General features: G+C 33.8%; 13 protein-coding genes, 1 long non-coding RNA gene and 1 pseudogene across 27 annotated transcripts; 9 read left to right on the forward strand and 6 right to left on the reverse strand.

Annotated features, from left to right (window-relative positions):
• Positions 1-6294: 6294 nt before the first annotated feature.
• Positions 6295-9326, reverse strand: LOC114419121 (proteasome subunit alpha type-4-like). The gene is made up of 2 exons (XM_028384726.1): positions 9215-9326; positions 6295-7270 (listed from the first exon to the last, which is right to left on the reverse strand). The coding sequence occupies exon 2, from the start codon at positions 7262-7264 to the stop codon at positions 6512-6514; it is 753 nt and encodes a 250-aa protein (XP_028240527.1). The 5' UTR covers positions 7265-7270; positions 9215-9326; the 3' UTR covers positions 6295-6511.
• Positions 9327-12240: 2914 nt separating this feature from the next.
• LOC114417825 (probable LRR receptor-like serine/threonine-protein kinase At3g47570) lies at positions 12241-15644 on the reverse strand. The gene is made up of 3 exons (XM_028382863.1): positions 14649-15644; positions 12958-14534; positions 12241-12861 (listed from the first exon to the last, which is right to left on the reverse strand). Exons 1-3 carry the CDS (start codon positions 15632-15634, stop codon positions 12344-12346), a joined length of 3081 nt encoding a protein of 1026 aa, XP_028238664.1. The 5' UTR covers positions 15635-15644; the 3' UTR covers positions 12241-12343.
• A 7532-nt stretch (positions 15645-23176) lies between these two features.
• Positions 23177-24744, forward strand: LOC114420481. The gene is made up of 3 exons (XM_028386367.1): positions 23177-23713; positions 23810-24362; positions 24710-24744. Exons 1-3 carry the CDS (start codon positions 23177-23179, stop codon positions 24742-24744), a joined length of 1125 nt encoding a protein of 374 aa, XP_028242168.1.
• Positions 24745-36820: 12076 nt separating this feature from the next.
• LOC114419122 (30S ribosomal protein S17-like) lies at positions 36821-38879 on the forward strand. Its single transcript, XM_028384727.1, has 3 exons — positions 36821-37054; positions 38177-38352; positions 38501-38879. The coding sequence occupies exons 2-3, from the start codon at positions 38191-38193 to the stop codon at positions 38642-38644; spliced, it is 306 nt and encodes a 101-aa protein (XP_028240528.1). The 5' UTR covers positions 36821-37054; positions 38177-38190; the 3' UTR covers positions 38645-38879.
• Positions 38880-42891: 4012 nt separating this feature from the next.
• LOC114419123 (receptor protein kinase-like protein ZAR1) lies at positions 42892-47978 on the forward strand. The gene is made up of 2 exons (XM_028384728.1): positions 42892-44709; positions 46910-47978. Exons 1-2 carry the CDS (start codon positions 43221-43223, stop codon positions 47539-47541), a joined length of 2121 nt encoding a protein of 706 aa, XP_028240529.1. The 5' UTR covers positions 42892-43220; the 3' UTR covers positions 47542-47978.
• A 2821-nt stretch (positions 47979-50799) lies between these two features.
• On the forward strand, positions 50800-59315 carry LOC114419124 (protein DETOXIFICATION 44, chloroplastic). Of its 5 annotated transcripts, none has more exons than XM_028384730.1 (13): positions 50801-51109; positions 51719-51843; positions 52320-52478; positions 52607-52740; positions 54452-54587; positions 55422-55518; positions 55622-55722; positions 56369-56532; positions 57325-57396; positions 57506-57622; positions 58107-58202; positions 58310-58453; positions 58703-59315. In XM_028384730.1, the coding sequence occupies exons 1-12, from the start codon at positions 50871-50873 to the stop codon at positions 58430-58432; spliced, it is 1563 nt and encodes a 520-aa protein (XP_028240531.1). In that variant the 5' UTR covers positions 50801-50870; the 3' UTR covers positions 58433-58453; positions 58703-59315. The 5 variants fall into 5 exon arrangements, with proteins under 5 accessions (XP_028240533.1, XP_028240531.1, XP_028240530.1 ...); XM_028384729.1 differs by having other exon boundaries at positions 50803-51109; positions 58310-58428; XM_028384731.1 differs by having other exon boundaries at positions 50879-51109; positions 51760-51843; positions 58310-58428.
• A 439-nt stretch (positions 59316-59754) lies between these two features.
• Positions 59755-62049, reverse strand: LOC114419214. Its single transcript, XM_028384860.1, has 2 exons — positions 61868-62049; positions 59755-61489 (listed from the first exon to the last, which is right to left on the reverse strand). Exons 1-2 carry the CDS (start codon positions 61891-61893, stop codon positions 59941-59943), a joined length of 1575 nt encoding a protein of 524 aa, XP_028240661.1. The 5' UTR covers positions 61894-62049; the 3' UTR covers positions 59755-59940.
• A 4819-nt stretch (positions 62050-66868) lies between these two features.
• LOC114418066 (mitochondrial pyruvate carrier 1-like) lies at positions 66869-67796 on the forward strand. Its single transcript, XM_028383213.1, has 4 exons — positions 66869-66984; positions 67115-67169; positions 67276-67411; positions 67757-67796. The coding sequence occupies exons 1-4, from the start codon at positions 66889-66891 to the stop codon at positions 67794-67796; spliced, it is 327 nt and encodes a 108-aa protein (XP_028239014.1). The 5' UTR covers positions 66869-66888.
• A 2523-nt stretch (positions 67797-70319) lies between these two features.
• LOC114420482 lies at positions 70320-71217 on the reverse strand. Its single transcript, XM_028386368.1, has 2 exons — positions 70858-71217; positions 70320-70778 (listed from the first exon to the last, which is right to left on the reverse strand). The coding sequence occupies exons 1-2, from the start codon at positions 71215-71217 to the stop codon at positions 70320-70322; spliced, it is 819 nt and encodes a 272-aa protein (XP_028242169.1).
• Positions 71218-73733: 2516 nt separating this feature from the next.
• On the reverse strand, positions 73734-74619 carry LOC114417824 (PRA1 family protein B3-like). Its single transcript, XM_028382862.1, has one exon. The coding sequence runs from the start codon at positions 74567-74569 to the stop codon at positions 73898-73900; it is 672 nt and encodes a 223-aa protein (XP_028238663.1). The 5' UTR covers positions 74570-74619; the 3' UTR covers positions 73734-73897.
• Positions 74620-77365: 2746 nt separating this feature from the next.
• LOC114419127 (macrophage migration inhibitory factor homolog) lies at positions 77366-79497 on the reverse strand. 3 transcript variants are annotated; one of them, XM_028384736.1, is made up of 4 exons: positions 79331-79497; positions 78028-78228; positions 77891-77944; positions 77366-77725 (listed from the first exon to the last, which is right to left on the reverse strand). In XM_028384736.1, exons 1-3 carry the CDS (start codon positions 79439-79441, stop codon positions 77891-77893), a joined length of 366 nt encoding a protein of 121 aa, XP_028240537.1. In that variant the 5' UTR covers positions 79442-79497; the 3' UTR covers positions 77366-77725. The 3 variants fall into 3 exon arrangements, with proteins under 3 accessions (XP_028240537.1, XP_028240538.1, XP_028240539.1); XM_028384737.1 differs by having other exon boundaries at positions 77886-77944; XM_028384738.1 differs by lacking the exon at positions 77891-77944 and having other exon boundaries at positions 79331-79495.
• A 1619-nt stretch (positions 79498-81116) lies between these two features.
• LOC114419128 lies at positions 81117-83674 on the forward strand. 4 transcript variants are annotated; one of them, XR_003668171.1, is made up of 4 exons: positions 81117-81625; positions 81986-82112; positions 82236-82893; positions 83113-83674. It is a non-coding gene; the product is annotated as an uncharacterized LOC114419128 (long non-coding RNA). The 4 variants fall into 4 exon arrangements; XR_003668173.1 differs by lacking the exon at positions 83113-83674 and having other exon boundaries at positions 82236-82721; positions 82810-83003; XR_003668172.1 differs by lacking the exon at positions 83113-83674 and having other exon boundaries at positions 82236-82470; positions 82554-83003.
• Positions 83675-115268: 31594 nt separating this feature from the next.
• LOC114419130 (protein SIEL) lies at positions 115269-128317 on the forward strand. 4 transcript variants are annotated; one of them, XM_028384741.1, is made up of 8 exons: positions 115269-115998; positions 117565-117642; positions 117779-118012; positions 118143-118334; positions 122079-122219; positions 125779-125868; positions 126497-126999; positions 127380-128317. In XM_028384741.1, exons 1-8 carry the CDS (start codon positions 115432-115434, stop codon positions 128299-128301), a joined length of 2727 nt encoding a protein of 908 aa, XP_028240542.1. In that variant the 5' UTR covers positions 115269-115431; the 3' UTR covers positions 128302-128317. The 4 variants fall into 4 exon arrangements, with proteins under 4 accessions (XP_028240542.1, XP_028240543.1, XP_028240544.1 ...); XM_028384742.1 differs by having other exon boundaries at positions 125779-125835; XM_028384743.1 differs by lacking the exon at positions 122079-122219.
• A 9198-nt stretch (positions 128318-137515) lies between these two features.
• LOC114420483 lies at positions 137516-142393 on the forward strand (annotated as a pseudogene). Its single transcript, XR_003668391.1, has 10 exons — positions 137516-137594; positions 137666-137766; positions 138475-138557; positions 138630-138769; positions 139235-139324; positions 139410-139518; positions 139625-140154; positions 140862-140962; positions 141386-141485; positions 141863-142393. The product of XR_003668391.1 is annotated as a chaperone protein dnaJ 15-like (transcript).
• On the forward strand, positions 139967-141994 carry LOC114420485 (subtilisin-like protease SBT1.1). Its single transcript, XM_028386369.1, has 3 exons — positions 139967-140258; positions 140862-141031; positions 141863-141994. The coding sequence occupies exons 1-3, from the start codon at positions 139967-139969 to the stop codon at positions 141992-141994; spliced, it is 594 nt and encodes a 197-aa protein (XP_028242170.1).
• Positions 142394-143552: the final 1159 nt, after the last annotated feature.

Consider the following 143552-nt stretch of genomic DNA (forward strand, 5'->3'; position numbering starts at 1 on the left):
AAATAAAATGAAAGTTAATATGCAAATTAAAATAGATTATATATTGATAATATATTTGATGTTCAAAGTCAAATAAGTAAATTAAAAGAAACTACATAGTTGACAAATTGTTCAGGAAAGCAAGAAAGATAGACAAATCAATCGTAAACTGAATTTAATCAATATCATTGTCATCCCAGTCTTTCTTGCGACAGATGACTATTTCCCATATTTTTTCCCTACGCCTGTAATAGAAGGAGACCTCATCGTCGTGGGAGAAATTGCTACCGCAAGGAATTGATACCATGGTTGTACAACATATTTGTGCCCAATTCCAATGTCAAGGGCCACAAGATTCCACTGTAATGGAGGTCCAAATCTTCTAAGGATGGTCATGTGTTGACCACAGGCATTAAGATGTGTGATGGCACAATTTGGAAGTCTCTGGAGGGAAAAAAACAATATTATATATAAGCAGGAATTTGTATAAGGAGCAATGTACAACTTTTGATGGTTACTAGTGGTTCTGATGCACCAAGCATCGACTGTGTGATTTCAAGCGTCCAAATATACTCTCCTGAGGTTAGTCGTGGCCTTCCGCTGGTCTAGTGCTCTAGTGAGGGAGTAAAATGAAGGTCGAATATGGATTTGTTATCGCATGCCAAGAAGTTAATGGTGAAAGATTCAAAAATTCCTAAATCTTTTCTGAACTGGTTTAGTCCTTCAACAAAGTAGACTTTTTACCGATGTTGTCTTAGTCTGATTTGGTATGTTGTTCCATCATATCTGAAGCGGTCAAAGTCAAGGGATTCTGGTGCCCATTGCTCGTGGTAAAAAGAAGGCACTTCTATGGTGTCCTGCAAAAAAACATAGTAATAAAAAGAAAATGAAACTACAGGAATGAAAGAATAAAAAAAACAAAAAGAGTAGGTATATAAGATTACCCTATCATTGTGGAATGGTGATGTGAACTGCATGATTAATGGTTTTTTGTTAACCGGATATTGAATCTGCAGTGAGATAGAATGGAAAAATTAAAACCAAGTATGGTACTGAAAGAGAAAATTTTAAAATATATGGACAATGACAACAACACAATAAAATCAATGAATGTATCATGCAATGACTAAAAGCAAATACATATAAAGTTAAGAAAAAGCAAAGTTTACAAGTATTCGTACTACTGTAAATGCCCTTATAATTTTTTCGATCAAATGTTGAGGGTGATAGTCATGGTTAAGTTAGCAGGTTTTATAAAGTGTATTTTGGAATTAAACATTTAGATGCACAGAGGCTATTGGGATGAAGTGGCATTTGGTTGGAATACAAGTTTAAGAATGAGAACAGAAAAGGTATAGCCAAGTTTTAGGATTATTTTGGTTTGGGAGAGAGTAAGCAATCTTAAAATTTGCTGCACTATGTATGTTTTATGCTCTGGTTACATGTTAGATTTCTCATATGATAAAATAGAGTAGGAACTATTATTTTCTTTTCTAAAGAAGCCATCATAGGGAACTAATACTTTGTAGATCAGTTAGTAGTTAGATTAAGTTAGTGATTGGTTTGAGAATAGTTTTTTATGGTGGTAGTATGAAGTAGGAACTTCAGTCCAGGCAATATTTCTGTTACCCCGTTATCCATACAGTGGTGAACTATTGTATCAAGTTTTGCACACTGCCATTTTTTATTCTCCTAAAACTCTCCTCATTCCTATTCTGCATATTATAGGTATGAGGTAGGAACTTCAGTCGCAACAATATATCAAGTATTGTCATACTCTTATCACACATGATTTGTGCTGTAAGTTTCCTATCCTTTCCGAATTTTGAACGCGGTAAAAAGTTTTGCTCTAGAATTACAATGTGCAATTATTTATTAACATGACAAATCAATATAGGCCCAAATGTGGAAGTTAAGCATCATGATTGACTAACTAAAAACAATTGAGTTAAAGAGTAAATCTTAAAAAATAGCTTCTAACATCATAAACCCTTCAAAATCATGAGTTACATCTAACAAGAAAAATCTATCAAAATCAAACCAATTGAGAAAAAAAGGAATACCTAGGACAAAGCGGGTCTCGACTCAATTTTGTTCCCTTTGGTCAATATAGCCCTTTTATTTGTTGATAAAAAAACATAAATTGATTAGTCTCAAATTTATAGTTTAGATAAATTTAATTCATTTTTTCCCTAAACCAAAGGGGACTCTAATTAATTTATATATGACCTATATCAATTCTTCAATCCGAGTTACTAATAAATTCTAAAAAAATAATGCAATGTGGAGTTCATGCTAGGGATCCTAGCAGGAGTATATTCTATCTAATTACTATCCATCAGTGGCATATTGCAAATTAGGACCAATATATAGTACTATATTGCATATTAATATCAATAAATAGAAGAAACACAAAAAAGAATTCCCTATTTGTTGTCTGGCAGTCAAAGGATAACAAAACTAAATTTCCAACACCTATTTATATATTGTTTGTTGTTAATTTTTAAAGTAAAAGTTGATAATATGAATGAGTCAAAATATATCTGTGCATGCATCGAAAAGATGAACTAAGGAAGAAGTTTTGGTTTGATACATACAAGAGAATAGGAGGAGAGAAAGAAAACCTAAGCATGCACTGACAAAAGCGAGGCAGAACTTTGGCAACCCGAATGATAAGTTTGGTCACAGTACCATATTGACATTTAAAATTTTAACAGTGCAATGCAGAATATAGTTAACGGAATTTGAATATATATTGAAAATAATTTCAGAAGGTAACTGAGTTATTCCTTTTAGACTTGCCTTGCTTGAAGTGGATGATAAGTCTAAAGTCATGCTTGTCTCGCTTGAGGCGGATGATGAGTCTGAACTCATGCTGACAGCCGTCTGACTATTGGTTTTTTCAGAAATGAAGGAGGAGTGGATGTTTGGAGAAGAAATGTTGGAGTGACGTAGTGGTTGGTGAAAACGTGTAACTAGCGGCATATGAATGAATTTAGGAATTGTAGAGCATTGAATGCTGGCTCTGAAGATTGGACGTGGAGAGTCATCTGACACATTGTGAATGTATCTCTGGTGGTGCAGGGAGTTGAAGTGTTTTTTATGGTTGTTGAATGTCACAACTAATATTGATATTTATAAAAATGCAGGGAAAAGAATGTATTACAAAAAAATATCATGATTATGTAAAAAAAACGTTTTAAATTATGTGATTGATAATAATTAGATTCATATGACATTTGGAACAACATCTATTTAATATTAGTGGTCTTAACAAAGCAATTATACATATTCTAAATACATAATTTTAGAAGACAAATTTTTTTTGATAAACCAAAACTTTTTTACAAAATTAGATGATTGTTTAACTATCTATCTATCTATCTATCTATCTATCTATCTATCTATCTATCTATCTATATATATATATATATATATATATATATATATATATATATCAATGTTATAAAAAAATTATTGTGAGTTGCGGTTGATTGTGAATTTTCTTTTTATTAAAGGCATTAATTAAAATTGCATGTTAGTGCCAAAACACTAAACTAATTAGTGTTGCTTAAAATAAATGAATTGGCATTAAAATAAATAAGAATTTTTAACGATGGGCCTTAATCAACGTTGCATGTTTGGTAGTGCATGATTAAATTTTTTTGTGCCTAATGATTTATTTGTGCATAAAGGATGTTCTTTGCATGGTACCTTGTGTTGATTCAGAACGTAGATCCTCTGATGAATCAGATACAATCACTTATAGATAGAGACAAATAAAAGTTAAATGGAATCAATTAATGTAAAGCAATATATTTTACATGGAAGATGGTTCATATAGTTTCTTACTATGATAATTCCTGCATTGTGAAGTAGAGTTCATAGTTGCCTATGGAGGGGGCTAAGCCTGAGGTTGTCGTTTATGATCTATGATTCGTTTCCTATTCATTCTAGCTTTTGCTGAATTAGATTTGTTCGTAAATTGGTACTTTTCCATGGTGTTAATGGCAATTGTTGACTTGATCAAGTTATAAATTAATGAGAAAATGGTGATTGAAATCAACTAAGAAACGGTAAATTTAAATCTGAAATACATGCAAGATATTTTGAAAATCAAAGAAATGGAGAGCTGAAGGCCTAAAACTATAGTTCAACATTAACAGTGGGAAAATGGGCCATATAGGAATGATGACACTTGCATGTAGAAGCATTAGTTGGTGAGACTGATCAGAAAGTTAATATGAAAGATGTTGTGTGTACAGGAGTAGGTTGTCAATCTAGAGAGTTGTATTTTTTTTTAATCACATGTATAGCATATCATTCAACTTGATGCATGTTTTTTCTTCTTCAGAGGACGTAAAACAAAAGACGGCACAAACAGCTTAAGGCAATCCTAAACCTAAACAACTTTTCGTAAATTTGAGTAATTAAGATTATGTTTATTGTTGAAACAGGCTTGTTTCTATATTGAGATTTTTCATGTTCTTAATGGCTATTGTTGTACTTGACCAAGATACAAATTAATAAAAAAATCGTTGGTGAAACCAATCAAGACATAGGCTATTTAAATCTGAGATGGATGAAACAAATATAGAAAATAATAGAAATGGCTAGCTGAGGGGCTAAGTGTATAGTTCAACATTGACAGCTGCGAAATTGCGAGATAAATCATGGCTACCCAACCCATCCTCAAACCCAAACCAAAATCTTAAAAAATAGGATGAAGATGAGAAGAGAACCATAGCAAAAATAGAAATTAAATGCAACACGCACAACACAATGCCCACCACAACGCTTCTGAAACCCTCTACGCTTTGTCGATAATGTAAAGAAGAGATGAAGAGAGAGGAAAAATCTCAACGTGGCAGAAAAGAAAGGCAAGCCAGCAAGCCAGGTGACAGAAAACCAAGACAAAAGCTGGAGGGGTAAAATAACCAAAAAACCAGCAAAAGTGCCAGATGTCAAACTCTCAGCCATGGGCACAACAAACATTTCTTGGGCAAAAGCTAATACCAAAGATCTTGTCTGTGCAGAAGTAGGCAGAATGGGTTTTGGTAAACTTCACAAAAAATCTCATTCCTTTATTTGACATTATGATGAAAAAAGTGTATCATATTTATTTTGGTTTTATCGTATCATATGCTATTGGAGAAGGACTATGAAATGCCTATTATGCCCATGGTTGAAATTTTGACATGTGACACTTTTGTTGGGTTTTTGGTCATTTTACCCCTCCAGCTTTGGTCTTAGTTTTCTGCCACCTGGCTTACTGATTTGCCTTTGTTTTGTGCCATGAAGAAGAAGGAACTAAATAAAGAAGCAAAAGAGTGAGGCGACGTAGCACAGTGGAGGGCCACAACAACCTGACCGGTAAAGCTTGGGCACAAATGCACATGGGAGAAGCAATGAAGGTGCAGCAAGCCAACAAGACACATGGCAGAAAACAAAGGCAAGACACCAAGCCAGGTGGCAGAAGACTAAGGTCAAAGCTGGAGGGGTAAAATGACCAAAAACCCAGTAAAAGTGCCAGATATCAAATATTCAACCATGGACACAACAAACATTTCATTATCCTTCTCTTTTATTATATAGATATAGATATATAAAAAAGTGACTCTCTTTCGTTAGAATTTATCATAAAAAAATATTACGAGCATGCTTTTTATATTTTTTTTAATATACTTTATCATTAAGCCATGTTTGACATTTATTCAACTTTTTTAATCATTAAATATGAATTACACGTGATTCAATAATTAAAATATGTTAGAAAAAATGTGATAGGGAAGAAAAAAAAATCATAAACAATTCCGCCCACTACAAAGAGAGAAACTACATTGACAATTATATGCATATGCACATGGAGGTGGGCCTATTTATCCTAAACTTCATAAGATATCCTGAATAATCAGTTGAGGAAACCCACATTGACTAATTATATATAAAAAAAATTTCGAAGTCAAATTTCACGTTTCTATGTTTAGTATATAAATTAATTTTGTATGCAAGAACATTATACATACACATTAACTACTTGGTTTGTTACACATTATACATTCAGATTAACTAGTTGTATGCAAGAACATTTACACATGCAAAAATCAAGTATTTCAAACCGCCATTTGATAAGCTAGTTGGTCATGAGTTAGAATCCAGAAACATATTTGCATGTGCAAAGATAAGACTCCGTACAACGACCCTCCCCCATATATACCTTCACGTAAAGAGAAGCCTCCGTCCATTGGGATACGTTAGTTTTTTATTCAAGTATTGGATCAATGATGGAAAATTCTATACCAAAAGCACAGACAGTAAGAGCAATGAACGGATGCAAATATCATAGATCTAAGTCCTGGAAATTAAAATAAATGCGAACTAAAAACCAATTAGCATACACCAAGATACACAATGCTTAAAGTTTGAACTTTGAAATAAATTTGGGACACTTTCTGGCGTCTATTATGAAAGGAAGAACGTTCAAATGCATTGCATAGGCATAACTAAACCACATATGACATTAAACAAGAAGCTAAGCAGTGTCTGTTGCCGGTTGGGTCACCCCAAACTTCACCAACAGCTTAGTCAGGTTTTCTGGGGAGCAAACTTGATACTTGACTTTTCCAGCAGGTGACAGAAAAACCTCTGCAAGTTCAAGCTTTTCCGAGGTAAGACTTGTGCTGTCCATAGTTTTACTTAGTACCTTAAGTGCAAGTTGAACTGCTTCTTCCCTTGTGATATCATCCTTGTAGTCCTGTTTCAGAATTGACTGAGCTGCCTGGTTGTTGGCACCAATAGCTGCAGCTTTCCAACCACCATAATTTCCACTGGGGTCACTTGTGTAAAGTTGAAAGCCAAAATTCTTGTCCCAACCAGCAAAGAGGAATGAGACTCCAAATGGACGAAGACCACCAAATTGTGTGTAACCTTGCTTAGTATCACAAAGAGATTGAACCAACTGCTCAACAGGCATTGGCTCTTGGTAAGCATATGCATAGCGTTGGGCCTGAACTCTAGCAGTATTGATTAAGATGTTGGCATCAGACATAATTCCAGCCACAGCACATGCAACATGATCATCAATCTTGTACATTTTCTCAGTGGAGGTTGAGGTTTGCAGCAGCTTGGATGTGACCTTCTTTTCACCAACCAGAACTACCCCATCTTTTGACAAGATCCCTATTGCAGTTCCAGCATTCCCAATGGCCTCCATTGCATACTCCACTTGGTAAAGACGTCCTTCGGGGGAGAAGATTGTTGTACGGCTATCATATCTTCTAGACATATTGATCTGAGTTTTTAGTTCAAAGCAAACACAAGGAAAGGAGAGAAATGAATAAAGTATAGCTTAGGAAAAAGAAAATAAATGAAAAAAGGCACTCCTATAGAAGAAAAAAAAACCCATCTTAAGCAATCTTTATATTAATAACTTGTCCTGAATGAACTAAATGGCCACTTTGAGTAATAACTAATAACCCTTCTTTCATGGATTTTGCTTTGTCTGGAGTTACTTTTTTTAAATCCTCCCATGAATTAATTTCTGCTAACACATATCTCTACATAGATTGCAAGCTCAATAGAAAATAATAAACTAGAGTAAAACAAAGTGTGGAACTTGGCTGAAGTAATCATGGACTCATCTATATTCCTGCCTATAGTGTTCCTATTCTAAACTAAAGATATTCCCAACACCAAGAAAGCACAAGAGGTAAGTCCAAGATTTGTGGTCAAAGAATATCACACTTCCATAGAAAATTAGGAAAACTGAAAGCAAGACTGAAGTATATGACAACAACATCAAAATTAGTTAAATTCACAATTCTGGCTCTGTGTCATACATCTCAGACAATCTGTCATATCAATAGCTCTAAACAAACAGTTGTAACATTCTGAAGCGACAAACAAACAAAGGTTGTGGGTTCATCTCTTCTATTAGAAGTAAGCACATTACATTTTGAAAATCACATGGATTACGGAAATCCATGCCAAGAAAAATGAAACAAGAAACCTCCCAGGACATAGGGAAGAGATGTATAGATACTAACCAAGAAACTCTGAAAATGTCAGAAATCCAAAGAGGTACAGTTATCAGTCACAACAGAAATCATTTGAAAGATTTTACCTCCCAGACAGCAAATATAGGGGCAGCAAATAAAAATATTCCTTCCACTAAATCACACAATGAACTCAATCATAAATCACAATTCACAGAATAAAGAAATTCAGAAGCAGGGACAATACATATAGCATTAAGGACGAAGATGAACAAGTAGCATTGGATCAGGGATTCAAAGCAAAAGAACATACAAAGGCTTCCTACATAGATAGAAGTGTTTGCCCATTTGGAAAACTACAGGAATTAATTACTCCCACCATATCACACTTTCTAATGTGGCTGAGATTAATTTGGAGTTTGGACACACATCTCATTCACATTCAATGAGTCAAAACTAATTTTATAAAAATCAATTGTATAAGAACCTAGAGAGTAGAGAGCAACAAACACAAAAGCTAGTTGTTGTAGTTGGAGAGTCTATGGCCTTAAATCCCTACGCTGGAATTCCATACCTCTAACGTGAGACTCAAGTCTCATACCTTGCAACTGGATCCTAACATCAATTCTACCAAACTTAAAACAAATGGATCCCAATCCCCAAATTCGTCCTAAAAAATTTGGGGAAGATTTCTTTGTCCTTGAAAATGGAAAAAGTCCACTCTAGTTTAGGAGAAATCACAAATGTCTAACCATACTAACCCTTAGGCACTAAACATATTAGTCCCTGAGAGTTTCCTCGTAGAATCTCAGGAACGAGATAGGGTTTTTGCATTCTTGGCTAGGACAAATTTGAGAGTTTCCTCGTTAATATATCATCACCCATATGCAATAAATTGATTATTCAAGTCTTCCATAGACCCACAAAATGTGAAAATTATAATTCCAATTACTGAATCGCAGTTTCAATTCGAAGCACACAGATTTTACAGAATGTTACGAAACCTACTTTAACTTTTGCCAACGTTCTTAAAGGAAATCAGAAGAGGAAGTTTTAAATTTTCAACCTAAAAGAAACACAATTGGCATCGGGAAACACGAAATTACGAGATGAGATTCAGAGTCTAACAGAAACCACACGAAGAGTAACATAAAAATGGTAACACAATCAGAAATAAGAAAAAATGCATATAGAGACGAATTTTAGGGATTGGCGGAGAATATGCAGCACAAAAAGTTTACCAGGAATGGGCAAGGCGAAGACGGCGATCGGAGAACCGAGCAGAGAGAGAGAGAGAGAAGGGGTTAGCGCAGTGAGTGCTGCTGAAGCTGAAAAGAAGGGGATGGAATAAAAATTTATAAATTTTAGACTAAATAATTATTTTATTTTATAGAAGTAAAATTTATAGTAAATAAATATTTTTTAAATATATAAACTATAATATAATTAAAAGTTACAAAATATATATATATATATATAAACATATAAATTATATTTTAAATTTATAATGTACAATAGTTATAATCATAGTTTAAAAATCTGATCCAAGATTGGTTGGACCAATTCAACCTACACTTGGTGGTATAGTCGAACTTGTTTGATTATTGGAATGATCATATATTTGGTCATGATGACCTAGTCAAATTAGAGTAAACCTAACAACCAGACTCGTTTTAAAGACCTGTCACGTGTAAAAAAACAAAAAAATGCTAAAAAAAATCGAGATTTATCTAATTGTGTTATTGAATTATTATTTGTGGACTTGCGTTATCAACTTTAATACTTCAATTGTTATTTTGAATTTTGGAGTACGAATAAATTTTTCTTAATCAAATAATATTAGTTATATATTTATATATAATAGATACATATAAAATTTTGATTGTTTTAATATATTTGGATCAAACCAGACCAATTACTGACCTACCAATTGGACCACTGATCCACTATCTCAATTGGGTCAATGACCCGGATCGGATTTTATAACTTTGCTTATAATTCTCTTATTTAAATTTAGGTTTAATTATCCTATCTGTACTTGTAATAATATTGATAAATCAAAAGGTAAACAAAGATTATTGGAAAATCATGATTTAGGATGATATACATATGGGTAATGGATCGATGTCATAATCACATGTTTAAAAAATAAAATTATTTATTAACTATATCACAATTTATTGATAGTGAAATGCTTATTTTAATTATTTTGTTTTATCCCTCATCATTACTTTTTATTTTGTTCTACAATCAAATTTAGAATCAAATATGGAATAAATATTTTTGTGTTGTTCTATTTCTTATTTTTTTAGCAAATTAAACGAACTCTAAATATAAAAATTAAAATAAACAGTGCAATATTAAAATCACAATCCTGAAAAAATAGTAAAGTTAGTGTTAAAATTGATATTTCATAGTTTTTAATAAAAAATAATCAAGAGAAAAAAATAAGAATTTTATTATAATATTTTGGGTAAAAATGAAAATAATAAAAAGATGTGTTTATACGCTATTTGAAGTAGCTTAAGAATTTTGTTTTACTATAAGCTGAATATAAATTTAATTACAAAATACTTCAATTTGATCAAATTAACGGGCTAAGTTAATCAAATAGGATATAAGTTTGGTGGAATGATGAGTCGAACTAATAATTTATCAATTACTCGACAAAAACTTTAGATCTAGTTGTTGTAAATTATGAAAATGCTACTTCTTTAATTTAAGTTGTCCTTAACAAAGTTATTTTCTTATTTTTAGGCATATTTTGAAACAAATAATTCTACTAACACTATTGCATTTGCATGAGTCATGTATTAATTATTTTTTATTTTTCTGAATTCATGTATTAATTAAATAAAACATATAACGACAAATTGGGACATTGGACTAGCATAATGCCCGGGAAAGTAGAAGTATATATACAAATAAATAATTGAAGAATACTATAAAAGTGTGTTAAATGTAAATAGGTAGACGTAAAGACTCAATAAAAAAAAGTAGGACATAAAGATGATCAAAATTGCTTGAAATTAAATAAAAAACATCTAACATCTAGCAATAAACTTGCCAAAACTAAAGAATAAATGGAAAAGAGTAAAAGCAAGATGAAGAATTGGAATGTTGCTGATCGATACAGTTCAAAAACATAAATGGTGGATGGAATTTGTATCAATTAGAAGACCAAACATCCTTATGCATGCCTTTGCTACGAGGTATATTTATAAACAAACTAGTAACCTAGTTTTGACTCCTGAGTGGTGTTCAAAACTTATTTGGTACAAACATTAACTATGTATGTAAATAATTGACTAACTTGTTTAACCACTATGAACCATTGTTCCAAGACTTGAAAAAGTAATTGTTGGCTAGAATCCAATATAAGTAACATCTACTTTTGACACTTTTGAAAACACATAAATATTGTAAAAGTCTTCATTCAAACTTGCACTCAACAAGAGAATCCAACATGAACCCGCTTCCAACAGTGTCATCATTAGGATAATCTTGGCATGTTACTTGGCCTTGTTGAATAACCATCTACAAAAAAAATATGTTGGCCATACATGTATTGTCACTACTCTATAAACAAATAAAGACGTCACCGTTATAACAAATCCAAAATTAAATCCATTTAAGATTTGTAAGATAATTTAGTTTAACCGAACAATTTGCATAATGAAACACACAAATGTAGAAACATATTTACAAAAAGAATTAAATATTTTTAATTCCCGTAAAATTAGCTAGTTTTAAATTTAATTCTTATAAAACTTTTTCTTTGGTTTTCATTCCTCAAAAAGTTATTTTTGTTTCATCCCTAGTGTTATGTAACACTTGTTAACGGCTTGTGTTTAGTGGAAGGTCAATTGATCATCCTAAGTAATATTCCTTAGTGTCTATGATACAATGTCAACATATGACTCCTTACAAAAAGTTATCTTTAAATAAATGTTATTTATCTACTTGAAATAAACTTGAGGAAAAAAATAGTGATTCTAGACTTTTTAGGGACTAAAAAAATTATAGCAAGAACGAAAATTAAAATTCACTTATTTTATAAGGATTAAAATCAACAATTTTTTATTTTAGGGGGGTGAAAAACAGAGAATTTTTTTATGGGGACCAAAATCTTATGTTCATTTTATAGGGCTAAAAACATATATGTAAGCCTTTTAAAAAAAAAGTTATTGTTATTAAATACACATTAGGTTTTTTACTAATCTGAATATAATTTTCACACTTATTTGCCAGACATTACAATTAGCATCAAACAACCTAATTTAGGATGCATAGCATAAACTTTTGGCAAAAGTTTGTACATGGTCTAATGATGAGATGTTTTCTTTTTAACAAAGATAAAAATCAGGGTTCTAGTTTAAAAATAATTTTGTAAGAAAACAAAATGGGAAAACAATTGAAATCAATAACAAGATTTCTGAAACTATAATTGTATAAATTGATAAGACTCTTATGTAATTACCTCTGATCCTTCGAGCATAAAAAACATTTCTAATCATATTTAGCTCCTTGGTGACTTCCATCATATTCATCCTTTGTCCCGGTGGCTCCACTGAACATGCTAGACCAATCCTAAATAATGAAAACAAGCACTTCTTGGTATTAGGATGCAAATGATCTACAATCTCGAAGATGTTGTTTTGTTCTGATACTGTTATTGTAGGAGATGATTCATTTCCCATTGAAATAAGAGTTGCATCAACAATCTCCGAGAAGTTATTTGGAAGTGCAATTTTAACATAGTCATGAAGGGTTTGTCCATCTTTAAACATTTCCTCTGTTGGTCGTCTCCCAGTTAAGATCTCTAGAATTAAGATGCCAAAGCTATACATGTCACCCTTTGTTGACACCTGAGAACTGGCTCCATACTCTGAAATATATTAGAAAACATCAATACTTTGAAATCCATTTTTGCAATGTTAATCAAGAGGGATGTATATATATATATATATGAATGAAAACATACCTGGGGGAAAATAACCTATAGTTCCTTTTATTCCACTTGTACTAATTTGGTTATGACAGTTGTCGATTTTCGAGACAAGTCTTGCTAAGCCAAAATCGCTGACATGAGCAACCATGTCATCATCAAGAAGAACATTACTCGGCTTTATATCACAGTGAATAATTGGTTCCTCACACTCATGGTGAAGATAATGTAGTGCAGAAGCAACGCCAACCACAATTTCTAATCTTGTCTCAAGGTCCAATGTTCTTGGTCGTTCTGCACTTCCATTCTGTGGATGCAACCATTCCTCTAAGCTTCTATTTGACATGTACTCAAACACTAAAGCTTTAAAATCATTTCCATTGTAATCCACACTTGAGCAACACGTGACAGCCTTCACTAGGTTTCTATGCCGAACATTTCTTAATGCTTTACATTCAGCCACAAAACTTTTGTTAGACCCTTTCTTTTGAAGGTTTAGAACCTTTATAGCAACAAATCCTTCTGTTGAATCAAGTCTTCCTTTATATACAGAGCCATGGCTTCCTATTCCTATCAAGTTCTGAGATGAGAATCCATCAGTTGCATGGTTTAGGTTCTGGTATGATACCTTAGGAAGTTGATCAATTGCTGAATTAGTAGATGACTTTTTCTTCCTTTTCCTTATCAAATACATACCAAGGATACATGATAGTATAGGAAGAAAAAGAACCAAACAGATTATCATCACCACTAACTTGAAATTATGGTGTTTTCTTCTTTTCTTACCCTTAACTTTTAAAGGGCAAGGTGGAAGTTTTAGTTCAGATACCCCACCGCAAAGCTTGCCATTGCCAGTTACTGAAATTGCACTTGCATTTTGAAAGACACCATTTGTTGGTACCTCACCCTCCAACATGTTGAAAGAAGCATTGAAGTATTCTAGAACAGAAATATTTTGCAGTCTTTCCGGAATCGATCCAGACAAGTTGTTTCTTGAAAGGTCTAATTTTCTAAGACCTTTTAATGAAGCCAATGAAGGAGGCATGCTTCCATGGAAGGAGTTCCCCTCTAAATAAAGGTATTCCAACTTCATGCATTCTCCAATTGTTTTAGGAATCACACCGGAAATATAATTTTTAGACACATCCAACCATTCAATATTTTTTAGCATGCCAATTTCTGTTGGTAGACTGCCACTTAATGAGTTATGTGATACCAGTGCAGTAGATAAAGAGGAAATTCCAAACACTTGTGAAGGTATGGCTCCAGTGATGTTGTTATTTGAAAGATTTAGAAATTGTAAACGTCGGCAACTTCCAATTGTTGAAGGAATATTTCCATCAAACATATTAGATGATAATTCTAGGTAATATAATTGACTGAGATTGCCAATGGAAGAAGGTATCTCTCCAATCAATTTGTTTACCCCTAAACTTAATAATTGCATCTTTTGAAGCTTACCAAAAGTAGTTGGAATGATGCCAGTTAGGAAATTTTTCTCCATAGCCAAGGTAATTAAGTTAACAAGATTTCCTAATTCCATAGGAATTTTTCCAAAAAAATGATTACGACCAACAATTAGTTGGGTGAGTGTGATGGAATAATTACCCACAAAACTAGGAAAAGGCCCTCCAAAATTATTGTCCCCTATATCCAATATTTCTAGCTGACTACAATTTATCAAAGACTTAAAAAATTGTAAGTCATTAGATGAATTGCTACCCAGTTTGTTTAAATTTAGTTGTAGAATTGAAATATCTTTCAACTTCCCTAGACTTGGGACTTGTCCTACCAAAAGGTTATTACCAATATCCAATGTTTGAATCCCAGATGCATTAGTGATGGAAGTTGGAATTGAACCGGAGAATTGATTCGCACCAACTGCAAAAAAATTGAGATTAGGCAAGGTGAGGAACAAGTTGACCGGAAAAGAACCGTTAAATTGGTTTTTTGTGATTATGAAGACATTGAGAGATGACAAATTGTATAAGGAAAGAGGAATGTAACCAGATAGTTTATTATCTGACACCCGCAAAATTCTCAAGTTTTTCAAATAGCCTATTTCTTTTGGTATGTTCCCCTCCAATTTATTTGATCTCAAGGAAAGACAAGTGAGGGAAGATAGATTTCCTATGGAAGGTGGAATTTGTCTAGTTAGATAGTTCCTACCAATAAGCAACTCTTCAAGATTGCTAAAGGATCCAATCTTCCTTGGTATTTCACCAATGAAACGATTTCCCTCTAAACTTAAATGGATAAGTTTAGAGCAATTTGTCAAATTGATGGGAAATTCTCCCCATAATGTGTTATCAGCGAAATTGAGTACATGTAATCGAAATAATCGATCCAATTCTTGCGGGACTTCACCGTAGAAGCTATTGTCATTAAGGAGGAGGATTCTCAATAAAGAAAGGTTCCCAATGTAGGGTGATATAAATCCATGCAAGTGATATCCTCTTAGATTTAGCTCTTTAACTCTTTGGTGTCGTGGACTACATGTGACTCCATGCCACTTGCAAAAGTTGCTTGAACTATTCCAAGAGTTTAACACTTCAAAAGGGTCATGAGATATTGATTCTTTGAATTTGAGCAGTGCAAAATGATCAGTCTCATTTCCTAATGCATAGGTAGTTATTGTATTTTGAGACCATAGGTTTGATGTGAAGAGAAGAAACCAGGCAAGGCATGTGGGCCAAACAACACTTGACATCATTAAAGGAAGCAACTGAAATAACACAAGTTATAAAAATAAGAGTCCAACTCATGATATAGTTAATGAGTGTAATTTGTTATTAATCACAATTTACATAGGAGTTACTGAAAGTCTGAAAGGCTTACCTTCCCTCACCAAAAAAAAAAAAAAGAAAGCAAACTAAAAGGCTTACCTGATTTGAAAAATGTTTGATCCAATACTCCAACACCAATAGAACTCGTAGTTATCAATGTACAGTGTAATTTTCTCTGCAAATGATTATAGGCACTGTTAAACTAGTTTTGTCAAAGACTTTATGTAAGTCTAAATTAAAGACATGATACTCACAGTTTTCATCAATACACAAAAAAATGTTCAACTTGAATAGAGGTATTGTTCATCTATTATTAACTGCAAAAAGTTAAAATGCACAGTAGCATATATTTAATCACTTAAATATAATATTATGATTTTTGAAATATTCAGTACATAGATATTTCAATAATTGAAACACTTAACCATAATTACAACCAGTATGCTTCCATTTCCTTTCCTCCCTATTCTGATTATAAATAACTATGAAATTGAAAAGCTGTTATATATATATATATATATATATATATATATATATATATATATATATATATATATATATATATATATATATATATATATATATCTTTGTTGAATTTAAACGTGTACGTATTGCACAACTTTTTATATATGAATTGTACCAACTGATTTTAAACAATTAAGTATAAACTTTATTTGACTAGATTGATGCCAATGGTTTTATACAATTTTAATAGAACTAAAATATGTTTTTGTCCTTATTAAAATTGTTTGGATTTTATTCTTGTAAAATTTTAAGTATATTTTTTATCCTGATAAAATCAAAATGTATCAATTTTGTCCCAACTTGAGTGTTATATATATGTAACGGCTGAATTTTTGGGGTTGAAAGTCTTTATGAATTATAAAAATTCACAAATTATTATTTTTTAATTTGTGACAGTTTTTATATTTATAATTTGTGATATTTTTTAACTTCTAAAATTATCGTGTAGGTTTGGATTGCTCCTTTCTAAAATTTGACATATTTTAATTTTTTCAAAACAAAATTTTAACATTTTTAATTTTATGAGAATAAAAAACATATTTTAATCCTATTAAAATAGTATAAAACCATTCACATCAATATAGTCTAATAAAATCTATTCTTGATTGTTTAAAATTAATTAGTTGTGCACATGCAATTTTTATATAAAAAAAGTTGTGCAATATGTATACGTTTAAATTCAACAAAGATATAATGACTTTTCAATTTTGCTCGAAAAAAATTTGAACATTTTTAATTAGATGAGAACAAAATATAACATGTTTTAGCCTTTTAAAATGCTAAAATATATTAGTTTAAGATAAATTAATAAATTTTATTTTAGATTTCTAATATAAAAAATTAGGTCTTGTTCCTGACAAATTAAAATTTAATTTTTTGTCTTTATTATTTTATTTTTGTCCTTCTATTATATCTATTTTATTATTTTTTTCATTATAATATTTTATTCATTTTCTATTATTCTCTTTAAAAAAATATTAGATTGACACTAATAAAAATAATCTACATATTTTAGGGAGAAAAGAAGATATATTAGAAGAACTAAAACCAAATTACAAGGAGAAAAAACAAAAATTTTATTTTATTAGAGATTCAAAATCAAATTTCTTAATTTATCCGGACAACCTAAACATATCCTAATATGTAGCTGAGAATAAAAAATTTCATAAAAAATAAATATACAAATGCAAAAGCAACGTCTCTATGTACATAACATTTAAGTATCGATCTAAAGCTTTCAAAACTAAACATAGAAATAGAAATGAAAAGCAAATTGTCAAATCAGCTAAATTTCATACCTTCGGTCAAGTAATCATGTTTAAAACATGTTTAATTGATTAAACAGACTGCAAGAATTGATGTAAATCTTTGGTACTTATACTTGATTCCTACGGAAAAAATAATATATATATATATATATATATATATATATATATATATCACGGAAATGAAATTTTTTATAAAAAAAAAAAAAAAAAAAAACACTTGAAAACCCTATTGAAATTTACTTGTTTTCATCATTTGAATTTTCTTTACCTACCTTCCAAAGATTTATGACCATGTAATTTGATAAAGTAGATAACAAATGTATCTTCTCGAGTCTTAATCTTCTACTCAGTTTTGATGAACTCATCATAGTAATCAGATCACAAGCATGGTCAATCCTCGTTGCCAAGAATTGTAAGCCAGTAAATTAAATACGTCAATGATTAATAGGTATATTTGACCAATGCAATCAGGTAAACCCGAGATTAACAATTAACAATGGATGATCCAAAAAGAAAAGGTCAAGGAAAAACTCATTGGACTCTTATTTCGCACAGAATAACTGCCATAGAATTTAGAGTATTCATGACTAGAAAGTTCAAGTATTACTACCAATTAGGGATATATAATAAATTGGATACTTTACTTAGGAATGAAATATGCAAGATCAACCTACATAAGACACTTCAAAGATGGCTATTGCAGTTATGTCGTGATTCTTGCTATTATGAGAAATTATGGACAAATATGATCGATACCATCACACGTGCAGCCACATAAACCTTAAATACCTTGATGATGTTGCAGCCAAGATCACAGTTACGTTGTTTAAAACCTCGCCTCCTTCATAATAACTAACTAGTCGAGTTGAGACTCCAGAAGCATTCCTTAACCAGCGAGACTTGTGTACGTAGTAATATTATGCAACATGTAAAAGTCTACGGTAAGAAAAGTGGAATGATGTAATTAATATTTTAGAATTCATATCAAGGGATATACTCATGATATTTATAGTAAATGCCCTCCTTTGTTGGGAATATATGGTTGTTTGACACATGGAAACCGATCTTTCTTTTTCTAGTCCATGATTTTTAACATATTAATTTTCCAACCAAAAGAAATTAGATGAAAAACTTATTAACTAAGATACAAAGAAAAGCATAATTCCACTGAAGTTTTAGTCCAAAATTGTAGAGACAAAAACAGATTAAAAATATATGTGTAGGAACTAAAATAATTTAAAAAGTATGTGTAATAAAACGAGTAGTTTATAGGTAGTAGTATCTATACAAATACTAATTAATCTAAATTGTAGAGACTTATTGCAACATGTACAAGTCTACAATAAGAAAAGTGGAATGATGTAATTAATATATATCTTAGAATTTATATCATGGAAGTTTATTATACTCACGAAATCTATAGTAAACGCCTTTCTTTGGTGGGGATATTTGTTTGTTTTACACATGGAAGCTTATCTTTCTTTCTCTGATCCATGATTTATAACATATTAATTTTTCAATCAAAAGAAATTAGACGAAAAACTTATGAACTAATATATAAGTAAAAATGCTGCACGCCCAAAGGACAACCTGATCAATAATATAATGTGAATGTGGGTAAAGTCAATTTTGTTACAAAAGTCAGCAAGGAACATATGTAGGTTGCCCATGCATTCACGCTAGAGAAAAAAAAAAATTGTTTGCATTTATATATAGAGTTATTCCACCATTCGTTTGGTGCCTCAGATCTAGTCTATAAAAACCAATTAGCATATATGTATTTGACTTTATGTCCAAAAATTAGGGTTATGCTGCCAGATTTTTTCCAAGTTTGTGTCGCATTTTTTTTAGACGGTGTAGCATATTCTTATTCGACATTAAAATGGATTGTAATTTGGATATACGATAAGGTTAATGAAGATATAGAAGAAGGTTTGAAAGATTAATTTTTTAATGGGGTTAGGGAGTTTGCAAAGTAGGCAATGGATCCAGAAGTTCAATGATTTTACGATACATAGACCAAAGAAAATTATGCCATTTATGGAGGTAGTTCACAGTCCATGTTATCACCATGTGTCTTTTAGATCTTAGCAACTTTAATTGGCATAGCTCTCAAAAGTGTTATGACGACTTTATTGAATCAATGTTATTTTATTTTGTGTGAAATGAATAAATGTTAAATGATGTAGCATCGAGATCTTACTTATGAGTAAACAATTACCAAGCAACACGAGAGATTGATGTCTAAGTTAGGATTAAAAGATGTGGAGAATATTAATTGTTGTATGAACGATTGCATGTTATATTACAAGGAAGCTAACAACTTAGTTCAATCCGAGATTTGTAAAACATTGAGATATCATATTCCCTGAAAGCATGGGTGAGAAACCAAAAAGATGCGTCGATGAAAGGAATGTTATATTTTCCAATCATTCCTAGATTACAGAGATTTTATTTCTTCAGTTCTCGACATGAATAATTTATAGTGTATGTTTCCGTAACCCAATGTTTTTAAACTCTCAATTTTTTGTATTTTTCATTTTGTTGGTCATTCGATTAGAGTGAGTCACACAATTATTTTGCATTACTTAATATAGTAAAAAGTTTGATGATTAATTGTTTATTATCTTTATAAGAACTCGTTGGTTATCCTATTGTATTTTTTAAAGGAAAAAAGAAGAGTATTAAATAAATGTGCATTTATTAAAAAAGAGTGTGTATTTCCTATGTTTTATTTGGATTAGAGTAAATAAGAAGGAATTAAATCGGAAGAATGGAAACAAAAGAGAAATAGAGTAAAAAAAAAAAAATGTGTTGTTAGGATGGACAAGAATAAGAAAGAAAGGAGTGGAGAAATTTTTAGTCATCACTTATTTGATGAATGAGAAAAGATAAATGTTTTATGGGTCTCCCGAGTCCATAAGAGAAGCTTGTCTATTATTTCCTATGTTTTATTACTCTCGATCTGCTACATCCCTCCCCAGTCCCTACCATGAATCAGAAGCATTTATTGATGCATAATGATAGCTATACATTACTGGAACAAAGGTCTTCTACAACGATGGTAAAGTACCTTCTATCACGGTTTTATAAAAAGATTATTTTATATAGCTCCACATAACTATTCTTCTTGCTTCCTACTTTTTCAACATGAAATTCAATTTCATGGCGCTATCTATCCTGAGTTTCATGGTTTCTTCAAACTTTTCGTAGCTCCATTTTCAATATACTTTGCGTTTTGCTGCTCTCTGTGGATTTTGGTACTGTGGTCGACTCTGATGTGTAGATACAAGGAAGAAGCTGGAAACAATATTTAATGGCGCCCTCGTCATCTTATAGGAATGTAAGCAGCACCTTGGTTATTTTCCATTCATCTGTCTGTGTCAATTTTAAAGTCTTTGTTAATTTTAACTTGATTTTTTCATACTCTAATTTTAGAGACACTGTTTTGACAATATGTTTGTTTCTCTATAAGCACTTCAACGCAGATATCACGTGAATCATGTTTATAACATTAATCAAGTACTGTTTCAAAAGTCTTCATGCAAAAGTTCATTGAACTTGAAGCACTCTCTTAAAATCTCGACAGATATATTGGATTGACTACGAATCAGTTCCTATTATGTCCTTAAAGGAGTTTCAAATTATTCAACTCGAAAATCGATCAAAATTAATAGATTAACCTGTTTAATCAATTTTAATTTCTTAAAACATTTTTTTTGAAAAAAAAACTTTCAAAATGACATCATTTTGATTTTTTTTTAAAAGAAATATTATAACTTAATGAAGTTTACTTTTTATTATTATCAATTAATGCATATTATGTTTTTTTTTTCAATATTACTAAGATATTATATTAAAATATTAAAAAAATATTTTATTAAAATCAGTCCATTGACCTTTGAACTAATGCTTTCACCAATGACCGATTCAGATAACATTGAAATTAATTGAACTTTCGAAAAGTGTGGAGTGAACTCATCTAAATTTAATAATAAAAGCCTTTTGATATCATTTCATGAATGCTTATCATAAATATTCAAATTATTATGTTAGAAGACATAAACTATTTCATATGTTGAAATCTTAGAGGACGTTTGTTTTGAGGTATGCTATTGCATTCTTAAGAATCATATTTTCAAAAAATATTATAACAAGAAACGTTATTCTTAATTAGATATAAAATGCGTTTGATTAATTTTTAATATTCTTAAAAATATTTTTTTAATTTTAAAATGATTAAAATTAAAAAAAAAGTAAAAAAGTTGTATATGATAATTAATATTAAAAAATAACTTCTCACATTTTCGTAAGGATATAATTTTCCCACTCCTTAGTCGTTAGTGTGAGAATAATAATGCACTAGAGTACATACGATGATACTATTTTTTCAGAAATAATTTTACAAAACTCATAACTATCATAAAAAGATTACATTTTTATGTTCACATTCTTAGGAAATTAAGTAGGGAATGAAGAAAAAAAATACTTTTAATTATACTCTTTTATGTACATCTAATAATACAATGAATGTGGTACAATAGAACACCAATTGTGATATATTAATTAATTAAATCTTAATTGAATTAATAAAAAAATAATCAGGAAATATAATTTTCACGAAATCATATAAGATACTTTAAAATTATATATTATAAGATATAATGGTAGTATTATAATATGTATACTTTAGATATTGTATCACTCTCGTTTAACTTGTTATAATTAAACATTAAGAGGAATAAAACTAAAATTAAAACACAATGGAAAGCATGAAGTTAACATTGTATCTGGGTTAAAGATGAGGCAAAACTATATTTGTGAGTAAGAGACGGAGACAAATTACATATAGAATCAAATATGATACCAAACTACATATTTGAATATATGAGTTAAAATGGAGTCGATCGGTTTTTTTTATGCTGTGGAAATACAAAGACAGAAAGAAACAAAGTCAAAGTAAAAGTAAATAGAGTCGATCGGTTTTGATACAAGACAATATAGAATTGAGCCAATTTGAATTTGTAACAAAATATGACGAAAATTAATTGAGGTCTCAAAAGACAAATTAAAACACAGTAAATCTATAAAATTACAAAGATAGTTTGAGATATAATATAGTCAATTTGCATACTGAAACTGCAAAAACCCTACTATGGACGCACAATGGAATGCAAGTTTGAGAGCACGGCAATGCTTATGTTATAAAGCTAAAATAAACAAATTAATTAATAGTTGAAAGGCTAATAATTATTTTTGTGGTGGGGGGATTAAAAGAGAGATATTGCAAATTTCAAAATATTAATTTGTATTAGATTTCTAGATGATTAATTAACATTAAAAAGGTAATAGAAAATGGCCCAAAACTGTTAGAGGAGGCCCATGATAATTTGGCTCATATAAATCCTGTAGATACCTCAAATTGTAAATAGCATCTGCTAGGATCATTTTAGAATAGTATGAGCTGTAAATATAGGTAGAGCAAGGACAGTTTGTTTTTCTTTTTGATCTTATCTCTTCAGAATCATTTGGGATATATATTCTTGTATTCTTTCAATAATTGATACATTGAATCATTCTCAATTATTGTCTTATCTGTTATACCTTTGTCACCAATTCTTTTATGGTATCAGAGCTCCCTCCTGGAGCTCTGCCTTTCCTTCCCAAATGTCAGACATGCCTCCTATCAGTCCAAAGAAATCGTCCAGTTCTCCTAAGCATGATGCTGGTTCTGTCACTGTCACCACAGACCCTACCTTGAATCCTTCCGGTCCTTATTTTATTCACCCAAGTGAGGGTCCTTCTTCTGTCTCCATTACGCCGGTTCTTGACGGGACCAACTACCATTCCTGGTCCAAAGCTTTCCGTATGGCTCTTATTTCTAAGAACAAAATGGCTTTCCTATTAGGCGCTCTCCCTGTTCCTCTTGTTGCTGACCCATTTCACTCTGCTTGGGATAGATGCAACACTCTCATTATGTCATGGATCCTCAACTCTATTTCTCCTTCCATTGCTCAAAGTGTGATATTTCTTGAGTGTGCCGTCGACATTTGGGACGACCTTCGTGAACGTTTTTCACAAGGTGATCTTATTTGTATTCCAGAGCTCCAGGATGAAATTTACAGCATTTCTCAAAACAATCGCACTGTCTCTGAGTTTTATACTGTGCTGAAAACCATGTGGGAGGAGCTTGACAGCTATCGTCCCTTTCCGGTCTGTACCTGCGATGCTAAGAAATACCATCAGTAGGACTTCATCATTTGCTTCTTGAAAGGGCTTGATGATCGTTTTTCCGTTGTCCACTCGCAGATTCTTCTCATGGATCCGCTTCCGGCCATCAACCGTGTCTTCTCGATGGTGGTTCAGCAGGAACGACAACTTCGCGTTCCTTCCTCTGCTTCACTAGAGCCTAACTCCTTCGTGAATCCTGCTGCCAATTCATTCCAAGGCAAGGGTCGTGGCGGTTATGGCTATACCTCAACCGTTAAAGGCATTGTCTCCTCCAAGAAGTGTGCGTACTGTCATCGCGCTGGGCATACCGTCGATGTTTGCTGGGGAAAGCACGGTTACCCACCGGGACATCCACGCTACCCTGGACGCCCTCGTTTCAACAATCGTAACTCCTCTTCTTCCGCAAACAGTGTTGTCGTTGATGAAGTGGTGGAAGGCGGTTGCTCTGACCCTGGCACCTCCTCTTCCAACCCTATCAATTTAACCCAGGCCCAATATCAATCTCTCATGGCACTCATCCAACCTATGCAGCTGAAATCAACTTCTGATAGCACTGGGCCCCATTCTCCACACCAGACTAACCTTCTCCATGCCATCCCAAATGGCTCAAAATGTGTCTCTGAGTCTAATGGTAGTAGTCATTTTGTTTTCTGCACCACCCACTACACACAAAATATTTTTTCCACCACACACAAACACTTAATCCCCTGGATCATAGATTCAGGGGCCACTGATCATATAACTTCATCTTTAGACTATTTCGCATCTTATTCTAAAATAAAGCCTATTAAAATCAATCTTCCCAATGGAGACTCTGTCACAGCTTACTTTTCTGGAACTGTTAAATTTTCACAAAATTTTATTATACATGATGTCCTATTTGTGCCTGAATTCAAATTTAATTTGTTGTCCATTTCGAAATTATTTTTTTCTCTAAAATACATTCTCATCTTCTATGATTTCTTTTGCACCATACAGGAAAGGAGTACATTGCGGATGATTGGTTTGGCTAGATTAAAGCAAGGTCTCTACCAATTAGATGTCAATCAAGAAGCCAAGGCTATCCTACCTACCACTTCCTTCACCAACAAAAATGTTGTCTGCACCATATAATCTTCTAATCTTTGGCACTATAGGCTAGGTCATCTTTCTGGAAATCGCTTGAATATGTTACATGAACAATTTCCATCCATTCCAAATCATTTTAATGAAAATTGTGACATTTGTCATTTTGCAAAACAAAGAAAGTTACCTTACTGTCCCAGTAGCAATAGAGCTTCTAAAGTGTTTGACTTGGTTCATATGGATATTTGGGGCCCTTTTTCCAAAGTCTCTATTCATGGTGAAAAACATTTTCTTACCATTGTGGATGATTATAGTAGATACACTTGGGTTGTCTTGTTGAAATATAAATCTGAGGTTAAAACCCATGTCCAAAACTTCATTGCTCTAATAGAAAATCAATTTGATTCCAAAATAAAATGCATACGTTCAGACAATGGTCCAGAATTTTTTCTCAAAGATTTATTCTCTTCAAAAGGAATTATACATCACACTTGTTGCATGTATACTCCTCAACAAAATGGACGTGTTGAACGTAAGCATCAACATATTTTAAATGTTGTTCGGGCTTTAATGTTTCAATCTCAATTACCAAAACAATATTGGTCTTATGCCATTAAACACTATGTTTATCTTATTAATCGTGTCCCTTCTCCTGTCATTAAAAAGCAAACACCATACAAGCTTTTACACAAAAATAAACCAGATTTTTCAATGCTCAAGGTTTTTGGGTCCCTCTGTTTTGCCTCCACGGATGAGCCACGCCAAAAATTTGACCCAAGGTCCAAACAAGGAGTTTTTCTTGGTTTTCAAACTGGAACAAAGGGTTATATCATCTTAGATTTTTACACAAGAGAAATTTTTGCCTCTAGAAACGTTTTATTTTATGAGTCCATATTTCCTTTTATTAAAAATGACTTGGTCCAAACAGATTTCCAGAAAGATGCTTTGCCCATCATACCAACCCCAACACACTTGAGTAATGATAACCCATCCTTATCTCATCCCAATTCGGATTACCCACCTTTTCACACCACCCCAACACCTCACAATACAACTGATCCACATCTTCCAGCAGCCTCATCTTCCCCTCCTTCTCGACAAACTTCCTTCTCACCATCACCCATTCCAGAATTCACAAACCCCATTTCTCCACCTCTTTCCACCTTACACCCTTCTCCAATTCACTCTCCAACACCTCAATCTTCACCTAACAACCAAATTTATTTCATCCCTAGACGCTCATCCCGTCCTCACCAACCTCCTATTCGTCTTGCCGATTACATCTACGGTAGCGTACAAAATCAACCAAGCCAATCATCGTCAACGTGCCTCTATCCGATCCAGTCTGCCTTGTCTTATTCCCATGTCTCAAAGTCTGATCGTCATTATCTCATGAACCTCTCCTCCGAGATCGAGCCCCGTAACTATCAGGAGGCGATTTCTCAGCAGTGTTGGCATGATGCTATGCGTGACGAAATTGCAGCTTTGAAACTCAATAATACATGGGAAATAGTTGATACTCCTGCTAATGTCAAACCCATTGGATGCAAATGGGTTTACAAAATTAAAAGGAACTTTGATGGCAGCGTTGAGCGTTACAAAGCACGATTAGTCGCCAAAGGATTTTCTCAAGTAGAGGGTATTGATTTCTTCGAGACTTTTTCACCCGTTGTGAAGATGACCACCATTCGTGTTATCTTGGCCCTTGCTTCCATTTACCGTTGGGATCTTCAACAACTGGATGTCAGTAACGCTTTTCTTCATGGGGACCTTTCAGAAGAAGTGTATATGAGTATTCCACCAGGATTACAAGGTCATGGATCTCCTCAGTGTTGTAAATTGAAGAAGTCCTTGTACGGCCTCAAACAAGCTAGCCGCAAATGGTACGAAAAACTCACTACTCTGCTTGTGTCCTCTGGTTATCAACAAGCTCACTCTGATCATAGTTTGTTTGTAAAGCATTATAATGGTACAATTATAGCTTTATTGATATATGTGGATGACATTGTTTTGAGTGGTAATTCACCTACTGAAATGGCCCAAATTAAGAGTATTCTTCGCTCTAATTTTCGAATTAAGGACTTAGGACCATTAAAGTATTTTCTAGGCTTGGAGGTGAATCAATATGATGAGGGTATTTGCGTTTCTCAAAGAAAGTATTGCCTTGAATTGCTTACTGATTCTGGAATGTTGGGCTGTAAACCAAGTTCAACACCTATGGACAGTTCTATGAGGCTTCGTCAAAATGACTCCAGTGATTTTCTTGATGATCCCTTGTCTTATAGACGTCTTGTTGGAAGATTAATATATCTTACAACAACTCGCCCTGGTATTGTTTATGCAACCCAGCAGCTAAGCCAGTTCATGGCTTATCCTACTAAGTCTCATCTTGGTGCAGCAAGGAGAGTCCTTCGATATCTCAAAAGCTATCCAAGCAAAGGTCTATTCTTCAAACGGAATTCTCCTACGCATCTCATTGGTTTTAGCGATGCCGATTGGGCAACATGTGTTGACACTAGAAGATCCATAACAGGTTATTGCTTCTTCCTTGGCAACTCCTTGATTTCATGGAAAACAAAGAAACAAAACACAGTGTCTCGTTCTTCTTCAGAAGCCGAATACAGGGCTCTAGCAACCAGCACTTGTGAGTTACAATGGATGTCCTATCTCCTTGATGACCTCAAGATTACTTGTACCAAATCTGCAGTTCTATACTGCGACAATCAAAGTGCTCTTTATATAGCTGCTAATCTCGTGTTCCATGAGCGCACAAAACACCTAGAAATTGATTGTCACCTCGTCCGTGAAAAGTCTCAAGCAGGCCTGATGCGTTTGCTCCTTGTTGCTTCTTGTCATCAACTCGCAGACATGTTTACCAAAGCCTTGCCACCTCGCTCATTCACCTCCAATGTATCCAAGCTGGAGTTGGTAGATCTCTACACACCACCAGCTTGTGGGGGGCTAACAGAAAATGGCCCAAAACCGTTAGAGGAGGCCCATGATAATTTGGCCCATATAAATCCTGTAGATACCTCAAATTGTAAATAGCATCTGCTAGGATCATTCTAGAATAGTATGAGCTGTAAATATAGGTAGAGCAAGGACATTTTGTTTTTCTTTTTGATCTTATCTCTTCAGAATCATTTGGGATATATATTCTTGTATTCTTTCATTAATTGATACATTGAATCATTCTCAATTATTGTCGTATTTGTTATACCTTTGTCACCAATTCTTTTAAAAGGCAAGTAGTATTGTTACTTACATAACAACTATAATATAAAATTGATCATCATGAGTTGCACTTGTGACTAGACATGCATTTCTACTAGCTAGGGATGAAAAAAAATGCATACTTAGCCCTGTCACCCGTTGAGAAATGGGGGCAATTATTCTCCCACAGTCGTTCCGCCACCTCCTATTTCTTTTGCCTAACGGGGTGAGAAAATTAAGCTGCACTAACATCACCTATTTTTTTCCAACAAATTATATACAAAACATATCAGGATTAAATATTATGTAAATTAAAATTAACATTAAGATTATTAAGTTTGAGATATAATTAAACTGCCATTGTAATTTAATTGTTATAGAGTCAAATTGGGTTTCAGATAAAAATTTATATTTTCAAATCCACCCTCATTCCTTAGAATTTTTTACCCCAAATAATACAAGTAAAATATATACTTATCCAAATTAATGAGACAAGCCAACTATTTACATACATGATACAAATTATTATTCATAGGTGAGAAATCGATTCCTTCCAAACCGATTTTTCACCTTTTTTTTTTATTTTTGTGTTGTAAATTTGGTTTCTGGAGAATCAATTTCATACCGTGTTATTTTTTTATTTAGTTTAATGACTAAATTTATAAGCATGATAAATGATGTCCAATCGACACAAAATACATTAATAGATTATAAAAGAAAATAAAAAATGCTTATTTGATTAAAAAAATACTTTTAAAAACTTAAGTACTTTTTTATTCATATATACTTTGTTAATCTTTGTTTTAATTTTTTGTTAAAATTATGAAATCTAAGTATAAAAATAAATAGTATATTATAATTACAAAGTTTATAATGAAATGCAATTATATAGTGAAAGGTTAAGCGTCAACTTGACCAATGTTAAATTGAGTAAAAATATGCTTGTAAATCTAGTCATTAAACATTATTTAACATTAGTTTGACCGATGTTAAATAAAAAATAACGCGTTGTGAAATTAAGGAATCAATTTTACAACATAAAATTGAAAAAAATAAAATAAAAGAGAAGTAAAAATCGATTTGGGGAAAACTAATTTCTCATTTATGAATAGTAATTTATATCATAGATTTAAATAATAGTTGATTTGTATCATTTGAATATATATATATATATATATATATATATATATATTATTTTATTGTATTATTGGGATAAAAATTATCATTGCTTGCATAACATGTTAGAGAAAACTCAAATTTAAAAAAATCTATTTTCACCCGAAACCTATTTTTTCCATCAAAATCAAGATGACACGAACCCTGCCTATAATATTTTTTTTATTCAGTAAAAGTAGTGCAACATGAGAATTTATTAGAAGAAAAAGAACACACACCCAGCCATCTTATTTATCACTACATTACACTAGCTAATAATAAAAAATATTCTAAATAATTACTAAATATTTTTTCTAAAGACATAAAGAAAGAATTTAGACCGCTTAACGTTCTGCTGACCCTATACGTAATTAGACAAGAATAGTACTAGCATAGTAGCATGCATGCATATATGAATAATCTTTTGATAAGAAAAATACTTGTCTTGCACCCTTTTTCAGCCCTAAACAATCCCCTCATCCCATCAAAGATGAGGTATGTCATGTCTATTGCATATCTCATTCTTGGGAATGAAAAGTGCACGTAAAAGTTTGATGCTATTTTAATAACTTATAGTTATCATAGTGGGATAATTGACTGTTTTATGTGAAAATACACGTAAAGATTTGATTTGATGTTATTTTAATAACTTATAGATATCATAGTGGGATAATCTTAAGAGCAAAGGGAAAGATATTGGGAATGTCTGGAGTTCGAGGACAAAGTTCCCTCCAGAATTAAGCTAAGTTATGCAAATTCTTCTCCACTTTATTCATTCATTATCCTTCCTTTTATACATTGCTTTGATACTACATTCCTAATAGATTACTTAACAAACCAATAACAAATTGGTAGTGGTCCTAACAATCTCTACGTAGTTGTAACTAACTAGCTTATTCAAATTCTATGATAGTGCTCTTCCTTGGCTAAAGCTTGCAGTGCAATTCACATATAGTCCTTCAAGTGGGCAGGATGTGTGATGCTCCTCTTAAGACTTCCTTTGTTGGCTTCGGGTAAGTCTTCTATCTCTTCTGGTTGTTGTTGCTATCATCACTCCCCCTTGGAATAGCACCTTGTCCTCAAGGTGATGCAATTTGCGAATATCCTTCCATTTTTCCCATGTGGAGTCTTTTGGAGCAAGGCCCACCCATTGTACTAGCACGAGTCGGGTCGGCAGTGTGGTTGATGAATCCGTCTGAGAGGCAAGGATAGTCAATGGCTCAAGGATAGGATGATTATTGATGGCTTCCGGCGGAAGGGGAGAGGTATCCAAATCGAGGGGCTCGTGATGGGGTCGCAATAGAGAACAGTGGAATACTGGATGTATTCTGGACTCTATCAACAATTGCAAACAGTAAGTGACACTACCAATGCGCTCCAGAATGCGGAATGGTCCAAAATATCTTTTGGTAAGTTTATGATGATGATGAGTTCCCTGGACAGAAATGTGATGATGGGGTCGGAGTTTGACATAAACCATTTGTCCCACCTTGTATTCGACATCTTGGCGCTTCTTGTCAGTGTTGTGTTTCATGACAAATTGGGCCTTAAGTAGTTTACGCCAGAGGTTGGCGTGAATAGCTTCCCTGGTGACTAGCAAAGTATCGACAACTTCATTTCTAGACGAGCCTTGGAGATAGAAAAGAATTGAAGGTGGGGCCTTGTCGTAAATGACCTATAGGGAGTGATTTCGATTCCTAAATGTTGAGAGGTGTTGTACGACCACTCAGCCAAGGCCAGAAATTTATACCAATCCGATGGTTGATTATGAACAAAGGATTAGAGGTAATGTTCTATAATGCAATTCATGACCTCTGTTTGGCCGTCCGATTGGGGATGGTAGGCAATGCTCATGCACAGCGTTGTATCACTCAACTTGAATAACTCCCTCCAAAATGGACTGGTGAAAATGGGATTGCAATCCGAGATAATGCTGCGAAGGAAGCCATGGAGTTTGCATACTGTATTTAGGAACAGGGTCACCACCTTAAACGCCGTGAACTGCATTGGTAAGGCTCTGAGGTGAACTCCCTTCGAGAACCTATCCACCACAACGAAGATAAAAGTGAACCCATTGGAGCAAGGAAGATGAGTAACGAAGTCGAGGGAAAGATCCTCCCAAATGTTGGTAGGAATAAGAATTGGAGGCAACAGTCCGACGGGTTTACGCGTAACTGGTTTGAATTGTTGACAAACCTTGCATTGGCAGATGAACACCTTGACATCATTGACTATGGTGGACCAGTAAAAACTGGATCGAAGGCGGTGCAATGTCTTTTTCACTTTGAGATGGCCCCCAATAGGAGTGGCATGAAACTCTATTAACAGTGGCATGAAAGGATTACCAGAATCAATCCAAATAGTGTCTTTAAAAAATAGGAGATCACCATAAATTCGATAATTTGGGTAGTCCAAAGGCTTCAATTGAACTGATTCCAACTGAGATTGAAATGCAGAACAGGACAGCAAGGTTTGTTTCAATTTATCCATAAAGACGAAGTTGGGGACAGATAGTATGAAGCATTGGCCACTAGTGACTGGATTAATGCGCAAAAAGGAGTCCGCAACCACATTAGAAGCCCCTGTTTCAGACTGAAACTCATAATCATATCCCAGGAGTTTAGCCAAGTTAAATTTTTGCTCGGGTGTCTGGATAGTCTGAGACATTAAATCTCGGAGACTCCTATGATCGGTGAGGATAGTGAAATTGTGTCCAAGCAGATACTGCCACCACTTTCGGACTGTGGCAGTGATGACGTGCAACTCGCGTACATAAGTGGAGGCATATTGGAGTCAGGGGAAAAATGGCTTACTGAAGAACACAAAAGGGTGACCCTGTTGTGTCTGTACAGCTCCCATAGCGATGTCAAAAGCATATGTTTCCATGGTAAAAGGTAGGCTAAAATCCGGAAGGGCAAGAACCGAGGCTGCCGTCATCGCAAATTTGAGTTGATCAAAAGCAATTTGGGAATTGAATGTCTATTGGAAAACATCCTTGCATAGTAAAGTAGTGAAGGGAGCTACAATGGTCGCGTATCCCTTCACGAACTTGCGGTAAAACCCAGTGAGATCGAGAAAGGCACGTAATTCCTTTGGAGTCAAAGGAGTGGGCCAGTCAAGGATGGCTTTAACTTTGGATGGGTCGGGTTAGACACCACTGCCAGAGACTATTTGACCCAAGTATTCCAATTGTCTCTGACCAAATAAACATTTGGAACTTTTGAGGTAAAATTGGCCTTGTGATAAAGTCTGAAAAACGCATTCCAAATGATGGAGATGATCAGGAAGGGTTGCACTGTAAATCAAGATGTCATCGAAGAATATTGCAACAAATTTTCACAAAAAGGTTGAATTAAAGTGTTCACGGTGGCCCGAAATGTTGAAGGGGCGTTGCAGAACCCGAATGGCATAACACGATACTCATAGTGACCCTGGTGTGTCCGAAAGGCCGTCTTCGCAACATCCTTGTCTGCCATTAAAATCTGATGAAAATCTTGACGCAAATCGAGCTTAGAGAACCACGAGGCATGGCCTAGATTGTCGAGGAGTTATTCTATTGTCGGAAGTGGAAAACAATCTTTCACAGTGATGGAGTTCAGTGCGCGATAATCGACGCACATATGCCATGCGCTATCTTTTTTCTTCACAAGTAACACTAGGGAAGATAAAGGGCTTCAAATGGGTTGGATTAATCTTGATTGGAGTAACTCCGTCACTTGTTTTTCAATTTCAGATTTATGAAAATATGGGTATCTGTACGGCCGAACATTGATGGGATTGGCAGAAGGAATAAGGTTAATGTGGTGGACATTTTGGCGTAGAGCAGGGAAGGTAGTGGGCTATTGGAAGATGGTGTGGAATTTGAGCAGAAGGTCTTCAATGGCGAAAATAGGATGAATCGGGTACATGGGTGGTTCGGGTTGGGACATGGTTAATAGTGAAAGATGAAATAAGGCTAAGGTGGAGTGGGTATGGATCATCCACCTAATATATTGGGCTGAGGTTGGGGCGGGTTCGGTGTGAACATCCACGCAAATGCGAATTGGTTGGCCCAAGTGGGTGAAGTTCATGGTGAAGGATGTGTAATTAGTGACTATTGGGTCCAACGTACGTAGCCACTCAACACCCAAAATGACGTCAGTTCCACTGAGGGGTAAAACGCGTAGCGTTACTGTGAAATTGTGACTCTGGATTTGCAAGGCTGTTTCAGGGCATAATTGTCGACAGTCCATGACTGAACCATTGCCTACCATCACACGAAAGGGCAATGTGTCCTCCATGGGAAGGTTAAGAAACTTAACCACTCGTGGTTGGATGAAGTTGTTCGTGCTGCCGCTGTCGATGAGGATAGTGACATAAGCGTGTTTAATGAAGTCGTAAGCACGAAAAGTATCGGTAGCGGGAAGGCTGACCATGGCATGAAGGCTGATGTGGGGGTTGATTGGGGTGGGCTCGAGGGTCTAGGGGTCGTCAGGGGGTGAGGGAAGGGTAAGGGTTGGGCTATCGGGGTTGGAGAAGGCGGGTTCATTGGGGTCGGCAATGAATAATAGGTCGCGACCCTTACAATGGTGAGAGGAGTTCTACTTCTCATCACTGTTGTAACCGAGGCCTTTCTTGCGTCAAAATGCCATCTCCTCTAGGGTGTGTTGGGTAAAAGTGGGTTTGGGTCTAGGGTTAGGATTTTGGGAAATGGAGGTTGGGGCAGGTTGGAGATTAGGGGAAAAAAGGGGTCTGGAGCCTTTCCTTTGATCATTCAACTTGTCTTCCTAGAGTCAAGTGAGTGTCGTGGCTTGGGGAAGTGACAAAGGCTGCAATGCCTGCACCTCGCGATGAATCTCTGGTATGAGGTCGGAGATAAAGCAGCTCAAACGGAAGGGAGGAGGTAACCCAATAATGTGATTCGCTAAGCGCTCGAGGTATTCAGTCACTGAGCCATGCTATGAGAGCTTGAACAACGCATCGCGGGGATCATTATAGAACGATGGGGCAAAGCGTGTTTCGATAGCTTGCAGGAGGCCCGACCACGACGTAATGAAGTCGTTCCGGAACATCCATTGGAACCAGCTGAGGGCAGGGCCGTTAAGATAAAAGGAAGCCACAGTGATGTGTTCTTCCTCAAGGGTCCCCTGATAGTTGAAGAACTGGGAGATCTTGAAGATCCAACCCAGAGGATCGTGGTCGTCAAAACGGGGAACATCTAGTTTCACCGTGGGCCGCAGCGGAGCTGATGACGGTGGTAAGGAAGGAGGTAAAGTTGCTAGTTGGGATAAACGATCACACATGGCCTCAACTTTGCTGGCTAAGTCAGAGTGTTTATCAGAAAGGGAAGAAATGGCTTCTTTTAACCTATCGGTGGTGGTGCGACGGGTTGCATGATCGGCCATGGCAAGTCGGACCAATTTGTTAAGAGCAAAGGGGAAGATATTAGGAATGCCTTGAGTTCGAGGACAAGGCCCCCTCCTAAATTAAGCTAAGTTATGCAAATTCTTCTCTACTTCATTCATTCATTATCCTTCCTTTTATACACTACCTTGATACTACATTCCTAACAGATTACTTAACAAACCAATAACAAATTGGTAGTGGTCCTAACAACCTCTATGTGGTTGTAACTAACTAGCTTATTCGAATTCTATGGCAGTGCTCTTCCTTGGCTGAAGCTTGCAGTGCAATTCACACATAATCCTTCAGGTGGGCAGGACGCGTGATGCTCCTCTTTGGCCTTCCTTTGTGGGCTTCGGGTAAGTCTTCTATCTCTTCTGGGTTGTTGTTGCTATCAGATAATTGACTATTTTATGTTATAAAATGCACGCTTCTATTTTTATTTTCTTTTGTCTTTAAACAAGAATCTTCACAAGTAAATTTGTAAGATATTTGAATATTTACTTTATGCAAAGTAAAATCATGAGATTGATGAGAGAAACAAAGGCATTTTTTTTGGTAATTATTAAGATTAAAAATTAAAATTAATCAAAATGAGAGACTTATATGTTATATTAAAAACTGAACTTTGGTTTCAAGTGCCCACTTCTCGACGAGGAATTGAAGGCCGGTGTTGGTTTTGGTTTCTATGGTGATTTTGGTTTCCAATGGCAATTTTTTTTTCTAGTGCTAGTTTTGGTTTCCTTTTTTTTCAGTGGTAGTTTTCGTTTTGGTTTCCAGTGGTGCTTTGTGGTGGTTGTAATGGAGGTGTCACCACTGTTGGGTGGTTACCATTGAAAAATTAGTCTCTTAAATGAAATTTAGTGTCTTGATTCTCTTTAATATTTGTTCACGTTGGACAGTTGGAGGACAACAACAAAAAAAGAGAATGGAGTGTCATAACGCAGAACCTCCATCAACCTCTCTCCTCAATTATGTCTAACCATGAATCTAAGGAGAGTCATATAACTTACCTCGATCTATTTATATGTTGTGTGATTGGTGTCTCCCAATAGTCCTTTACATGTGCCTTCCTAGTATTGGGACTTGCAAGTCATATGCCTATGCATGATCTTGTTGGCTTTGTACTAGATACAAGTGTGTTGTTTATGCGTCTCTAACACGTTAGATACATGAAGCATTGCTTAGCATTGCCGCCACTCCTAATGGTCATGTGGGATTTGTATCTGATAGTCTAAGGTCTATATAAAGTAGGATGCTCAACCGGTTAAGTTGGTTGGTCATCGATGCAGACTCATGATTGACAATCCGAATCAAAGAGCTAGCATTCAAGTGAAAGTCACTCCCTTAGAGGTTAATTAAGTTAGATGAACAATTCACAACCTCTCAAACATTGAGTTTTTGATGTAAATGCCTAAGTTAATCAAGTGAAAGTCATCCCTTTGAGAGGATGAGTCGATTGGATGGTCTACAACCCCTAAGCATTGATATTGTATCATAAATGCGTAAGTTAATCAAGTGTGAGTCGCTCCTTGAGGGAATGAGTTGATTGAAGGGTCCATAGTCCACCAAACATTGAGTCTCTAATATAAATACTTAAGCTAATCAAGTGTGAGACATCCTTTGAGAGAAAGTTTTGGTTGGACAATCCACAACTCTCAAGTCTCAAACATTGAGTTTGTGACATAAATGATAAGTTAATCAGGTAGGAGTTTCCCTTAAGAGACTAAGTTGGTTAGACGGTTAATTCTTTTTATCGTCTTTTTTTATCAGAATTTTTCTGCAATAAAAATAAGATCCGTTAAATTTTTATGTAATAATTAATCAATAATTGAGATGTTATGAAATCAAGATCATTAGAGAAAAAAAATTGATGTAAAAAATTCAAGTGCTTAAAAGGAATAATTGGTTATAACAAAAAAAATCCATTCCTTAAGGAAAAAAAAAAAGAGTAATAGTCATTAAAAAATAAACAGATGAGGAATAGTTTCTAAAATTATGAATACTAATTTCTTTTGTTAGTTAAAAAGCTTAAGTAAGTCAAATTCTGAAAACTTATGAAAAATTCATTTCACCTTTGAAATTATAAAAATATTTTAATTTTAAAAATTATTAAATAAAAATTATTTCAATGCTTAAATAGTAAAGACTTAAAGTGAATTACAATTGACAATTTTAAAAATTAAAATAATATTTTTTTATAAAAAAAACTTAACTGATTTAAGTATTAATTTAATGTATTTTCCTCTTAAACATACAAAGGGTTTAACCGTTTAAGCCCTTTAGGTCCAACGCTTTAAATCTCACCCTGTAGTCCTCACTCCTTTGGTTTCTCATTTCGTAGAGTCGTAGCGGCAGCTCCGCCGTTGGTCCACCGCCTACTCCTCCTCGCGCCGCCGCACTTCGGTGACGACGGAAGACACGTCGAATTGGTCCTCCGTGGAATAGTCCTCGTTTCCCCGTTTGGAATAATTTCCATCACTTTTCGTTGCTTTCGTTTTGTTCGAGGTTCGTAGTCTCTGCAATTTCTCCCAATTCTTCTGCGCTTTTAATTTTTGAGCTTTTGATTTGTGTGGCGTTGGACTGTACTGTTCGGCTAATTATCGGATTTAGGTGCTGTTCTTAAACGTTTTTTTTTTTTAATTTCATTTACTTTTTTATTTTTTATTTTCGAATGTTTTTATTTTCAAGTAAGAGTTACAGTCTATTTGCACTTTATGGCATAAACACTTATATAACTCAGCTTAGATTTAATTAACACTCTGTAAGTTATTGAGAGAACTTGTGAAAATACCTTATGATATGTCTATAAACTATTTTCAATTTATTTCCATATGGTCTTGAAGATAGCTTATGAAAATAGTTTTAATCTATTTTCTCTTTTATTATAAAAACAGCTTATACATATACACAAGTACTTACATAATAAGTACTTATTCAATAAGTTCTTAATTAAGCTCGTGTTTGGATAAACCTCTCCATAAACACTTATAGAATAATAAATAAGAAGATAAAATATATTGAGTTTCTCCTTAAGTTAAAATCAACTTATACACCTTAGCTTCTGGAGAAGTTAAATGAAAAGAACTTCTATAAAATTTAAGAGCATAAGTTGAATTTAGCTTATATGAGAAGTTCAATTCATTTTACCTTTTTTTTAATCCTATAAGTGCTTAGGGAGAAGTTTATCTAAATAGGACATAGGTTGTTTACCAAAACAGATCCTAAACAATAAAAAGTTGTTTTCAAAATGATAATAAAACTAGAACAAGGGAATATTTTTATATTTAAAGGTTATATTAGAAAATGAAAGTAGAAAACAATTTTCTCAGTCCAAACAGCCTCTTAAAAATCATCTGCAGTAGGTCAGTGTTTTTTTACTGGTGGTTTGGAAGCTCTTGTTCTTGCATAATCTGTAATGAGTTTGCGATTGTGCGCATTTGTCCTCCATTTGTTTTGATGGTTTCAAAATGATCAAATTTGGATGCTGGGAGGTATATTTAAGTATGGTCTATGGGGTTTTAAATTTTGCAAGTTCCAACCCTTGGCAAACATCCCTGGTTGAAATCCATGAAACTCAAATTTGAAATTCATGACATTTTTTTTTAAATCCAATTTTGGGTATTGCAGGTTGGGAGGAGAAAATGAAGCAAGTAGTAGGAATGGTGGTTTCCAATAAGATGCAGAAATCAGTTGTGGTGGCAGTGGATAGACTTTTCTATCACAAAGTCTATGATCGTTATGTCAAGCGCACCTCTAAATTCATGGCTCACGATGAGAACAACCTCTGTAACATTGGTGACAAAGTTAGTAGCATGAACTTACCAATTTAATTGGTTTATTGTTCATCACTTAAGTTCTTGTGCATGTTATTCTTATGATCTTATCACTTAATTTGTACTCTTGGTTTTGCCCAAAAGTTAATAAATCTATCAATTTTACCTTGTTGTTTAGGTTCGACTGGATCCTTCTAGGCCTTTGAGCAAGCATAAACATTGGGTTGTTGCTGAAATTCTTAAGAAGGCACAGATATACGTTCCACCCTCCACCCCTGTGTCTGTTAATGTCAACTCCAGCTCTGTAGCACCAGCTTCATAAATTTGTTCAAGGGTCTGAATGTATGAACTTAATTCTCATTTTGAATGCATCCCATCAGGATTGTTTTCTGTTAGGTATTTATATTATTCCCCATACTCGTGGAAAAGGTTACACTGTTATGGACATGTTTTCTGTTTTCGGCATCACATGTTTCTACAGATTTCCTGTTTCCTTGTTGTCCTTATTTTTTGTACTATTCTTACTTTACTCATTTCTTATTATCTAGTTTGTCATATACTTAGCCTTTGATTCCAGCCATCCTTCAAATCCATGAGTCTATACAAACTCATTAGAGATATTTTTTGGGGGCATTTTCCCTTCCCTCTGCTCTCTTCTCCCCAACTCCAACAATAAAGTAGTTCTGAATTACGAGTTACGAGTATAGTTGTTTTTTCGTTTTCTCCATGCTATGTTGGTGAATATCTACATCCTCCAATGGTAATGCCAACACCATGTTTACATGTAAAGCATGTCAGTGGTAGGCCATTATTGAGGAAATAGATGCAAGAGTGCTACTTCTTCGTAAGTGAGGTGAGGTACTTCTTTTGAATAGGCAGGGTTGTTCTAGGATGACTCAAGTGACGACCAAGGTTGCTTGCAAAGCATCGGATATGCGAAAGAGGGAGAATGTGCTACATCGGATATTGCTGTAGTTGATGAAAGAGTGTAGTTTATGCTAAAGCTGCTAACTCGTAGGAAGCTTAATGCTAACTCTAACATATAAAATGTTTTAAGAGTTTCATTTCATGGTGAAAATCCTCACTTATAAAGTGAAATAGTATACTGTATACCTTGTCATTTATGTACACTAATGTACTCAACGCATTTGCATAGTGCAGATAGGAATAAAGAGTATTACCTACTTAGCTGGACAAACTATGCCTGCTTTTTTTAATTTACAGAAGGCCATTCATTACTTAATATTTACTACACTGTCCTTGAAACTCTCCCTCACAGTAGAGGGAGACTCATATTTTCCAAGATTATTAACAATTCTGATTGGAGAAATATTGGTGAAATGATCTCTTATCCTTGTGACAGTAGGTGAGCACAAAGCCTTAGATTTTTCAAAATTATCTCTTAAGAAACTTTACAGATTTCCCATATAGTGTATGTGGCAAGCTAAATCAGAGCATTTATAGTCTTAAAAAAGCGAGATTCGAAGACAGCCACTGCCAACTTTTTGCTTGATCGGGATGAGGATTCTCAGCAGTTAGAGAGAGAGAATAAAACTCAATTGTCCACCTTTAATTTTATTTTTCCTCTTTTATAAAATTAATAAAATATTAGAAAATAAAATTTCAGCTTCTTGATCGTGACTGCAGGATTGACTTTGTTAAAAGTGACTGCAGACAATCCATCAAAAGGGCTAATTTTTTTTTCATACATATAACAAAAAAGATAAGGGGAGGGGACATAGAATCATATTGTTAGAGTCCTCTTTAAAGCAAGAAGCTCTCCATCTTAGACCCGTTGCATACAATAAATATTCATTTGATTATATTTTAGTCAAAGTTGGTTGTATAGTTTTACGAATATGATTTAATTATCTAAATGCAAACATTTAAAATTAAAAAAACAGATCTTATGCAGGTGGTCCAGATCGTAAGTAGAAGGCTGTCCATGTTGTTGTTTTGTTGGAAAGATACTTGAAAATATAATGGAAATTTGAGCCTCTACTCTGTTATCGTCTTTATCCTAACTTACTCCCTCTTTTACTTTTTATTTGGATATTATTTCTTTTTTTGATTATCCATTTGGATATTTTGATAAATAATAGTTGGATATTATTTCTAAACTTTGGCGGCAGGATAAAGTTTAATATGATATGTTATGAGGTTGATTAACTGATAATTCGATGCTGTAAAAATCAGTCTGCTTTATTTTATCAAGTCTGATTAGATATGTGAAGCTGCTATATATTTTTGGTAGTATTTGTCGTACGTGAAATTGGGTTTACGTTTATGTGATCAAATATGGAGTTTTTTTCGCATGATTTTTGTTACAATTTTATCAGGCAGGTTTTTTTTAGTAATAAATAATAATAAGTATAGATACAGACGTGTCGCGCTGCTGTATTATATGCATCGAGTTTCCCAGAAAAGTAAAAGAAACCTCAAATTGAATTCATCTGTATTGTAAGTTCCGTTTTCATGTTGAAATGAACACACATGGAATTCGTTTATTCGTCCTTATTCAAGATATTTTAAATCCATTCCAAAAAAGTTCCCTATATCTCAGAAAAAATTATGGATCCAATTATGATGAAGTTGATAGCACATGGGGCATCTCTATGAATGCAATTTGTGAAATGAGAGATGACTAAATTATTTCTTTTTTGGCTATAATAGGGGAATTGACATTTTTTTAAAAAGCAATATAGAATTTAGAAGTTAAGATGCACTTAGTAAAAAACTAATTTGATACCAACATGCAACATGTTGCAGAGGTAAAAGATCTGGTCATTAAAAACAAAAATGGGTTATTGAGGTCTGAGAAAATCAGTAGTACTGAGTTGAATTGCAGATGCTAGGTGCACATGATGTGTTAATAACTCTCATACACAGCAAGTGGCACGTTGACCATTCTCAACACATTAATGTTTTGCTCCTCAGGCAAGGTTGTTTATGGTTATATATAGAAAGACAATAGTTTTTTTTTTTTTTTTAAGTTTTTGGCTCTGGGTTAATGTCCCCAATAACACTGCATCTCACAAATGCTTTAATGATGCAAACAAAAAAATAAATTCAAGTAGCCGAAAATAATTAAAGTAGAACCATTTACAAACTTAGATGCTGGGACATTGTCAATTTATAAAGTATGTTTGTTTGTTTACTTTAAAATATGAATTATGTTCATATCAAAACACTTGATTTTAATTTTGGTTGGGTTGTTCATGCTCAAATACTAGTGGAAGTTGTTAAAAATGACAATAAAAGGCAAAACTCTCACATAGATGAATGGACCGAATACTTCAGAACTACTCTGTTTAATGAGAAGAAAACCGTTTAAGATTTCTGTTAAGTTCATTTATTAAGGTGCGGGACCTATGCTCCTGATCTAACTGTTGGAGTTAATTTGTGTAGTTGGAATTCATTTGGTACCAACTATATCCCTTGACCACAAAGCAAAGCGTTTTTATTAATTTATTTTCTTTCTCAAAGTGTAACTAATGATTCTTTAGGAGCGAATTTAAGCTGTCTTCCTTTTGAAATAGGGGAAGATATCATTTGGCATGCATAAAGTTCCCTCATCTTTTGCCCATAGAAATCATTCCCGAAATTATACGCACAAGAAATACTAAAAACAAATTGCATTATAGTTCGTGTGGCTATATATGTTAGCTTCTAAGTTTGTTTTGCATGATTGAGAAGTAGATGCAATTATCACGTATAGTTTCGTTCAAAGAATAAATGATTACGGCAAAAGCTGGTTCTTTCTGTTGTACCCAATTAAAGAGAAGGAACATTATACTGTAATTTGAAATGGAATATGAAGTAGTACAAACTAGTGTATAATGCAGGTGTAACCATGCCATTATGAACGTGACCGAATGGTGTTTGGTTGAAGTCCCCAAGTTTTGCGAAATTTCATGACAGCAAGAACTCATGATGGCATCAAGAGATAATAATGACGTGGGATTAATACTTGTCCAATACATCTACCAGTATTATTAACAGCAGTAAAAATTCATGAATTAACAAGAAAATAGATTATTCAGGTTCTTTTTCGGGGGTGACAAACTGAATAAATTCAATAATTCAACAGAAAAGTTGACTTCGTTGAAGTAGATAAATTGCTAAATATGAAACTACACATGAAATATAAATTATAAAAACTTGCTCATAAACTAACAAGAAAAGTTGACTTCGTGGAAATAGATATAAGAAACACATGAAATACAAAATGTATTTGCTCATGGACTTAAGTTGTGCAATATTATCTTCTCTTTAAGGTTATATTCAACTATGATGCACAAAATGGTTAAAAAAAGTGCACAAAAGCAAACACAATAGAAACAAATAAGAACTTTCAAGAATTAAAATTTTCACATGCACTAAGACTCAACTCAACACAAGTTTCGTGTGGAATAAAAACTTGTCTTTCTTTATTGTTATATATTTTTAACAATAAAAAAAACGAATCATTAAGACCCCACGATGCAAGCTACTCAGTTGAATCATCAACCTCATTTCAACAACAACACAACCAACTGAAACAAATTCCAAATCCAATGATCTAATAATCCCAAGCTGTAATCAAATGGATCAAACAAGATTCTCTCTATCTCTTTCATTTCACTTCACTACACTCTTTCCGTTACCAAGTCCTCTCTTTCTTTGGTTTGTTTTCTTTTTTCTTTTTTTTGGCGGGAATTGGACCCCACAAAATTAAAATCTGGTCCTCTCCCAAACTCTACATTTCTCTTCTCTCATAAATACAGCTACTTTCTTTCTTACGCCTCAACTAAACCATTTCCTGCACTTTCACTCTCACAAGTCACAACACTGCACAAAACGCACCGTGGTATTTTTCTTCGTCTTCCAAAACGGTGCCGTATTATCATTCATTCTAAATGACCGTTACTTTTTTCATCTTTCTTCTCTACTTCTTTTTTCATCCCGCCGTTTCTCTCTCCTCCGACGGCATCGCGCTTCTCACTCTGAAGTCCGCCGTGGACGCCCCCGGCGCTGCCGCGTTCTCCGACTGGAACGACGCCGACGCCACGCCGTGCCGGTGGTCCGGCGTCACGTGCGCGAACATCTCCGGGCTCCCGGAGCCGCGTGTCGTCGGCCTGGCGCTCTCCGGCAAGGGCCTCCGCGGCTACCTCCCGTCGGAGCTCGGCACCCTCCTCTACCTCCGCCGCCTCAACCTCCACACCAACGCCCTCCGCGGCGCCATCCCGGCGCAGCTCTTCAATGCCACCGCGCTCCACAGTGTCTTCCTCCACGGCAACAACCTCTCCGGCAACCTCCCTCCCTCCGTCTGCACCCTCCCCCGCCTCGAAAACCTCGACCTCTCCGACAACGCCCTCTCCGGTGCCATCCCCGATACGCTCCGAAAATGCTCCAACCTCCAGCGGCTAATCCTCGCCCGGAACAAATTCTCCGGCGAGATTCCGGCGAGTCCGTGGCCGGAGCTGAAAAGCCTAGTCCAGCTCGATCTATCATCGAACCTTCTAGAAGGTTCGATCCCGGACAAGCTCGGTGAGCTCAAAACCCTAACCGGAACCCTCAACCTCTCTTTCAACCACTTGTCTGGTAAAATCCCTAAATCTCTAGGGAACTTGCCTGTTGCCGTGAGCTTCGATCTTCGGAACAATGATTTGAGCGGTGAGATTCCCCAAATGGGGTCTTTTTCGAACCAGGGCCCCACCGCTTTCCTCAACAACCCGAACCTGTGCGGGTTTCCTCTGCAGAAACCCTGCACAGGTTCGGCGCCGAGCGAACCGGGGCTCAGCCCTGGTTCACGAAGGCCGGCGCACCGGTCTGCGAAGGGACTTAGCCCTGGTTTGATTATTTTGATCTCGGTGGCGGATGCCGCCGGGGTGGCCTTGATTGGGCTTGTGGTGGTTTATGTTTATTGGAAGAGGAAGGGCAAGTCCAATGGGTGTAGTTGCAGTTTGAAGAGGAAGTTTGGTGGGGAGAGTGAGAAGTTGAGTTTGTGTTGTTGGTGTAATGGGGTGAAGAGTGATGATTCTGAGGTGGAGGAGGGGGAGAAGGAAGAGGGAGAGGGTGGGAGGGGGGAAGGAGACTTGGTGGCCATTGATAAGGGTTTCAACTTTGAGCTTGATGAGTTGTTGAGGGCTTCTGCTTATGTGTTGGGGAAGAGTGGGTTGGGGATTGTGTATAAGGTGGTGCTGGGGAATGGGGTGCCTGTGGCTGTGAGGAGATTGGGGGAAGGTGGAGAACAGAGGTATAAGGAGTTTGCTGCTGAGGTTCAAGCCATTGGCAAAGTGAAGCATCCCAACATTGTGAAGTTGAGAGCATATTATTGGGCTCCTGATGAGAAGCTTTTGATCAGTGATTTCATCTCCAATGGCAATTTGGCCACTGCCCTTAGAGGTTAGTCAGTTCTTTCTTTCACATTCTGTTCATGTTTTTCATTTTTGCCTTTGGTTTTGGGTCATTGATTTTGTTAATTTGTTGCATCAGTGATTAATGGGGTTGGGGCATTTTTACTCTCACCATCCATAACATACTAACATGCTTTTGAGTACAGGGATGATTATTCCCACAAAAAAGTGATGGCTACTAATTTAGTGTTGCACAATAACAGTAACAAAAAGAAAGAATAATAATGATAGCTGATAATAGTTGGCTGAAATTTGGATCTTAGGCAACGTAAGTAATTTAAACATTTTAGGAGGTTGTTATACAATGCTCAATTTTTATCGGGTTTGATTATGTCAGTCAAATGAATGGTTTGTTATTTTTATTTTTATTTTTATCAATGCTGCTTTTTTTTTTATAAAAAAAATAAAGTAGTAATTAATAAAGGTCTGAGTCTGACCATCTAACCATTCCAGCATTACTGGCACATCCCAACATTTTTTTTTTACAAAAGTTAGTATTAATGTTTTGCATAAATTCAAATAATTGTCTTTAAAAAAATTCAAATAATTTAATGAGCAATAATTATTTTTAAAGAAAATATTTAATGTAGTATTAACATTAATTAGACTGATGATAACGTCTTGTTCAAAACTAGCTTACTGTATTATCAACTTTAGGCTCTATTAGCCATCGTGTATATTTTTTTTTTCCCGATGCTTAGAATATTTCTTTTATAAATGATTTGCAATATGGTTGAGTTTATATTACCCTGAACTTATTATAAGTTTTCCCCCCTTCATTTTCTGGTTATAATGAGTTCAAAGAGCCATTTTAACTGCGCAAACTAGGTTCTATCAGAATGTTATGTTCTGTGCGTTCACTGATTTTAAATTAATTATTGTCCTTTTTAATTCAGCCAGAATAAAAAAAAATTGTCCTTCCTAGAAAGGATTGTTATCAATATAAATTTAACATGTTTCTTAAAAGACGTGATGCTAGAATATGCTAGTTTTACTTGCAGGGAAACGTGAAAGAAATTGAGTTTGGAGTTCTGTGTTTTTCTGTTGTCTTCATTCTGTGTGTGCGATTGTTTTTGCTAGAATAATAGAATTGTCGTTTCTGTTTTATAGATTTGTGGGACAGTGGGACCAAAGTGGTAGGTTAACTGGTGCAAATGTGCAACATTAAATTTTAACTTGTCTTGGTAGAAATAAAGAAATGACATTATATCTAATTTAATTTGAGGTGTGAGTGTGGCTAGGTCAGCACTTCAGTTAGATGTTTATTAATTATTGCCAAGGGGCGTTGGATCCAATAAATTGTTTGGTGAGACAACAGTGCTAATGTTAATGACCTCTCTTTGGGGACATCCGACGAGAAAGTAAGACATTCACCATGTGTCTGGGAAATGTGATGGCAATGATCCTCACGTTGGGGACCATGAGCTTCTAGACTTTTAGCTCATTTGCTGCACATGGGTCACTTAACAAACCAAAAACTTTAGGTGGAAAAGTTGCTCTTTCACAGTTCCAATTCATTTCCCAAGTGCTGTGTCTGTGTCTGTTTTGACTTTAATTTCATTTTAGTTGTTTGGATCTCCTTTACTATTTCGTATATTTCCAGTTTATCAGTTATCACACACTCCGTAACACTAACAGTATCTCTTAAAGTAGGCTTTGTTCAGAGTCTTTTGTTTGAGTTTGTGCCACATTTTTGCCTTTATTTCTTTCAGCTAAAGTTGAACTTCTAGTTTTTTGTTTATTGTAGTTGAAATTCCTTTTCTTAGACTCCATTGGAAAACTTTACTTTTCCTTGTTCCATTATTTTTCTTTTGGCTAAACTTTCTTACTTTTGAAGCTGTCTCTTCTAGCTTCACGGTTGCTTGATTAAACCCGGTCCCTTTCAGATATTATATTTGATTTTTCTTTTTGTGTACAGTAGGGATACTGAGCTTTGAATTTAAAACTTCATGCAAACTATTTAAATGTCTCACCACTAGGCCGAACCATAGTGCTTATATTTGAAATTATCTAGAAAAGTATGTCATTCTATTATGAATTTTGTATAAAATCCTTTTTGAGTCAACAGCATAGATTTATAATTGCAACAAAAAATAACTTGTGATCTGTTTTTGCATTCTATACAAGATTTTCCCAATAAATTTTTTCAGCTAAAATTAGTTCATATTTAATCCTAATTATTTGTGCAGGGAGAAATGGTCAACCATCCCCGAATCTTTCATGGTCAACCAGGCTGAAAATCATCAAAGGAGCAGCCAGGGGTTTGGCCTATCTCCATGAATGCAGTCCAAGAAAATTTGTTCATGGTGACATTAAACCCTCCAACCTCCTTCTCGACACTGACTTCCAACCCCATATTTCTGATTTTGGCCTAAACAGACTGATCAGTATAACAGGCAACAACCCCTCCTCTGGTGGCTTTATGGGAGGATCTCTTCCTTACTTGAAGCCATCACAAACAGAGCGAACTAACAACTACAAAGCCCCTGAGGCGCGAGTTCCAGGTTGCAGACCCACTCAGAAGTGGGATGTGTATTCATTTGGAGTTGTATTACTTGAATTGCTTACTGGGAAGTCCCCGGATTCTTCTCTGGCTGCATCAACTTCCATGGAAGTCCCTGACTTGGTGAGATGGGTTAGGAAAGGGTTTGAACAAGAAAGTCCATTATCTGAAATTGTTGATCCGTCGATGCTCCATGAAGTGCATGCCAAAAAAGAGGTACTAGCTGCGTTTCATGTAGCACTACAATGCACTGAGGGAGACCCTGAAGTCAGGCCTAGAATGAAAACTGTCTCCGAAAATCTTGAAAGAATTGGATAATAGTGTTCTAATGTTTACCAGCTGAAAGTGCACCTGAGACTGGAATTTCAATGACACTCAAGGAAGATGGATTGCAGCTCCATAATGCATTTTATGTGGTAGCACTTGGAAGATTTTCTTGTGGGGGCATCAAGATGGAATTGCAAATACTTTTCCATCTCCAACTACGCCTTCAGGCCCTTCTATGTTTTGAAGTTAAAGCAATTTTTTGACGGCTATCCCCATCACAGGTCTCACCCCATCTTCCATTCTTTTTTGTGCAAATCAAGGAAGTTGATAGATGTATTTAAATTTTGTTTTGATCTCATTTCAACTCATCTGATTAGAATAATTTCAGAATATCACTTGTTATTACTTGGGTTGGCAAGTTCAGATGCAATCTTGTGCATAATAAAATTATTTCTCTTCCCCGTTGTGAATGACAACTCAGTTTCACATTCTTCTTCTTCAGTGTTCTAAAGATTGCCGGTGCTCACAAATTTGCAAACTAGTTCTTGCCATTTGCCGATGTATAGAGATTGAACTTTTTATAACAGGTACTAAAATAACAAGTATGGAGACTAAACTTTTAATTTAATCTAATAATATATTGACTTAATTACTGATTTAGTCCAATTTGGAGGTTTGTCTTTTTAATCCCTAAAATTTAAAAATTCTTTTTAGTCTCTGAATTTTGTTAATTATTTTTTCAGTCTTTGACATAATAAATTAATATTTTGTGACGATTTTTAAGCACATCGTGACAATTTTTTTTTAAAATCGTCACAAAGTATCTATATTATATTAGGGACTAAAGAATGTAATTTTCAAAATTTAGAGACTAAAAATATATTTTTAAATTTCAGGATTTAAAAGAAATACATTCAAGGATTAAAATAATATTTAAGCTTAATATATTTTATAACAAGTACTAAGATAATACTTATTCTTATGTATTACAATAGAAGAATTTCTTAACATGCTATAAAAAGAATCTTGACAAAAAAATCTTAGGTTTAATTTCTTTCACATATGAAGTTATAAGGTTGTTTTCATGATAATTAAGAAAGAAAGAAAAAAAAAGGTTGTGGGTTTGAATTTTTTTCACTAACAAAAATTAATAAATTAACAATTAACATTGATCTTAAAAAAAGTTATGGCAGGTTAATTTAACCTGTAAATTGTCTTCTATGGTTGAGTTAGGTTAAAATTTTCAACTTGCTTTCAAAATAAATTTATTCTAAACCTATTTTCTTTAGCAAATTAAATTGGATTGACATATTTCCCTTTCTATTTTTCACAACTTAATCCTACTTTTGGCCTGTCTAAGTTAGCTTAGAGTCCTCTATTATGTCTAAAGATGAAATAGGACCAAATTCATCCATTCCACCTTGTTATCAAGCATGTGTTTGGATGGATGTTGATAAATTTAATTTTAAAGGAAATTGATTTTGAAGTTGATATTTGAATGTTTAAAGTTAAGAGTAAAATTCAGTACAAAATTTTAGATTTACCACATAAGCTACTTAAAATTACTCCAACATAAAATTGATTTTGGATCCAGAATCAATTATAAATTCTTTTTCAATGTAAAATCAACGCATATGAAAATATATTAAAAATAAATTATGGACTTAATAAATTCTTTGTACGTGGCCTTACCCTTCGAACTCATGACCAACAAATCACCAAGGCACAATTTTACCGCTGCACCAGGGCTCGCCCTCAAACATACATAAGTATGATGTCCCAAAATTATACGTAGTTCCCTGCTTGGGAAATTCAGTTTGAGCTTATCTTGAAGTCTTGAAAAACTTGAATCCAAACTTACTAGGGTGTACCTTGGTTCGATTTATACTTGATCAGGTGGTATACAACTAAAGAGATCAGAGTTCGTTTTACATTTATTTTTCTTTATTTATACACTTATTCAAGAGGAATCAAACTCTCCTTGCCGCTTAGATCAATAAGCATTGATTGAAAGAGGATTGCAGATTGAATCCAAGATGAGCATACTGAACGCAGTTGGACTTGAGTTCGCATGTTGCATTTAAACATGATAGATCAAATGCTTCAATTCAAAATCAATTTTGAGAATCAATTCATCAATGATATATATGAAAAAAAATCCATCAACTTATGAGTTAGGATTCAACCTGTAAATATTTATCTAACATTATCACTGTAACTATGAATAACAATTTAGAAATCACTTTACAGCGTTGAAGATGGTGTCTAGTCCAGTCCAGCGCTTGGCATTGGGAGAGAGTGCCTGATCTTTGACTCGATCAAAATATTCAATGTGTAACATTACTGACTTAATTCACGAGTTAAAGATTGTATTTACTTACATTACTTAGATTCTCAAAATTATTTTTATGAAGTTAGTAAACTTTTTTTAGGCTTGCAGTGAGTACACTTAATGGTGAGAGAAATGGAAATTGTTAACTAAAAATTAAGTAAAATTGATTCTAAGTATGTGACTCATAAATTTTAAAAAAATATCTATATTTACATTTTAACAATAATTATATATTTTTTTTAAAAAATAATTTTTCTAGACTTGCTTTTAAATATTTTTATTAAATATAAACCACTTTAAATGTTTTACTTCTTTTAAAACCAATTTGCCAAAAAATAAAATGAAAGAATGCAGTACATCTAGTAAAGTTGTACTATTGTACTTCTTAAAAGAACATGCGGCTAAATTTTTTTAAGAGTGTATTTTGAAGTAGAATTAAAAATGTCTTTGTAATATAATATAAATTTAAAATATTTAATTATTATAAAATATAATTTATATTTAAAAACGTTTTATTATAAATTTTAATTATATAAAAATAAATACTAATCTGATGCAATCACGTGCTAAAATAATAACCTAATAGTATGAAGCCCGAACAGAATTAGCAAATACTACCAAAAAATACGACTACATATAGTAGTAGTACTATGTTCTAAGTTCTATGCAAACCCAGTTGTTGTGCCCCCACCAACCAAGATATTTGTAAATTATCCTTAAAAATGAATTTGTTCTTATAAATATAAAAATATTAAGAATTTGTATTTGTGAAATTTTGAGTATATTTTTTTTATTTAAAAGATAAATATGTGATATTTTAATTCGAGACTGAATTTCAGATATTCAATCTCATTTTACTGTTATTTTAAACATTTCAATATTTATAAAAAAAACTTATTTTAATAAAAAATTATTTCTGACCATAAATTGATACAACCGTTGAATTCAGAAACAAAATAAAAATGGAAGATATGGTTATGCTTCGTTTGGCATTTCCATAAATTCCACTCTCAAGATTCATATCTGATTCTGAAGCTCGAAATTGAGAATGGCGTCTTCTCTCTCTACTACCTCTTTTCTCTGCACACACTCTCTGAAATCCCCAACGCTGAAACCTCTCACAAAGCCTCATTGCTTCGCTCGTTTTCGTGCTCGAGTTCGAGTTCCACCCAAAGCTTCTTCGCAAAACAACAATGCCAATAATGATTCTGTTGAAACTCCGTCCCTCCAACCCTCTTCCCCTAAACCACCATATAATTCCTCTTCTTCGCTGCTTCGTCATTTCAGGTACTATTTCATTAAAGTTCCGACTTACTTCTTGAATTTATTATTTCCTTTTTCTTTTTGGTATGCTTTTTTTTTTGTGTTAAATTTTGAAGTGGACTTCAAGTGTTTTTTTCTTCGTTAGAATTTAATTTAAATGCCCTGCCATCTAATCATCCAATTGTAGATTTTTATGAATGGTAAGATTGTTGAGTTTTATAGCAACTACTTTAAAATTCATATGTAGAGTGATTTATAATTGATTGATAGTGTATATTGTTTCAATATACGGAGAATGGAAATTGAACTTTTTAATCTATTTATTTGTAAAGTGGGGTTTTGAAGTTTGTTTCTTGGGTTTTGGGCAGAATTGGGTGGCTTAAATTTGATGAATTGGTTGTCTATGCTTTGTTTTGAGGTTTGAGTTTAATTTTAGCCGTAAATTGGATGTTGTATTGATTTAAGAGTTTTTATTTGTTTGTTTGTTTATTATTGGGGTTTTGGAGGTTGAATCTTGGGCTTTGAAATGAAATGGGCGGCTTAAATTTGATGAATTTGTCGTTGATGCTTTGTTTGAATTTAATTTTATGCATATTGATTTACTCTGAAGTTTGTCTATTGGGCCACTAACAGTAATGGCTGGTTTAAATTTGATGAACTTGGGATGGAGATAGTGCTCATTGCTCTGCCTGCTGCTTTGGCTTTGGCGGCTGATCCTATTGCCTCATTGATTGACACAGCGTTCGTTGGCCATATAGGTACTTCTATGGAAGTCAAATTTAGGATCTGAGTTTTAATTTAACTTGGAGAAATAAGAAAGAATAGTTAGTTAGTTAGTTGACTGCAGCATTTTATTCTGAATTCGAAAGCTAAAAGGGTTTGTTTTGTTAGAGAAAATGTTTTTTCTGTTTTCATTTTTAGCTATTAATTACAAATTTACAAAATGCCACATTGTTTTTCTTTTCCGTTTAAAATATTTATGCAAGAAAAGATGAAAACAATAGAATTGTTATTTTTGTCATTTCTTATACAAATCTTTGAAAACAGGAAATAAAGTAAAAACAATATGTCAATTTGTAATAACTATTACACAAAATGGTTTCTGAAACCAAACATACCTTCTAATCGTGTTAATAAGTGTTGGCTTTTCTCTGGTTCTGTTTGTTTTGACTTGTATTGATAAATGATTGCTGTTGAATAGAGAATTCTCCCTTAATCAGATTTCTCTATGCAGGGGCAGTTGAATTGGCTGCAGTTGGGGTTTCAGCTTCTGTGTTTAATCTAGTGTCAAAAGCATTCAATGTTCCTTTACTTAATGTTACTACATCCTTTGTTGCGGAGGAGCAGGCACTGATTAGGAAGGAGGAAGAGTCCATTCTGAGTGATGAAAATGGTATGTTTTTCAACTAAGGTATCACAGTTTCAGTAGGATGTGTACATTTGCTTGACATGGTCACAGATTTTCCTTTTTCAGATGTATATACAAATAATTTTTATCTCATGTGGGTCATGATTTCTCAGGAAAGGACCAAAGCAAGAAGCTCCTTCCTTCAGTATCAACTTCTTTAGCACTTGCTGCAACTCTTGGAATTGCTGAAACTGTGGTGCTTACGCTTGGCTCTGGCATTCTTATGAATATCATGGGTATACCTGCTGTATGTCATACTTGGCTAATTATTGATTCATACATCTTCTCATATAAGTGATTTTACATTACTTTATGTTATAATTTCTTCCGACTCTGTACTTTGCCAGGCTAGATAATCCCATCCACTTAACACAAAGAAAAGGAAAACAAAAAATAAACATTAGTTGCGAACGCTAGTAGAAGCAAACTTTATTCAGGTTTAGGTTTAAATGTTTTTGCCTCTTTGGACAACCTCTTCGTGCAGCAAGATAATTCTATCATGAAAAATTTAAATTGAAAGTAATATTTCTGGTTCTGCTAATTTTTTGAACTTAATTATGAGGTTTGCTTGTGAACTTGTAATTAATTTCTTATAAGTCTGTTCTACGTTTCATAATTGCAAATGATATTTTTTCTTACTCGGTTATTTGATGCTCGATAGTGGTGTATAATTTTAATGAATCATCTGAAATGTGGGGAAAAAAGTATTCAGATGTAGACTTGCTTTGTTTTAATATAGCTTTTAATTGGTATATTAATATAGCTTTTAATTGGTATATGAAATGTGTTCGGGATGGCTCCTATGTGTTTTGTAACAAGAACAAGAACAACAACAAAGCCTTACCCCACTAGGTAAGGTCGGCTGCATAAATCATTATTCATAAGACGTCATTTGGTTTGGTTAAAAGCCAAAGTTTCAAGAATATTGTTTATCATGAGATCTCCCTTGATAACTTCCTGCACAGTCCTTCTTGGTCTCTCTCTTCTCCTTTTCATTAGACTAAAAGTCATGCAACCTACTCTTCTCATTGGTGCCTCCCATGGCCTTCTTTTTACATGTCTAAACCACCTTAATTTTTTGTCATCTTTTCCTCAATCGGTACTACACCAATCTATCTTGTATATAATTATTTCGTATCTTGTCCTTTCTTGTGTGGCCACACTGCCATCTTCACATTCTCATTTTTGCTACTCCCGCATTTCTCTCTCATCCTTTAAAGCTTAGAATTCACTACCATATTGTATAATCGGGGTGTATAACAATACGATAAAACTTGTCTTTGAGTTTGATAGATACATTGTGATTATAAATCACCCCCGATGCCTTTTTCTCCATGTTAGCCATCCCACTTGTATATTGTATGTGAGATCCTCATCAATTTCTCCATCATTTTGTATTACTGATCCCAGATTTTTAAACATAAAAACTTGTGGAGTATGGTATGACATCTCCCATTTTTACTTCCAAGTAATGTTCCTCATGTTTCTACCTACAATTGTAGCATTATTCTATTTTACTTTGACTTGAGCAAAAACCCTTTTTTCCAAAGTCAGTCTCTGGAGTTCAATAACTGCTTCCCTTGATTCCTTAATCAAAATTATATCATCTGCAAAAAGATTTAGAGAATTTTAAACACCAATGACATTGTGTATTTGTAGCCTAACAATTAATATTATGCATGATTTGAGTTTTGATAAACATATTAACAATCAATGTTAATATAAAATTATAAATGTACATTTTTCCTTTGTATTCATCAGCTACCAGTCTTCTGGTATGTGTAGCGAGGAAATTCTTATATCTTGGTATTTTGTTCCTTTTTTGTTGTTTTAGGGGTCATAAAATGTAAAAAAGAAAAGCATTTTTGGCTTGTCTTCATGGGTACTTGGTTTTATATAATTGGATTTTACTTGTATAAATTTGTATACATCATTTATTCCGTTTATATGCTGTTTAGGATTCTCCGATGCGTGGACCTGCTGAGCAGTTTCTTACATTGAGGGCCTTTGGTGCTCCAGCAATTGTGCTCGCATTAGCTGCACAAGGCACCTTTCGTGGATTTTTGGATACAAAGACACCTCTATATGCTGTTGGCAAGTATTTCAGCAGCTTACTCTCTCCCTACTCTTATGTGACATACAATTAAAATTAGTGACTAAGTATTTCATTTACCAACTGTACTTTTGAAAAATTTTAATTGGCAACAATTTTGAAGTTTTTATTTATTTATTTATAAATGACACTGAGCTTAGAAATAGTTTAATTTTTACAAGAAACTAACAGTTTAACACTTTAACATGCCTCTATGAATCAAGAAAAGAGACAGTTTTCTTAATTTTAAATTTAAATTACAAACAAATCTCCATTTTCAGAGATGATCCTTGGTAAATATGTAATGGGGATTGCATGATTGCCTTAATCACTGAAACTATAATCTACGTCATTTATCCACAGTTTATATTTTTCGGGAAGATGCAAAAGTTTTTAACTTTTTTGACAATTGGATCATTTAAACAATCTTAATTCATGGTGAAGGCCCTTTTTGGACTACTATATGAAATACTGGAACAGTACAATGTTACAATAGAGAATAGTAAATGAATTGGGATGTGGCAAAGAAAATAGCTATTACCAGCAAATGTTCACATGTTTTTCATTTTACCTTTTTCTGTGTAGTTGACCAAACAGATCCTCTAGCAATTTGTGAGTGTTTACTTTCTAATTATATTTGTGATTCCCGTGATGGTTTATATATTTTCTCACTGCAATTTGGCTCTATGGGCTGTCAGCTTCATGCTTTTACATGTTTATACTTTGCAAAATGCTCCATGCAACCCTGCTAGGGTTGATGTGTACTTGTGGAAAAATAGGAGTACATGTCTAGGTTTTCTTGATGTAAATAATGAAGGGTTGTCTTGGAATGCCAGGTGTGGGAAACTTTCTTAATGCCATATTGGATCCAATATTGATATTTCTTTTTGGTCTTGGCGTTGGTGGTGCTGCAGTTGCTACCGTTATCTCTGAGTACGTCAATGATGTGGTAAACTTAGTATTATCTGTGCAATCTGCACACATCCCTTAATTTATGTGATCTGCTTTCAACAGAATTTATCTTTGTGTTTACCAGATATTTAATAGCTTTCATTCTGCTATGGAAATTGAGTGACAAAGTGCTGCTAATCCCTTCCGAATTTGATGGGAGAAAATTTTTTAGCTATCTGAAATCCGGTACGCACAATTAAGTTGAATTGTTGCTTTGGCTGTCCCTTCCCTTCAATGAAAATTGGTAATGATAATGAAATGATTTGAGTTGATTGGAAAGATGATTACTAGTTTCTGCAGTATGTCACTGAAATTTTCCTAGACAAGATTCATCTATGCATGATTGTGGATAGCAAATTCAGCTTCATCTGTGCATGATTGTGGATAGAAAATTTAACTCAACTGAGTATCTCAACTGTACCTTGTCTTTAGAATTAATGAACTTAGTGTGATTATGTGGATTGCATAACATCTTGGTTTCTGTTGATTTTGTTCTTAAAGTTTTTATTTATTTATTTATTATTTTGCTCTTAATTCTGTCTTTTGCTAGAAACTCTGGGAGAGATTTTACTTTTTTATTCAAATTAGATTTTGCTGTGTCTTGAACCAGCTGTCCCAATAGCTAATGTTTTTAAAGACATCCCTAGCATCCCCCCTCCCTCTATTCATAATATGTTATTGTATTTTGAGAATGGAATATGATTTTCATTAACTTGAAAATATTTTGTTTGGTTAACTGCTTCTATGACTAGACAGAATACATTATGCGAGTTAAGGAGCAATGCCAGATTAATCTTTACTTTATAACTAATTTAACTATTGCATTTTGTAGGTGGTCTTGTTTCTGCTAGGACTTTGGCTGTGTTTATAACTGTGACACTGTCAACATCCGTGGCAGCTCAGCAGGGCCCTATACCTATGGCAGGCCATCAAATTTGCATGCAAGTCTGGTTGTCGGTTTCTTTGCTCAATGATGCTTTGGCGCTTGCTGGTCAGGTTAGATAATTATATTGCATTGGAGTATAAATTGCATTTTGTTTGGATGCATACTAAGGTTATACCAGTTTAAATGATCAATACATATCTCATGGGCACTTTAGCTCATCGAGTTTCCAAATCGCATGAATTTAGAATAATGCAATTTTATAATATGAAATGGCATTATGGTGAGCACTTGAGGGCTTTCCCTGACCATGAAATCATGCAAATTGGGTGGTGTTAGATTTTTCATCTTAATACCAATTGATATTAAGTGAAGTTGACCACTAAATATATAAGCTGCATCCCAAGAATTGAGGTAGGCGATGTGGGATCTTCCAACACCCCCCCAAAATAGGCGATTGACCAAGATGAGTTATGGGCTCTGATACCATGTTAAATTTCTTCTTAAAACCAATTGATGTTAAGTGAAGTTGACCAATAAATATATAAGTTGCATCCCAAGAAATGAGGTAGGCAATGTGGGCCCGTCCAACAGGGGTATCCCATTTTACATGATATGCCTGATACTTTTCCATTTCCCAAGATACTGAAATGGTATTAGTAAGAACTAAGAAATTGGAATTCCAACATTGTACCATATCCTTTGTGGCCCAAAAAGAAACATTTGGCGAAGATTGGAAGAATTGACTCTGTATCATGCTGTTTCAAATGATACAGATGATATGATCTATTATTAGTGGAATTCATATTATTTGAAGATATGAAACAAACTTATTACGAAATTATTAGGTCTTTGAAATTAATTTGGCTGAACTGTTTCGTGTTAAAATGGCATTTCTTTTACAGGCACTTCTTGCCCGTAATTACTCCCTGGGAAACTATGAGCAAGCACGCCTTGTTATATATAGAGTGATACAGGTTGTCACCATAAATTGCTCTCTTCATTCCCCGTACCTTCATTTAGTGAGATTGGAACTTATACTGACCCAGAATTCTTTTCTCCTACTCTCTTTTGCATGTTAAACAGATTGGTTTAGGAGCAGGAATCACTTTGTCAATAATCTTATTCTTTGGGTTTGGAGCGTTTTCTAGTTTATTTAGCACAGATTCTGAAGTTCTGGATGTTGCTTGGTCAGGTATATGGGTAAGAAATCAGAGTTGTTTGCAGAAAATTACCTTTATTGTCATTTTGTAAGCTTTATATGCCACTCCCTAGTTGACTTGGATTGACTTTAAGAATCAGACACTCAGCCTGTGCTGAAGTGGGTCTGAGTGTCTAAGTCATGAGTACCAACTCCAAATTAAAATTCATGTGTCTGAAAGTATTATAGTGCATTTACCAGGAAAGGAGTTCGTTCAAGAAAGTAGAAGAATGCATTTCATTTGGATGTCTGTTTATGTTGTTTTTTTCTGTCTGTCCTTCCTCTAATGTGGATGAATACATTGAAAGCTAATGTTTTTGGATAGTATCAGAATTTTTGTGCTTGATGGGTGTTTAAGCCATGGTAACCTTTTAGTAGGGCTAATAAATGTTCATTATATGCAAGTGCAGTTCTCCATACTTTCTGTGGAAGCATGTGTAAATAGTAACCTCTATTGGAATATCTGAAATTTATTTACATGTGCAGTTTGTTGCTGGATCTCAACCAGTGAATGCTTTGGCATTTGTTATTGATGGGATTTATTATGGGGTATCAGACTTTGGATATGCTGCTTACTCGATGGTAAGTTCCTACAATGGTTGAAAGATAGTTAAACATTCCATATTATTTTTCCCTCTTAACTCATTATTTCGTGCTCTTTTTTTTCTTTTGGCTTTTGTTATGGGTAGGTTCTAGTTGGACTAGTTTCTTCAACTTTCCTTCTGGTGGCGGCTCCAGTAGGGCTTCCTGGAGTCTGGACTGGATTGTTTATTTTCATGGCTTTGCGTGTTCTAGCTGGAGTTTGGAGGTGAAGTATTTAATTAATATGGAAGGTGATAATTGTGAAACTTCATGTTTGTGTATTATTACCCATTGTCGTACTCATTCAAATCCTAGCTCAAAGAACAATGGCAAAATGATACAGGACATGTTGGATGAATGTAACATGACATCAAGTCGCATGTTATTTGTTCTCTTTTATGTCGGTATTTTATTGGGTAGGGGCAGGATACTCTATGGATAACATGATCAAAATTTTCTTCATAAGATTTATATTGAGTTAATATTTTTGTTTTCTTAAGGTTGAGCAGTAAAAGTGGGCCTTGGGATACAATCTGGTATAGAGATGGAGCAGAAGATTGACCAACATGCATTCAGTACTCAGAAGTTCCAACATTCACTCCTCAGGTTAAAAAACCATTTTCAGAATGATCAGAAAATGATTCTCTCAAGAGCTCTCTTATATGAGGGCACTAAATTCCTGCAAAGAGAATCCAGTATCACTGCAGGACTATAGTAAATTATTGAAATGTAGCAGCCAATTACTGCTAACCGATTGCCAAAATCTTGCTGATTCAAGTATTGATTGAATGGCCAATAGAACAGGGAGGGAGAAAATTATTGAATGACCAGCCTACAGCTTAGAGGGTAGTCTTTTTGACCCTCTGTTTTTTGTTGGAAATTTGTATTTATTAGGAAATTGCACAATTTTGTATATTTTCATTGCTAAAGGTAGCTGCAATGCATGTAAGAATAAGTACTCTGACTTGTCCATTGCAGCTATTCAAGTTAGTTAGGTGTGTACTGTGTAGTAATTACAATTTTTTAATAGTTTTTTACGTTAATGGTTAGCATTAATCTTAACGCAATTAACATTATTTATTCAGTAATTTATAGTCTGGTATTTGTTGTTAACGATTTCACTTACCTCTGGCTAACTTGTCTTTGACTATTACTTATTTTTTTATTAATCAACATCAGGGAATGGTTTAAGTAGATAGTTATTGAAATTTAAGTGGTCAATAATTTCAACTATTGTATAAAATTAAATGATTTTTTCTCTTTAATTAAAATATAATTATCATTTTAAATAATTTCAACCTTTTATTTAAAAAAAATACTGCAAAAACGAATCCCACTATTGTCTAAATCGAAAAATAGTTTTGTAATAAAATAAAAATGTGCCTCAGTACCAAAAACTAAAAGAGTATGCACTTTTAAGATATCAAATATTAATAATAACTTAGTGGCAAGTGGCAACTAAATTGTATGTGGGACTTCAGTTTAATATTGTAATAAGATAACGATTGCATTCTGCCGTATATGAATGGCGTAATCAACATTTGGAGTGGGGTAATCACCATTCATCATAGTTCTTCAACATTTATAATTTATGACTTAATACAAAATCCTTACTACAAAGTCTCTATAGTGAAAGAGAACAGAAACATATCTTATTGAATAGCCAAGGTGGGGAAAAAAACATGCTATAAGTAACCCCACCAAAGCGAAAAACAAACACTGTAAGCCTTTAATAATACTAAGATCCTACATGTGGAAAGCATATATCAAGTAACTTCTGTTCTTCATATAAGCCAAAATCATAATCAGGATTTAAGAAACTATAATCATGACCAGCATCCAAGTCTGGAAACTGCATACTATTCCATTGCTCAGGAAGGTAACCACCAAGTTTGTGCAGCTGTTGAGAAAGATCACACAACTTCCTACCATGGCCAGAACTGAATCCAGGTAGTGAATTTCTGTTTGTGTTGATGTTGTTCAAAGCCTCAACTTGGGACATGCCTTCAATTGGTCCAACTGTGCCACCACCAAAGAGATGAATTCCCTGCATAGAAGGATGATTGGAGTCCCCTACTATTGGTGCCTGATTCTTGTAATGAATAGAATGTGCTCTCAGCTTGCATTCCAAACCCTTAAGCCTAGTTTTCATCTCATCAAAATGTTCACTTCTTCTATATTGCTCATTTGGTGATTGACTATGGCTAATCTTCAAGCGCTTGTTGTGACTTAGTCCCAGGATTTCAGAAATTACTTCCTCAGTATGTTTCTTTGCAATAGATGTCTCAGAATTTGGTCTTGGATTGGTATCTGGCAGCATATTATTATGCATATATCCAAGGCAATGGTTGCTGCAGCTCAACTCATAAGAGTTCAAAGTTTCAACTGATTCTCCTCTTGTTTCTTCACTCTTTATCAGAATGGTAGCAGCATCCGAAGAGGCAGAAGAGCTACAAAAGTTACTTCTTGTATTCATAGGTATATCCATAGGCTCCTTCTGCAAGTGTCTACCCTCTCCACCTATGCCAGAGTTTTTCAAAACCTCCTCCAATTCTTTCTCTATTCCTTCATTTTCTCTCGGTACTTCAGACTTAACATCATTCAAAGATGTTGCCTTACATTCTTCACTTGTTTGACACTGTTCAAAGCCATTACTGATTTCCTTCAACTCCTCTATTGAGTCATCAGCCACACAACCTACAGAAAGAACCGGCATCTCTTCTGCTTTCTCAAAGACACCAACCTTAGAAAATCTTGGTCTGTCTTCATGACACCGACGATGGTTCACCTCCAACTCCTCAGCTATTGCAACATCACCACCATTCTCCGAAGAACCACTTGGTGATTTTTTATCACTTCCACTAGAAGATGATGATCCATTAGAGTCTATTGGCTCGGGAAAATTCAAACGGGCACAAGGGCCATACATGGCCTTAGCTGCTTCATCATAAGCAAGAGCAGCCTCAAGTGCAGTGGAGAAAGTACCAAGCCAAAGCCTATTTGCTTTCTCACCAACAAGCTTGCCATTGATAGGTTCTCGAATCTCGGCAACCCATTTACCCCAAATCCTCTGCCTCACACCTCTGAACTTGCAATCGGAGTTCTGAGGCCCTCCCTTTCCTCTCATGCATCCTTTTCTCGACCCTTTTGCAGGAACTTTGTGAATCACTTCCACCCCATTTTCTCTAGAGCCAAGTTGTTGCTGCCTGTTGTACTCCTTCCACTTTTCAAGTGTGTCCTCCACAGAATCACTTTCACCACTGCGTCTCTTCCGCGATTTCCTCTCTCTGCAGCCATTCCGAAACCAACAAATAAACAAAAACATTTGTCAACTTTGCACTTACTTTCTTCAATAAATCGTTGGCTAAGTTTTCAAACTCAACACAATCACATATAGAAACATAAAGGAAGCATAACAAAACAAAGCTTATGCAGCAACCACAAATTGATTAGAACAAATAGTGCATGAATTGATACTATAAAGAATTTTTACATTGTCATTCAATCAATCATAAACTATCATGTGTGACAATCCATGAAAATTAAATTTGACTGAATATAAGGAGGAGCATCAAAAGAAGAGAAAGGATCAAATGAACAAAATAGAATAAAATCCAAATACAATGAGTAGCAAATTGATTCAAATGGAGATGAGAGTAACTGACCCAGAAACGTTGTTATTAGTCTTCATGCGTTTTAGCTATTGAAGAAGCATGTAGTTTGGTTCCTACTTGTTGTTGTTTTTATGTTGTGTCATGTGTGAAGTGGTTAGGTTGCAAAATTTGTGTTGGGAGGGTTTAAGAGAGGTTTTGGATTTTTTTATTAAGTTTGCGGCTGTTTTGTTTGGGATGTGTGTGCATGTGGTCAGTAAAAACGTCATGCTTGACTTGTTGTTTAAGAAAAAGTTGAAGTGTTCAATTTACATTTGGAAGAGGGAAGATGTGAAATTTGGTGGGTTTAGATAGGCACGGTGACGTGGCACGTTTTCAGATTCTAATGGAGAGGCTGATGAGCAGCTGGGGTTGTGACACGTGGCGGGATTTGTTTCATGGTGGCAACGCGCAGGAAGCTTTCTTCACCACGAAGGGCTCCTTTTCTATTTGGTATTGGTTCTTGCAACACTTCAATTGTGAATTATCTATTACCTATCTCTGTTTTATTTTATTTCTTTTTCTAACCCCAATAATGTGTTTATCTTCTTTTATGAATTTATTTATTTATGAGTAATGCTAATAACATATTCTAAGACAATTTTTTAAAAAAATTTATTTTTTATTATCGATTGAAATTTATTAAAATTTATATATTTTTGTTATGTCTCATCATTTATTTAATGAATTCCTATTTTGAATTTATAATTTTAATAAATTTTACCTATTAAAAAATAAGAAAGTATTTTGAATGTGATATTAGATAATGTATTATTAGTATCTCGTTATTTATTTATTTTCCTTTATTAGAGATTAGTACGAATTGGATCGAGTTTGATTTTCATAGTACAAAAAAGGTAGTCAGATCAATATGTTTATTTTATAGGTCATTAATTAATAATTAACTCAACCTGCAGATCTATGTCATTGCCAGGTCATCCTGTTAGATATTTGAAGAATATAAAATAAAAATTGAAACAAGTACACTAAAAAGATAAAAAAAAAATTGAAATTTTAAAAATTATGAAAAAGAATAGATATTTTGTTATTTTAAGTTGAACTTAAAAATGAATAAATAAAATAAAGATTAAAAAGTAATTAAATATTTTGATATGGTTGGATTAGGTAGAGTGAAAAAAATTTAAACTCGATGCGTAACCTAGGTACTTTGAGTTTATCTATTTTTAAACCTATTTAATTCATTAATCCAACCTAATCCAATATATTTAGCTTGAGTTCAATGAATGAACCCAAGTTACCCAAATTCATGATCACCTTTATGTGTTAAGAATTTATGTTGTTGCATACAATGAATTACTGTTTTGTTTTGTTTTGGTTTGGTTTTCTTGATTCTTTTTGTCTATTCTAATCACTAACAATTCTGTTTTGTTTCATTTTAGCATTTTTTAAAGGCAAAATTAATTGTCTTTGCTAAGTGGCGATAGTTAGTGGAGAGTCGAAAACAAAATAAAAGAGTGAGTTAAATATGATTGCAAAATTAGAATTATGTCTAAAAATTATAATTTTAAATTTAGCTAAGAATATTACATTTCACGTCTGGGACACAAATAATTAAGACGCAAAATTATAATAGATTTTTTTTCAAATATCTGTTAAAAGAATAACGTACGCAGCCAACAATTTTAATTGAGAATATTATTAATAAATTAGCAGTAGTCTTTTTAAAATACATCATTTTAGCCCAAATCCCACCATTTACATGAATGATATCATTTTAAGAAGGAATTGGATTCCTACACTTTACTTGTCATCAAAGGTGCGTTGTAAAATCAGTACAAATCAAATTACAGCTTTTTATGAAAATTGAACAGCGGGCCCATGCATTGTACGGCGTAAAGTACCCTAATCCATTCAAATAATGTTGTTTTAGATCACAGCACACAGATATTCTACTGATGATGATAATATTGTTCCTGAAAGAAAAAAAAAGGGGGTGATCAAAACACATATAATTTGTATATGTTGATAAAGTTTGATGAGCTCTTATAAGTATGAAAACTGTGTGAAAACTTTATATGTATTTACACTTAAACTATTTGTCAACAATTTGACAGATGAAATATTAATACTAGAATTGATGGTCTGAGAATGAGATGAGAGAATAGAAGTAAAATAATAATTGATGAATTTCAACTTGTATGTAATAATTTTTTCAAATCTAATTTCAAACAGGAGATCCCCATTTTGTTTCCTTTTTTCATTAAATATTTTAAATTACTTATATTATTTATATTCTCAGCGTTAACAAAAAAATATAATAGTATTCCACTCAAAAAATTAATTAATTATTTCATCATATTAAATTTTTTAATTTAATTAATCATCAAATATTAAAATAATTTCTTTAACATAGATTAAAACACTCGTGTGTGTGATTCTGTAGGTTCAATATTAAATAGTTAGCATATCAATTAAATTAATATATTAATCAAGGTCGACATCTAATAATATTTCTTAACATCTGGATAACATGAAATAACATTTTATTTTCAAGAACCATTAGAAAAAATTTATAATAATTTATTCCATCTTTACATCTCTAAGTTAACCCTATAGTATGATATTAATATTAAACTCTATTGAGTTAACTTATAATGACCTAAGAAATTTATTTCTTCTTTCATTTAATTTTTCTGGTCAAGATATAATTTTATTCTTAAAGCTCAAACTCATTTCTAAGAGTTGATGAATTTCTTCTTAATTAATTATTAATTCAACATATATTTAACCATATGCAATATTCATTCAAAAAGTGCTCTAAAACATTAGATGTTCAAAATTAAAACATAACAAATAACCTATTAATTATCATGACAATCTTAGGTAAAAGAAAACTATTAATTAAACTTCTTCTTAAAAATTTTCTATTAATTGAATCAGCTCAATGATTACATTCACATGTGACTCATCTATATATGTAAATTAATAAATGAGATATATTAATATTTATTCAATAAATACTATCACATATATATTAATCTATCAAGATTATTGATGTCCTATTTACAATAATCTTATGATCAAGAACAATTTAATTTAAAGTTAAAAAAGAACTTGTTTCTCATTATTATAATCTTCATTATGATAATAAGATTTTAATTTTAATCAAAGACATTATCAAAACTATTTAATCAAATAGTGAAATATGACAATGAAAATAAAATGATACTTTATTATTAAAACTAAAATTGATTACATAACAACTTGAATTGTGGAGATACAAATTTATTTCCAACAATCAAATATATTTAAACTTTAAAATTTAAAAAGTTTACAATAACATGTCATGCTAAAATATTCTAAACAAATTTATTATTAGGGTCGATCTTAGTGGAGGGGTTTAATGAGAATTCAGGTTCAAATTTGATTTCCATATTTTTTTAATTTTATGGAAAAAATTTCAATATTTTTTTAAGAAATTATTATTATTAATTTGAATTATTAGGCTATAAATTTTATTATAATAGGATATATTATTTATTATTATTTTTCAATCTAGCAGTCCAAATTTTTAGCCCTCAAAGCTAAAGACCATCATGTTGATTAATGGTGATTAGTGAACCTTGTTCTCCTACGGTACAACACGCTTTCTTACTCCTACTAACTTTCCTCACCATTCAACAAAAAAACCAATTAGTTGACTGGGTCCACATCACCACATGCATGCATCTCCCATTTTATTATCAATCATCAACTATGTCTCTCAAAACTTTTCTCTTTTTGTCCTTTTCCATTCTCTCTAGTTCCAACCTTAATCATAAGGTGAATTCCCTGTCTTCTATGTTCTTGTTACATCACATAATTGTTTTCATCAGCACAATAGGTGTGGTTGTGAACGCTGTGCTTGTTTCTATTTGGTTTTGATGCTTCTTTTTAATATATATACTTAACTTATTTATGTATGTATCATTTAACTAAGACTTGTTTTTGCTACTTGGTGTTTATGCTAAGACTTTCTCTCTGTCATGGATTAAAAACATATGTTCTTAATTTGTGACATGTCAAATGTGAATGCGTGACGTGCGAGTGTTGTGATAACGTACACAGTCGCAGGAGTATGCAGGTGTAAACCCGATGTAATATGGATGAAGTTAAATGGTCAGAGCAGGCGATCGAAGTTTTTCTTTTGTTTTTGGCTATTTTGATAGTTTGACTTCCCTGCTAGGTCAATTAGTGATGCTACGAGTTTGATTTGAAAATATTAATGCGCATTCATCAAGCTTTGTCTATGAATAATTTTTTTTTTGTCATGCATAATACATTTGATTTGTCAATTTATTAGATACTTTAAAAAGTTTAATAATTATGTATGAATAATATAAAATAATTTTATATTAATATTTAATCACAAATCATTGTTGATAATTTTAGGAGTAATTATCATAAAAATCAACAAATTTGATCATAGAATATTTTAACCTATTTTCTCTACAAATTTGGTGATAGAATGTTTTAACCTATTTTCTCTACTTTAAAAGTGTGTTTATTTTACATTACATGCGGCACTTGTTTATGGGTGCTACTGTTACTTAGAATTGCTTGAAATCAGTGACAAATCAAAGAAGCTCTGAAGATGAATTAATTGGAATGTGAAGTCATGGTTACTTCCCTTCTGGGAAAAAAATCATTAAAATGATATCATTGTCTATGGTTGTCCTTGCCCTCATACGAGAACTGTTTGCTTTCTGATTGTATAACATCATTTGAACTTTGAAGTTTTCTAAAATAGGTAAAAAAAAAAAAGGGAGTTTAATAGGAATGTATTATCCGTGTAAAAGATTTTATAGTGTCAACCAATTAATTTTTTTTACTATAGTTATTATCAAAGTTAATAAATTTAGTATTTGTGATTGACAATATAAAAGAGAGATTCTCAGCAAACAAGTACATATGCTATTTTCTATATTAAAAAAAAAGGAGATCCTCCCAATATAATGAATATTAGAGAAATATTCAACCATCTAACTTGTGTTTTATGTTGACTATCAGAACTGCTTAAGCAACACTATCAACATATGGCTTCTAATTTCCGAGCATTCTTGAACAGTCCTGTTGGTCCAAAAACAACACATTTCTGGGGACCTATTGCCAATTGGGGATTTGTTGCTGCCGTAAGTTACATTCCTTTTATTCCCTCTTATAATATATAGTTCTTCAAGCATTAATTTGCATATATATGATACATGCTATTCTGCTCTCATATAATTAAATTGTGTCATGTGTTATTGTATTTTCTTTCAGGGTTTGATAGACATGAAAAAACCTCCAGAAATGATCTCTGGCAACATGACAGCAGGTTGAAAAAATCTATCTGTTCTAAAGGGAACTTGGAATGCTCTATTGTTCTTAGCAATAGCATACATTGTTTTCATGCATATCTTGTCTTTATGTTGGTTCTGCAGTTATGTGCGTCTATTCAGCATTGTTCATGAGATTTGCATGGATGGTTCAACCGCGAAACTATCTGCTTCTTGCTTGCCATGCATCCAACGAGGCCGTACAAATACGCCAACTCACCCGTTGGGCAAAGGGGAATGGGTATGCAACTAATTAGCATTTGATTAATTAAAACTGAACTTCGTATACTCTTATTCTCCTTGTGAGAAATGCTAGCAACACTATTTTTTAAAGACTTTTTATGATGGGTTAAAACTTATTAAAAATCATTAATTTTGGTAACTTTGGCTTCTCATTTAAATGAGAAGCAAGAGCTATTCTAACAATCATATAGAGAGTCTTTGAGGGAGAATATCATGCGGAGTGCCGCGAGCATTCCTCTTCTCCAATTTGCACGTTTCTTTCAATTGCTACACTATGAATTCTGCTTTTCATGTCTAAGCAGTAAGCATGAATTGATGGATTTTGTTTTTTTGTTTTGAATAGGTACCTTTCTGTGAAGAAGGAAGGAGCTTCGTCCAAGTAACTTGATGCTGAATTTGCTTCTTTTTCATGGGGCTCCAAATATCACAATTTGCATTAAATTGATTATTCATGTAGATGATGAATTTGTTTCTTATAACCAAAATTCATGGAATATTGTTTTCCTATTTGTTTATTGCTTATTTTGTATTGATTAAAAAAAGTTTCTCAGCTCTCAGACCTGCAATGGCATTAGTTGTAACTTGTATTTATTTGAGAAAAATCATGGAGAAATTGAGGGAAAAAATTCATTAAATGGTGGCTAGAAAAAAAGGACTTCACAAAAAGAACAAAGAACTCTGTTCAGCTTATAGTAATGTACACATTTTACTACCTATACGAGCCTTTATTGCAATTATGAATATCAATCATCAGACTGAAAAATAGTTATTGGATCTTTACTCTTGGCTGTAATTTAGTAATATTATTATCTCACTAGCTAGATAAGATGGCATTTTGGTATATATTGGAGCCAATTTCTAAACGGGCTTTGCAACTGCTTGTTAATTACTTGTGAATCACCATTCACCAATATAACAAGTTTGTATTCTTTTTAGACATAACAAGCTTGAATTGATGCCAACTTGCAGACTTAATTCTCATCAAGTATCGAAGTTACAGTAACAAAGGCTTCTATTGCAATAGGTTTTACAACAGACAAAAACACAGTTAGCAACCAAACTAATCATCATCAATTATAAAAATGTTACTCTTCTGGTTTATCCTTATTTGCAATGTTAACATATTAAAAATCGAAAATTAGGCGTATCAATACCTATTTTTCTCCTCCAAATCTACAACTGATTAAAGCAGAGTTATTTAAATAATGTATGCATATGCATATAAAACAAGGTTTAAACTATATACAATCGATCTAATAAGTAATGCATATATACCAACAAGATTATAGTTCAATTACTGTTATAAGTTTTTGACGGTTGAATCCATATATATTATGTTGTCAGAGGTTTAACAATTAACAAATGATAATTAACACATAATCAATACGATCAAGTTAATTATTTTAGAATTAGCTACCAATTCTATTGATAGTTAAAGTTAGTAACAAAATTTAAAAATTCATGTAATAATGTAAGTTTTGTGGCAGAAAATTATAATAAACAAAGGGGAGTAGAGTGAAAATATGTATGTGGAGGAAATAGAATGATTTTATTCTGAATCAAATTGTTCTAAATAGCAATACAATAAATAACAAAAGATAAACTAATCAGATAACAAGATTTCATCAAAACAGAATATTAAAACTATTGATTACGCTAATCCATTAAAACTGACTTGCTCCTAAAATATAGGAAACCAACTTATTTACTAAATCTTATTTTATAAACTGAAAAAATAAAATATTATGCAGTTATAAAAGTATGTCTTTAACACTCCTTCTCACTAGATTGTTTGTAATAGCAATGACTACTTGGTTATCAACAAAAATTCCAGTTTTGTTTTTATGAGCAAATAGAATGTATGACCTTGTTGCAGTGAGATACGTTAGACATCTAATCAAGCTCCTATAATATCATTCATCAATTTCATCAGCATCATCTTCCTCATTGAACTTCTCCTTTTGATTTATTGGTGTGCTAACAGATTTGCATTCCTCCATTTGAAACTTCTTCAAAATTTCTTTTGCATATTTCCTTTGACAGATTAACACTTTAAGAAAAGTTAATGAAGGCTTATAGCCATACCGGGCCTCAAATGGAGTTTTATACTTCAAGATTTTAGTTGGAAGACGATTTTGCAGAAAAACTGTCGTGTTAGCTGGCTCCGCCCAAAATGTTTTAGGCAACTCCTTCTCATGCAACATGCATCTAGCCATCTCCATCACCGATCTGTTTCTTCTTTTACTAACCCCATTTTGCTCTAGAGTGTAGGGGGTTGTGAGTTGATGTTCAATTCCAACAATTTGATTTAAATTTTGTTGATATATATTTTTTCCCATTGTTAGATCTTAGACATCGAATCTTGCAACCACTTTGAGTTTCCACCATTTTCTTGAATTTCACAAATACTTGTAGTAATGGTGTTCTTTGAGGTCTTTTTGACATGTTCCTTTTTTTTCATGTTTAGCATTCTTTCAAGATGACAATAACCAAGTTTTTTGTGCTAGAGTTTCGTGGGTGTGACTTGAGTGAAATAGGTTGCATGCTTCTCCTCTGTTGGATCAAATGAGAAGCTTTTACCTCTCATTTTAACCCTTAGAACTTCTCGGCCAACAATGTCATAGATAAGGCAGTGTTGATGTTCAAAGGACACTTTAAATCCCTTTTTAATCAACTGACCTACACTTAGCAAGTTTTGGTCAATATCAGATACATAAAGAATATTTGATATTAATTTGGTACATGAACACGTTGAAATTGCAACGGTTCCTTTTTCTTTTGCAGAAATATAGCCACCATTCTCAATTCTGACCTTTGAGACATTAGTTGGCTTCAAATCCTTGAATAGAGCCTTATCATATGTCATGTGGTTCGTACAATCACTATCAATCAACCAACATTCAGAACTACTCCTCATCGAATAACACGTTGCAGTAAAAATATAATCTTCTTCCTCTTGCAACAACTTGGGCATCGGCTTCATGCTGCTGAACTTTGCTTCTACAAATTATAGCTTCGTGTCCAAGCCGATTGCACTTGCTACACTTTGCGTCTGGTCTTTTCCAACATTTGTATGGTGGGTGACCCAATTTTCCGCAATGTTGACAAGGTGGATAATTTTTCTTTTTACCCTTACCTTTGTTTTGGTTGTTTGCACTATTTTCACTGCTTGTTGGCTGGTTCTTCTTGACATATTTCTTTCTACTGGATTCAGCATGATGGTGCTTGGCTGGTAAAGCACCTTCAACTGCACCATCTTGTCTCATCAACCTCCGCTGCTCTTGGGACTGCATAGCACTTACAAGTTTTGCCAATGTAATCTTTGACAGATCCTTAATTAGTATTTTCCAATGAAGCAATAGAAGCTTCAAATTTTTCAAGGGCAATCACCAGTATTTTATGAACTATTCTTGAATCAAAAAATTCAGAGCCTAGCAACCTCACCTTGTTAGCAATGCTAAGAAGTTTGTTTGCATACTCCTTGATTGTTTTATACTCCTTCATTTTTTGCATTTCAAATTCTCTAATCAGATTCATGGCTTGCATTCCCTTGATCCTTTCATCTCCTTCATATTCATCCTTGAGGAAATTCCAGTCTTCAAATGCTGATTTGATTGTCATGATTCTGGTGAAAATGTCCTGTGAAACAGCAGCAAACAAGGTAGCCTTCGCCTTTGACTTTCTAGCTTTCCTCTCCTTTTGATTTTTAATTTGAGCCATAGTTGGATTGGCTGGTAAAGGAAAAACTTCATAGTCTTCCTCAACAGTTTTCCAGAGATCATTTGCCTCCAAATGAGTCTCCATTATTGCTGCCCAGATGTGATAGTTATCACCATCAAACACAAGGAGTTTCAAAATCCATCTATTTGATGAATTGAAGCAAAGTTTATAGGCTTTTTTTGTGTGGGTTGTACTGGTTCACTCACAGGTCCCTCTAAGAAAAAGGCTCTTGATACCAATTGTAAGTTTTGTGGCAGAAAATTATAATAAACAAAGGGGAGTAGAAAGATAATAAGTATGTGGAGGAAATAAAATGATTTTATTTTAAATCAAATTGTTCTCAACAACAATATAATAAATAACAAAAGATAAACTAATCAGATAATAAGATTTCATCAAAACAGAATATTAATAAAACTATTGACTAGGCTAATTCATTAAAACTGACTTGCTCCTAAAATATAAGAAACCAACTTATTTACTAAATTCTATTTTATAAGTTGAAAAATAAAATATTATGCAATTACAAAATTATATCTTTAACAAATAATGATCAAACCACTATCGGATACAAAACTTGGGCACTACAAAATCATCCACAAATTCTATTGTCATTTATTAATCAATGCATAAAACAAAAATTAAATTATAATTTTAGTCCACCAATAATTCTTAATTCAAGATTATGGTTGTTTTTTGTTTTTTTTCCACGATTTTGGTTTCTTATTTTAAAAAATATATAATTTTAGTCTAATCTTTAATTTTGTATATAAATTTTTTATTATATCTTAAATAAATATGTTAAGTTTAAGATTCAATTGGATCAAAATAATTTAAAATAATATAAAATTAATGATTAGATCAAAATTGTGATTCTTTTAAATGAAAAATCAAAATTTTGAGAAAAAAAATAAAAGTTTAAAATGGTGGATTAAAAATTATAGGGATCGAAAATTTAATTTACCCTAAAATAAAAAAGGATTTAAAATAACAAGTGTGATTCAAAAACAACGAATAGTGATAGAATACCTAATAATTTCTGGGCGAAACCAAGCTTTGAACGTAATCCGTTTTTTTTTTTATCGAAAAAAGAAATATATATTATAACTAGCACAAGAAATTGAACGTAATCCGTAGCATAGATCCAACATACGTTGCTGGAAATTAATTTCACGTGTCTCCACTGTATTATCTCCCCCATTGTATAAAATTGCTTGCACTAGATGATATGAGGACACGGCTATTCTCAAACATACACAATGGTAATAATTGGCAATCATGTCCCGCGCAATCAATTTGATGATAAAAAATATAGCAATCTTGCTTTCAAGCTCCCATGTAGATCTCCCGCAGTGTTGCTCCACACAATTTTGGCTAGTGATATCTTTTTTCTCTAAGCTACTTCGTCCTTTGATCCTCATTGGACGAGCCTTATGGGCCAGGTTCTCACGTGTAAGCAATTCACTAATACACCAACTATAATAATACCCCTCAGAGGCAGAAATTCAAATGTATGGTCAAAATGATGTGTTTGGTTTAAAAGAAAGAAATGAATAATTTTAAAAAAATTTAAAATAAAGTGTAAGAAGTATATTATTCCTCTTCTTTAAAACAAACAAAACAATAGTATGAAAGTGAATTAAATTGAGATGTCTAAAGGTAGGGACCGATCCACCTATTGTAGTGATTGCTACCGCTAGTTGTTTTTTTTTTTTACTTGTATGTGGAATAAAAAAACACTTGTCCCTATAAAAAAAAATAAGTATTATTTCAATAAGATGATTTTTTTAAATATATAAAAAATATAAGAAATAAAAAAGAGAGGACAAATTGATATTATTTTATCAATAAAATAAAATGTATTATATATTTATTTTTGAATTATTCTTTTGTCATGTATTTTGTAAAAATTTATCATATTTTTTTAGAAATATTATAAATTAAATTTCGTCCCTAATAATAAAAATTATTGTATTCGTGAGTGCCTAAAGATGTGTTTAATTTAAAAGAATAAAAAAAAGTGTAAAAGTGAATTGAGATGAGAAGATGTGAAATATTTAAATTATAATAATGTATAGAAATGTGAGATTTATATTAATTTTTAAAATTTTAATCTCACATACACATAAGTATAAATCAACCAAACATTCCATAAGTCCTTTAATATAATATTATAAAACATTGTAAAATTGAAGTTGTATACTCGTAGAATATATAACACTAAAACTAAAGTAATATATAAATGTTCTGATTTCATATGATTTTAGAAACACAAGCTATAATCTAATCATACTGGTAGGTTTGGACACAAAATTAATCAAATAAATCTACAAATCATGGGTTTGATTTGATTTTCAATTTTTAAGAGATTTTTTATTTTTAATTATTTTGAATAGTTTTGAAAATTTGAACATCCAATTCAAACTCATTGAAAAATTATATCTAAGAAACTCCCCCAAACACAAAATTAATCAAACAAAGACTACTAGAGACATTCCTTCCTTAATATATGAGATTACAGAATAAATAAAATCAATCAAATCAGTTAAGTAAATATAAGTAACAGATCTGTCTGAAAAAGAAAAAGGTAAGTTTCCCTCCAAAATAAAAGAACAAAACGTATACAAATTCCTAACATGCAGCCCACGTATAAAACAACTTGTCAATCATGCAGGTTAACAAAGGAAAACCTTAAATAACAAAAAGAAGAAGAAAACTTTCATGATACAAGAAGAAGCGGTTCAGCTTAAAAGAGAAGCTTGAATCAGCCGTGGGCGGGGATGGGCGGTGCGGCGGGAGGAGGGACGGCGACAGCGGCGCGGAGGATGGACAGGAACCCGGCGGGCTGGGACGTGTCGCCCTCGTCGAGGAAGAGGTCCTCGGGGACCCTGAGGGCGGCGTGCGCGGCGACGAGGGCGACGGAGACTGTGAAGGCGGAGACGAGGAGGGAGCCAAGAGGGGAGAGGAACAAAAAGATGAAGGTGGTGGCTAGGAGGAGGGAGAGCGTCTCGAAGTCGGAGAAGGTGCGGCCGAGGAGCTGGAGGGGGCGGTCGTTGGGGCGGAGGAGGTAGAGGAAGAGCCAGGAGGCGAGGAGGGCGAGGAGAAGGACGAGGGAGAAGGGGCTAGTGAGGAGGGACACAGCGAGGATGAGCGTGACAACGATGTAGTAGTTGATGCGGAAGTAGGAGATGTTGTGGCGGATGCGGACCGTGGCTTCGGAGAACGATAAGGGCTTCGAGATGGCGCTGCGGTCCAGGACTTCCGGCCACGGCCGCCGGTTCGAGAGCCTCTGCCGGAGGGAATCCGAGGCTAGTGAGAGGAGGAAGCGGAATGCGGATTGCGGTTGTTGCGTTTCGGTGGTAATTTGATTAGGGTTTGAGACTGGGAGAACTTTTACTTGTTGTTGTGGGGAGGGATTGGGAGAGGGAGAAGCCATGTTGTTGTTGTTATTGAAAAATAAGTGAGAGAATGGAGAAGGTTTTGATGGGTTTCTCAATTTGGTTGAAGGAAATTAAATGCAACTATGAAAGGATGGAAGAAGGAAAAGAAATAGAATATAGATTATTAGATTTGCTTCTTTTTTTTGGCTATTCTAATTTGGCTTTCTTCATGTCTATTCTAGAGCTATTACTATAAAATACTCAAAAAAGGTTTATATTTAACCTAATTATAATTGTAATCTTACAATAATACACTTACTTGTATGAAAGAATTCTAAGAAATTGATGGCTGATCGTAATTTCTCTATTCAACCACAGCTTTTTTAAACCATGAAATGCAACGTTTTCTACTTGGAGCAGACTTTTCTCTCTAAGTGTTCTTTTCTTTGGCCATTGGACAGCTTGTTACAAATCTTCCCGTGATCCTCTCAATGTTATTGAAGTTGGTCCGGGTTCAATCGGGATGTAGTCAGTATCTTCCTGAATTGATCGAATAAGTTGAACTGCATGTATATTATTTTAAGTATTTAATTATAAGATGAATGTAATAAAATGAATAATATTGCATACAAGAAAACGTGTAATTAGGATGAAATGGTTGATGTTATATGAACTAATAAGCAGGTTATTGATTCTAATACCATGCGTGGTATTTGAGTGTATTCTCGTGTCAAGCGTCAACATGCACTTCCTAATAGCATAGAAATATGAGATTACATACATCACAATACTTGACTCTAGCTCACAAAAAATAAATACAAATTATTGGTAGATTTTTTGGTTACAAAATTATCGGTATACGTAGATTTAAATCCTAGATAAGATATTTTACATATAGAATTAACTAATTTACTAATAAAGAATAAAGTAACATGTTTTTCTTTTCCTTCATTTGGACTCGAATACCATGATAGTCCCGTTCAATGCACAATTATAGCCCTGCACAAGAAAACAAATAAAGCACAAATATATCATCAAAAGAGAGAGAGAAAAAAAGTCAATTAATTGTAAATTAAGCTAAAGCTAATGAACTCTGTACTCTCATGGAGAATAAGTGAATGTTCTACTGTATCTAAAAAGTAAAACAATTTAAAGAATTAATTAGTATTTAGATAACTTGCCTCTGTGTTATAGAATTTTAAGAAGAACCGTGACTTGGGCACCGACAACTTGGTTGCAAGAACGCAGGCAATTTTAGCACTCATGCATCAGATGCAATTTGTTGTAGATTTTTTTATTCGAAGATAGATATTATGTTTTTATAACAACTCATGCATCAGATGAAATAAGTCTCGTAATATTTGTTACGAATAAAAAAAACCGTAAAAAGTAAACTGTGTCGAGGAAAAATGAAATCTTGTCTAGGTTGTTTTTTCTTCTTTCCTTCCCTTTTGGCTAAAGTCCCACGAGAAAATATTGTTTCTCTAACCTTAGAAGTCTATAATGGTCATGCAATTGAACATGCACAAGATCTTAAACTGGCTGTGACCACTACCAACTAAATGATTTCCCCTTAACTACAAAGAAATACAGTTATGACAAGGAAAAGACAAGGATGGGGTGAAATAATTTTCATGAATTGATTTTTAACTTAATTCTATATATAAAACACATCAACGCTATAAATCAATATCCAAGGTGGAAAATTAATTAATCATGGTCATATATACATATCATAGAAAGAGCGGGATGTTAGTTTTTTTCATGTAAGTACCCCATGTCTTCAGGTATCAAGCATATGCGGTTTGTTATCTGAATATTTAGTTAGGATACTTTGTTATCATGTGGAAAAAACTGTTTTTGATGTGTTCCATATTCTGTTGTAATCATTATCCCACGTTGCTCTGATAGGTTTCTAAATCCGCTCTTTCTTTCATATACTAACACCATCGAGTACGAGTGAACAAGGGTATGAAATCACAATCAGTTACGAAGTTGCCGTGGAGCAAAACCGCTGCCCCCACGAATGTTCAGAACAACAGCAACAATGACTGGAGGTTGGTTATGTCTCTTTTAGTTTCTGTTGATCGTTTAGATCCTTTAATGATAAATTTACAGGGGAAAGTATTCATAAAGACTCATGTGTGCGCGTAAGGGTGGCGACGGTGGAGATGACTTGGGAGAGTATCGAAGAGATGTCTAAACCATTAAGGCTAACATTAGTTGAAAGGGTGATGACCGGAATCTTCAGTTCACCGTTCACCGTTGCTTAATTATGATCAACTCACATTTCTTTCTCCAACAACCACCACACAGTCCTGTATGTAATCCTTTTGGCAAGCCTTTTTGTAAAAACAATTACTTATCTATCACCCGTCCCAATTTATTTACCAATATACATTCTACACTGATTCCCTTGTATATATAATAATTTTGATACAAATTAAATAATTATTAAAAATTGAATATAATTTTAAGAAAAGTAACATCTTTGTATAATTTAGTTAAAATTATAATTTTTTAAATAATTTTCATAATTTCCACATTAATTTTAAAGTTGTTTTAAAAAATTATGTAAAGTCATTTGAACATATTTTAAAATGCATTCCATCGTTAACTTATTACATTAAACATTGAATGTAATTAACACTTATTAATCTCTTATCCTATCCTAGTCTGGTATCATATCTTATTAACGACTCCTGAAATTAAACGATAGAGATTCCTAAAAATTAAGGATACTTTAAGCTAATTGTGCTATTTAAAGTTCAAAGGGACAAATTTCTTTAGTTAAGCTAATTCGTATAAAATAAAATCAACTGATTAGAAATTTAAAAGCAACCATTAATCTATTCTTGGAACTACAAAATAATACCGTAATAATAGCAAAAGGATCCGTCATGTATCACCAAAGTCTCAAGTTTAACCATGCATAATTCTAATTCACCACTAAAAAGACGCTCATCTTAAGGTCACCAGATAATGTTTGTCCAGTGATTGCATCTTATACATATAGGACCCCCAGTTGTCCTTGAACATAATCCAATTACGATGGCATAATGTCCTCAAAGGGGGTATATGAAATTCAGAGTACTTTTTACAGATAAAAAAAGTTCTAAAACAGAATCACGAGTTCATCCGACATCCATGGCATCGTTACCAAGATAACTCGGAATTCAGAATGTAGATCCATTCCATCCAAAATTGGAACCCTGCAGAACAAACAAAGCACTATCAATATTTCAGTATAAGCAAAGAATTTGTGACCAATTTGCATAGAAAAAATTTGGTAGTTAGCATCAAAAAGAAATTTGGTTGGATTGTAGCTTATAGTGGCTACTATGAAGTCTAGAATAGTGAGGATTTATTTACATGACCTAGTGCTGGTGTAAAGCATGCAAACATTGTGCATATTCTTGACTCTGATGGGCCTAAACAAAAAGGAAGAATGGAATAAGAGGATGCAAGGTAAGGACCCTTCTTTTATGAAGAACTCTCAAGTCTAGATACTTGCCTTAGTGTCATAAAACTTCAAGTAGAATCGGGACTTCGGCACAGACAACTTGTTTTCGAGAATTGAAGCAATGCCAGCACTGAGTTTCTCGTTCACGTCAGGGCTAAGACCACCAATGGACACCAATTCACCGTAAGCTGCTGGCTGCTCACTCCCACCATGAGATATAGGCACTGATCCTTTCAATACAATCATCACATACTGCAAAATCAATAAAAAAAAATGCATAATCAAAAGGCTTAAAGACAACCCAAATAAATAACAAGAAGAAAATTTCATAGCAAAGCAAGGGGAATAGAGTAGGAAAAAAACAAGAAGAAAATATCAAACTTAATTTTAATAGATTAAATTAAACCACAAAAAGCCCATGTTATGTATCTATTGACTATAACTCCATCCATGGTAGCAGCATCTCTCAAATAGCATCCTAAAAATCCATTCAAGAAGCTAGTGGTTTTAAACTAGCAGTTTAACAAATACAGGATTGAAATCACAAAATATAACAAATTTATATTGCAAACATAAAGGTAAACCAAAAGAGTATGTCAGCAGATGTTACTGAATCATGTTCAACACAGAAATGAGAAAGCTTAACATGACACATTATAGACTACAGCAACATTACAATCAATCACAACACACATATGCTACATGCAGAACTAACAACATAATATGTTATTATCTATTTTCTACTACTTCGTAATAACATACATACATGCATACATACATACATGTATATACAACGCTAAAACCACCAATTCATTTCAATTCAATTGAAAAGAAACTATACCAAGTTATCACAAGGTCAAAACAGAGAAAATTACACAACATATCAATACGGGATCAAATGTGCCATAGGCAGACCGTCCAAGGGTTACCTATCCTTTTATGCTTCAAACAAAATAACAGAGAAAACCATTTTCATTTCCACTTCATTCATAGATACCAAAAAGACTTTCACCCAGCAAAGTAAAATTGAAGTCTCAATTCACAATCCAACCCGATTCTCAAAACAATTTTTCTATCACTACTATACCCATATAACCAGAAATGAAGAATTAACAAGAATCCTAAACACGAGAAACTACAAAAGAAAAGGGGAGAGTCCCTGAACTAATCACTAATTTGCATCCATTTAATCAACAACAATTGCATAAATATTAAATTAAAGTGAAGTGTTGCAGTAGGAAGAGAGAATGAAAGCATGAAAACCCAGAAAACGGAAACTTCAGAAAATCGAAAGCACATGAAAAGACGTCATATGGAAGCGTTAGAGGGAGTGAGAGTAAGAGAGTTAACGTACGGCCTCGGGTTTGCCGATGATGCTGGCGACAGTTGAGGTGGCTTCGGAGAGAATGGAAGAGGTGTCGACGCCGTCTAGGTTAACGTTGGTGGAGAGGTTGAGGCACGGCATCGTTTCACTCTGCAACTGTTGAATGTCAAAGGTGAAAGGTTAAAAAAATCTGTCTTCATTAGTCAACTCTCTTTTTATCTACCAGAAAAGAAATGTTTTAAAATGTCCAAAATGCCCTTAACATAAACCTACATTTTTTACTTCCTGCACCTCCTTAAGCATGCCTCCATTTCAAAATCGTGAATCCACAACATACTAGTTTTTTATTCTTTCAAAACGGGCTTTCCATAAGGTTAGTAACATTCTTCTAGAATAGTCTTTTGAGAAGCATCCTTTCTCTCAAGCAAACAAAATTCTCACTTATGGACCATATAACAATGTAAGAGATGATTTAATAGTGACGTTAACAAGTCTTACGAGAATTATTGATTACGTAACAAGTGAATAAATTATTAATATTTTTATTATGTCATTATTTAATATTGTTATTTAATAGCAAGATTTAAGATGAAAAAAGCTCTTTAAAAAATTAAAATCAAAACAAAAATCTTTAAACAACTTAAAAGATTCTCTATTTTATTGAGATCAAAAGGTTATTTCAATATTAAAAAAGCACCTTTTAAATTTTAAAATCTTATATTTAATATTTCAATTAAAGTTCCAACTCCTTTATTTTAGCGTGCTACGAATTGAATTACGGGGGAATTGTGTTGGAATTGTGTATACATGAAATTCTGCAGATTTTTCTTTGATTGCCCTTCAATAATTTTAAAGGCTTATACTTGGACACGATTTTATTTTTTTACAAACCAATATCTTTTTGTAACGGTTACTTTTAAAAAATTAAGGATTTTTTCTCTTTAATATTTTTTATACTCATGAATTTACTTATTTAGTAAGAATACTGTATTTTTCATATATATAAAATCATCTAATTTTGAATTATTACATGTAATAAGATTATTAAATTTTATATAATAATTACTTTAAAAGTTATTTATAAATGATTTCTAATTGATTCATGATCTAAAAGTTTTTATAATAGTGTATCAAAATTAATTAAACTCTGTATTAATTATTTTAACAATGTACTTTTAGGTACAAAGATTATTTTCTATGATATGAACTGACTTTAGAAATTACTGAAACTTTTAGAGAAAGATTATAATTAATTTGGAAAGATTCAAAATTTGAACCCAGGGATAAAAAATATATAAACAAATAAACATTTCACAGAATTTTCTAATAGGAACAGTATTCCTCCATTGGGAAACGACTTTTTTTCTTTTACATAGATATGGGAATTGACTATGGATTAGTACAAAGTAGTACTAGTAAATTTTTTTATTTCTATTTTTGCGAAAATTCTACTCGAATTATAGTCAATTAAATAGTCATTAGTTGCATGAGTTGACGACGCAAAGTGACTGACTCTTTTTCTTCACCTATTTAAGATTTTGGAGCCAAGAAAGCGTACATAACATGTTTGTCCTACAAATTAACACTACTAAAAAAAAATCATTTTAGAAAAATATTACGGGCAGAATTGTAATAAATTTATTAATAACAAAAACGGTTTTAAAATAACCGTATTAAAATTATGAATTTAAAGACGGGTTATTTGAAAAAACGTCGTTATTGAATGTTACACTTTTTTTTTCTTTTTTTTCTCTCATGAGACAGTTGTACGTTAGCTTTTATTGTGACTTTCTCTCTCTCTCCTCCACATTTCCGCTTCCCTCTCTCTGCATCTTCCCTCTGTTTGCCTCTTTCTCTTCTCTTCGTTCTTGATGGAAGCAAGTTTCTATCTTCTTCTTCCCTTAATCTCATCAAACCCTTTTCTTCTCTTCTCCATCGATTTGATTCCGCCAAATTCTCATCAACGCGCTGTTCCTTCACCTCAATTTCTTCCAAGCATGAAACCCCACCCCCTCCATTATCGAAACCCTACCATCCCTTATCCCACCTTCGTCTCCGCTCACTCCGAATCATTTCCAAAAACCACCATAGAATTGGAGAAAAACAATATGTATCAACTTTCTTATTGTTGCTGCCTGCTTAGATAAGGTCTCCATAGAATTCTCTTTTTTTTTTTAAAAAAAAAAAAAGAAAGAAAATAAGAGAAGAACGAAATCTTTGAGGGGCATGAGGCAGCAGTATATTTTGTATGTCCTCATCACAAGGAGAGCATTCAAGTAGAAAGATTATATGATATGTTTTCTTCGAGTTTATTCTTTGGATTTTGTAAGTTATAATATGATAGATTGTTCCTCTATAATTTTACCTATGGGCAGAGTGATCTCTTCTTTTAATTTATTGAACTATAAAACCAAACATGTCTCTTTTATTGTGATCATTAGAATATTACTGGTATAACTACTTCCTTGCCTCTCCACATATTGTGATCTTGCTTTCCATCTTTCTAGCGCCAACTTCCATTCCATGCTTTTAATTTTTTCATTATTTATTTGGTTCTAGGAAAGCCCAAGAGTGTTCCTTGTATTTACATGAGTTACAAGTACATATTATTGATAATTGTATTATTCTAGTAATTAATAAACACTGCCTTTAATCTAACTAAATGTTGTCATTGTAATTTTGCAGTTTATATTTTCAACTGCCATTGATGGCAAAATTAAAGCCTGGTTATACAATAATATGGGTTCTAGGGTTGATTATGATGCCCAAGTCATTGGTGTACTACAGTGCTTTATAGTGCTGATGGAAGTAGGTAAGAAGGATTTGGGTGCGGATAAGTATTTAAGTTTCATGTTCAATGGATAATTGAATTTGAGATGTATTAAATAAAACCGTATTAACATGTCTTCCTATTTATCTTCCATTATTTCTATAGATCGTTTTCTTGTGGAACTAGTAAAGACGGAGAGTCATTTCTTGTTGAATGGAATGAAAGTGAAGGAGCCATTAAGAGAACATACAATGAGTTCAGAAAGAAATCCACTGGTGTTGTGCAGTTTGACACAACCCAAAATCAATTTTTGGCTGCTGGTGAAGATGGCCAAATCAAATTTTGGGATATGGACAACATTAATCTTTTAACAAGCACTGATGCAGAGGGTGGACTTTAGGTGGAGTTAACTTTTTTAAGTCTTTTGGAATATAGCTTACACTTTATAAGACATTCCTTATATAATTGTATGAATCTATTCAGACCCTTTCACACTTGAGATTCAACAAAGAAGGAAATCTTCTTGCTGTTACTACTGCAGACAAGGGATTCAAAATTCTTGCTAATGCTAATGGTCTTCGATCCTTGAGAACAGTTGAAACTCCAGGATTTGGAACATTGAGGTCACCAATTGAATCTGCTGCAGTCAAGGTTGTGATATTTTCTTCACTTTTTCTTGTTTTTTGATATTTAGATCAAAATGAATATTTATACTGTCCATTTGGTTTATGGTATCTAGGCATCTGGCTCTTTTGTTGTTAATGTTAGTTCTGTCAACTGTAAAGTAGAAAAGAGCTCACCTGTCAGGCCTTCTCCAATTCTTGTATGAATCTATCCTTGTAAACTCTGAATGCTTGATTTTGATGCTAGCATGATGACTATGATATACTAGTCATACCTTAACAATTAGAAATTTATATTTAAGTATTACAACTAATGTTTCATTTCTATTAATATTTGTGCAAGCATGTTGGATTGGCTTGTTATTTTTCTAATTTCTTCTATTGGTATCTTAATTCCACTATGCCATACCCTGTTGTAGAAGATGTTTGTGGTTTCTACACTCTTTCTTTGCATAGTAACGTGCCTAGTGTAAAGCGCCCAAGTTATTAGACAACGGATAACCGATATCTCTCAACGGATCAAAGCTTTGAAGTCTATATAAAGCTTGAAGATGTTCATGTTAAAGAAGTTGAATCACTAGAGAATCATCTCAGTCAAAACAAACTAAGTGTTGTAACACTGTCAGTTTAGTTGGATGAATGAAACTTGACTGAGTTGAGTGAATCTTAGCTTTGCTAAGCTAACAAATTTCATTGTATTCGAGCTAATTATGTAAACACTCTTTGACTGATTAGAATACATTTTCTATTGAGCATTTGTTGTTTGTGAAAGTCAGGAGTAGCTTTGTGACAAAAAATACTTAGGTTTTAATCTCAGGGGGAGATTAAGGGTAGTGCCAGAAGTGGCCTATAAAGTATTCATTGTAGCTAGAAGTGGCATAAAGAATAGGTTGTAATCAAAGATTTGATTAGTGGAACCCTTCAAGGTTTGAAGGAAAACTGGACGTAGCCCAAGAGTTGGGGTGAACCAGTATAAAACCTCTGTGTTTTTTTATTGCTTCTATATAACTAGTTCATTTCTATAGTTTTCTTTTACACTATTGTGTCCAAGTTTTGTGAATTGGTTTTTAAGCACAAAGTGATTTCGAACCCCTTGGATGAAACTCATCGTTCATTGATATTTGTCTAAGAAAAGCTTTCAAAGATTTTGAAAGACAAAGTTTTTATCCATCACACTATTTAACTCCCCCCTTCTAGTGTGTTTCAGGTACTCCAATTTCCACCATTGAAGTGGCATCTTCCACTGGTGCTTCTTCTTTCAAGCTTGTTACTAGCATAGTCAACATCACAATAACTTGTCAATATGAAGTCTTTCCCCTTTTTAAAGCAAAGACCAAGATTAGTAGTTCAAATAAGATATCTAAATATTATTTTAATAGCATTTAATTGAACTTCCATTGGATCTTTTTGAAATTTGGCACATAAGCATACACTAAACATGATATTAGGTATGGGCAGAGTTAAATACAATAATGATCATTTCATTGCTTTATATTGAGTGTTGCTCACCTTTGTCAATTCCTCATGCAGTCCAAGATATGTGGTTGGATGCATCAGAGTTTTCATTTCCTTAACCTTGTCCATGTTAAATTTCTTCAAAAGTTCTTTTGCATACTTGATCTGGTGAACATATATTCCTTTGTTTGTTTGATCTAAATTCCAAGGAAGAACTTCAATTCTTCTGTCATGCTCATTTTAAACTTTGTATGCATAAGCCTTGAAAAATCCTCACCCAAAGATTCATTAGTAGAATCAAATATGATGTCGTCCACATATACTTGAACTAGAAAACAAGTTGAGGAAGGGTGAAGTGTCCACTTTTCCTCTTTTGAAGCCATTATTCTAAAGAAATGAACTATGCTTCTCATACCAAGCTTGAGGTGCTTGTTTCAGTCCAGGCAGTGCTTTGTTTACTTTGAAAACATGTTGAGGAAGGGTATCACTCGCAAACCCTTAGTGTTGTTCTACATAAACGTCCTCTTGGATGAGTCCATTGAGGAATGCACTTTTTACGTTCATTTGATACAACTTCATATTACTATAAGCTACAAATGAAAGTAAAATATGTGTTTCCTATAGACGAACTACTGGAGCATAAGTTTCTTTGTAATCTATATGTTCTTGTTGCAAATAACCTTTAGAAACTAACATTGCTTTGTTTATCAAAACCTTGCGGTCCTTGTCCAACTTGTTTTTAAATACCCATTTTGCTCTTACATTCTTGTTTTTAGGTAGTTCTACAAGTTTCCAAACATTGTTCTTCAGAAATTAATCAAGCTCTTCTTGCATAACTTTGACCCCTTTTTCATCTTGCATTGCCTCGTCTATATGTTTTGGCTCAACTTTTGAGATTATTGCGATGTTGCCTTGTAGTCTGAGTTATGTCCGTATTTGGATGTTATTGGCTGGATCACCAATGATTTGAGTCACGGGATGATTATTTCTCATGTTGTGTATAGTAGGTTCTCTTACTTCCTCTCAAGGGTCGTCCGTATAGGTTGAGTGGACATTGCAACTTTAATGTTGGTATCAATTGATGTTTTGCTGTTAATACCCTCTTCCAGTACATAAAATTCAAGCAACTTTAAACAACCAAACAAGTTTTTTTTTTATATTTAATATTATTTAAAAATTTGAATTGTTAGTCAATATACTTTGGTGGGGGTACTGCACCTACCCCACCACTAAGCATTTCCAAACATTTCCAAACATCTTAAGGTGAATGAATATCCGAAAGAAATAAAGGGCTTAAGAAGGACACACTACTACAAAAATTGCATTCTACATCGGTTATATTGGTCATTCTACATCGGTTATGGACCGATGTTGTAGAAGACGACATTAAAGGGGGGCAGGTGTTCTACGATGGTTGCTGCAACCGATGTTAATTGTCAGTTATTCTACTGCGGCTTTTGACCACGACCGATGTAAATTGTCAATTATTCTACATCGGTTGTTTAAATGACCGATGTAGAATGTACATCATTCCGATGTAGAATGTACATCATTCTACATCGGTTTTGGCCGTCAAACGTCGTTGAATAGGCAACCAAGGTCAGACGTTCTACATCAATTTTCCAGCTAATCGATGTAGGATATTGGGCAATTCAACATCGGTTGTCCTAATAACCGATGTTGAATTTTTTTTTTTAAATTTTTTTTTTCATTTTTCTTCATGAATGACAATAACAATATCGAAAATAATTGAACCAATGTCTCGTATGAGACTTATTACTTTATAAACCCTGGTCAAAATTCAACATTGAAAATAGTAAAATCACATCATTCAAACAAGGTATATAATAACAACCATATATGGAATTTGAATGTATGACATTCAAATTTGGTTTGGATCAATGCCACCATTCTTCATCTCAGGAAGGGACAAGAAATAGGCGAAAACTTGCAAAACCAACAGGTTTCCAAATTTAACTTTAGATAAAAATTTTGGTGGTTTCACAACTAGGATTATGACTTGTAAATAACTAACCTACTAAGGCATATGATTGAGTAAATTTGGAAATGAATGTTTGAACCAAAAATGAGAGCTAACCTGATTAATGGGAAAGGTTTAATTTATCCCTTTAAACTTAGGTTCGTGTGCACTTAGGACTCAAGGTTAACAAATATGGCCATTTCTGTTAATTTTGATGGCAAATTGGATGAAATAACCAAAATGCACACTTCTTAAAAGTTTAAGGATCATGTTACTCAGTCTGTAAGCACCAAAGTGCACATGACCAAAAATTTTAGGAGGTAAATTGGAAATTTCTACTACAAAAAAAATCCTTAAAAGCAAGTTATTGTATTGCTTTGTATCTTTTGGAGTCTTTAGGAAGCACAATCTATAAGGAGTTGTGATTTATGATGAAAAATAGCATGACTATTTAACAAAAATCATAAATTATCAGGGCAATAGGAGCAGTAACTTTGCATCAAAAAGCAAGAAAATGTGAAAGTGATATGAATGAGACTCAGCCAATCTCAGAATCTCACCTTCAAAATGACATCTAACAAGCAAGCTGTAGTTGTTTTGGATACTGACAATCTTTGGAAGGCCTTCAACTTTCGATGCATGAACAAACTCCACCACTCCATATGAAGTCTCATTTGAAACACCTATGTACCATACCTGATGCAGACAGACATCTTAAGAAACTGAATCCCATTCCCATTCACATGCATAAGAGATTAAACATGATATGGTGATCATAATATTTTACACAGATTTCACACCAAGAAATTTCTTTGTAGACTATATTTGATTTTCTGGATTGTCTGAATATTGTTAACATCTTTAGATTTTATTCATCATTTAAATATCCTTGGACTATTATAATTCTTCTTTTGGTCTAAAACATCAATGAGTAGTAGCAAATTATAACTTACTGTTGCTGAAGTTGAAGATAACAATGAGGAAATGAGATCTCCTGGATGCACTAAATTCCATATTGCTTCAAAGGCATCTTGAATTGCTTTGATAGCCATCTTTGTAACCAATCTAAGGAATATCGATAAAACATCTCTCTATTAACATCTCTCTTCCTATTATCTATATATACAGTCCAAAAATGGCAAAAAATGGGATGTAAGTTTGATAATTTTCCTACATATACAGTTTTTGCATGTGTATCATAAATTGATAATGGATATTAATGCACTTGATTCAACTAATTAGTGCAAACATTTAGAAGAAAATAACATACACGCTCACAAATACCACACATTTAAATATAGATATGGTTAAAATATCATAATTAAAATTTAAGAGTATAATCAAACATATGCATATAACAAACAAAGGTTTCTTAAGTAATTTTATTTTTTTAATGCTGGGAAAGAAAGGTTGCTCAAGTATTTGAGAAAGTGTGGGCTTGAATATAAGGGCATTCATTCAGTTATATTTCTATTAAATCATCCATAATTATATCTTTTACGCACACAAGGAATTAAATATATATTGATGTGCACATTTTAAATACTCAAGAATTAAATATATATTGATGTACACAAGGAATTAAATATATATTGTTCTTTATCATAGAAAATATTGTACTTATATTGGATAAACATTTTGCACATTAGAAGAAAATGTCTACATGTTTCAATAAAATAAAGTCCTAAAAAAATGATCCAAATAGAATTTGCTATAAAGTAGAACATATCAAATTGATTGATTACCAAGATAATACCAAAAATATTTGTCTATTTTCCAGAGTAGACTGGTATTCAGCTGTGACCTTTGCTAATTATTAAGCCCCTTGTACCAACATTATTGTAGTTTCATGAAGTGACAACTCTCCACCTTTCCCTACCTGATAATGAACTTGAGCATATCATAATAAAATGTTACTTAAATTCTTGAACCAATAAAATCAACTAACCTCATTAGCATGTAAGTGGACTAAAGTCTTCAGCTCTGGTTTATCTTGTTTACATTGTCATACCTGCCTTGCTCTATCTAGCAAGTGTAAAGCTTGCTTGACTTCAGTTCTCAGATCTATACATCAATTTGCTGCTTCTAATCTAATTTATAATAAACAAGAGCCTAATGAAGTCCATTACCCTGTTCCTTGCAATCATATATCATATCCAAAGGGGTGTTGAGTGTTGACAAAGACAACAACAACTAAGAAGGTTGCCAGTTGTTAGTATAGTCAGATAGCACCGATCTAACATTGACTACAAGTTGAATTAAATGTTTTTAATTTATAAATAAATACATTTGAATCATGTAATTGTAAATATTATCTAAATTTATTTAAAAATATAATTCTAGTTTCTGTGTTAAAATTTACCATCACTATATTCCAAATCATATCATTACTTTACGCATTCTGCTTACCATATTTTAATTTAGAATATGTGCTCAAGGTAATCTTAATTATAAATTTTATATTAGAATATTCTTGGTGAGTAAGAGGAATGAATACATAAATATTTAGAGGAAACTAGAAGTGTGAGTAAGAGGAATGAATGGAAAGCATACTTTCACAATGAACCAAGTTGTGTATGACAAGCAGCTTCCAAGCAAAAAGAGAGTGCCACGAAGCATGTTGGATTTTGATGCCTCAACTATACTGTGAGTCTGATGACTACTTTGACCAATATAGAATTCGCTGCAACATTGAAATTCCACATAACCAAAAACTAACAAAAAAAGAAAAAAGAATGCAATCTACATTGTGCAGCATTTTACTCAATAGGTGAATATTTTTAAAATAACATAAGAAACTATTGCAGCCATTTTAATCAATAAATGGGCTTATACCCAAAAATGCAGATTACAGTATTGAAACTAATTACATGAATCCAGATGCCATGAAATGGCAGTTGCACAATGAAGGACAGAATGACATGGCAATCAAACTACTGGAGAAACGATAAAACTTTAAATCAAGTGAAGCAAAATATCAAGTATAGACCAATAGTAAACTTAAAAATAGAGAAGCTGTAGATCTTACTTGATCCTTCAGGATGGATATTAACTTAAATTGTTGTTTCAGCAACTGAAACTCTGCTCTTTTGGCTCTAACGGATTCTCGTAGATTCTACATAGCAATCCATGCATCATAGAGGCTTTTCTAATACAATAAATAATATTTAGGGAAAAAAATATAAAACATAAACAAAAGAAAACTAAGTGGAAAACAAAACAATCATTAGCAAACAGACTGATAAATATAATATTAATAACCTTTCTCTACTCAGTTAAAATAACACTGGTGTTCGTGATCATATGCTAAAATGGAACTAATATCAAACTAAAATGACATATTCACAATCTTCAAAGAGTAACGCACAAGCAAGTAAATTCTTAATAGTGCAATTAAATTTCAATACAAAAATATTTGAAATTAAAAAAAGAAGGAGAAAAAACTCCGCATTCAATGTCTGCGCAGAGAGAGCAGCATCAGCTCTGGCAAAACGCCACTGAAGGAGTCTGTTATGGAAGAGTCTCAATAAATGCGCATCAAAGATCCGGTTCTCCGCTACCTTCCCCCTCGAAACATCAATAGCGAAGCTCAAAACAGAAGGTTCACTACCACCATCGAACCTACTACTCAAGCCACTGACGATGCCGTTTTGCGCTCGTGACGGACTAACTCCTCTCGAAGGAGACCACAGTGACGGCGTCGCTAGCTTACTCGGAGTTTCGGTTTGGTGCCGTAAATGGTTATTATGCTCTTGCCAAAACCTCGCTGGAACCATGAGTCCTCGAGAACCTCAAATTCCTTCTCCAGAGGAACTTCCAAAAGTTACGCGTTCAGTATCAGAAGCAATAGACTCAGCCTCATGCTGAAATTCAAATCCGTTAGTTTTGTAGCTCTCCGATCTCAACGTCGTCGCGTTGAGAGAACCTTGAACGTCCGCCATGACATTCTGCAGCGACCTAGCCACGCTCGCCGGCGCGTCAGTTTGTTTTGGCGTGGAACTTCTTCCCGGAGGAGGGATCTATGATTTTCTTCCTCATCTCACATGAGGCATATGAGGAAACCAAACGCCTCAACACAGCCAAATGCGGAATGCCAAACACACACATGTGAGAAGAATGCAGCGTAAAGGATGGATTAGGGATTTTGAAATTGTGTGAAGAGTGAAGTAGGGTGTGAGCGTGAGAAGAAAGAGAGAGAGAGAGACCAATCACAGGAGTCGAGGCGACAAAACACGCTGCCCAATAAAAGAGAGAAAACAAAAAGGTGTAAACGTTCAAAGATAGTTTTGTACAAAACCGCCTTTGTACATAACTCAATTACTACGGTTTTTTCATAACCGTACTTAAACTCAGAATTTTAATGTACTTAATTACCATACTGCCACTATATCATTTTCAAAGACAGTCTGCCAATTGTAGTTATTAGCGCATTGTAATAAACTATTATTGTAGTAGTGACAATAATTGTATTTTCTTGCTAAATTTTCTACTTGATGCAAAGATGTCAATCTTTTAGAAAATGCACTTCATCTTTATGGACGATATGACTTGGGTAGTTATGCTTCCTTCCTAATGGAAGGTAGGCCTAAGAAAACACCCACATGTTGCTTCAATTTTGTTTTTAATTATCATCCTCAATAGAACCCAAACAATATTAATTGGCATCTGTTAGTACCACTTCCCTATTAACTATAGCCTCGTATGAGGAATATGTGAAGAACTAAAACTGTTTTTACACCTAAAGGAAAAAAAAAACACTTCATATATATTGACGAGATTAGGAAACTAGGAAATACGTACGAGATATGTAATCCACATTAATTAAAAAAAAAATCAAATTCTTTCACAACATTCAATACCATTGCTATTTGCTTTTTTCTTTTTATGTACACTACTACAAAAAGCCCTTTTTAAGACACGTGCTTTATGTCGGTTGTACAAGGAACCGCTTTAATAAGTGGTGCGGTGGCATTTTTAAAATTATTGTGTTACAAATGGAATTTTAGGACGCACATTCTAAGGCGGTTATTGAAAACCGCCTTAGAATGTTATGTTTCTTATAATTTACGCCGGTTTTTAGTAAAAAACCGTCTTAATTTTCAAAATAAAAAAAAAAAACAAAACCGCGCAACCTCGTAGCTTGTTCACCTCTCTGCTACGAACTCCTTTCTTTGAACCCTAGCCTGTGTTTCTACTTGTCCTTTCTTTGAACCCTAGCGCATGTTTCTTCCCCTTTCTGCTTGGTCCTTTCTTTGACATTTAACATTGAACCTCTGCTCTTCGACATTGTAGCCTTCTTCCATTGAACTAGACGAGGTCGACTTCATCGCTCCAACTTCCCGGGTTGAAGTTTCATGAAGAAAGAGATTTGCTGGTGACTTACAAACTTTGTTAGGTTAAGGTTATTTGTATATATTCTTAGATATTATATGTGTGATATATATATATATATATATATATATATATATATATATATATATATATGAAAATATTATTTGGCTGAAAATAATATTTGGTTGAAAATATTATTTGGTTGATTAGTATGAAAATATTATTTAGTTTTTGTATATATTCTTAGATTTTATATATGTGATATTAGCTTCTGTAGTATTACGTATATATTTACACGCATGATACTTTAGCCAAATAAATATATATACACGCATGATACTTTAGCCAAGGCACACATAATATTAGCTTTTGTAGTATTAGGCACAAGTTAATATTAGCTTTAGGTATATATTTGTAAATTTTAGGCACACGTAAATTTTTAGTTTTTATAATATTAAATACTTCACACGTAAATAAATAATTATAATATTAGACACTTCACACACGTAAATTTATCTTTTTAGTATTATAATTTTGTATGTTATATATAGATAGTATAATTTTAAATAAATGAGTTGATAAGTTAATATTATTTGAGTTAATTATTTTTAGTTAGAATGTTATATATATTATTTGTTAGAAAATTTATGTGATTAAATATATGATAAATTATACATTATCATTATTTTTGTATTACACGTTGTTTAAATAATTTTTTGCATTTCAATATTTGTTTGTATTTTAATTTATTTGGTAGTCCATATTTTATTTAATTATTTATTTGTTAATTGTAGAATATATTATGTTATTTATTTAAATTTGTCTATGTGTATGTATTTGAAAGTATTTGTAGAATATATTTAAATTTTATTATTTGTATAATATATTTTGTTGTCAAATAAATATATTTTGTTATTTATTTAAATTTGTCTTCACATGTATTTTAATTTATCTATAGAATATATTCAAAATTGCCCAGTTTTATTTATTACAAATTTATTTTTATATATTTAATAACGTTTTTATAAATGTGCGTAGTTTTATTTATATTATCTACAAATGATGTATAAATTGTTTTGTGAATTTATTGTATTATATTTTATTTTGCAGTATCAATGACATCTTCATCGTCATGTCCATCACATATTAAAATTAAGTCTGGCCCAATCGATAGTGATGTATTATGGATGCAACCTAAGCATATTTCAGAACATGTTTGGAATGGAGAAGAAGATCGGAAATTACATATCAAACGAGCTGTCCCCACGTATCAAGGGGAAGAAGAAATTCCAAAGCAAATTTTTCCTTTCCTTCGACAATCTGGTTTTTACTGGAGTATGAAGATGGGATACTTAAAAATAAATGCCTCATTAATTAGTGCTTTGATAGAAAGATGGAGGCCGGAAACACATACATTTTATATGAGATGAGGAGAATGTACTATTACTCTTCAAGACGTCTCTGTATTGTTAGGTCTACGTGTGGATGGTTTACCATTAATCGGTCCAACAAATCTTAATTGGGCTGATTTATGTGAGGAATTATTGGGAGTCAGACCACACGAAGGTGAAATTAAAGATAGTGTGGTTAAATTAAGTTGGCTGACTCACCATTTTGCACAAATAAATAACCACGACGACGAAGAACAAGTACAAAGGTTTGCCTGTGCATGGATACTGAGATTCATTGGAGGTGTCTTGTTCATTGACAAAAGCAGTAACAAAGTTTCGCTAAGGTACCTTCAATTTTTACGTGACTTTGGAGACTGTAGCACATATGCATGGGGATCTGCCATACTTGTTTTTCTATACAGAGAGATGTGCAGTGCCACCAATTATAAAACTAAATCAATCGGAGGTATGTGCATCTTACTACAAATGTGGGCATGGGAACGATGTCCAACCTTGGCTCCAAAGAGGACTCCTTCCCAAGTAGAAAATAAACCACTGGGGCACAGGTTAGTCATTTTTAAAAGCGTCTTTCATTTCAAAAGAATAAATGGTTTTAGGGTATATTAAATTTTAATCTTTGTAGGTGGCTGCGACGTGGAAACCAACATATCGACAATGATGATGTGAGAGTTTTTCGTCGCAAGTTGGATATTATGAAATGTCATGAGGTAAGAACATGGTATTGCATTTGTAAAATAAAAAATGATATGTGTTATTTTACTAAAATGTTGACAACTATGTTGTTATATGCAGTTTGTGTGGGAGCCTTACACAGCAACTGTTATATCATTGTTGCCTCCCATTTGTGTAGTCGGAAGTGTCGCGTGGTGCGCGGTGGTGCCACTAATTTGTTTCCAAGTTATTGAGGGGCACCAATCGCATAGAGTATTGAGACAATTTGGAATGCAGCAACCAATTCCAGAGTCTCATTCGCAACCCTTGAACATTCATGGCATAACACTAAAAGGGAAACATGACGAAAATTGGGGGCAATTGTTCGCCCTAATGATTGATCAGTGGAACAATCACCATGCTTTTAGGGTCGACGCTTATCCTCGACAAGAGGGTCTATTGAGCTTTAACTCGGACTACATGGTCTGGTATAGGTGAAAGACAAAGATGTTTGTTGACCCACAAAATGCAAACACGACTACATTGGTATTTTTTTGTTTTTTTGAATATTTAACTTTAATTAAATATTTTTTTAATGATGCCCCTTAATTTTTTGACCTTAATAATTGCAGGCTGAAGTTGCGGAGACATTACAATACATGGTGTCTCCTCAAGGGAGGAATACATGGACAGTTGATGATCTCATGCCTTATGTGGAGAAAATTACAATTTTATCCGAAGAGCAAGAGAGAATCACTAAGCCTGTGTCACATGGTCCTGCATCAGAGCGTCAATTTCCAGCACAAGAGTTTTCACATTCTTCAGTCAAGTGTTGAAACTCAGGGCATAGGCAGACGAAGGGAGGCTATTGAATCGGAAGAATATTCCCAACAAATGGCGGAGCGTGGCCATGGAATGTATTACACGCCACAAACATTTGCTCAGTATCGACACAGATGTATCAGTATCCTTTTCGGGGTCATCACACTGATACTTCTGCAAGTGAGCATTCGTTCAGTGGTGTTGCGGACACACATCCTCATTTTTCATGGCCGACTATGACCCCTTCACAGCAATATCATGGCCCAATTCCAACACCTAATGCCCCATTAGGTACACAATGGAATGTACCCGGACCAATACGTAATATGTGTGACTTATTAGGTGTTGATTTGCGTCACGAATTTTCTGCTGAGGCTGACGAAGAAGAAGCAGGGAGACCTCAGGGCAGAAGAAATCCTGATCGCCAAGCATGAAGATGGGATCGACCATGTGGCACTTCCTCACGGCATCACGGACACCAAAATGAATGATTTGCATGTCTTTGTTTAAATATGTTGTTGTATATTTCTCATTTGTATTTGACATTTAATCTATCGTATGCAGTTTATTGAGGCTTACTAATGGATACAGTTTATGTCGCGCATCAAACAATAATAATAAATAAAGTTAAAAAAAAAAGTAAGGTAGACAAAAGAAAATAACTAATGTTTCTAACTAACGATGAACACCAATGCCATATGTGCACTAAGGTAGACAAAAGAAATTAATTAATGTCACTCAACCTGGATTGATCCACTCCATTTATTTCAACTTCTAAATGTAATTTTATTTCATTAGATGCATATGAGTCTGGAGTAATTTTATTTCAACCATAAACCCAAAACCGTAAACCATAAACCCTAAGGCTTAAACCATAAACCCTAAAACCCAAACCCTAAGGCTTAGAGACTAAACCCCAAATTCTAAACCCTAAGGCTTAAACCCTAAACAATAAACCCTAAGCCCTAAAACCTAAACCCTACAGCTTCGACACTAAACCCTAAACCCTAAGGCTTAAACCCTAAACCCTACGACTTAGACACTAAACACTAAACCCTGAACCCTAAACCCTAAACCCTAAAGCTTAGACCCTAAACACTAAACCATAAGGCTTAGACCCTAAACACTAAACCCTAAACCATAAACCATAAGGCTTAAACCCTAAACCCTAAGGCTTAGAAACTAAACCCTAAACCCTAAACCATGAGGCTTAGACCCTAAACACTAAACCCTAAGGCTTAGACCCAAAACACTAAACCCTAAACCATAAGGCTTAAACCCTAAACCCTAAGGCCTAGACACTAAACCCTAAACCCTTAACCCTAAACACTAAACCATAAACCCTTAACCCTAAACACTAAACCATAAACCCTTAACCCTAAACACTAAACCATAAACCCTTAACCCTAAGACTTAGACCCTAAACCCTAAATCTTAAACCCTAAACCCTTACACATAAATCCAAAACCATAACCCCTAAGAATTAAACCTTAAACCCTGTACTGACTAAGTCCATAATGACTAAATCTTAGGATTTATTCTGTAATGTTTATTCTGTTGGGTTTAGTCCTTATTCCAGATAGTCTATAATGACTAAGTTCATAGTTTGTCATTGTAGATATTTTTAAAAAAAACACTAAGGTAGAGAAAAGAAAATAACTAATGTTTTTAACTAACGATGAACACCAATGTCACTCAACCTGGATTGATCCACTCCATTTATTTCAACTTCTAAATGTAATTTTATTTCATTAGATGCATATGAGTCTGAAGTAATTTTATTTCAACCCTAAAACCTAAACCCTACACCGTAAGGCTTAGACCCTAAACCCTAAGGCTTAAACTCTAAACCCTAGGCTTAGACCCTAAACACTAAGGCTTAGACCCTAAACCCTAAGGCTTAAACCTTAAACCCTAGGCTTAGACCATAAACACTAAGGCTTAGACCCTAAACCCTAAGGCTTAAACCCTAAACCCTAGGCTTAGACCCTAAACCATTAAGTACAACATTGTAGATAGTTCTCCTTTAGATACAATTTTGAAAATAAGTAATGTATAAATTTCCTGACAAAAGTACACATTCAAAAATAAGTAACTGACGATTTCATTGAACACCACAAAGTAAATACATTGAACAAAACCTCAATCAATACAAGTCTCTCATCTAACATACATAAATCAATTAAATGAATTACTCCCACGGTCATATTGCATTGGACATCGGCGCCTATTGTGCCCTTCTGCTCCACATCTACTACATTTTTGTTGGTGGTCAGATGGTTCCAACCAATCCATCTCATTCCTTATCCTTGTTGATTTTGGCCGACCTTTCGCACGAATTGTAGTTGGGTCAGGGATAAGTGTCCATGCATCACCAGAAGGAGGAATTGCCGCTTCATTCCCAAGAGGCCACCACTGTGCGGAGTATGCTTTTAAGATGTGCTCATTTGTGTAAACAACATCTATATATGTAGAAGCAAAGCTTCATGGTGAATGTGATTCAAAGGTGTTTTGATGATAACAATGATGATGACAAAGGTGATGACAAAAAGCTCAAAGATCAATCAAAGAACAACTCAAAGAACAACTCAAGTGAATCAAGAACAATTCAAGAGTTCAAGATAAGAATCAAGAAGAATTCAAGAACTCAAGAAGAAAGTCTAGAGACAAGAATCAAGATTCAAGGTTCAAGATCTCAAGAATCAAGATCAAGATTCAAGAATAAAGAGAATACTCAATCAAGATAAGTATTAAAAAGTTTTTTCAAAACTTTGAATAGCACATGAATTTTTGACAAAATCTTTTACCAAAAAGTTTTTACTCTCTAGTAATCGATTACCAGTAGCAAAATGAGTTTGAAAAAGTTTTCAAACTGAATTTACAACGTTCCAATTATTTTCAAAAAGTTGTAATCGATTACAATGTTTTGGTAATCGATTACCAGTGCCCTTGAACGTTGAAATTCAAATTCAAGTGTGAAGAGTCACATCCTTTCACTCAAAAGCTTTGTGTAATCGATTACCAGTGACTGTTTCTGAATAAATCAAAAGATGTAACTCTTCAAAAGGTTTTTGACTTTTTCAAATTGGTTTTAAGTTTTTCTAAAAGTTATAACTCTTCTGAATGGTCTTCTTGACCAGACACGAAGAGTCTATGAAAACAAGGTTTTGTTTTGAAAAATTAATCAATTCATTCATTCAATCTTGAATACTTTTCCAATCAATCTCTTACAATCCTTTACAAGTCCTAAATCTCTTTAAACTTCTTCTTCTTCTTTGTACCAAAAGCTTTCTAAAGTTTTCTGGTTTTCCAAACCTTGAAAACTTGTGCTATTCATCTTTTCATTCTCTTCTCCCTTTGCCAAAAAGAATTCGCCAAGGACTAACCGCCTGAATTCTTTTTGTGTCTCTCTTCTCCCTTTTCCAAAAGAACAAAGGACTAACCGTCTGAATTCTTTTGTGTCTGCCTTCTCCCATGTCAAAGAATTCAAAACGACACAGTCTGAGAATTCTTTTGATTCTTCCCTTTCCCTAATACAAAAGTGTTCAAAGGACTAACTGCTTGAGAATTCTTTTGTATCCTCATTCACAAAGTATCAAAGGTTTAACAACCTGAGATCTTTGTCTCAACACATTGGAGGGTACATCCTTTGTGGTACAAGTAGAGGGTACATCTACTTGGGTTTGACTGAGAACAAGAGAGGGTACATCTCTTGTGGATCAGTTCTAGTGGATGGTACATCCACTAAGTTCAAAGAGAACAAGGGAGGGTACATCCCTTGTGGATCTTTGCTTGTAAAAGGATTTTTACAAGGTTGAAAGAAATCTCAAGGACCGTAGGTCGCTTGGGGACTGGATGTAGGCACGGGTTGTTGCCGAACCAGTATAAAAACTCTTGTGTGTTTGTTTCCTTCTTCCCTACTCTTTTACTTTCCGTTGTGCATTTAATTTCCGCTTTTACTTTCTGTTAAGATTCTCTTCTACTCCTCATTCTCTTAAAAATTTAGTAAAAGCCTTAAAAGAGTAATTTTTTAATTGGTAAATGTTTAGGAATAATTAATTCAACCCCCCTTTTTAATTATTCTGAGGCCACTCGATCCAACAATATATTGGTAGTAGTTTATGCTCACATAACCACAAGCTGCAATAATGTGTGAACATGGATAGTGAAGCGCAAAATTCCTTCCGCATTGACAATAATGGTCATTCAAGTTAACTGCCCACTTTTGTCCGCCACGTTGCGTTATAGGATTGAAGGTCTCCTCTACTTCAAACCTTGTCGAGTGGATATCATACACGTGAACGATGTGCGAACAAGCTTGTTCTTGATTTTTCCTAAGTTCTTTAACAAGCTTAGAACAATATACTTGGCCTTCGTTTAATTGTCTTTGGGCTTGGCGACCACGATCAACAAAGTACTTTCGACATCTACTATATGTTGACTTGACCAACGCTGTTATTGGAATGATGCGACAATCTTTCAACACCTTATTCACACATTCTGATAGGTTGGTTGTCATGTGACCATATCTTCGTCCAGATGTATCGTAAGCCATGCTCCATTTTTTCTTTGAAATGCGATCAATCCATCTTGCTATGGCTGGACTCAACTGACGAAATTTTTCTAAGTTTTGATCAAACACATGCTTGCAAGGAGTGTACGCTGCATAAAATTTGTTACCATCAAAAGTTGTAGGTAGATATGAAACTCAAATTAACTTCATGTATAAAATAAACCTTACCCAATTTCTTGAACATCTCTTTTTGTTTGGCGTTGCTGAATTTGCCATTGAAATTGCTCGCTATGTGTTGGACGCAGTACACATGATAACCGTGGGGAGGTTGCCAACCAAGTGTTTCGTTAGCAACAACAGACTTTATACTCGCGTGACGATCAGATATTAGACAAATTTCATTCTTATCTGTGACATGTTCACGCAAGTGGGCCAAAAACCATTACCATGCTGTTAACGTCTCACCTTCGACCACGGCGAATGCTAGAGGAAGAACACCACCATTTCCATCTTGTGATGTGGCCATTAACAAGGTCCCACGGTATTTCTCGTATAAATGTGTGTCGTCAACTTGTATGATTGGCTTACAGTACTTAAAAGCTTTTTTACATTGACCAAATGTCCAAAATACTATATGAAACTGACGATGTTCGTGACTCACCCTATTACCAACAATAAAATCGTCATGTAGTATTTGAAAATAAGACCCAGGAGAATGATTTTGCATGTGTGTTAGCCATGACGAAAGTTTTGCATATGACTCTTCCCAATCGCCATATTCAATTGCAATCCCCTTTTGTTTCGCCATCCATGCTTTTCTGTATGAAACCTTATAGGAAAATTAACTATTTATCCTTTCTTGAGTCAAATAAATTTTTATTGATGGATCTTCTCTGATCATGCCTGTAATTTAACTAATAAATTAAAATAACAAATTAAAATAACAAATAACACAAAAGTAGGATAATATGAACATAAAAACGTACCTACTACGCAAGTCGCAATTAAATCTGAATCAAGCTTCTCATGGTCTTGTGTCATACTCATATTTAGACATGTGTGCGGTCCACCCCATTGTGTCACTTTCCATGCATCAGTTTTTTTAGATAAAATTGCCCTCATATAAAAAGGGCAAGGAGACTATGTGCTGTTGTTGGGGCAACAAACAATATATTTGTGCGATTTGGTTTCAACAACCTTAAAACTTTGATGCACCTTCATTACATATTGTTTTAGTGCATTTTTTTACCGCATCTTTACTGTCAAAATCCATGCCAACATATAATTCTTGTCCAACATTAAAAGTCGTTGGCATGTCCAAACCACAAATGTCTTCCTCGTCCGAATGACTCCAATTGATATTGTTATAATGCAAAGCATCATTTCAAAATGGATTTTGAATTCCTGGTACACCTAATAATTTCAAAACAAAATCAGGTCAACAAACTACTGTGTCAGATACAACAAACCTAATATTGTTATAATGCAAAGCATCATAAAATTTACCTTCTGTTGGTTGAACAATTGAAACTGGTTCAATAATGTCAGTGCCTTCATCGTCTGTATCAGATATTCCTTCAACGCTATCATCTTCATCCAAAGACTCTTCAACGTATGAGTTAGACGCAAGATAATCATCATCATCATCTTCATCATCATGTAAATTGCTTATATTTCTTGGCAGTTCTGACTCATGATGAGATAGATTATGTCCACATGACGTAACAGAATTTGCAGAATGAAACATGGAACCACCGACAACATTCTTTTCTACGTACAATTCTAGAACTTACATTTGTTGTTGTTGTTGAAAACTTTCGATCATAGTTTCAACATCTTCGTCATCACAAATTTGCAAGGCAACATATTTTCCTGAAACTAAAAATCTACAACTTATAGTAGAAATGATTTCATTATTTTCTAACTTTACCTTATCTCCAAATTTTTTTTTCAAAGCATTGAAACTAATTCCGCGTTTAATCTTAATTGCATTTTTACTGCCTTCATATATTATACCATCATTGTCTTCATATACTCTTCCGTTGAAATACAACATTATAATAATTGAATTCATGATATATCTACATCAACAAAATTAAAAATAATTAATCATAACAAGAGTAGTTTTTAAATAAATAATTGTATTTGGTTGCTTCATCTACTAACTTTAACTTAAACTACAGATTCAAATTTCATTCTAACTTCAAAAAACTAGAAGGGAATCAGGTAAATATTTGTAAGGCTTGTAAATAATTAAGCATAATTAAAAAAACTTCAAAGTAAAAAACCTAATTACAAAAATGAATACGCTTAAACTTCACGTATTAATTTTTTGTCGAAAAAAACAATTATTACTTCAATTAAATATTTTGTGAATGATAAAAATAAATAAATCTATTTGCTTGCACTATTAAACTTAAACTAGACATTGATACTTCATTCTAACAAAAAAATTATTACTCAAATTAAATAATTCTAAAAAAAATCCTTAACTTCCAAAACTGGAAGACTCACCTCTAAATATTTTTAAGTCAGAAATAGCATCAACAAAAACTTATAACCCGAAGTGTCACACGTCAAATTTCTAAGCCACAAAAACCATGAACAAAGACGCTTACAAATAATTACTCATAATAATTTTAAAGTAACAATTCTAATTCCAAAAATTATTACACTTAAACTTTACCTTCAATTTTTAGTCTAACAAAAAATTTTATTACTTCAACTAATATTTTGTCAATCATAAAAATAAAAAAATTATTTGCTTGCTCTATTAAACTTAAACTAGACATTCATACTTTATTCTAAAAAAAATTATTACTCTAATTAAATAATTTTTGAAAAATTCCTCAACTTCAAAATCTGCAACTATCACATATAAATATTCTTAAGGCTAAAATACCTTCAACAAAGGCTTATACATGGAAGAGTTACACTTAAAAAAATTTCATACACAAAAACCTATTTGAAATAATTAGTGGTAATAATTTTCAAATACAAAATCTAATTCAAAAAATTACTACACTTAAATTTTAGCTTCAAATTTGATTCTAACCACAAAATTTATTACTTCAAAATAAACAAATTGTAAATGATACAAATTATTTAAAAAAATTAAGTTGAAACAACATGAAATAATGCTTCTAAAAATTTGACTCAATAAAATTTTGTTCCTTAAAATAAATACAAAAAATCCTTACTTTCAATAGAACTTTGAAGTTGAAGATGGAATGAACAAACTTCAAACAAAAACAAACTTCAAACAAAGCGTGTTTCAGCCTTTTCTTTCTCTCTTCAAACCAGTTTCTTTCTTTCTCTCTTGCTTCAGAATGTTGTGAAATTTGAAGTTATATTATGCTCCTATTTAAACAAAAACTACACACAGTCTGGCCATTATTAAAGCATGCAAAATTTCCCCGAAGTCATCTGCCATTTAACCATACATGTGACCCTCTGCAAGCCACACTGTATGCATGTGATCCTTGCACAGCTGCAATGCATGTGAACACATCTACAACTCTAGCCTTTCAGCCCTAGCCTGCATCACGAACAATGGTTCAACCTTACCATGCATCATGAACAGTACCCTAACCTATCTCGTGGGAAGCAGTGCCCTAACCTATCTCACAGGAAGCAATGGCGGGATTGCTTTTGTTGAAGGTGTCTCATAGGAAGCAATGGCGGCATTGCTTACGTGGAAGGCTTCTCGCCATTGGGAGCAGTGAGACAACATGCTTCTCGCCAGTGGGACCAGCGAGACAGCGTCCATGTCAGCTGTCTCGCCATTGATAATGGCGGCACCCTCCACGTCACCAAGCTTCTCGCCATTGACAATGGCGGCACGCGTTCCTCGCCAGTACTGCTGGCGGCATCCATGGTAAAACAGATCCCCTTTGCAAATTGTTTGTAAACAGACCCTAATTGGTAAATAGTTTTTAAAAGTAACCCTCTACAGTAAATTTGCCTATATAAGCTTTCATATGAGATGAGAATCAAAGAAAATAAAAAACTAAGATAAGTTATCTTTCTTTCAAAATTAAAGTAAGTATCAACAAAAGATATATAGTCTATTGACAATTAAAAAGTCAAATCATGTTGTTGTGTAATGCGGATTTAGACGTTGGTAGGTATAATTTATTGTTAATATAATTTTTAAAATAATTATTATAAAAATCAATAAATTTTTATTACATGACTAATAATTTTTTTATTATATATGATAAATTATAATTGGACAATAATATAAAATATTGTATATTGTTGGTGTATAATATTTTTCTTTAATAATAATATAATTTAAATCTAATTCTTTATGCAAACTATCTAAATTTCTTACCTTTATTAATAATAGTGAAACTGAATTGAATCTTATTAAGAAAATTCTCAGATTTAGAAGAAAATATGTTTGGAAGATAAAATTTTATTAAAAATAATCAATCAAGTTTTCTAATTAAAATTAATTATCACCAAAATTAGTAAATATTTCATCCCAATATCATATAAAAAAATTCAAATTTCATTATTAAGTTGACCTTGGTAAAAATGTGTTTCATTGCTAGATATCATCACGAATCAGCTTCACAAATTAAAATGCCTGCAGGATTGGAATGCAACCCAATGGTTGCTCATGTTCCAACTTTCAACCACATACTTTGTGGATATCTAATTAATTTAATTAACTTTTATCAATTTTTTAATTAACTCTTATGATTTTTTTTTTTTATTTTGTTTCAATTGGGTCCACAAGAACCTAATTAATTAAGAAACTAAATCTTTAAAGACTAGTACGTAGTATTTTTATTCCTGCACGTTCTAAGCTAGTTAAAGAACTTAAGAATATCTAGTTTAAAACCTACAAAAGTAAGAAGACTTGCAGACATGAAGTGAGAAAACTGGTTTACAAAGGTTGCTAATTTTTTAATTGGATCCCGAAATTATTTGTCATTTGATTTCTAGGATATAGTGCAACATAATTGGAAAAATTTGAGTTTTATTATTTTGCTTCAATGGAAATTATATTAGAATATTCCGTATGTATATATAGTGGGAAAGGCATTTAATATTGGCTACACCATTCTTATAAAATGGCACAGTTTACATCTGTACCGCTATATATATTAGATATACTTGTATCAATTTATTATTGTTTTTTTTTTCAAATCCATGTTGAAATCTAGAAGTACATGTTTTTTAAGAATATGATTGGATGAGAAAATTAAAGTGGGTAAAATATTTTAACAGGGATATTAAAATACCTTCCTATAAAATAATCAATCTGTTTGGATATAATATTTTATAAGTAATTAAAATATCATCATTTTTTAGAAACATTTTAATATATTAATTTGAAAGAATTTCAAAATCTTACAAAAAGTAAAAAAATTAAAATTCTCACACACACCCTCTCTCTCCCTCGCAGCCACTCATGCACACGACGCTAGCGCTCTTTTTGGGCTCAGCACACTAGCTCTCTCCGTCGCTCTCTCTCCATCTCTGTCTCACACACCACACGTAGCACTCTCTCACAAGTAAGTTTATGCACCACACGTAGTGCTCTCTCCGTCGCTCTCTCTGTTTTTTTCTTTTCTCAAGTTTATGTTTGTTTGATTTTGATTTCATTTTTATAACTATAGGGGTCGCTTGATTTTATTGATATATGTTTCGTTTTCTATTTTATTTATTTTGTTTCAATGATTTTGATATGTTGGTGGGTGTGGAATTGGATGAGTTTAGAATTGAGATAGGTTGTGAGCACCATATGTCTGTGAATATGCATCAAAGAAAAATAGAGAAACAAATCAGTTTGAAATAGAGAAATCAAGTACAGGGATTAACTAGTGTTGGGTTCCAACACGGCAAAATATTGTTGGGATCAGAAAACCTGCTTCTCAAAGCATGAATAGCGTTCCCTACACAAATTATTTGGATCAAATCAAAACTATTAATACTCCTCTGTATCATAACTCACTAAATTAGTTAGGTGGGCGTTCTTCACTACAATCTATAGAAAAAATGGTTATTAGTAATAGTTGGGTTACCCTTTGGAGTAACACGTGGGACAGTGTATTGATGGCATCTAAGCTCGAGCATTGGTAGCCCAAAAAATATAACAGGAGCCTTAGCATGTGGATGTCATTTTTCCTTCTTCATGAAAAAAATTAGTAACATGTTTCTATCATTCTTTTCTCTTTTCTTGCCCTCTTTCATGTTTGGAAATTAGATAGAACTAATCATTACAAACTCTATGATTGCACTAAAACCACTCCCATAGGCATGTGTAATTTCTTGAAAGAAATTAAAAAGGAAACGAGTCAAAAGTTAAACAAATTATTAGATATATGACATTGTCTAAAATATGAGCCTATTGATATTTGTTTGAGTCTGAGATGAGAGAAATTGGGAAAAGCAAACACCAGCTTCACAAAGAAATGTTTCGCAGGGAAATTTTCAATCAATCCCGTTGGGTATCTTACATCAAAGGGGTCATAATAAATTAAAGTTTCTTCTGATGTGAGATGGACTATTCTGTGGCAAATCAATAATTGATTAATTAGGAGAAGGTGACACTGTAATTTGGAGGGTGTTGTGGCATAATCAATCGTTTACCTTTGATGCAAATTGCATCCATTCATATCCAACTTGTTGTTACAATAGTTTATGGCAAACCGAAAAAATTACTGGCTGAGTCGCGGACAATGTCGCTTTCTTTAAGACGTTTCGTGGCACTGCCAAAAATTGTGCAAGCAGACTATCAACCACGAAGTCCCCAGGATAAAACAGCCCATATCACTGTATAAGATTCCCACTGCACTGAGGGAACCTTTTCTAGAATTACACCCTCTTGTATGACTTGAAAGGTCACTCTAAAGCCACCCAAAAATATGACTTGAAAAGTCACTCTAACAGCCAACTAAAAATATGACTTTAAAAGTCACTATTATAGCCAACCAAAATTTTAGAGCGACAGAAAGAAAGAGGGAGAAGTTTGCCGAAAATGCATCGGCTGAAAAATGGGAGGGAGAAAGAAAAGTTGAGGAAATGCTTCTTAACTAGGACAAGGAAAAATGAAGAAATGAGCTCTCTATATATAGGGAGTGAAACACTATTCAAGTGTTTATCCTGAGCGATGTGGGACTCGAAGCATTTTTTTTCTTTTTTTTTCCTTTCTTTTTTTTCAAACTTTCATCCTTTGTTCTAACAATCCCCCACTTGAAATTTGAAAAGAAGATTTTCGAGGATTTCATAAAATTGTGCATAAACAAAGGTGTCATACAACTTGAACCTTTGCATAATGAGTAAGATTCAGATTTTACTAGAGTGACTCGAAGTCTTGAACTCTATCTCCGATATCAAACCACACACAACCTTTTCATAGGTGTATTCTATAAAGCCCGTGCGTTAAAGGCCATGCACATCTATCTCGGTATAGTGAACGCTTTAGAAATTTTTTCCCAGAATTTCATATGAAGCGGCCCCCACTTCAACATTCACATAGGTGAGTCTATCAAGAGTACTCCTGTAGCCTAGGTACTCCACTCAACATAGAGTATATATCTCATTAAGAATTATGAATTTTTTTTTCATAACTCATCCTCTTGTTACTTCAGGAATCATGTTGCTTTCACTTATAACAACATGTTCATCTCATATCACTTCATAACTTGTTATTACCCATTGAACCTAGTTCTTGGGATCTCCAGTCATTTAGTTCGGGTTACCATCATGAACGATCATCGCAGTAAGGGCAATAGTCTCATTCTTTTAGAAGTGTTATGGACTTTCTCTCTAGCTAATCCTTTCGTCAAAGGATTTGCTAAGTTATCATCAGTGCGTACGTGATCCACTCTAACAGCTCCAGTTGAGAGTAGTTCTCTAACAGTGTTGTGCTTACGATGTATCTGTCGTTTCTTACCATTGTAATAACGATTCTCAATTTTTGCCATAGCCGCGGTACTATCGCAATGGATCAACACAGCTGGTATTGGTCTTTCCCATAAAGGAATCTCTACAAGTAAACTTCTTAGCCAATTCGCTTCCTCACTAGCAGTTGCTAGTGCTATCATCTCAGATTCCATAGTGGACTGAGCTAAGATAGTCTGTTTCTTTGATTTCCAAGAAACAGCCCCACCAACTATGCTAAATATATAGCCGCTGGTTGCTTTGGAATCATCTAAAAGAGTGTTCCAATATGCATCGCTGTATCCTTCAAGTACAACGGGAAACCTTTTATAATGTAATCCAAGGTTTATGGTTCTTTTAAGGTACCTCATTACCTTTTCAATAGCGTGCCAGTGCTCCATACTAGGTCTACTGGTAAACCTGCATAATAAACCCACAACATAGGCTATGTCGGGTCTAGTACAATCAGTGGCATACCTAAGGCTGCCAATGATACTAGCTTACTCAGTTTGTCGTATATCTTCACCAGTGTTCTTAAACAGTTTTACACTTGGATCATATGGTGTACTAGCAGGTTTACAGTCAAAGTAATCATATTTCTTTAAGATCTTCTCAATGTAGTGAGATTGATCCAGAGAAATTCCCTCTTTTGACCTAGTAATCTTAATACCAAGGATTACACTTGATTCTCCGAGGTCTTTCATATCAAAGTTGTTACACAACAATGATTTCACATCGTTCACTACATGAATATTTGAACCAAATATGAGAAGGTCATCGAGATATACACATATGATAGTGCAAATATTATTTACAGATTTGTAGTAAATGCATTTGTCACTTTCATTCACCTTAAACCCATTCGAGACTATTAAGTTATCAAACTTTTCATGCCACTGCTTAGGTGCTTGTTTTAGACCATACAAAGATTTATCTAACTTGCAGACTTTATCTTCTTGTCCATGAATCATAAACCCTTCCGGTTGTTCCATATAGATTTCCTCTTCCAATTCACCATTTAAAAAAGCAGTTTTAACATCCATTTGGTGTACCATTAGACTGTGAATAGCAGCAAGAGATATTAGCACCCGAATAGATGTTATTCTAGTGACTGGTGAAAAGGTGTCGAAGAAATCTACATTCTCTCTTTGCCCAAAACCCTTGGCTACAAGGCGAGCCTTGTATTTATCCACAGTACCATCAGGTTTTAGTTTCTTTTTCAAGATCCATTTACAACCAATTGGTTTGCAACCAGGAGGCAAGTCTAATAAATGCCATGTCTTGTTAGATTCTAAAGAATCCATCTCATCATTAATGGCTTCTTGCCACAAGTCAGCATCCAAAGAAGACAAAGCTTCTTGGAGGTTTGATGGATCCTCCTCTAATGTATAGGCCATATCATCGGGCCCATAATCTTTAGCAATTCTTGCTCTCTTACCTCTTCAAGGCTCTATATCTGGCTCTGGTTGTGCAAGATTTTCACTACTAATAGCAGGAAGATAACTGGATGAAGTACCCCCCATTATTCCTTAATTTAAAAGGAAATTTATTTTCATAAAAATCAGCATCATTTGACTTTATGATCACTTTTGCATTTAGGTCATAAAACCTATACGCTTTGCTATTAATAGCATAACCAATGAACACGCATTCATAGGCTCTACTTGCAAGTTTAACCCTCTTAGGGTCTAGGATCCTTACATAGGCCAGACATCCCCAAGTTCTCAAATAAGACAAATTTGGTTGTCTTTTCTTTAATATCTCATAGGGAGATGTCTTGCTTTTTGATTTGGGGATTCTATTTAGCACAAAACAAACAATTAATAAAATTTCGTCCCACCAAAAAGATGTTGCACTAGAACTCAACATAGTAGCTACAACTAATTTTGTAAAAGTTCTGTTCTTTCTTTCAGCTTTACCGTTCATTTTAGGTGAATATGGAGCAGTCGTCTCATGTATGATTCCATGCACATTATAAAACTCATTAAACAAACTGGAATCATACTTTGTGCCTCTATCACTTCAAAGTTTCTTAATTTTCTTATTGAATTGATTTTCAATTTCTGTTACAAATAACTTAAACGTGTCAAGCGCTTCACTTTTATTTTTCATAAGATATACATATGTATAATCAGAGCAGTCATCAATAAAAGTGATAAATTATCGTTTTCCATTTCTGGTCAACGTTCCATCAAATTCACATATATCAAAATGTATTAAATCCAACGGCTTAGATTCTTTAACTAATGATTTATGTGATTTCTTAGTTATTTTAGATTGACTGCAAAAAGCACATTTTTCAAAGTGATTTGAATATAGCTTTGGAATAAAACCTAAGTTACTCATGTTAGATATGTAACGACTATTTATATGACAAAGTCTAGAATGCCAGATATTAAAATCACACAGCATGTAAGCAAAAGGAGAAACTTTATTAATATCAAGATTCAATTTGAACATGCCATCAGTGGCATACCCTTTCCCTACAAATACCCCATTCTTGGTCAAAGTAAATAAATCTGTACCTATGGTCTGAGTAAACCCAGCCTTGTTTAAAAGAAAACCAGAAACCAGATTTTTTCTCATCTCTGGAGTATGCATCACATCTTTGAGAATCAAAGTCTTTCCAGAGGTAAACTTCAGTTCAACATCTTCAGTTCCAGCAACAGTAGTGGTGTGGGAATCACCCAGCAACACTTTCTTATTTTCAACATTCGTGTATGTTTTAAACATAGCACGATCATAGCAGACATGGCGGGAGGCACCAGTGTCTACCCACCATCCATCTGATCCTCCAATCATATTGATCTCAGTTATCACAACTATGTATAACTCTTGAGCAATTTTCTGTATCTCATGGGATTGAGACTCTACTGATTTATGATCAGTCATTTGATACTTGAGATAGCGGCTAATAGCATACTTTTTAGTCCCAACTTCCTCAGTATCATACTTCTCTTCTAGAGCCAACCAAACTAATTTGGCAGACTTATATGGGCTATAATAATCATAGAGATCATCAGCTAACCCATTTAGAATGAAATTCTTGTATAGATAATCATTTTCATTCCAAAGAGCTAATTTCATAGTCATTTTATCCTTCACTTCATTCTCAGCATCTTTAGGCATCACTGGAATATCAGTGTTCAAAACATAGACAACTTTTCTCATAGTTAAAGAAAACATAATCTTTTGTTGCCAACGTTTGAAATGATACCCTTCAAACCTAAAAGGTTTGTTGAGGTCATTGTTGTTCGAGCCAGTAATATCTACGGTAGCCATAGCAGAGCCGAAACCGTCTTAAAATTATTGTTACAATAGTTTATGGCAAACCGAAAAAATTACTGGCTGAGTCGCGGACAATGTCACTTTCTTTAAGACATTTCGTGGCACTGCCAAAAATCGTGCAAGCAGACTATCAACCACGAAATCCCCAGGATAAAACAGCTCAGATCACTGTATAAGATTCCCACTGCACTGAGGGAACCTTTTCTAGAATTACACCCTCTTGTATGACTTGAAAAGTCACTCTAAAGCCACCCGAAATATGACTTGAAAAGTCATTCTAATAGCCAACCGAAAATATAACTTGAAAAGTCACTCTAATAGCCAACCAAAAAATATGACTTGAAAAGTCACTATTATAGCCAACCAAAAATATGACTTAAAAAGTCACTCTTATAGCCAACTGAAAAATATGACTTAAAAAATTCACTCTTATAGCCAACCGAAAATATGACTTAAAAAGTCACTATTATAGCCAACCAAAATTTTAGAGCGACAGAAAGAAAGAGGGAGAAGTTTGCTGGAAATGCATCGGCTGAAAAATGGGAGGGAGAAAGAAAAGTTGAGGAAATGCTTCTCAACTGGGACAAGGAAAAATGAAGAAATGAGTTCTCTATATATAGGGAGTGAAACACTATTCAAGTGTTTATCCTGAGCGATGTGGGACTTGAAGCCTTTTTTTTCTTCTTTTTTTTTTCCTTTTTTTTCAAACTTTCATCCTTTGTTCTAACACAACTTATTGTGATAAATGAGCAATCCTAAAATTGAACTGAATCGAATTATTTTATAAAAGCTCTGCTACTACTGCCAGTAAGCAAAGAATTTCCCTATGGTTATGGTTATGGTTTGAGTAGGGTGATTACACAAGTTTAGTAAGCAAACATCTAATTATCAGTTATCAAAATTATCATTATGGCTATTTTGTTAAGCAAACATCTAATTATCAGTTATCAAAATTATCATTATGGCTATTTTGTTAAGCAGACATCTAATTATCAGTTATCAAAATTACTCTGCAGTTTTGAAAAATATCATTATGGCTATTTTGTCATTTTGCTTTGGTCAACGATCAACACAGCTAGAGTTGTCAAAACGGGTCAACCCAACCCACATGGGCTGGCCCGCAACGGGTTGAGCTAAAAGTGGGCTAGCCCAGCTCGGCCCACTTTTATGTGGGCTAACAAAATGTCAGCCCGGCCCGGCCCACCACGGGTTGGTGGGTTATGCGGGCTAGCCCACTTTTCTGCCTTTTTTTGTAAAAAAAAAAAATTATTCCAAACAACTTAAAATAAAACCCAATATAAAAACCAAACTAAATCAAATCCAAACATTCAATATTAAAGTGATTGAAGTCTTCAAAATAAACAATCAACATTAAGATAATTGAAATTTAAATGTCATCAAAAATAAACTTCTAAACTATTGAAATTAAACATTAGAATCATAGACTGTGAAATCCAGAACAACTTCCTCTTCTTTCTCAACATCACCATTAATTTCATCTACAAAGACAAAAAAAATAAATAAACAATATCATTAATAAGTCAAATAAATAAAATAGCACACCAATAACAAACTAAAAATTATGGAAAAAGAAATGTAAATTACCAATATCTTCAAAACCATTTATCCAATTTTGGGTTAAAATTAGTGCTTGAACATTGGAAGGAAGAAGACTAGCGCGATACTTGTTTAGCACACGAGCACCAATGCTAAATGTCGATTCACTAACAACAGTTGTTATAGGAATGCTTAACACCTCACATGCCAATCTACAAAGATTTGGATAACGTTCTTGGCGATCCTTCCAATAACTCAGAATATCCAACTTAGGAAAAAACTTTGGCTGAAACGATGTCTCAGCCAAATAGAGATCTAATTCAGACTTGTCATTGACATTAACATTTTGGCTCACATAATTGATATATTCCTATGACAATATAAGAGAAAAAATAAATTAAATAAATTGAATAATAAAAAACTTAAATAATTAAACAAAAGAAAAGACTAACATTATATGGATAATCCATCTCTTGATTTTCTTCTATACTGAAATCTTCTTCAACAGTAGGTTGTTGAGAACTTGATGCAGTAGATGAACTTGACTTTACACTCTCATATTCATCAAAGAGCTTGTACATCTTCTCTTTTATGTTATTAATCTTTTCATCACAAGTAGAAGCATCAAGCTTTGAATAGTAAAACCGAAGTGCTTCAAGCTTCATCCGTGGATCAACAATCATAGCAATTGAAAAAATGACATTATAGTCACTCCAATACTTGCCAAACTTTTCCATCATCAACACTGCCATATTTTGCAATACTGGATCATCACACTTAAGTGTTTCTCGCAACAACCATTCAATTTTCCATACTTGCATGAAGTATTCATTGGAAGTTGGATAAGATGTACCTAAAAAAAATTCAAATAAGATAATTAAACTATAAATATAAATCTGAAACTATTTATTATAATTATGAAGTTTGAAAAAATATACCTGAAATCAAATTAGTCATCTTATAAAATGGCTTAAAAAATTCACACAATTTTTCAGCTCTTTTCCATTCCTTATTAGATGGATAACATTTGTATTTTGTATCATGAATAGTGAAACTTGCAAAAGCACGACGATACCTAAGAGCACTCTCAAGCATGATATAAGTAGAATTCCACCGAGTAGGCACATCCGACCTCAAGCCCACTTTAGTATCAATACCTCTCACTTGAGCAATACATTCGGTAAATACTATTTTTCTTGACTCTGATGCTCTCACATATTTAATGTTGTCTCTAATTTTTTGTAAAGAAACTTCAGCCACTTTTAATCCATCTTGAACTATAAGATTCAACACATGGGCACAACACCTCACATGCAAAAATTCACTATCACACAACAAGCTATTTTGCAATCTTAATTGCACACCCAAAAGTTCTTGCATACGATCATTAGCACTAGCATTGTCTAAAGTAATGGAAAATATTTTCCTATCAATTTCCCATTCAGTCAAGACTTCAAACACTTTGTTTGCCAAATCTTCACCGGTGTGAGGAGGCTCCAATTTACAAAAAGCAAGAATCTTACTATTCAATTTTCAATTATTATCAACAAAATGTGCTGTTAAACAGATATACCCCTCTTGAGTACAAGCAATCCAACAATCAGATGTCAAACAAATTCTATTATGACATTTATGAATTGCATATTTTAATTTTTCTTCCATCTCACCACGAAGCTTCAGCAAACTAGACACCAATGTGTTCCTACATACATGCTTAACATCAGAATTTATATATGAAAGTAATTCCCTAACCCATTTATATTCAACAAAGTTAAATGGCAAACCATGTCGAACAATACACATTGTTAGAAGCTCAAGAACACGCCTTTGGTCAACTTCCCTAGATCTTAACTTTCCAGCATGATCAATTATCATTCCCCCACATCATGAAATTTAACTTTCTTTTTACACAAGAGCTTAGTATGACGCAATAAATGTAAAGTACCTACTTTACTCCCACCAATTACATATTGTTGCCCACATGCATTGCATTCTGCCTTTTCTTTACCATCTATCGCACCAATTTTAGTAAAATATTTCCCAGCTATAGAAGTGCAAACCTTAACTTTTTTACTCTCTTTTTCAGTATTGTCACCTCTGTTCTCCTTTGCATTTGGTTTAGGTTCAACCCTGGCTTCTTCCTCATCTTCGATAAACTTAATATCATCAACAGAGTCAACTCGATTTACAGTTTGAGAAGCCATTTCCATCAATCTAAGGCACATGTAGTTAACAAAGAAAAAGAAAGAAATTAAACTCGGATTCAACTCGGTTCACAGTTAGAAGCCATTCAACTCAGATTCAATACATCAAGAATAATTAACATTTAACAAAGAAAAGGAAAGAATTAAAAGCATGAAAATAGGAGAGAAATTACCGTTTTGGAGGTCGACCACAACGACGACACAAACGACTGAAACGAGGTGGAAGAGGAAGGTCGGTGCCGTGGTGACGGACAATCGAGCATTCGGAGGTCATCCGTCGGTGGCTCGTGTGGTGGAGGTGCCGCCAGATCAATTTTCACAATTCGCACTATTAGGAATTTAGGTTTCGTAACTTTTCTTGACTTGTTGCCGTTTAGGTCTTCTACTTTTCTCTTTTCTGTCTGTGGGTAAGCGTAATGTCAAATGTGTTGGTGTTGCTTTAGGTTGCAAAGGAATTAAGAAAGGTGGAGGCTTTGCGTATGCGTTGCGGACCATTAACAAATTAACAATTGCTAATTCAATTGGGCTTGACTATTGTTTGGGCTTGCTCTATTACTGAATATGAATTGCCAATTGGGTGACTAGCTACAATATAAAAATTTAATTTCTTAACAATTATAAATTTATAATAATAATAAAATAAAATAATATATTATTTAAATTTGATTGGTTGACGGGCTGGCCCACCAACCCATGGGTTGAGCCCACCTAACCCACAGGCTAAGTGGGTTGGGCTGAAAAGTTGCTAGTATCGATTTTTTTTTAAAAAATTAAGTCTGGCTCACCTCTAACCCGCTGGCCCACGGACCGAGACCCATTTTGACGGCTCTAAACACAGCTCTCTCATGGATTACTTATACTCACTTAAGAAGTAAAGGTAAACCATGAACACTGAGTAGGAGAGATGAGCCACAATTAGATTTCTCTATCATTAACTTTTTATTTAATGAATGGATATGTATATAATATTTTAATTTTAAATTTTTAATAAATTTTAATCAATAATGTATAATGTAATAAAATGTATATGTTTTTTATTTTAATTTTTTTTACAAATCTAAGATATCCCTTGATAAAAAAAAAACTAAAGATTAAGAAGTGGATTTCTTCTAAATTCAAACAAACATTTTTTAATACACAAAAAAATAGAATCGAAGTGTTGACCAAATTTTTAAATAATTAAAACAATTATGTTAAATAAAATATTGCATTATTACTAACATTGCTCATACACAATATATTTAATTATTTTTTAATGTTAAGCCAATTATGAGATATCCATTTTGTTAACATGATTCACTTTCATATCTGTTGGATGGAGAAAGAAAATACAAAATAATAATGTCTCTCTGCCATTTAATTATTTATTAAAGAAAAATAGAAAAAAATTAAACTCTAAATAAAAATGAACTATATTTTTCCTTGCTTTTTCATTTTCATTTCAATTGTTTTTCTCTCACAGTTTCTTTCCATACAGGGCCAAAACTAAAAAAAATAGTCATTCCCTCCATTAAAAAGTTGTCTCCAGTGTAAAAACAAAATTAACCAAAACTAAATACTTTCTCCTCCACCATAGCCACCGCCGCCACCACCACCACCGGGACGGTCACTTTCAGTTTCCAGCAATGGCCGAACAAAATGACACTTCCGAACAACCTCTCTCTCTCCGCACGCTCTGCACCATGCGTTCCCTGCTCCTCCACCCTTCAACCCCACAACACACCGTTTCCTCCATCCTCGAAACCCTAGCGCGCTCCCCCTCTCACCACGCGCTCAAGCTCCTCTCCGACGCTGCCGCGCTCCGCCCCGACCTCGCCCTCTCACCTCCCCTCCTCCCGTCCCCGCAGCGCCTCGCCGTGGAGGCCCTTGCCATCTCGCTCACGCGCCTCAACCTCGACGACACGCGCTTCGCGTCGCTGTGCTTTGGCGCGTCCGTGCCCGTGCGCGCGTGGATGCTCCGAAACGCGGGTGCGGAGTTCGAGGTTCGGCACGGTTTGCTGCTCGGGGTGCTGTTAGGGTTCACGAAGGACCCTTTCCCGCACGTGCGAGCCTCGGCGCTGGAAGGGCTCGTCGGTTTCTGCGAGCGCGGCGGAGAATCGAAAGACGTTGGGTTGGTGGACGCGTGTTATCGACGCGCCGTCCGGCTGCTTCGGGATGTGGATCCTTCCGTTAGGTTCTCTGCGGTTCGCGTGGTAAGATTTCGCGTTACAACTCTCACTCTCTTCTTTTCTTTTCTGTCTCTCACTTTAACTTTTGATTTCATTTTGAGTTTAAATTTGATAAAATAGATCAGGAATTCCACTTGAATTCTTTTGTCAGATGTTGGGTTTTTCTTTTAATCAATATTAGGTTATTGGTTTTTACTGTTTTTTTTTGTGATTTTATTTATTCATTGACAGAGTAATTAAGTTTAAACTTGCATATACTATTTTAATCATGAACTGATTTTATTTATTAAAAAAAAAACTAGAATTGACTTATGTATTATACCTTTTTGTCATTTTATTTCTTTATTGACAGTGGAGCCTTTATTTATTATTTATTATTTATTATTTATGGTGATATAAAATTATTTTAATTAAAATTTAATTTAGATATGTAAATAAAAAAGGATAAATTGAAAAAATATAATTTATTATATATATATATATATATATATAAATTTATTTATAAAAGTAAATTAACTTTTAAGTGAAATACATGATCCTCTATGTTTCCGAAGTTTTTCTAATTGCTAACATTTACAAATAGAGTCAATTTAGTCCTTTAGTTAACAGAGGTGGTCTGAAACGATAAAAGACGTTTATCTGAACTTTTATGTTTTAGAAGTTTTTTTAATTGCTAACATTTACAAATAGAGTCAATTTAGTCCTTCAGTTAACAGAGGTGGTCTGAAACGATAAAAGACGTTTATCTGACCCTTAAGTAATGACTAAGTTGAGTACTTTAAAAACATGAAGAACTATTGTGAACTTTTTAAAAAATATGAAAGACAGATGTGAACAAAATTTGAAACTTGGAGGAGCATTGTGAACCTAGTTTTAGGTTTGAACACAAATTCCTCGTCGTGGGTGACTTTGAAAATATTATTGTTTTAGAGGAAATGTTTAAAATGATCTTGTATTAAAACGTATTTCAATTATACATGACTACATGTTGCCTATATATAGTGATGATCATGGCTTTAAATTGTTATTGAAATTCTGGGCAAATTACTGAGATTTTTATAACTGCAGTAAATCGCATTTAAAACCATGGTGATATTAGAGTAGTATTTCAGTGTCAGTTAATGCCATGAAATTGGTCTTCTAGTGGACCAAACTAATGGTGTTCCAGCCGTTCCTATTAATTGCAATTTGAAGACCAATTGGATATATGAACGAAGGACAAATGTGATCTGGAGAATATTTTTTGGAAGGCACATGTGGGTTTACAGCATTGAAGGACTGATTTGATATCACCTATTATTGATTATTGATCACCTACAAACAAGAGCCAATGTGATGTAGGGTCTTTAGATGACTGATGACTAACTAAACCAAGTTTTTACTCCTCTTTAATTATTGCTAGTTATGGTGTTGCGGGAATATTAGAAATGATAAAATCAGATATCTCAGTGTGTGTCATCAGATGTTGTGTTAAGGTTAGTGTTGGGTTAGAAAAAATAAGGGGGTTTTGTTTAATCTCATGAAACTTCTGGGGTTTTTAGCTAGTTGATGGTGGTTAGTGTTTGAATGATGTAAACTGTTATGTTCCAGGTGGCTTCATGGGGTCTGATGTTGGCAGCTTCTAACTCAGACATGAAAGCCTATTGGTCCAACGACATATTTGCCAAGGTATACTCCTATACTGTGGGTTGCATATATCCCTAATTTTTTGGTGTTTAGTTTCTGTTTGAGTTTTCTAGCATTTCTGACAGTTGTTGGTTGATCCCTCAATATCTCATAACACATTCACTGTATGTGCATATAGCTATGCTCCATGGCAAGAGATATGAACATGAAGGTCAGGGTTGAAGCATTTAGTGGCCTCAGAAAGATGGAAATGGTATCGGAGGATCTTCTGTTGCAAAGTTTATCAAAGAGAGTTTCAGGGCATGGAAAGCAAAAGGAAACTCTGGGTCAGCGCACATCTGAACAATTTGTCATGTTGGCAACTAATGTTGCTGGTGCACTAGTTCATGGACTTGAGGATGAGTTCTTTGAGGTAACTTTTGAAAATCCCTTGTTTGCAGAGATTCATCTGAAAATTGACAGCAAATATCTGGGATAGTTATAATGTTTTTTCCTTATGTGATTATATGATATTATTGACTTCATTTCTGCCTTACCTGAAGGTGAGGAAGTCTGTATGTGAGTCCTTACGCACGCTGACAAGCCTATCTTCTGAGTTTGCGCGTAAAGCCTTAGACTCGTTAATGGATGTTTTGAACGATGAATCGGAGGTGGTTCGGTTACAATCTTTAGAAACCTTGCATCATATGGCAATTAATGGCCGTTTAAAGCTTCTTGAAAAACATTTGCACATGGTATGTTTCTGATTCTTTTTTAATCATTTTGCTCTATGTCCAGTATATATTTTAGTGCCTATGGTTTTTCCTTTCTTTGAAGCTTCAAGATGCATCTCGTGTTGGCCTAATTATGAAACCTCCTTCCTGTTGCTGTATGGAGAATCGAAATTTAGTGATTATTTGTAAATAGGGGGGGGGGGGGGGAATCCCATTTCTTTTTATGGTTAAGGAGTTATGCTAGTGGTTTGGTTATTTTCCTGGTAGATGAATAGGGTTATATTTGGGTTTCAAATTAATAAGGTGTTGTTTGGTTAGAGAAAACGTTTTCTATTTTCATTTTTTATTTTCACTTTTAATTAAAACAATGTCCTCTAGTTTTCATTTTCTATTTATCGTTTGGTTTGAGTATTCTTAGCCGGTCCCAAGCCCGGATAAAAGGAGAGGGTTGTGTTAGGCTTTCGACAGCCAACGTAAAACTTTGTTGAATTTCTATGACATGGATCAATTACGTAATAATGTAAATGCTAGGTCGTTGCCCGGAAGCAACGCGCTGTATGGCTCGAGTACAGTGTCAAAAGAGCAAGGGTCGCTGCATCGCCGCCCGGATGTAGTGAAAAGTAAGCAAGGGTTCCCACATTTTCGTGAACGAGTGTGGGTAAAGAAGCTAGTTCATGACAGGAGGATTCGCTTTGGTACATGGAATATAGGCACACTTACTGGAAAATCTATGGAAATAGTGGATGTTATGGTGAGGAGGAAGATCAATTTTATGTGCCTACAAGAAACTAAGTGGACAGGTGAAAAAGCGAAAGAATTAGACAACTCGGGATTTAAGCTGTGGTATACGGGAAAAATCAGATCAAGAAATGAGGTAGGGATTATTGTGGACAAGGAGTGGAAGAAGGATGTCGTAGATGTAAGAAGAGTAGGAGATCGTATCATAGCCTTAAAACTGGTAGTGGGACAGGACACCTTTAATGTTATTAGTGGGTACGCACCTCAGGTTGGGTTAGCAGAACACTTTAAGGTAAAATTTTGGGAGGATCTAGAAGGGGTACTTCAGGATATACCCCAAGGAGAGAAAATTTTCCTAGGAGGGGATCTCAATGGACATGCAGGTAGCGTGGATAGAGGTTTTGAGGGGGTGCATGGGGGTTTTGGCCTAGGGGAGATGAATGGGGAGGGTAAATCCATCTTGGAGTTTTCGGAGGCTTTGGATCTTTCTATAGCCAATACATGGTTTAAGAAAAGAGAGGAACATCTTATCACTTACAAAAGTGGAGGGACATGTTCTCAGATAGATTTCTTCCTTATCAGGAAGTCTGATAGGAAGTATTGCTTGAACTGTAAAGTTATCCCGGGAGAGAGCTTGACTACCCAACATAGAGTTTTGGTTATGGATGTAAGAATTAGAGATAGGGCAAAGAGAAGAAGTCCTATGGTAGCACCAAGGATCAAATGGTGGCACTTGAAGGGTGAGAAACAAGGAATCTTCCAACAAAAGATATGGGAGGGATGGTGTGGACAATCACAAGGAAGTGCAAATGATATGTGGAACAAGACGTCTCAAGAGATTATTAAAGTGGCTAAAGAGACGTTGGGTGAATCTAGAGGTTTTGGACCTAGGGGTAAAGAATCGTGGTGGTGGAATGAAAGTGTTCAGAGCAAAGTTAGAGTAAAAAAGGAGTGTTTCAAGGAGTGGTCTAGGTGTAGAAATTCTGAAACTTGGGATAAGTATAAGATAGCTAGAAATGAAACCAAAAAGGCGGTGAGTGAGGCAAGAGCCCAAGCTTTTGACGGACTATACCAAGCTCTAGGAACCAGGGACGGAGAAAGATCTATATATAGGCTTGCTAAGGGTAGAGAGAGGAAGACTAGAGATTTGGATCACGTAAAGTGTGTTAAGGATGAAGAAGGCAAAGTCTTAGTGCATGAAAAAGATATCAAGAAAAGGTGGAAGGTGTATTTCCACAACTTATTTAATGATGGATATGGATACGACTCTAGCAGTCTAGACACAAGAGAAGAGGACCGGAACTATAAGTATTATCGTCGGATTCAGAAACAGGAAGTAAAGGAAGCGTTGAAAAGAATGAGTAACGGTAAGGCGGTGGGGCCAGACAACATACCTATTGAAGTGTGGAAAACTCTTGGAGATAGAGGTCTTGAGTGACTCACCAAACTCTTTAATGAAATTATGAGGTCAAAACGCATGCTGGAGGAATGGAGGAGAAGCACGTTAGTGCCAATCTATAAGAACAAGGGGGATATACAAAATTGTGCAAATTATAGGGGAATCAAGCTCATGAGTCATACCATGAAATTATGGAAAAGAGTGATCGACCGGAGATTAAGAAAGGAGACTCAAGTTACTGAGAATCAATTTGGTTTCATGCCGGGAAGGTCGACCATGGAAGCGATTTATTTATTACGGCGGGTGATGGAGCAATATCGCATGGACCAACAAGACTTGCACTTGATTTTTATTGACTTGGAGAAAGCGTATGATAGAGTGCCTAGAGAGATTTTGTGGAAAGCTCTAGAGAAGAAAGGGGTTAGGGTTGCATATATTCGAGCTATCCAAGATATGTATGATAGGGTATCGACTAGTGTTAGGACACAGGGTGAAGAGTCAGACGATTTTCCCATCACAATTGGTTTGCATCAAGGGTCAACCCTTAGCTCCTACCTTTTTACCTTAATTCTGGATGTCCTCACGGAACAAATCCAAGAGATAGCGCCGAGATGCATGCGATTTGCAGATGACATAGTCCTCCTTGGAGAGTCGAGGGAGGAGTTGAATGAGAGGTTGGAAACTTGGAGACGAGCTCTAGAAACACATGGCTTTCGCCTAAGCAGAAGCAAATCGGAGTATATGGAATGTAAGTTCAACAAAAGTAGGAGGGTATCTAACTCAGAGGTGAAAATAGGAGACCATATTATCCCTCAAGTCACACGGTTTAAATATCTTGGGTCTGTAATACAGGATGATGGAGAAATTGAAGGGGATGTGAATCATCGCATTCAAGCAGGATGGATGAAATGGAGAAAAGCATCGGGGGTGTTATGTGATGCAAAGGTACCGATCAAGCTAAAGGGAAAGTTTTATCGGACTGCGGTAAGACCGGCGATTTTGTACGGAACAGAATGTTGGGCGGTCAAGAGCCAACATGAGACTAAAGTAGGTGTAGCGGAGATGAGGATGTTGCGGTGGATGTGTGGTAAGACTCGACAGGATAAAATTAGAAACGGAACTATTAGAGAAAGGGTTGGAGTAGCGCCTATTGTAGAGAAGATGGTGGAAAATAGACTTAGGTGGTTTGGACATGTAGAGAGAAGACCGGTAGACTCTATAGTGAGGAGAGTAGACCAGATGGAGAGAAAACAAACAATTCGAGGCAGAGAAAGACCCAAAAAGACTATAAGAGAGGTTATCAAGAAGGATCTCGAACTTAATGATTTGGATAGAAGTATGGTACTTGATAGAACATTATGGCGGAAGTTGATCCATGTAGCCGACCCCACCTAGTGGGATAAGGCGTTGTTGTTGTTGTATTTTTCGTTTGGTTTGAGACTAGTTATGGATATTGAGTGTGTTTTTCTGAGTTGAATTCTTAAGCGATCTTAATCTTTTTAATAAACCTCCTACATTGCCAAAATGATGAAATTTTCTCTTACTGACTCACCTAATGGCATTGCCTTTTTAAATCTTTGTTGCAATTTATTATTGTTATTAGTCATAAGTTTCATTTTATTTTGCAGTTTCTTGGTGCTTTGGTAGATAACAATTGGGATGTAAGATATACTGATAGGAAAATACTTAAAGTAGTGAAGCTAAATTATCTGACATTGTTCAAATCATCTGTTGACAGTCTTCTGGGAAGTTTAGACAGTTATCCACAGGTTTGCTTTATACTATGTTCCAATTGTCTCTTATTTTTTCAATGGCTATGCTAAATCTCTTGTTAAATTTTTAATTTTCAAGAGGCAAAGGGGTTTTATCTGCGAAAATATGTTACATCAGTTGATAAAGTTTGTTATTACATTACAACAACAACAACAACGCCTTATCCCACTAGGTGGGGTCGGCTACATGGATCAACTTCCGCCATAATGTTCTATCAAGTACCATACTTCTATCCAAACCATTAATTTCGAGATCCTTTTTTATAACCTCTCTTATAGTCTTTTTGGGTCTTCCTCTGCCTCGAATTGTTTGTCTTCTCTCCATCTGGTCTACTCTCCCCACTACAGAGTCTACCGGTCTTCTCTCTACATGCCCAAACCACCTAAGTCTATTTTCCACCATCTTCTCTACAATAGGCGCTACTCCAACCCTCTCTCTAATAGCTTCGTTTCTAATTTTATCCTGTCGAGTCTTACCACACATCCACCGCAACATCCTCATCTCCACTACACCGACTTTATTCTCATGTTGGCTCTTGACCGCCCAACATTCTGTTCCGTACAAAATCGCCGGTCTTACCGCAGTCCGATAAAACTTTCCCTTTAGCTTGATCGGTACCTTTGCATCACATAACACCCCCGATGCTTTTCTCCATTTCATCTATCCTGCTTGAATGCGATGATTCACATCCCCTTCAATTTCCCCATCATCCTGTATTACAGACCCAAGATATTTAAACCGTGTGACTTGAGGGATAATATGGTCTCCTATTTTCACCTCTGAGTTAGAAACCCTCCTTCTTTTGTTGAACTTACATTCCATATACTCCGATTTGCTTCTGCTTAGGCGAAAGCCATGTGTTTCTAGAGCTCGTCTCCAAGTTTCCAACCTCTCATTCAACTCCTCCCTCGACTCTCCAAGGAGGACTATGTCATCTGCAAAAAGCATGCATCTCGGCGCTATCTCTTGGATTTGTTCCGTGAGGACATCCAGAATTAAGGTAAAAAGGTAGGAGCTAAGGGTTGACCCTTGATGCAAACCAATTGTGATGGGAAAATCGTCTGACTCTTCACCCTGTGTCCTAACACTAGTCGATACCCTATCATACATATCTTGGATAGCTCGAATATATGCAACCCTAACCCCTTTCTTCTCTAGAGCTTTCCACAAAATCTCTCTAGGCACTCTATCATACGCTTTCTCCAAGTCAATAAAAATCAAGTGCAAGTCTTGTTGGTCCATGCGATATTGCTCCATCACCCGCCGTAATAAATAAATCGCTTCCATGGTCGACCTTCCCGGCATGAAACCAAATTGATTCTCAGTAACTTGAGTCTCCTTTCTTAATCTCCGTTCGATCACTCTTTCCCATAATTTCATGGTATGACTCATGAGCTTGATTCCCCTATAATTTGCACAATTTTGTATATCCCCCTTGTTCTTATAGATTGGCACTAACGTGCTTCTCCTCCATTCCTCCGGCATGCGTTTTGACCTCATAATTTCGTTAAAGAGTTCGGTGAGCCACTCAAGACCTCTATCTCCAAGAGTTTTCCACACTTCAATAGGTATGTGGTCTGGCCCCACCGCCTTACCATTACTCATTCTTTTCAACGCTTCCTTTACTTCTTGTTTCTGAATCCGACGATAGTACTTATAGTTCCGGTCCTCTTCTCTTGTGTCTAGACTGCTAGAGTCATATCCATATCCATCATTAAATAAGTTGTGGAAATACGCCTTCCACCTTTCCTTGATATCTTTTTCATGCACTAAGACTTTGCCTTTTTCATCCTTAACACACTTTACTTGATCCAAATCTCTAGTCTTCCTCTCTCTACCCTTAGCAAGTCTATATATAGATCTTTCTCCGTCCCTGGTTCCTAGAGCTTGGTATAGTCCGTCAAAAGCTTAGGCTCTTGCCTCACTCACCGCCTTTTTGGTTTCATTTCTAGCTATCTTATACTTATCCCAAGTTTCAGAATTTTTACACCTAGACCACTCCTTGAAACACTCCTTTTTTACTCTAACTTTGCTCTGGACATTTTCATTCCACCACCACGATTCTTTACCCCTAGATCCAAAACCTCTAGATTCACCCAACGTCTCTTTAGCCACTTTAATAATCTCTTGGGACATCTTGTTCCACATATCATTTGCACTTCCTTGTGATTGTCCACACCAACCCTCCCATATCTTTTGTTGGAAGATTCCTTGTTTCTCACCCTTCAAGTGCCACCATTTGATCCTTGGTGCTACCAGAGGACTTCTTCTCTTTGCCCTATCTCTAATTCTTACATCCATAACCAAAACTCTATGTTGGGTAGTCAAGCTCTCTCCCGGGATAACTTTACAGTTCAAGCAATACTTCCTATCAGACTTCCTGATAAGGAAGAAATCTATCTGAGAACATGTCCCTCCACTTTTGTAAGTGATAAGATGTTCCTCTCTTTTCTTAAACCATGTATTGGCTATAGAAAGATCCAAAGCCTCCGAAAACTCCAAGATGGATTTATCCTCCCCATTCATCTCCCCTAGGCCAAAACCCCCATGCACCCCCTCAAAACCTCTAGTCACGCTACCTACATGTCCATTGAGATCCCCTCCTAGGAAAACTTTCTCTCCTTGGGGTATATCCTGAAGTACCCCTTCTAGATCCTCCCAAAATTTTACCTTAAAGTGTTCTGCTAACCCAACCTGAGGTGCGTACCCACTAATAACATTAAAGGTGTCCTGTCCCACTACCAATTTTAAGACTATGATACGATCTCCTACTCTTCTTACATCCACGACATCCTTCTTCCACTCCTTGTCCACAATAATCCCTACCCCATTTCTTGATCTGATTTTTCCCGTATACCACAGCTTAAATCCCGAGTTGTCTAATTCTTTCGCTTTTTCACCTGTCCACTTAGTTTCTTGTAGGCACATAAAATTGATCTTCCTCCTCACCATAACATCCACTATTTCCATAGATTTTCCAGTAAGTGTGCCTATATTCCATGTACCAAAGCGAATCCTCCTGTCATGAACTAGCTTCTTTACCCACACCCGTTCACGAAAATGTGGGAACCCTTGCTTACTTTTCACTACATCCGGGCGGCGATGCAGCAGCTCTTGCTCTTTTGACACTGTACTCGAGCCATACAACGCGTTACTTCCGGGCAATGACCTAGCATTCACATTATTACGTAATTGATCCATGTCATAGAGATTCGACAAAGTTTAACGTTGGCTGTCGAAAGCCTAACACAACCCTCTCCTTTTATCCGGGCTTGGGACCGGCTAAGAATAACAAAGCTACCCTAGGCAGGATTAAAGTTTGTTATTACATTACTTGCCAAAAATTCATTTCACTTCGTTTTGATGGTTTTTAAATAAAAAAGGGATAAGAAAAATATTGAGCTTATCCCTTTTCATTCCATCCAAAATATTGTCTTTGCTTTATCAATTACATGCTTCTTAATCCTGGTCTTTTAGAAGACGGAGCCAAGACTCTCAATACAACCACTTTTTATATCTTTCATATGTTTAACTTTTTAACTTTTATGTTTCCAGGATGAAGCTGATGTATTTTCTACTTTTTCTCATCTGGGCCGAAATCACAAGAAATTTGTAAGCTTGATTATCAAGGACATGTTTGAAGAGGTGCATTCATTTGGATTATAGTATATAATCATATACAAGAACTTCTTGAACATTTTGCATATTTTGCATGTCAATGAAACAGATATACTCCTTCCGGTCTCAAATATTAGAAAAAAAAAACTAATTCACACTAATTGAGAAAGTTAGCTAATCACATTTAATTGCACCAATTTCAATCAAAAGTAATTTTTTCCCGACTTATCCTTCATTGGAACTTGATATCAGGAATAAAGAAGAGTCATTTAAACTAACACCTCAATTAAATGAGGAGTATTTTAGAGATAGTAACATTAAATAAGATAAAATTAGTTAAAATTTTCTTAAATTTGAAACCTAGAAAAAATGTTTTTTTTCTTCTTATATTTGAGGGAGTACATACCTAATGGACAAAACTTAGATATAATTCCATTGGTTCTGTTCTCCAATCAAATTTGGAGTTTCACCTTGGTAATATGCAAAACAAAGGAATTCATTGAATGTCTTTGCGTATTATCTAGGTGAAACTCCAAATCTGATTGGAGGACAACACCAACAGTACTTATGGTACCGTATCTAAGTATTTTCCTATACTTATATTTGTTTGAAGGAGTGGCACTGATTACTTTTTTTGTTTTTTTTGCTTTGACAGGTAGAAACTGCTTTGGAAGGAAATGTAGAATTTAATAGTGCAAGGATAGCTGCACTGTTAATTCTTTCTATATCTGCTGCACTCTTGAATGCTGATGTAGGCAGAATACCACCAGTAATGTTTTCTTATGCAGTTACATTCCTAGGTAGAATTTATAATGCTTTTAGTGATATCATGGATAGGGATGCCCTTTTGGCCTGCCTATGTGAGAAAAGCAGATCTACAGAGTATTCTGCAACAAATATTAACCCTGGGGAAGGGGAGCAACAGTTTCCTTTATTTGAAGGTGATGCTCCAAATTTTGCTAGCAATGAGGTGATTGGTTCCAAAATTGATTCACATATCACAAGGGAGCAAAAAGAGGTAGCAAATGATCAGGTAGAACAACAGCAATCGGTGTATAATGAAGTTACAAACTTGATAAATTACATCCTTGCAAAGCTCCCTGATATGTGGCCGAGGATACAGTCAGGTCACACAAATGAAGTGCTAAGGTCCTTGAGGTAATGAATTGTAGTACAACTTCATTAACATGTGTGCCTTGGCATTTGCTGTTGCTTCTTCTGATATTTGTATTATGTGTATGTTGCATATAATTAATCCCAAACCTGTATACAGACTTCGCTTACAATAACTCAATTTGGGCATATCGGTGTATAATTGTGTGATGAGTTTACATTACATACAAATTATGGGGATTCTGGTTAGTCGGTAGTGTCTTTCTTCAGTTTCTAGGCATGAAATTTAAGATGTCCTGCAAGCTTATAACATACTTAAATATGACATTTTTTTATTGTTTAAATTTAGCATGCATGTATCTAATAATGTCTTTTTGTTTATTTTAATCATTGCTTCCCTTGGGGTGCTGATGTCAATGATGCAGGTGTTTGAAGGAGTTAACCACTATGAAATTTGATTCTTTGGGATCTGGTGATGCTGATGCTTTGGCATTTACTTTACTGTATCTCCGGATAATAGAGCTACTTGCAGAAGTATGGAACAATTTGCTTCCAGCAAAAGGGTTGTGTTATCAGGGAATAGGAAAATTGGAATTCAAACTGGGAAAGCTTGATAGGAGGGTTAAAGAATTGATGAGTAGGTTTATAGGTTTCTCTGCAGAAGAGGAATTGAATGTCTTGGAGCTAATGTTATTGACTTATACCCTCAGGATATCTAAAGAAGAAATCAGCTGTATTAATCATACATTAAAGAGGTTGAGTAGTCTATATTTACGTGTTGAATCTATCCTTAAAGAAAGTTCAGCTTTGCCATCCAATTTCCTAGTTGAACTTGGGAAAGTATTAAGTAGCACCTCCATCAATGGAGCTTCCTGCAGTCCACTTCAGTTTGAAGCATGTCTCAAGTTCTTCTCCCTAAAGCAGTTTGTGTTTCATGGACCAATCAAACATGTAAAGGCAGAACTAAGTGTTCCCAATATTGACTTTGAACATCCTCTTCCCTTTGTTTCAGGACTACCCGTTGGTATACAATGTGAAATCACTCTCCATAATATTTTAAGTGAGAGTCGGTTGTGGCTAAGGATGACTTTGGATGATGGTTTCATACAATATTTCTTTTTAGATTTGGACTGTTCTGAAGGCTCTGAAGAGGTAAGAAAATGTACATTTGTTGCGCCGTTCTACAGAACAGCAGAAGCTGATTGTCTTATATTGAAGGTTTGCATTGGTTCAGAATGTTTGTTTGAAAATGTTAGTCCAGTCCAAAGGTTTGGGGGACCGAAACGTGAACTAGTACTTCTTTGTAATGAAAAACAAGTTTATCTTTCCAAGGTTAGTAAAGCTTAATTTTTTTTCTTTCTTATTTAAGCTATGCTCGTTTCTGTCACATGCACTGCTCGTACTAAAACATTAAACCACTGAACACATAAATTAACTAAAATACTAGTGTGATATTATTCGAATGATTCTGACCATTTTTTATTGGCAAAACCACCAAACACATGACTTAAATTAACAAATGTGGAGTTGTTCTTGCTATGATATTGTTTTCAATGCTTTAGTGCTCAAACTTTATCATTGGTAAGATGAAATTTCTTCATGCATTGATTATTATGATAGCTAACTTACTGTTATCGTTGCGTTGTTTCTGTAAATCATTATTATTATTATTATTATTATTAGGAAGTTTAAAATTGAAAAAAAATATATAATTTCTAAAAAATATTTTTTATCAACAAATATTAATTATTATTTTGTTAGGTTTTGTTAGCAAGAGAGATCAAATTCAATGATTTTTTTTATTTTGTTCTTTCTTAACCACTCAATCAATTTTATATCTAAAAAAAGAAAAATTAAAACATATATTTACATTAAACATAAATTAGACTCTTTTTTTTGTTACAACATAAATTAGAATATGCTACTAAATTAGGAGTATATCCAAACACGAGTACCTTGCTACCTATTCCCACACCCCGTATTTAATATTATAATTATGTATTTTTATGAATTAAAAGTGAAAAAAACAATTCGTAATTGATTGCCATAATTATAAATAAATTCTATAATATTTAGTGAATTGAGTATTGTATTAAATATAATCAAAATCTATATAATATATATTAATTTAATAGATTGTTTTAATCGGTATACATAATCTTTGTGATCACCTTGATAAATTGATTCATGTATAATATAAAATTAAAATTTGCATAATATTTAATGATTTAATTAATCAATTAATCAGTATATATCATTCTTCTAGTTACCTTAATTACTATAAATATAAATATAATGTATTTTATGAATTAAAATTTTCAGCTGCTTAGCTAGTGATCTGGAATCTAAATCCTTGCATTAAATAGTAAATACTCAGAGAAAAAGAGTTTAGTCATTCATAATAATCCTACTCAGATATAATATTTTTTTTTTCATGTTTTTAATATGGACTAATGTATCTAATAAACATTCGACATATATTCTTCGTCTTTTTTATAGAGAAATTGGAGATATGATCTTATTCTTTTAATATCAAATAAATGGTTTAAATTTAGTTCCTATCTGTTTCAATCTATCCTTTTTTAAGCTTAATCTAAATTATTTTAATATATAGTATTTGACGAATTGAACTCGCATAATACACCAATCATTTGACTTAGATTCCTACCATAGTCTAATGGTGTGTGAAAATTAAACTTGTATGTTGTCCGTACTGGTTTTTTTCTAAATACATATTCTCTTTCTTACTATTTTTTTAATCTATATTATTTCACAATTTAATTCTTAACGGACTTTTTCTCTTCTTTTTATTATTTTAATTTAAAATATCATAAAATATAAATATTATATTATATAATTTTTTAATTGATTTTAAAATTACTTATTTATTAAATTAAATTTTATAATTTTGTTTTTTATTTTTTTAAAGAAAAAATATACAGATAAAGAAAAATAAAAAATTAAATAAAATTAGAGTATAATTTTTTAATTACTTTGTATGTACTTTTGTAGTTAAATCTATGTGTTGTTGATATTTTTTTTGTTATGTTCGTTAATTAAAAAAATGAGAAAATTAGTTAGTAGTATTAAAATAAACTAAAAAACACAGTAAAAAAATAATTGATACATCTATCTTATTCAATAGACATAAAATTTCAAAGAGTAGTAATTGCTATATTGAAAATATCTTTAAAAATATCTTTAAATAAAAATATATTAAAAATATCTTTAAAAATATTTATTTAGCATATTTTTTGCTTAAGTGATAAGAATTGATATTTTTATTATTCATGACTTGCAGTTATAAAAAGAAAAGATTAAAATATTCAAAAGATACTGATAACTGCTAAATATGAATTATTTTTAATAATAAAATTATATTGAAAATATCTTTAAAGATATTTAATTAGCAACTATCTTTTGCTGTCACCACCCTAATCGATGTGTCAAGAATATGAACTAGGGAGTCATGATCCAAGGAGAAAGAGGACAACAAAGTGTCGTCTTGTTTGTTTCAATTAGCGTCATGATCTAAGGAGAAAGAGGACAATAAAGGGTCGTCCTGTTTCAACTAGGAGTCCTGAGATGAATTGACGAAGAAGAAGATGAACGAGAAAGTAGAAAAAAATGTAAATTTACCGACAACATGGTCATAACATAAACAATTGTCCTAACATATCTCTATCTTAAGTTTTTTTCTTAGCCTTTACAGTGCAATATAATATTCTTCTATAAATAATTTATAAACAAAAAGTCTCTCATTTTTTAATTAAATCTAATAACATAAACAAAACTAATTATACTTAGTAATATAATTAATTATATTAAAAATAATTATATTAAAAATTTCAGATTTTAAATAAAAATATTCACCTAAAAAAATATGATAAGTAAATTAAATAATAAAACAAAAATAATTATATTTAATAATATCATTTTCTTTAAAAAAACTAAAAAAACAAAATTATAAAATTTAATTTAATAAATAAGTAATTTTAAAACCAATTAAAAAAATTATATAATATAATATTTATATTTTATAATATTTTAAATTAAAAAAAAACACAAAAAGAGAGAGAAAGTCTCAAACATTATATATTAGGAATTAAAATGCAAAATAATAGTGTAGATTAAAAAAAAAGTAAGGAAGAAAAGGTTTATTTATGAAAAAAAAAAATCTATCGGTACTTGTTAAGATATTTACATTTAATTTTATTCTAAAAATTCACAAAATAGGATAAACTGTATCGAAAAACAAAATTGGATAAACAAAACCGAAAAAAAATTTGAAAAAATTACTAAAACTAAATCTATTCATATTTAACAAAAACTCCTTTAAAATCGGTGCGACATGGTAATCTCCAAGATCACCCCATTATCTATTTTAATCTTCATCAAAATTTCTCTATTTTATAAATTCCATGATATATGATATTATTTCCACAGTGTTTTGTCTTTTAGGTTGAAAAAACAGTGATTGCCACACGTTGTTGCCTTTCAAGTTAACGAGGAAAAGAGCGTAGACGTCGTGCCAAAGTTTCATGTAATGGAAATTCTGTATGAGGAACTGATGATGGAAGTTCTTTCATGGCTTCCAGTGAAATCTCTTGTTCGATTCACGTGCGCGAGCTAGTGGTTTCAGTCATTGATCTCCGATTCAAGTTTCGTGAAACTGCACCTTCAAAGATCACCCAAAAGCGAGGACTTTCTATTGATTTGCTCAGTCGACGACACTCTGAATCGTTTCTTCATTCTTTCATGTCCTGCCATTCCTTTAGTATCAGACGACCCACTGTCCCTTATTGCCGATGATCATAGCCTCGGATTGGAGCTGAATGACACGTACGAGATTGCCGGAGCCTGCAATGGCTTAAGGTCTGTTTGTTTGGCGAACGTAACAACTACGAGGTGGCCAAGTTTCTCGTTTGGAACCCTGCCACTAGAAAAACATTTGAAGACGCACAATGTGTTTTAGCCCTTCCTGGAATAGATCACGCTGCTGGCACCTTTGGCTTTGGCTACGAGGTGGTCGTATCAATAGTTTCCACTCTTAACAATGATGGTTCGCTCAAATTGTGTGAGGTGAAAGTTTGCAACATAAATGGCCATAATTGTTGGAGAAACATTCAAAGTTTCCACGCTGATCCCACTTCAATACCAGGTTGTGGAGTGTATCTAAATAGCACTCTTAATTGGATGGCATTAGCATTTCCTCATAATTCGTATGATATTACATTTGATGAATTGGTGATTGTTTCACTTGATCTTAGGAACGAGACATACACACAATTGTTGCTGCCTCGAGCTCTTGATGGGGTTCACTTACATGATTTTTACTCTGATGGAGATGATGAGGATTTCATCTCCGATCAATGTTTTGGGGTATTGAAGGACTGTTTGAGCCTTTTTCTTCACAGTCGCAAGACAAAACATTTAGCGATATGGCAAATGAAGGAGTTTGGGAATCAAAATTCTTGGACTTTGTCGCAGAGCATTGCTATTCAGGATCTAGAAATTGATTGCATGCCATGTCATGACTTACTGCCATTGATCATGTATGAGGAATTGAGGATGGCGGTGTCCTCATGATCGACACTACATATTATCGATGCGAGCAATTATTTATGATGAGAGAGAGAATACATTAAAACACGGTAAAATCTCCTGCAACACACGAAGGATCTATACGAATTATGTTCAAAGCTTGGTTACGCCCAGAAGACTGTAGGTGTTCTACTGTTGCAATTTGTTTTAACTTTTAATCAATTTGTGTTTTATGCGTTGATAAATAAATATAAATAATGGATAAAATTTCTCAATGATTTTGTAGTGCCCTTGTTTTGTTGTGTAGTTTTATTATCCACTGGCTAGTACAAAAACACCATCTTGCATGCATGCTTGGATGGGCGCTGGCAACATTAATTTTATAAACTTATTTCTAGTTAAAATTAATTTTAAAGTGATATGATTTATATTTAAATATTTTTATTATAAAATTAAGAGTAAAGTAGTATAAAACTCAGTTAATTCTGGACGTACACAATCAATTTTAAACTCTTTTAATGCAAAAATTTTCGCAAAATCAATTCTATTACGTAAAATTCAACAAAAAGCTATTGTTACTATTACAATAATGATCTTTTAAGTCGGTTATTTAAGACCTTTTACGACGGTTTTGAACCGTCTTATAAGTTAGTGTCGTAATATCACAATATACTTACAATGACGGTTTTTGAACCGTTGTAAAAGCTAACGTTTCCTAAGACGATTATCAAATAACCGTCCTAGAATGTAGTAGATACAAAGGCGATTCACGTACTAAACCCGACATAATATGTTGTAGTCAACATGCAAATTCTAAGACGGTTCTAAAAGAATCGTCGTAGTATGTCTTAGAAATTAAGACGGTTATCAAAATAACCGTCTTAGATTAGCGTTTTTGCTATTGAATTTCTATGACAGTTATTTCCACAACTGCCTTAGTTTCGTAAACATACTACAACGGTTCTAAAACTGTCGTAGATAGGTTTTTTTTTTTTTTTTTGTGATTGCTGGTAGCTGCTACCCCCACCACTTCCAGTTCTCCATTCCCTCTGTAGCATTGCAGCAACAACATTTTTAGACAACAATAAATAGAACAAGTTGATAATTTTTTTTACAAGCTAATGCATGATAAGTTATCCTTCACAAAGATCAGATAAACCAAGAAAAGAAAACAAACATTGTATCTCCTGTACCGTGCCTCATTATTTCCCAAATGTTTCTTGATAAAAAAATCTGTCAAGAAACCAGCAAGTCCATCCAAGAGTCACTCTGCAAATTCCAAAGCATTCACCAAATTTATCAGCCTAACACTTTTTAGAATAAAAAAAAAAGATTCAATTAACCCATACACTAAATGCAGTATTTTTCAGAATGAAACATTCAATTAGCCATATTAAAATTGCTACAACACATGCATAGCACATAAACATACTATATTATCAAATTGAAAGTCCCTATTTCCACAAGGCAATATAATATACATTTTCCCTCCTAGATTTTTTTATAGATCTAACTACAACCTTTTTAGTATCAGGCAAAGCTTCTATTAGCTTCATACTCTTTTATTGAGCAAGTAAATAGCACTAACACACCTCTAAAAGGAAATATCAAAACTAAGCGAGCATAAAAAAAAAGGATCCAAACTACCAAACCAAAATATTCCGATTGATTAATCCCCAAAAATACCGAAACACGAAAGATCGATGAACCTACCAGCCATTAGTAACTGAACATCATAACAATCGGATCAAGACTAACCAACCAATCACTCATTTAGTCATTTGTAGGAACCATAACAAAGAGAGTAGCAGACATTATTTGCCAAAGGCAAACTAAAATAATGCCTTTCTACTTTATGCAGATGCAGATAAGATAGATCTAATTTCTTATCAATGATACATAGTTGAAACAAACAATAGTGAAAGACAAAAAAAATAAGCCAAGAACAAAAACATTTATAATAAAAAAATTTATATTGTGATAGAATGTTAGTTTTAGAGTTTAATAGTTTTTTAGTCTTAAGTATTTTAGGATTTTTTTAGTTTCTAAACTTTTTTATTGATCAACTCCCCTTAACATTTAACAGAAGGTACTATTGCTTTTGTAGTAATTATACTCTTAACTTACACAGATGAACTAGTGATAATGTGATTAATTAAGTGTACTATACATACATAAAATAATGGTGGTACTACATAAAGTCAAGCAGTATTTAAAGGAGCAAAGGAGCAATGGACACTGTGAGCATCGAGATTTACCCCCCAAATAAAAACTCAGAACAAACAGACAAAGTACTCAGGCTCTTATTTTTTACTCCAAGGGTCTCCATTGAATATTATATGTAACAGCCCTATCAGATCGTAGGTCTGGAACTAGGCCACATTCGATCTTGTGAATTAAATAATGGCCAAGGGAAATTATAATATTGCGTCCAAGATTGGAATAGAAACATCGTATATATTGTTTATAGAATCAAAAAGTGCGTGCAAGATTAAAAGGCAGATTTCTTACAAATGGATATCTAATTAATGTATTCAAGGTACATTAATTTAAGCAATAGATTTTCATGAATAAATTAATGGATTGATCTAGATTTTATACTACATTCAGAATACTTTATTTCAAAACCAAAATCTTATAGTGGAGTGTAGAGGCCACTATAATCTAACTATATAAATGATTATATGTAACAAATATGTTATATTTTTAATTACAAGGAAAATGACCTATGCCTACGGACGTCTTTTTCCCATAGACATACATTAGTGTAGGTAAATCTCAAAAATATTTCTACCTACACTTGACTAATGTAGGTAAAACTCATCAGCTTGTACCAATCATTATTTGGTGTAGGTAAATTCATTAAAATTAAAAAAAGACTTCTACCTACAACTATATTGCATAGGTAAAACTCCAAAAAATTTATGCCTATGGTTGATTAGTGTAGGTAAAACTCAAAAGGATTACTACTTACAAAGTGTAGACAAAATTCTAAAAACCTTATATCTACAACTACGTGATGAAGAAAAAATTTCATAAAACTTGTGCCTATAGTTAGTTGGTGTAGGTATAACCTCAAAGTCTTATACCTACTATTGTTGGTATAGATATAACTCTTTAAGACTGTTTGAATTTAAATATTAGTCTCATTTTTTTTAGTAAATACTTAATCTCAAAAAATAACCATTCAATTTAAATTAAATTTTAGTTAATAATTGTTAAAAATTTTAAGGATAAAATATATTAGTCTTATATCATCTTCATTCATTTCACGCACGCAAGATCCAAAGGTGCTAAATTAATTTCTTTCAATTTTCCTTCATTTACTCTCTCTTTCTCAGTTTCTTAGTCATCACCATCGCAGCAGCAAGATGTGGAACCAACCATTCATCGGCGCCGTTGTCGTCACCCTCCGCCCAATCAGCGTCTTCTTCGCCACCACCGACAGTGGATTGGCTCTCTACATCGTCCTCATTTTTGTTCACTTTATAAGTGTGTCTTTTTTAACCTAATTTATTTTGATTCCATTCCTTTCTTCCTCTTTAGTTTTTCTCTGATTTCTCTTCGTGTTGATTTTGCTTGCAATTGCTGCGTTGTGCCCCATCAATATGTACGCAATTTTCCGCTTCACTCGCCCTTTCCCCCTTCACTGAAGATCAATCATTGGAAGCTTTTTAGCTTTAGGTTCACGTTGTTATTGTGAATTAATGAAGTTAAAGGAACTTGGGACATTGTTTGTTTTATTGTTAGTGTGATAAGATGCATAATGATACTATGAAATGACCTTAGTGTAGGGAAGGCTACCACTGTAGTTGCTGAAACTTGAAATTACTATGTAAACATTGGTAACATTAGTAATCTAGGTGTTACAGATTTGGGAATGACCTCTTATTTTTTCTGGTCTTGTGTTGTTGGAGGATTTGATTTCATTAGCACTACAAGAAAAATGACTACTCCTATTATATAAATAAAATTTAATTGCAATAAAAATTCCTGTTATCATATAAATAGAGATATGCAGAGACAACACACAAGATGTTTCAGAGAAGCCTTTAAGCTTTCAAATGCTATATAACCTTGACAGAGTGCACAAGCTTTTAGCTTTTATTTACATAACCTTGATAGAAGGAAGAGGACAGAGTATGCTCCAAATGTATTTCAAGATTCAATGGTGATCGCCTAGTAAATGTGAGCTACATTCAAATTGGGAAATATCTATTGGTTATAATGATGAAAGGAAAAACTCTAAACAAGATCCTTTATTGTTAGTTTCATATCTACTGCGTGTGTCTATATGTATTCGATTGTTAGTAAGAAGTTGTTCTAAATATATTAATGTTGAACAAGATGCACAAGGTGGTCTCACAGGAAGAGAAATTCTAATGGAATTCTTCTAGGATTGTTCTTGTTCTTTAATTAGGCCATTATGTTGTTTTATGACTTTGGTTTCAGATTGGCAAGACTCTTGTGAGGATGTTACTATACTGCTTTCTATTTTTTTTAACAGCAAGGAAGAAATGACTAAAGAAGAAGACATTAAGATCCTTAAATCCAGGTTTTTCTCACCTTATCCATCACATGTTTTTTTTTTGTCTCTTTTAAGACCCATTTCTAATTTAATTTTATTTCTATTTTCTGTCAACATAGCATAGTTGTTGATTGGCAATTTCCTGAGGAATTTATCTATTTTCTTTTGTCGTATGCTCTATATCTTCTCATTGGCACCTACAGATCTGTATTCTGAAAGTGAACATTATCATGTCTTATGCTTACGATTGATTTATTATGGCTTATTTTTGTCTACATTATCTCTAACTTGCCTTGTAAAATGTCTTTCTTTAGATTTTCTATACTCTAAAATGTAAGTTTTTCTTAGATGGATAATTTGGTGTTAGTCGATAGAGTTGTGATCAATCTGAAACTGCTTCATATTTGATATTATTTTTCATTAGAACTTTTGGTAGACATAAAATTGAGTCAAATCAAATATAAATATTTGTTGTAAACTTTCAATAACATGGGTGGTCTTTTTGAGGCTATAACTGGTTATGGTCTTGGTGGGTCTTCTATGGCTTTGTTTGGAAGAGTTGGTGGAGGTATCTATACTAAGGCTGCTGATGTTGGTGCTGATCTTGTCGGAAAGGTTGAAAGAAAAATCCCCGAAGATGATCCAAGAAATCCAGCTGTAAGAAATATAATCCTGAAACTAGGCCCCCTTATTTGGTTGACCCAAAAAAGAGAAGGCAGTATGACAGTGCTGGATTTGAGGTCCATTTCTTATTGTCCTTTCCGTGTTTTCTCTCCTTTTTCTGTTTTTCATTTTCAACTCTTCCTACAGTGTGAAAACAAAAATATGGTTTTTGACATAGAAGAAAGATAATATTATTGGGCTGGCCAAAGTAGCTAACAGATAAGAAATGCATTGCGTGACTAGTTTGTTGTGTTTCTTATGGGGAGCATGTTTTAGCATCTTAATTTTTTGGTGATCTATAACCAAACCTGCCAGATTGTCTTATGTTATTAACTTTTACATCTAAGGAGAGAGGAATTAAATCATTCATATTGCCTGCCTGCAACTTGGAATTCAAGTAAATTGCATATCTGCAGTTATTATATTTATTTAACCAAAATTGGTTTCATGCATGCTAATTGGGAAATTTTGGTCATTTATTTCAGTGCTGACTTCCTTTACATAAGTGCTAGTTTTTAGTTTTCCTATCTTGATTTCTATTGGTAGATTATTATCTTTGCCTTCAATCCATACATTCATCTTCATTGATATGGCTTGCCAATTCTCAGAGAATTTAAGTTTCATCAGTATTCTTCTCCTTTTATGGGTGTAAATGGCTCGATTTATGTATCATTATCTGTATATATATCTCTTGAAAGCTTTTTGACGTTTTCATTCACATTCTTCATGATATAGTTCTATTTGAAATGCAACAATCTTTAAGATGTTCTACCTATACTTATCAGGCCCTTGATGCGGATAGCATGGACATGGAAATTGATTTATCTAATCTTGGGACTGTGAACACAATGTTTACAGCTTTATTCAGGTGTGCATTTTATTGCATGACTATTTGTTTTCAAAATTATTTTGCTTTGTTTCTGATTCTATTTTGTTACAGCAAAATGGGTGTCCCTATCAAGACTACCATTTCAGCTAATGTTCTTGAAGAAGCTCTGAATGGAACAGTTACAATCAGACCCCTTCCAATTGTTCTACTTTGAACAAGATGCAAATGGAGGCTATGGTTTAGCATTGCAGGTAATCTTCTTTGTTCTAGTGCCTCTACAGAATCTACACTTACTCCTTCCTCCCCTCGTGACTTTTTGGTTTAATGGATGAGAGTATAAATCTTGTGATACCAACTCTAGTTAGAAACATTACCCTTGATTCTGTTGAGAGTTCATATCTAGTGTTTTTTTCAACTGTGGATTAAGCCTTTGGCATTGTGGTAGACTGTTACTTGTGTTTCTCATCTGGATAAAACATCAAAGTTGGCCATGGATTATGTAAAGTGATGCTAAGCTCAAAAGTCACAGACATAACAGACATAATTATTTGTAGGAATAATGTTAAGATACACCACATGAATTGTTCTTAAGCTACTTGTAATTAATTTGTAGATTGCAAAAACTGCAACTAGTTATTTATTGATGTAACACTTATGCAATCTCATTGGAGTGTATATTTATATTTAACTGATATTGTAACTATCTTTCTATACAGGAAGATAGTGAGAAGACTGGCAAGGTGACATCTGCAGGAATGTATTTCTTACATTTTCAAGTGTATAGAATGGATTCGACGGTGAATGCGGTATGAAAATTATGTTCATCAGGTTTCTTTTTCCTTTGGTGCTGGCTGTTTGGGAAGTGGTGGTTACTGTTAGTGCTATGTGCAGTTAGCAATGGCCAAGGATCCTGAAGGGGCCTTCTTTAAAAGGTTGGAAGGTCTTCAGCCTTGTGAAGTCTCGGAACTAAAGCCTGGCACTCATATATTTGCTGTTTATGGTCTGAATAATTTATCTTATATTGTTCTTTTTCCAGTTTAGGCTATTTTTATGTAAAACTATTTTAAGTTACATTACATATACTGATTCAAGTTAATATTGTTTAGGAGATAACTTCTTTAAGTCTGCTAGCTATATGATTGAGGCAGTATGTGCAAAATCATATGAAGATACCACCCAAAAACTGAAGGACATTGAAGCTCAAATTTTAAGAAAGAGGAATGAGCTACGCCAATTTGAAGCAGAATATAGAAAGGTTATTATTCTCTTAAGTAATCAGCTCTCAGGATGCGTCATCTGTGATCAAGTATGCAAAAAGCCATAAGAAGCCAACAACCACCATCAAATTTCAACGAACATTTGTTGGAATAAAGCCAGCACCAGCTGTTACCATTTACTTTTCAAGAGGTCCTTCAGCAAGCTATCATGGGGTCTTGAAGCCTGACATAATGGCACCTAGCTCTAATGTTCTTGCTGCTTATGTTCCTACAGAACTAGTAGCAACAATTGGCAACAAGGTGATGTTATCTAGTGGCTACAATTTGCTGTCTGGAACATCCATGGCATGCCCTCATGCTTCTGGTGTTGCTGCTCTTTTGAAAGCTGCACACACTAAATGGAGTGCTGCTGCTATAAGGTCTGCACTAGTAACCACAGCTAGTCCTCTTGATAATACACAAAATCCAATTAGGGACTATGGTTACCCTTCTCAATACGCTTCCCCTCTTGCCATTGGAGCTGGTCAAATTGACCCCAACAAAGCATTTTTTGTTATATTATTATGCTTTCAATTCTCTGATACCTGAGTTTTTTCCTTCATGAAAACAATTGAAATTGGAGAAATAATAGTTGTGAAACATGCTTTAAACATTAGAGTTATTACCTGTTCTATCAAACTCGACTCAGATTGGCTTGGGAATCAATCAACTAATCAATTTAAATCACTAAATGAATCAACCATGTCATAGATCCAATGTGATCCCATTTGATTCTACAGGTTCAGAGGTTGAGCCAGTGACTTGTTGACTCAGCAGATTATGCACTTGGGATAATTATAAATGGGATGGACAATTTTTCAACCCGATTAAAAAAATATAATTTTTTAAAAATATTACAAGTTATAGGTAAATCATGTCTTAAAACATGATTTTAGAACTACAATTTTATTAGAAATGATTTCTAGTCAAACATCATGTACCAACTTTGTTTGAGGAGCATTGGTCTTGTTATGCATTCGAGCCCAAGGACAAAATTTTGTATTTGTTAGATTCGATACATGATAAATTCTCAACTAGCAAGAGGTAATAAATCTATTAGAACCTGATTCTTTATTCCCCCCTGCAGGTTTATGTCAACAAAAGTCGGAAGGAGTTGATAGGCCGCAATGGTCCACATTTAGTCATGTTAACTACTCAGGTTCTCTTTCATCCACATTTGGTAGCAAGGTGAGTAATAATTGTGATGACTCTGTTTTGGATACTAGTGAATTAGAAAAGGTTTCGTTGGAAGCTACGGTACTAATAGTCATTCTAATAAAAGCTATAAAACACTTAGTTACTTCTTGAAGTTGAATTTATAACTGTCAATAAGTTTAGTTTCTAACATTCCAAGGTTGTCATTTACATTTCTCATCTCTTTTCCATTTTCTCCTTCTTCCCTATTTATCTTCTGTCAAAGACACCCTTATTCTTAAAATTGTTACCTTTTTATAAATTATTGAATGTTGATGAATTCAATGTGTATTTTCTCTTTTAAATTTATAGGTTCTAAATTTAAAATTTAAGCACCCTGCCTATATATGGTTTGATACTTAGGTTCCCTGCTGATTATAAAAAAAATAATCATTATTGTTGTTTTTAACTACTAAGGCTACTCACTGTAAGGTCGATTCTAGAAGAAAAATGCTACTCACTGTGTCATGCAATGCAGAAGACATGTTGCTTCCACGCGGTAATTTTACATTTTCTGGTAAGTAATTAATTAGAATGAGAAATGAGTCCAGTTTAGATAAATTGCTTTTGTTTAATTTTATCTTTTCTGTTTAACTATTTTTCTTCTCATACAAATGTTTCCTAATTGATATATATATATATATATATATATATATATATATATATATATATATATATATAATTCATTGTTAGAAAAAAAGAAAAAAGTCAAGTGGTAAACTTATTTTTTAAAATTAAATGTAATCATGAGGTGTTCTCATAACAATTGTAATGTTAAACTAATCTAAACATTCACATGTTATTTAATAATAATATAGGCTTATTTTATTATTTTTTGAACAATACAGATTGGACTCAAATCTTGACACTCACTCTTTCTCTATGAATTGTTAGATACTTGCTGTGAAGAAACTAGACAAGAGAGTTTCTAATCACCAAACAAATGATGAGTTTCTCGAATTGATAAACAGTATTGACATAATCCGGCATCCAAATATTGTTGAGCTTATTGGGTACTGTGCATAGCATGGCCAAAGGCTTCTTATTTATGAGTATTGCAGTAATGGGTCGTTGCAGGATGCACTCCATTCAGATGATGAATTCAAAACAAGATTGTCATGGAATAGTAGGTACAAGTAAACTGAATTTTACCTACAGTAGACCGTAGGTACAAGTAAACTGACTTTTACCTACAGTTAGAGATTATAGGTATAAATTAATATTTTTTACCTACACATTTGAAATAGTAGGTGTTACCTATAATGATAGTTAAATTTGACTGTAGGTAAAAATATATCCGTAGGTAAAGCCTATAGTGACAGACTATTAGTTGTCACTGTATACCCCCTCAAAGTTGACGCAAAAAACGTCTGTAGGACAAAGTCCTTTATACATCTACCTACGGATTTTGGACTTCTAGTGATAGATTTTGACTGTAGGTAAAAGTCATTTTCCTTGTAGATATATTTTTAAAAAATTAAAATTATAATCAAAATATTTTTTTAATTGACTGTGTATAAATTTTATGCTAACGGTATATAATCATTAAATTTGTTAATAAATTATTGTCTTTGTTACACAATGTAATTACTAGTTGAATAAAATTTCAAAAAATATATTTATGATATAAATAATTCTTAAAATACAAAACACAGTTTTTAGATAAGAAATAAAAATAATAATATAAATCTCAAAATTTGTTAATAAATTATTGTCTTTGTTACACAATGTAATTACTAGTTGAATAAAATTTCAAAAAATATATTTCTGATATAAATAATTCTTAAAATACAAAACACATTTTTCAGACAAAAAATAAAAATAATAATATAAATCTCAAAATTTGAAGAGTGTGGAATAGACCCATAGATGACATATGAGCCATCTTTGCAGAGAATGTGGAATCAAACAAATAAAACAAAACCCACTTTGGCTTGGGATTCGCAACTCTTTAATTAAAACCAACTCTGAACAAGAGTGAAGAATGTGTGATTGAATATTTATTTATTTACTGTCACTCTACCTGCAACACACCTCACCATAAACCTTAATCACTTTGATCATCTAATCAAATGTCAGCTCTCCTTCACTACCCTTCCCCCTTACATTAAACAATATTCCTTTCCTATATGCTACCACTCTATTCAAACTATTAGATATATATAGATATTATGATCTTATTAATCATTGTTCTAAAAAATTAAAAATGATATAATGAGAGGGTTTGTGTAATAATATAGTATTTTTTAATAAAATTATTTCACTATTAATTAGTTGAATCAGGTATATTTTAGGACTGATATTAAAAAAAAATACAAAATTTGTTAGCTTTGTATGTATATAGGGTGAGATATTAGTTATTGTGGACCTTTCTTTTCTGATCCATAGTGAGAATAAAAGGCAATGGCACAAAGGAGAATTCAAAAGAAATTATTGGAAATGAAATAACTAAGAGCAAAGGTACACATACCATATTTCTCAATGCTGTCAAAAATACCCACAAAATAAAGACTTTAAAATTATTATTTGAAATTTTAATTTCAACGAAGTTAAAAGCAAATTTACACATACCATATTTCTCAAT

Source organism: Glycine soja, chromosome 7 (genome assembly GCF_004193775.1).
Source record: "Glycine soja cultivar W05 chromosome 7, ASM419377v2, whole genome shotgun sequence".
NCBI classification, from domain to species: domain Eukaryota; kingdom Viridiplantae; phylum Streptophyta; class Magnoliopsida; order Fabales; family Fabaceae; genus Glycine; species Glycine soja.

Bases quoted from the DNA above. Each gene is read 5' to 3' on its own strand.
- LOC114419121 (XM_028384726.1), bottom strand. From the start codon at position 7,264: ATGTCTAGAAGATATGATAGCCGTACAACAATCTTCTCCCCCGAAGGA.
- LOC114417825 (XM_028382863.1), bottom strand. From the start codon at position 15,634: ATGATGTCAAGTGTTGTTTGGCCCACATGCCTTGCCTGGTTTCTTCTC. The intron at 14,535-14,648 runs ACTGGGTAGCAA...TTTTCCTAGTTT, and splicing joins CTACAACTAAATTTAAACAA to TGTGGGTAATTATTCCATCA. The intron at 12,862-12,957 runs GTATGTTTTCAT...AATATATTTCAG, and splicing joins TATAGGTTATTTTCCCCCAG to AGTATGGAGCCAGTTCTCAG.
- LOC114420481 (XM_028386367.1), top strand. From the start codon at position 23,177: ATGCCTCCTATCAGTCCAAAGAAATCGTCCAGTTCTCCTAAGCATGAT. The intron at 23,714-23,809 runs GTCTGTACCTGC...GTCCACTCGCAG, and splicing joins ACAGCTATCGTCCCTTTCCG to ATTCTTCTCATGGATCCGCT. The intron at 24,363-24,709 runs GTAGTAGTCATT...TGCACCATACAG, and splicing joins ATGTGTCTCTGAGTCTAATG to GAAAGGAGTACATTGCGGAT.
- LOC114419122 (XM_028384727.1), top strand. From the start codon at position 38,191: ATGAAGCAAGTAGTAGGAATGGTGGTTTCCAATAAGATGCAGAAATCA. The intron at 38,353-38,500 runs GTTAGTAGCATG...CTTGTTGTTTAG, and splicing joins TCTGTAACATTGGTGACAAA to GTTCGACTGGATCCTTCTAG.
- LOC114419123 (XM_028384728.1), top strand. From the start codon at position 43,221: ATGACCGTTACTTTTTTCATCTTTCTTCTCTACTTCTTTTTTCATCCC. The intron at 44,710-46,909 runs GTTAGTCAGTTC...TTATTTGTGCAG, and splicing joins TTTGGCCACTGCCCTTAGAG to GGAGAAATGGTCAACCATCC.
- LOC114419124 (XM_028384729.1), top strand. From the start codon at position 50,871: ATGGCGTCTTCTCTCTCTACTACCTCTTTTCTCTGCACACACTCTCTG. The intron at 55,519-55,621 runs GTACGTCAATGA...TGTGTTTACCAG, and splicing joins GTTGCTACCGTTATCTCTGA to ATATTTAATAGCTTTCATTC. The intron at 55,723-56,368 runs GTACGCACAATT...TGCATTTTGTAG, and splicing joins TTTTAGCTATCTGAAATCCG to GTGGTCTTGTTTCTGCTAGG.
- LOC114419214 (XM_028384860.1), bottom strand. From the start codon at position 61,893: ATGAAGACTAATAACAACGTTTCTGG. The intron at 61,490-61,867 runs GTCAGTTACTCT...GAATGGCTGCAG, and splicing joins ACTAATAACAACGTTTCTGG to AGAGAGGAAATCGCGGAAGA.
- LOC114418066 (XM_028383213.1), top strand. From the start codon at position 66,889: ATGGCTTCTAATTTCCGAGCATTCTTGAACAGTCCTGTTGGTCCAAAA. The intron at 66,985-67,114 runs GTAAGTTACATT...ATTTTCTTTCAG, and splicing joins ATTGGGGATTTGTTGCTGCC to GGTTTGATAGACATGAAAAA. The intron at 67,170-67,275 runs GTTGAAAAAATC...TTGGTTCTGCAG, and splicing joins CTCTGGCAACATGACAGCAG to TTATGTGCGTCTATTCAGCA.
- LOC114420482 (XM_028386368.1), bottom strand. From the start codon at position 71,217: ATGGAGACTCATTTGGAGGCAAATGATCTCTGGAAAACTGTTGAGGAA. The intron at 70,779-70,857 runs GTGAGGTTGCTA...AAAAATTTGAAG, and splicing joins TTCTTAGCATTGCTAACAAG to CTTCTATTGCTTCATTGGAA.
- LOC114417824 (XM_028382862.1), bottom strand. From the start codon at position 74,569: ATGGCTTCTCCCTCTCCCAATCCCTCCCCACAACAACAAGTAAAAGTT.
- LOC114419127 (XM_028384736.1), bottom strand. From the start codon at position 79,441: ATGCCGTGCCTCAACCTCTCCACCAACGTTAACCTAGACGGCGTCGAC. The intron at 78,229-79,330 runs GTACGTTAACTC...TTGATTTTGCAG, and splicing joins TCATCGGCAAACCCGAGGCC to TATGTGATGATTGTATTGAA. The intron at 77,945-78,027 runs GCAAGTATCTAG...CTTTTTGTTTAG, and splicing joins TGAAGTTTTATGACACTAAG to GCCCATCAGAGTCAAGAATA.
- LOC114419130 (XM_028384741.1), top strand. From the start codon at position 115,432: ATGGCCGAACAAAATGACACTTCCGAACAACCTCTCTCTCTCCGCACG. The intron at 117,643-117,778 runs GTATACTCCTAT...ATGTGCATATAG, and splicing joins CCAACGACATATTTGCCAAG to CTATGCTCCATGGCAAGAGA. The intron at 125,869-126,496 runs GTGCATTCATTT...TTGCTTTGACAG, and splicing joins TCAAGGACATGTTTGAAGAG to GTAGAAACTGCTTTGGAAGG.
- LOC114420485 (XM_028386369.1), top strand. From the start codon at position 139,967: ATGGCACCTAGCTCTAATGTTCTTGCTGCTTATGTTCCTACAGAACTA. The intron at 140,259-140,861 runs GTCAAATTGACC...TCCCCCCTGCAG, and splicing joins CCCTCTTGCCATTGGAGCTG to GTTTATGTCAACAAAAGTCG. The intron at 141,032-141,862 runs GTACTAATAGTC...ATGAATTGTTAG, and splicing joins AGGTTTCGTTGGAAGCTACG to ATACTTGCTGTGAAGAAACT.